Below are 119,027 nucleotides of genomic sequence, written 5' to 3' on the forward strand. Positions count from 1 at the left end.
CTGAGGTGACGGTCCTCTCGCTCCTGATTATCAGTTAACCTGTGTGAGACCTGAGTGACGGTCCCTCTCGTTCCTGATTATCAGGTAATCGTGTGAGGCCTGTGGTGACGGGCCCCTCTCGTTCCTGATTATCAGTGTTAACCTGGTGAGACCTGTGTGCGGTCCCTCTCGTTTCTGATTATCAGGTTAACCCGTGTGAACCTGAGGTGACGGTCCCCTTCGTCCTGATTTCAGGTTAATCCATGTGAGACCTGAGGTGCGGTCCCTCTCGCTCCCTGATTATCAGGTTAACCCGTGTGAGACCTGAGGTGATGGCCCTCTCGCCCCTGATTATCAGGTTTAATCCATGTGAGGACCTGGGTGACGGTCCCTCTCGCTCCTGATTATCAGTTAAACCCTGTGTGAGACCTGAGGTGATGGTCCCTCTCGTTCCTTGATTATCAGGTTAACCCTGTGAGACCTGAGGTGACGGTCCCTCTCGCTCCGTTATTCAGGTTAACCTGTGTGAGACCTGAGGTGACGGTCCCTTTCGGTTCCTGATTATCAGGTTAAATCCGTTGACCTGAGTGTAGGCCCCTCGCTCACTGATGATCGGTTTAATCCTTGGAGGCCCGAGTGACGGTCCTCTTCGGCTCCTGAATTAGCAGGTTAAAATCCGTGTGAGACCTGTGTGCACGGTCCTCTCAGTCCTGAAATTACAGGGTTAGACCCGTTGAGACTGAGGTGACGGCCCTTCCTGCTCGCTGATTACAGTTTAATCCATCAACCTGGGTGGATGGTCCCTCTCCTCCTATCTATCAGTAACCTGTTGAGACCTGAGGTGGGGTCCCTCTCGTCCTGATTATCAGGTTAATCCGTGTGAGACCTGTGGTTACGCGCCCCTCTCGCTCCTGATTATCAGGTTAATCCGTGTGAGGCCTGTGGTGACGGCCCCTCTCGCTCCTGAGGACTGGCAGTTTGTCAGTCTATTTCCCATCAGACGTCAGGTGTGATTCCCGTCCTGTTTTCTTGACTAATTTATCTGGCTCTTTATCATTTTTCTGACCTTTTCAAAGAGCCAATTTTTTTTTCATCAACTTTCTGTTTTCTATTAGTTCCTCCCTTCTACTTCTTTAATTTCCTTTACTTGATTCTTCTGGTGGATGCTAAGATCATTGATTTCAAATTTCTTTTTCCTAATTTATCTACTTAATGTTAAAATTACCCTTCAAGAACTGCTTTGCTGCAGCTCGTGATTTTTGATGTGTTATCATCTCTTTATCACTCAATTCAAGATGTTTTCTAAATTCCTTTGTGAATTCTTCACTGAAACAATGGTTTAAAACGTTATTTAATTTTTAAGTACCTGGGGATTTTCCAAAGTCTAATTGTTGATTTCTAATTCAGTCCTTTTGTGGTCAGAGGATATACACTGTATCATTTCAGTCCATTTAAATGCACTGAAACCTGCTTCGTAGCCCTACACACAATCTGCTTTGGTGAATGCTCATGGACTTGGGAAGAATAAATTCTCGTATCAGGCATGATGCTCTGAAGGGCTCGGGCAGACCCTGACAGTTGCGTTTGTCCCCGTCTCCCGCATGTTTACTGGCTTTCAGCTTCCTTGATCCCTCGTTACAGTATCTTCAGCCACAATTGCGTAAGTGTCTATTCTCCTCTTGCTTCTGTAAGCTCATGTTTTATGTATCCTGAGAGCCACATGTCAGTGCATACATATTTATGGTTGTCACGTCTTTTTTTAAATGTCCCTCATCACCCCAATGTGATTACTTCAGCTTACTTATAAATGTATTTAAATAATATTTTCTATCTTTCAATATTATGTTCAGAAACTTCTTAAAGGCAGCATTATTTTAACCCAGTCTGACAAAATCTGCACTTGATTTAGTGTGATTAATTTGTTAATTTAAGTAATTACTCATATAGTGGGTTTAAGACCAGCCTCTCGCTACACGTTTTATAGCTTTCCTATCTGCTGTCATTACTTCTTTTTTCAATTAATTAATTTATTTTAATTGGCGGGTAATTACTTTACAACTTTGTGATTGTTTTGCCATACATCAACATGAATCGGCCGTAGGAATACACGCGTCCCCTCCATTCTAAAACAAGTGTTAGTCGCTCAGTCGTGTCCAGCTCTCTGTGATCCATGGACTGTAGCCCAACAGGTTTCTCTGTCCATGGGATTCTTCAGGGAAGAACACTGCAGTGGGTTGCCACTCCCTTTGAACCAAGTCTCCTGCGTCGCGCAGATTCTCTGCCGTCTGAGCCAACGCCCCTGTTTCTCTGTAATCTTGTGGACTGGGCGTTTCTTGGTGCTCTCGCTCGTATCTTCTGCTGACTCAGTGGCTGCTCTTTGCTTTTTGTATAGTCTGCTCCGTGGTTTCGGTACGGCTTTATCATGGTTTACCTTTATAAACCACTGTGGCACTGTACCTAAAGAAACGCTGCAACAACACACTCCCGTCTCTCCTCTTCTGTCTCTCACACGAGTGTTGGCATACAGATTACTTCCACACATGCTTTACATCATACAGTGTATTGTCATTATTTTTGCTTTTGAGTGTCAGTAATTGTCTTTATAGGTTGAAAAAAATGAAAAAAATTCATGACCCACATGTTTACTTTTCCTCGATAATCTTAATTCCTTCCGATGTGGGTTTCTGTGTGATATCGTTTTTCTTGCGGAATTATATAATGAATTTTGCTACCAGTTCTGCTCATGGTAAAGGCCACCCCAGCTGTGACTGACTCTCTTTGGCCTTCACGTCTGTGGGAAACTCTAACTGGGTGCAGAATCCTGTTGCAGAACGCTGCCTGTACCCAGCACGTCAGCGCGGGCACCACGTCGTCTCCTGCCTCGCGGTTTCTGATGAGAAGCCGGCCATTACGTTAGTCTGTCGATTTGTGTGGACATGCCCTCCTGTCCTGGACCACTTTTAAGAGGTTTTTCCCTTTATAATTGGTTGTCAGGGATTTGATTAAAATGTGCCTTGGTGTAGTTTTATTTTTTCTTTGAGCTTTTAAAATTTTTCTTTGGTTTTTTTTTTTTTTTAAGTTCTGTAAGTTTATAGTTTTCACCAAGTTTGGAGAAATTTCAATCATAATTCCAATGTTTTTCTGCCTTGCATCTTTTTCTTATATTTCAATTACACATATGTTAGCCCTCTTAATAGTAAGCCACAAATCAATGAAGACTTGCTGTCTTTTATTTTTCAATTTTCCTCCACGTTCTTTTTCATTTTTTAATTTTATTAATGTATTTATTTTTGGCTGTGCTGGGTCTTTGTTGCTCCAAGCAGACCCTCCAGTTGTGGTGAGAGGTGCAGAGGCTTTGTGGACCCTCTGCATGTGGAATCTTCCCAGGACAGGGATCGAACCCATGTCCCCTGCATTAAAGGCAGGTTCTTAACCACTGGGCCCCAGAGAAGCCCACGTGCTGCTCTCTCTCTAGCTGCTGCTGCTGTTGTGTGGACAGTTTCTGTTGGTCAGCCAGCAAGGTTACTTCTCCTCTATGGTTTCTCAGTTCCGTTCAGTTGCTCAGTCGTGTCCAACCCTTTGCAACCACATGGACTGCAGCATGAAGGCCTCCTTGTCCATCACCAACTCCTGGAGTTTACTCAAACTCATGTCCATTGAGTTGGTGACACCATCCAGCCATCTCATCCTCTGTCCCCTTCTCCTCCTACCCTCAATCTTTCCCAGCATCAGGGTCTTTGCAAATGAGTCAGCTCTTCACATCAGGTGGCCAAAGGATTAGAGCTTCAGCTTCAGCATCAGTCCTTCCAATGAATATTCAGGACTGATCTCCTTTAGGGTGGACTGGTTGGATCTCCTTGCAATCCAAGGGACTCTTAAGAGTCTTCTCCAACACCACAGTTCAGAAGCATCAGTTCTTTGGTTCTCAACTTCCTTTATGGTCCAACTCTCACATTCATACATGACTACTGGAAAAACCAAAGCTTTGACTAGATGGACCTTTGTTGGCAAAGTAATGTCTCTGCTTTTTAACATGCTGTCTAGATTGGTCATAGCTTTTCTTTTACGGTTTCTAGTCTATTCCTAAGCCCATCCAGTGATTTTCTTCACTTAAGAGACTTTGGGTTTTCAGCTCTGGAATGTCAATGGGCTTTTTGTAGCTTCCATTTCCTTACTATAAAATTTTTGCAATTTTCTTTAACTACTTGGAAATATTTAAAAGAGCTGTTTTAAAATTCCTTTTTGCTATTTTTATCATCTTTGTCATTTCTGGATTTTTTTTCTCCTAAGAACTTTTCAAATTTCCCTGATTCTTTGCATGTCTCATCATTTTTATTGGGTGCTGGGCATTGTGATAATTATGTCTTTAAGTGGCTGGACTTTGTCTTCCATTAGTGAATGTTGAGGGTTTTTCTTCCAAAAGGAAGTCAATTTCCCTGGATTAGGCTGGTCGTCTGAAAGCTAATTTCAGGCTGAGCTGGATACAGGTTAGCTGTTAGCCTAGACCTAGTTTAGCCCTGCAAGTGAAGTGTGCGTTTCCTGGGATCTTTATTGAGAGTCCCACCAGGCACCAAGTTTTCTGCTCTGCCGGGTCAGACCTGGAGTGTGTGCCGCCCGTGCCGCCTGACAGGTCTCAACTGTCCACTGCCCAGAGGCGGTGAGAAACGAAATTAGCAGACGAGCACTTTTAGAAAGGTCCTATGAACGTGTCCAGGGACTCAAAGAACGTGGACACAGGAATCTATTTATTTTTGCTGACTCTTTTTAAGATCGTCTCAGTCTTTGCTGTTTTGCAGTTGTATGATGTATCTGAGAGTGAACTCGCTCTTGCTTGAATGTTGCTCAAGGTTAATCGGGATTCCCGAACTTCTGGGCTGGTGTCTGTAGTCAATCCTGAGAAATCCTCACTTTCCTCTTCACACACGTTCTCACACCTTTCCTGAGACACTGTGGTTAAACAAATCTGTTATCTCCTAAATCACCTTGTAAAGCTAATCTGTTTTTCTATCATTTCCTTTTAAAATCTTTTTGTCTAGGGAGTATTGGGACCTATTTCATCATTCACTAATTCTCTTTTCAGTCTTGTTAACTTTCTGTTAATCACATCTATTGGGGGTTTTTTTTTTCAGTTTTTTAATGTTTTTTTCTGGAAGTTTTATTTAATTATTTTACAACTTAGCTATGTCTTTTTAAAAAATATTCTTGATCCCTGTAAGTATTTCCCAGCTAGTTTTTAATTTGTTATTTTATAATCCGTGTTCAATGATTCCAATTTCTGAATTCCTTTGGGCCTTTTCTGTAAAGCTTGGTTGTACAGTAATGTGTGTTTCCGTATTAGATACAGCGAGAGTGGGCTTGAGAAGGGATGCTCTTCTCTAGTTAGAACAGAAAGAATTTCAGGGAGAAAAGGGAGATCTGTGCCTCTTCTTTATCGTCTAAAATGACAGAATCCATAGTAATTAACACATACTGCACTTTTAAATTTATACATTTCTGCTTTTATTTTAATTTCCACAAAAGCTTCCTGTAGGTGACTTTACTGCCTCTTCCCTGGATGAAGAACCTGAGGTTTGAATAAGTGATGTCCGGGCAAGTCCTGCACTTGCTGCAAGCTGTTGGCTCTGGAAACGACCCGATGCTGGGAAGATTGAGGGCAGGGGGAGAAGAGGGCACCAGATATGAGATGTAAAGACCTGATGCTGGGAAGGATTGAGGGCAGGGGGAGAAGGGGCCACAGATATGAGATGGTTGGATGGCAGCACCAACTGGATGGACATGAACTTGGGCAAATTCTGGGAGATGGTGAAGGACAGGGAAGCCCGGCGAGCTGCAGTCCATGGGTCACAAAGAGTCAGACACGACTTGGCAACTGAACAGCAATAGAGTCCTACAGTGGGAAGCACCCAAGCCGAGCTCACCCTGGCCAACCTGACCGCAAGCACCACGTTGGATGCGGCTAAACTGGACAACTGTCTCATGGGAACAGAGACAAGGAGGAAGCCTGGGGAGGACAGATGAAAGTGAGGCTGTGGGAAATCCCGAGAATGAGCACAGGAGCCTCAGAGTGAGACACACAGACAGAAGTGACGGGGAAGTGCCACATGCCAGCAGAGGCAGAGCAAGAGCCCACGGAGTCCCCAGGAGAGGTGTGTGCGAATCTGGAACATTCTGGGCTTTTGTTTCTTTATCAGCCTTAAGATACCACCTGCCCTTGACTGATGGCTCAGAAGGTAAAGAATCTGCCTGCAATGCAGGAGACCTGGGTTTGAACCCTGGGTGGGAAGATCCCCTGGAGGAGGCAATGGCAACCCACTCCAGTATCCTTACCTGGAGAATCCCATGGACAGAGGAGCCTGGCAGGCTGCAGTTCATGGAGTCGCAAGGAGTCAGACATGACTGAAGCACCTTAGCACACACGCAAAGTGAAATTGAGCTCTGACTTTTTCTCACGGCAATAACACTCCCTCCTTCCTAGAGGACTTGTTAATGCTTTAACGTGGGAGCTGATATCCCTGTAACAAAGCACCCAAACCACCAACCCTGGACCCTTGGAACAAGGAACACTGCAATCCCAGTCAACAGCAAGACACCAGGAGTGTTTTGAGCTACCGCTTTAAGAGAAGCTCAGCACATGAAACCCCCTGGCCCCCTAAATTTCTAGGGCTTCCTGTTGGCTCCTGAAAACAGAAACATCCTCCAGTTCAACCTGCAAGGCACTGGCGCCCACTCGGGCAGCGGCTGGCACTCTGGTGCTGGTGCCAAAGTGGTGTCCGGCACCTCAAGTGTGAAATCAAGGACCTTTGAGCGCAGGTCCTCGGCATTGTGTGCCGACACTACAGAAGAGTTCAAAGCTTATCTTTTCTAGGCTCACAGTCCACGCTGGGACGACCCACTGAACTGTGCGGATAGGACGCGTCCGTCTCTTCACACGGAACTCTCTCAGCCCCGTTACAAGGCTGGGGTGGAGCCAAACACTGACCAACGGGGAGCCCGCAGGAGCGCCAACCCCACACCCCACACTGGCCCCTTACTCCAGCTGCCCACCACCTCCCGGGATCCGGGCCGTTCACCCCAGAGCGCTGGGATTACTGCCTAGGTCGCTGCACTAGTCCAGGCTGGGAGAACGCATTCAGCGGGGATTAACTCCTATTCTGTCTCCAAACTGGAAAAGAATGTTCTTTGTCCTCCAATATTTGGGAACCAGAGCATCTCAGCGGAGCCCATGGGGGCTCTCCAAACAGAATCCTTCCTTTTCTCATAAACAAATTATGCCAACTCTCTCCTCTTCCAGAAGTAGCAACGGCGCCATCAATTATGCAGCTGACAAGAACGGATTTGGAAGGACACTCAGGCTAGCGTGTCATGAATGTTTCAGCCATGTGGTCGAGACTCCAGCATCTCTAAGCGCGTCAGCCATCATCACCAGGACCTCTTCTCACGGAGAGACCTGGAAGGTAGACCCAGCCAGTGGGCGGAAGGGTGAGCGCCCGGGAGAGGGAGCCACACGCACACGTGCCCAGCTGCATTTGGCTTTCTTCACTGTCCTCATTTCTTTTAAGTAAAGGGATTAAAAATGGATGGTAAAGTGTCATCACTCCAGCCCGCGCTTTCTTTGACAAGCTTCACTCTTGTTTCTTGCTCTGAGCCTGGAAAGGTTAAAGGACAGGGGATGGAGTCAGGAAGTCTCAGGCACCACAGCTTTTGTTTCCAACTGCAGGAAAATGAGAGGAGCCTGATGATGTTAGAAATGTTGTATTGTACAACAGGCTTCCTTCTGAGAGCTGAGAAAAATCAGTTTTGCATAAGAAGTCAGCAACAGAAGGGGATCAGAATCAAACCCTCTGCCAAGTTACCATCAGAAGAGGAAAGTAGAATAAAGAGCAGAGCTGGGTCCCTGCAGATAATGAAAACATGCAGAAAGATGCACAAAACCAGGGCAAAATCTAAAGCTGCTGACTCAAAGCAAGCTGACTGCCACGGACCCATGACCTCAAACGTGGGGACAAGATCCTTCAAAGTCAGAGAAACTCAGGAAAGAGTACATAGGACCTAAGATACGGTTAGAAATAAGAGGAAAACATCGTTTTGGCGATGAAGACCAGAGCGGAAACAGGAACAGAGAAAGGTACGGCAACGAGAAAGCAAAATAAGCAGTGACCGAAGAGAATCACATCTTAGTCATACAAACACGTGAAGAGAGAGGCTAAAGAACTCGCCAGAACATGACAGATGCTGAAGACGCGAGGAGACCCCGCGGACGCGTGACAAGAGACCCTGAGAGGTGGGGTGGGAGGCCGGCCGGCGTCAGAGGACGGGGTCCAGGGAGGGCGCCACCCTGGTGACCATAGTAAGAGCACCGCATCCTCACGTGAGAGTTACTGAGAGAGAGGCGGTGGGAGGCGATGGTGTGTTAACTGACCACGGCACAGCACAAGCGTCCCAGCTCCACAATGCCCACCTCAGACTCCGCAGTGTCAGGGTCAGCTACGCGTCCCGCCGCGGGACTAGCAGGGCAGGTACTAACCAGGGGGACCCGGCCCCTCCCCAAGGCCGCCTGGCCCCTGCGGCCGGGGCAGTCTCCACGCCCCCCGCCCCGGGGCCACGAGACACCGCAGGACCCGGGTTCAAGGGTCAGCACCGGAGGTCTGAGTGTCCCGAGGGGACAGAGTGTCAGAGCAGCCAGAGCGTCCTGAGGGGACACAGCCGGGAGGGCGCCGCCCAGCCTGGGAGCGCGGGATGAGGGACCAGGACCGGCTGCCCACGGACCCCTGGACCAGCGCAGAGGTGAGGAGCGGGAGGAGGCCGGGAGCGCCCCCCTTGGCCGCACCCTGGCCGCCCCAGGGAGGTCCAGCCGCGGGGCGCTGGGGAGGGGTCGCAGGTTTGCTGGTCTCGATCTTGCTCGGCCACTCTGGTCCCCAAAGGTCTGGCTCCTGGAGAGGCTGGCGTCGCTGGTGCCCCCCGCCGCAGTCCCCTCTGGGAGTCCCAGGGTCCTGTCCCTGCGGGAACGAGACCCCCAAAGTCTGGCAGTGGAGGGTCGCTGGTTCCAAGGCCCACAGCGCCGCCGCTGGGTGGGCGTGGGGAACGCAGGGCGGGGGCGCCCAGGGATGGGGGGTGGGGACGCGGGGCGGGGGCGCCCAGGGATGGGGGTTGGGGACGCGGGCGCCCAGGGATGGGGGGTGGGGACGCGGGAGGGGGCGCCCAGGGATGGAGGGTGGAGAACGCGGGGCGGGGGCGCCCAGGGATGGAGGGTGGAGAACGCGGGGCGGGGGCGCCCAGGGATGGAGGGTGGGGACGCGGGGAGGGGGCGCCCAGGGATGGGGGTGGGACGCGGGGAGGGGCGCCAGGGATGGGGGTTGGGGACGCGGGCGCCCAGGGATGGGGGGTGGGGACGCGGGGAGGGGGCGCCCAGGGATGGAGGGTGGAGAACGCGGGGCGGGGGCGCCCAGGGATGGAGGGTGGAGAACGCGGGGCGGGGGCGCCCAGGGATGGAGGGTGGAGAACGCGGGGAGGGGGGCGCCCAGGGATGGAGGGTGGAGAACGCGGGGAGGGGGGCGCCCAGGGATGGAGGGTGGAGAACGCGGGGAGGGGGGCGCCCAGGGATGGAGGGTGGAGAACGCGGGGAGGGGGGCGCCCAGGGATGGAGGGTGGAGAACGCGGGGAGGGGGCGCCCAGGGATGGAGGGTGGAGAACGCGGGGAGGGGGGCGCCCAGGGATGGAGGGTGGAGAACGCGGGGCGGGGGCGCCCAGGGATGAGGGTGGAGAACGCGGGGCGGGGGCGCCCAGGGATGGAGGGTGGAGAACGCGGGCGGGGGCGCCCAGGGATGGAGGGTGGAGAACGCAGGGAGGGGGCGCCCAGGGATGGAGGGTGGAGAACGCGGGGAGGGGGCGCCAGGGGGGGGGTGGAGAAGCGGGGAGGGGGCGCCCAGGGATGGAGGGTGGAGAACGCGGGGAGGGGGCGCCCAGGGATGGAGGGTGGAGAACGCGGGGCGGGGGCGCCCAGGGATGGAGGGTGGAGAACGCGGGGCGGGGGCGCCCAGGGATGGAGGGTGGAGAACGCAGGGCGGGGGCGCCCAGGGATGGAGGGTGGAGAACGCAGGGAGGGGGCGCCCAGGGATGGGGGGTGGGGACGCGGGGCGGGGGCGCCCAGGGATGGGGGGGAGTCAGCCGGAGGCGGAGGGGTCGGTGGGGGCCGGGGTCGCCTAACTCCCAACATTATCCCAAAGTTACAGCTGCGCGGGGAGGGGAGGGGTTGCCTCTCTCGTGCCTCCCGCCCCTGTCCCCCACTCCCCACCCTGGGTGCGCAGGGAGTGTCCGCGGTCCTCGGCAGGCCTGGCTTTGGGCAGGGGCAGCCCGGCTGGGGGCAGCCCCTATAAATGGTTCCCTCGGAAGGTGACCTCGGGCTCAGGGTGGACAGGGTGGTCAAGCTGGGTCCCTCTAGCAACCCTGCCCCAACGCCACCCACCCCCTCCCCCACACACCTGGCTGGGGTGCGGGGGGACGCTCCTTCCTGCCCTGCTGCCCCAGGCCGGCTGCTAGATCTGGAGGAGCCGGCGCCCCCTCCCTGAGTCTCCCAGTCACAGGGCCCCTGGATTACTGAGGTGCCCCTCTGACTGAGCTCTGTCCCTCTAGGGTGACCAGCTCTTAGAAGTCTGCCCAGGGCTTTCTGAGCTTTAGGACTGAAGCCCCAGAACACCTCTCACACCAGGACCACTGGACACCCCTCCCCAGCCCTTCCCGCACCCCGCCCCACCAGGGCCGTTGCAGGACCTGCGTCCTGTCCCACCCAGAAGGCCTGTCCGTCTGGAGAATGAGGACACAGGGGCATCCTGCCCCGGCGGGCCTGAGGCAGACACTGTCCAGGGGCCTCAGACATGGCTGGGGCAGTGGGGCGGAGGAGCAGATGGGCAGGAAAGAGGGCTCCACGGGGTGGCAAGCGGTCCCTGTGAGTCCCAGAGCAGGGCCGGGGTGGGGGGCTTCCCAAATCTCCATAGACAGCTCTCCATGCCTCATTGTCCCCTGATTCCCTCAGGCTCAGACAGAAAAGAATCCGCCTGCAGTGTGAGACACCTGGGTTTGTTCCCTGGGTCGGGAGGATCCCTGGGAGGAGGGCATGGCAACCCACTCCAGTGTTCTCGCCTGGGAATCCCATGGACAGAGGGGTCTGGCAGGCTACAGTCCATGGGGTCGCAAAGAATTGGATATGACTGAGCAACAGCTGTGGTAGAGTCATGGCAGGGTAATAGTGGGAGAGGTTTTAGGGTCATCGTCTGCAGTCAGACGCCAGACTCAGGAATTCCTCTCTGCCACCTCCCGCGGCCAGCTGGGAGGCCTTCTCAGCCTCCTGCTGGGCGACTGGGACAGCTGCTGCAGCCGCTCCCGAGGCAGGGGACTGAGCAACTGAGGCAGGATGGAAGGGCTCGGCAAGTATCTATCCTACTGCGGACTGAGATGGGGCTGAAAATACCACCCAGCATGACCTGACGGTATCTTAGAGAATAACTGTGCCGAGACCCTCCAGGCTGCTGTCCTCTGCCCTGGGACCGGGCAGCTGTGTGGAGGCCAGGAGCGCCTCGACAGCACCCGCATCTCATGCAGGTGTGGCCGGGAGCCGGGTGGAGACAGGTGTTCACAGTGACTGCTTGCACATCTACATTCCTCAGAGAAATAAAACACAGGTCCTGACGTTCAGAGTGATGTTTCAGGATCTTAGTCATGAAAGCAGGAAACCCATCTAAACTTGGGATCTAATTTGAAGGGATTTTAGTGATGTCTCCATCTAATCTTGGGTTGGCTCCTATCAGAGTCAGATAAGGTAACAGTGCAGTAGAAATGTAATCGTGGGCTTCCCCGGTGGCTCAGAGGTTAAAGCGTCTGCCTGGAATGCGGGAGACCTGGGTCCAATCCCTGGGTCAGGAAGATCCCCTGGAGAAGGAAATGGCAACCCACTCCAGTACTCTTGCCTGGAGAATCCCATGGAGGGAGGAGCCTGGTGGGCTACAGTCCACGGGGTCGCAAAGAGTCGGACTGAGCGACTTCACTTCAAAGCAGTGTGAAACAATGTGATGCAATGTGATTATCTTAGCTCAACTGCCAGTACAAGATGCGGCCGGGTAGCAATGTCCTAAATCAAGAGAAGACAGGTGGCTATCCGACGCTGGCCCAGGTTCCCAGCAGCCCCTCTGCTCACACCTGCCAGCAAGGACGCCGGCATCCCAGAGCTTCAGCCCAGGAGCAGCCCCGGTCATCCACCTCTGTGCCCCTGGACATGGAGGGTGCCGGGTCCCCGCCTGCTCTCCGACCTCTGTAAAACCTGCGGGCTCGTGGCCTTCCAGGTTTGGCCTGGAACCTGAGGGCTTCTCCCTGCAGAGACCTGGAACCGAGTCTCAGCCAGCTGTTCCCAGTCACCAAAGGTGCAATTCTTTTTATCGAAGGTGACCACGTCCACCCTCTGGAGACCTCCTGGGAGCCTGGAGTTCTTTGGAGGGGACCAGGGAAATCAGTTGAAATTTCAACCCTGGCTGGACTGCAATAGGATGGTGAGTCTCCACTGGAGTAGGGGTTCACACTCCCCCTCCAACCTGCCTCCATCAGTCTCTCCATTTCTTTTTACCCCCGGCCACAGGTGGGAGCACGGAGGCCTTGGTGAGCTGGACAGGGAGCCCCTGCAGTCTCTACCCTCCCTAAAACTTTTGAAAATGTGCCATGAAAAGCGTGACAAAGGAGAAGTATTTTTCTTGAACATTACCGGCATCATCGCTTTGAGGCACGACATAAGGAAACCCCCAAGTCCCGACATGAGCGTTTGTCAGCGTGGCTAGGCGTCCCTCTCATTCCAGTTGCTGTATTTTTGGTGAGCGCGTTCTGCAGACGTGATTAATGGCCAGGGCTGGCTCTCAGTGAAGGCGATCGTCCAGTGAGGGGTGCGCTTCCTCACCGGGTCCTCACGGGGCAGAGGAGACTCTGATCGCCTCCTCCTCGTAGGAGGACACCAGTCCCATCCCGGGACCCCCCTTCGCCATCTCCCACCCTAATCGCTGCCCAAAGACCCACCACCGACACCATCCCATCAGGGCTCAGGGCTTCCGCATGTGGGTGGGGGACACAGACGTTCAGTCCACAGCAAGGACCTTGAAGAGGTTCCCCCTGGGTTGCCTGGGTGGGCTCTAGATGCCGTCACAGGGGGCTTTGGGAGAGGGAGGCAGCGGGCGGGCTGACACGTGGAGAAGGTGATGGGAAGGCAGTTGGGTGGGGGTGTGAAAGTGATGGACCCGAAGGCTGGACCAGGGTGGCCACGAGCCAAGGAGCGCCAGCCGCTGCTGGAAACCGAGGAGCAAACTCCCTAACCCTAACCCTAACCCTAACCCTGTTAGGGCCTCCGTGAAGGACCTGGAGCGGCCCACACCTGGCCGGGAGGTCTCTGCCCCTCCAGGAAGGAGCGGGGTGGGCGGCGGGGATTAGTCCCAGGGCAGGGGAGGGGGAGAGGGACCCATGGAAGCTAGAGCTCTTCGTCCCTGCAGCCTGCAGTCACCGAGCTCCGGGAAAGTCCTACACACGCCTCACCAGGGCCGCCCCGCCCAGCCTCCTGCCTGGTCTCCACGGATGCCACCCCGGTTCGGCCCCTCCCCCAGCTGACGAAGCCCCCAGATCCGAAGTGACCCGCCGCTGAGCCCCAGTCCCTCACCCCGAGTGAGGAGTGAGTCTGGCCTCTAGAGCTGAGTTGTTGCGCAGAGGCTGATGCCGAGCTGGAGGCGGAGGGCCCGAGAGCAGCCCCCCAGCACTCATGTGCGGCGGCCTTCTAGCCACTTCCTGAGCGTGGAGAGCGTCCCAGACCACAGGCTGCAGGAGGAAACACGTGCCAGGGTCCAGCCTGCAACACTGTTTGTTGAGTTCAACTTCTGATTGGTGGCCACTATTAAGTCTCCGAGACCTTGGCTTTGGAGGCTGAGCTTGCATCCTGTGACCTTGCTGCTCTGACGGGTCAGTTCCAGCCCCTCTTTCTGTGGCTCCTTTGGGGTTTTCTGCATCGACAATGATGTCACCTGGGAACAGACAATTTCATTTCTTACTTTCTGATCTGCCTGTTGTTTTCCTCTCCTTCTTGTTCGGACTAGAACCTTCAGGACGGTGTTGAATAGCGGCGTTGAGAGGCTCACTGCTGCCTCCTTCCTGACCCTGTGGGACAGCGATTAGTCGTCACTGTTAAGTGTGACATCACTGATACTGTTTGTAAGTGTGAAGACTACCGTCCCTTCCTCGCCTAGTTTGCTGAAACCATTTACCGGGACCGTACGTTGGCTTTTAAATTTGTGTATCACAATGCACCGCTCTTTCAAATCATTGTTGGACTCAGTTTTCTAAAATTTGTCAACACTCTTTTCACTTATGCTCATGAGGAACACTGCACGTGGTTTTTCACACGGCACGTCTTTGGTTCGGGGGTTGAGGCGGCGCTGGCTTCACGCGCTGAGCTGAGAAGTTTTCTTTCCTGTCCAGTTTCTGAGGAAGCTCCTGTGGACCCAGCAACTTCTCCTCCTTAGACGTGTGGCTGAATTCAGCAGGGAAGCCATCTGGGCCTGGGGCTCCCTGTCGGGAAGACATCTGCCGACGGCTGCTCGTTCGTATGTGGGACACGAGGGTTCTCTCTCTCCGCCCAGCAGGCTGCGGGGGTCGCCTCTTTCAGGGCTCTGTCTGTGGCATCTTGGCTGTTGACTTACTGTCATAACGTCGCTCCAGTGGGCACCACCTGCTCTCCGTGCCCTGGGCCTGTGGTTTCCATGAGTCTCTGCCCAGTCGACCCAGGTGGTGGGGTCACCCCATCAGCGCTGGCCCCCAGCTGGCATTCCCTCTGGGAGAAACACAAAGCCGCAGGGCCCACGGAGGGTGCAGGGGGACTGTTCCCCCAGGGAGGGCCCATCCTGGCACACCCCATCCTAGGACACCCCGTCCTGGCACACCCATCCTGGCACACTCCTGGCACACCCCGGTCACTCTGGCCACCTCCTTGGGCTCCAGGGGCTCCAGTGGGCAGCAGCCAACCCGTTCTCCTATGTCCCTCCAGCTTGTGAGGCCGACTCCCCTGAAGGTGGGGGTGACTCTGCATTCCAGAGCCACAGCCCAGGACCAGGAAGGGTTGTCGTGAGCCCCCGCCCCAGCGGGAGAAAGACATCACCTCAGGGAGGCAGCCCCCCTGCCCCGCAAGAGGCCTCCTGTCCCCTCTGCCACTCCGGTGCTGGGGTGCAGGCCCTGGAGACCCCCTTGAGGCACCCCCCAAGGTGATGCCCTCAGTCTCCTGCTCCGTTTACGGCCGACCCACCCCTGTCTTCCGTAACCAGGCACCCTCTGGTCTGTTTTCCAAATGCCCCCCTGCACCCCCATCATCCCAGCAACAGGTTCCTGAAGTTCCGGATGCTTTCTGCACCTGTAACCACCCCTCCATCCCCTTCCAGAGCAGCTACCAGGCTTGGAGACACGGGGCTAGATTTACTGAGTAATTGGTATGACAGGGTCCCCACCGTCTAGGTGTTCACGACTATGTCTGTGAACCGTTGGGAGTTCCGTGTGCCCTCCTATAAGCGCAGCTGCTCTGGGCTCAGACACCACGGTGTGAGGAGCCCTGTGTCCGCGGATCCCCGTCCTCTTCGTGGTCCTGATAGGGGTGCTCCCGCTGTTGTGAGCATGGAGACAGAACCTCAGGAATCGCGAGGTCTTGTCAAAGGCGCACAGCTGAGGCGTCAGGATGTGAGCCGCGCCTGTTTCGTAAAAGTCTGCTTTCAACACCCTGCATCCATCTGCCCGTCTCCGTACATCCTGGAAAATTCTAGAAATTCGGAGACAGACTTGCTGTCTCTGCACCGGGAACTGCTGAAGGCGCTCTAGCGCTTATCAGGGCGGCGCCCCGCGGCGGGCGAGCAGGCCCGGGCGTCGGCTCTCTCCCCGAGAGCGGCGCCCCGCGGCGGGCGAGCGGGCCTGGGCCTCGGCTCTCTCTCTGCTGCAGTGCTTAGCGTCGAGAAAGTATGAGAACGTGGCTCCTGGCTTTGGCCGAGACACCTGACTTCAGGTTCGCGCGGAAAACGCAGCAGCAGGTGCCAAGGAAGCGAGGAGAGAGTCCACCAGACGGTGAAGCGCAGCAACTGCTCTGGGGTAAGTTGCTGGCACCTTTAGGGTGGATCCCAGAGAACCCAGGCCTGGGGATCCCGTCTTTCTTGGGGGGAATCTCTGTTTTTCTTTCTTAAGCATAAATACAAAAAATCAGATCTTACAAAGACACTAAAATGGCCAGTAGAGAGGAGAGCGGAATGCTCTGATCAGAGGAGAGCGGAATGTTCGGTGCACGAGGCTGGTTTATGTTTCCAGGGGCCTCCCCTGTGGCCCAGTGGGTAAAGAATCCGCCTGCAGTGCAGGAGACCCAGGTTCGATCCCTGGGTGGGGAAGAGCCCCTGGAGAAGGAAATGTCAGCCCACTCCAGTATTCTTGCTTAGAGAATCCCATGGACAGAGGAGCCTGGTGGGCTGCCGTCCATGGGGTCGCAAGGAGTGGGACACGGCTGAGGGACTAACACTTACTCACGTTTCCCAGACAAGCTCTCAGTCAGCTGAAAGGCCTCGCCGTTGATGCTCTGACGTCACAGTGGCCGCCCTGAGCTTCCCGGACCAAAGCAATCGGGTTGTGCCCACGCTCATCAGCGCTCAGGTCGAGCGTCAACCGTGGCCCCTGCTGCCTGAGGGGCTGAACCTTCCCAGCCTTTCTCGTCACCACGGCCAGCAGGACCCTCCTGGGGCAGCGGGAGCCACACAGGGCCCTGGAGGGTCCCACCGCGCCTTCTGCCCGGCCCTGGCGTCAAGGAGAGGGCACGGCAGGCAGCGGACATCAGCCGTTAAGTTAAAAAGGCAGGAACCCCCTGCTGCCCAGTGGTTAAGAGCCCCCCTACCGACGCGGGGGACGTGTGTCCATCCCCTGGTCCGGGAAGACCCCGCCTGCTGCAGGGCAGCTAAGCCCGTGGGCCCCAGCTGCTGAGCCTGTGCACCCCGGAGCCCATGCTGAGCAGGAGGAGAAGCCCCCACGGTGAAAAGCCCGACCCCCCAACAAACACTAACCCCCTTCCTGCAACTGGAGAAAACCCACACACAGTGACAAAGATCCACCGCCAGCAGAAATAGATAAATAATTTTTGAAAAAATAGAGAGGACTCTTTTTAGAAAATGAAGAAAAAAAAAGGGGGGGCAAAAGGGACGTGGGTTCAGCACATCCGTGACCCTGAGCGGCAGATGCTGTCCAAGGTCCCCGCATGCTTTGCCCAGTGCGACCATCAGGACCGACCCCGGGGTGGACGCGCCCCACTCGGCACATCACTGAGCCAAGCGCAGGGCCTGGCCCCGCCCTGGAGGGGCTGAGCCCCCGGAGGCCCTTCTCCTCCTTCAGAGGTGTCCTGCTGGGGCAGAGGTCGGGTCTCACAGGGCTAGGCAGAGGCGAACTGTGGCCGTCACAGCCACGGAGAGGACAGGGACCCTGCCGGGCACGGCCAGCTATGGGCGGACATGCAGCCAGGAATGGGGAGCAGGCCGCCGAGCTTACCCTCAGGGCCTGGCCTTGGTCGCAATCTGCCAATCACCTCTCCACACCAGAGGCCCTGGTCCAATGGGGCCCCTCCCGGTGGCCTGGACCGTGTTCTCACGGCACCCACGTGGCAGATGGAGGCCCCGTCGCCATGGGGACACATCGCCCTGTATCACTGCCGCAAACGAGGTCCTGAAGCCCCTCTGGGACCCACTTGCCAGGGAGCAGAAGCCGGCTCGCAGGGGACAACCCGCAGGCCCAGCGCGGCGAGGACCAGCACGTTACCGCTGCCTCCCAGCCCGCGGCTGCTCCTGTACGTGCAGAGCTGTGCTCACGGAGGCGGGGGCTGAGCTGCCCCCCCCATGTTCACGGCGCAGCCCTAACCCCCCGAGTGGCGGTAGCGGAGACGAGAGGCAGGTGAGGTGACGGGAGGGCGTCAGGGTAGCCTCGGACCTGAAGTGATCCCTGCCCGTGTAAGAAGAGACCCCAGAACTGGCTCTGCCAGGCGAAGCCACAGCGAGCAGGCGGCCGGCTGAAGGGGCCCGCTGGGCATGGAGCACACCAGCGCCCCGCCCTGGACGTCCACCCTCAGGCCTCGGGGAGAAACGTCTCGTTTCAACTGCCTCATCCACGGTGCTTGTTTGGGGCTAAGATAGAGAGCAGCCCAGAGCCCTCCAAAACCTCTGCCACCTTTAGCTGAATGGGAGGCCTTCACTTGCCAAACATAGGCCAGAAAGAAATCCACGACCGGAGAGGCACAGGTGGGCTCAGTCGGAGCCATCCACATATGAGGGAGCCCCAGATGGCAGGGTCCCCTCTGCATGGATGGCGGGGTCGTCTCTGCCCCGGGTGGCGGGGCCCCTCTGCCCCGGGTGGCAGGGTCCCTTCTGCCCCAGGTGGCGGGGTTCCCTCTGCCCCAGATGCCAGGATCTCCTCTTCCCCAGATGGCAGGATCTCCTCTGCCCCAGGTGGCCGGGTCCCCTCTTCCCCGGGTGGTGGGGTCGCCTCTTCCCCGGGTGGCGGGGTCCCCTTTTTCCCGGGTGGCGGGGTCCCCTCTTCCCTGGGTGGTGGTCTCCTCTGCCCCGGGTGGCAGGGCCCCTCTGCATGGATGGTGGGGTTCCCTCTGCCCCACATGGCCGGGTCCCCTCTGCCCCGGGTGGCAGGGGGTCCTCTGCCCAAAGGGGAAGGTGTGCCCAGAGCCCACAGCTGTCAGGGTGGCTGCTGCAGCCCCACACCGCCTCACCGTGGTGTGCTTCTGTGACAGCAGCGCCTTCCCGGCAGCGGGCCCCTTTCACCGGCAGAGAGAAGGTCTCCGGGGCAGAGACGGTGTCTCGATGGACTGTCCCTCTGATGACAAACCAGCGCCTCCTGCTTGGAAGCCGTCGAGCCCTTCAGTGAAACGGCTTCAGAGGCGCCAGCCGCTCTGGTGCCGGGAGACAAGAAAGCCGGGGCTCCCGGGCGGGGAGAGAGAGGAGGGGCGGCCCCCCGGGCTTCGGGGAGCACTTGGAAGGTGAACGCAGGGTTCTGTTTTGCCGCTGAAATGCGAGCGTGTCAGAAAGCTCTCATCCACCTGTGCTGCCACCCTGAGGCTCGACAGTGTCTCCTGCTGAAGTCCACTCCCCGGAGGACACGAGACGGCCTCCTTCACCGAGGCCCGGAGGGCAGGCGGCTGCTTGTGTGGGTCAACTGCATTCTCTTTTCAGAAATTCCGGCCCCGAGGTAGCCTGAGGAGACCCCGGCGCCTCACCTGTCACCGGGGCCTTTGCCCCTCGGCCGCGGCCCCGCCCCTTCCGCCCCGCGGTGGGCAGCCAGCTCCCTCTGAATTAGAGCTGTAAGGCGTCCGTCCCATCTGCACAAAGCCTCGGCTTTGACACATGCAATTATTATGAACACAGAGGCAACACGATTGCTGAGGGCGCCAGGAGGAGAGTTTAATCAGCAGACGGGGGTTTCTCCGGCCGATTTATAATTTCACTCCTTGCTAGTCCTTTATGTTCTTATGTGTTCAGATAATTAGATACACTAGTCCTTGCTTCCCGAGAGGCCAGAAAGGGCAAAATTCCTATTCTTTTTACATTGGAAAGATTAAATTATAATATAGAAAATCTGTAACTTTGGGTAGAAATGACAAATTCACACTACATTAATTTCAGTGCTTACAAAATGTTACAAATAATTCGTGCGTCCTCTCCTCTCTTGTAGGTACATGTGAATTAATTACCTATCCAATTTCAATGTCTTTCAAGTCAGCTTGCCACAGACAACTTGGAAATTAAAAGGAAATAAGGTTTGATTTCCATTCGCCAAGTATATTTGTTTGAGATGTTTAACCATTTAAGCCCATGTACATGTCCCTGAGAACATGGACACGAACAAATGTGCCCACTTAGAACACAGACTCCGTGGGAAGCCGCAGAGTCTCAGGGCCAGCAACTAGGAAGCAGAGGGAGAAAGCTCTGTCCCACGCTGCCAACAGGAGGGGCTCCCCCAGCACCCAAAGGAGAGGTGTGGGCACCCTGCTCAGTACTCGGTGGCTCCAGAAAGAGGCGCCCCCGGGCTCAAGACACACGTTGCTGGAGGCGGATGGAGTCTGCGAGTGGTTTCCGGGTCCACTGATTTGTCCAGAAAACAGATTAAGCCTGGCCCCTGCACCCTGGGTATCTAGTGGGCAAATCGGGGGCTGTGAGACGTGGCCACCCACCTGCAAGCTGACCCACAACTCTCTAAGAGAGGATAAAGGTGGGGCTTGGGGCTGATGCCGCTGCACCCCGCCCTCACTTTCTTGTCTCTCCCCCCATCCCTGTCTCCCCACCCCTGACTCCCCCCATCCCTGTCTCCCCATCCCTGTCTCCCCATCCCTGTCTCCCCACCCCTAACTCCCCATCCCTGTCTCCCCCATCCATGTCTCCCCCCATCCCTGACTCCCCCATCCCTGTTTCCGCAATCCCTGACACCCCTATCCCTGTCTCCCCGATCCCTGTCTCCCCCAATCCCTGTCTCCCCCAATCCCTGTCTCCCCCCATCCCTGACTCCCACATCCCTGTCTCCCTAACCCCTGTCTCCCCCATCCTGACTTTCCCATCCCTGACTCCCCCATCCCTGTCTCCCCAATCCCTGTCTCCCCATCCCTGACTCCCCCATCCCTGACTCCCCCCATCCCTGTCTCCCCATCCCTGACTCCCCCCATCCCTGTCTCTCTCCCCATCCCTGTCTCCCCCCATCCCTGTCCCTCCTCATCCCCATCTCTCCCCATCCCTGTCTCTCTCATCCTTGTCTCCCCCTTCATCCCTGTCCCTCCCTGTCTCTCCCATCCTTATCTTCCCCCATCTCTGTCTTCCCATCCCCGTCTCTCCCCATCCCTGTCTCTCCCCCATCCCTGTCTCTCCTCCTCCCTGTCTCTCTCTCCGCCATCCCATCTCTACCCCGACTCTCTCTTCTGTCCACTTTCTCCCTTGATGTCTTTGGGGCCCTGGATGAAGAGCTGATACACAGGTGGTCACAGGCTCCAGTCCTGCTTAGGGGGACTGTCCTGTGATCTTCTCACTGTCCTGGGGGGAAAGCCCCCCACGCCCCCACAGAGCCAGTGGGGCCCTGGGTCTGCTCTCCGGGGGCTGCAGCAGGTGGGGTGGCCCTGATCAGCGCGGTGGGGTGAGGACCTGAGCCCTTTCTCAGTGGCAGGGGCACAGCGACTGTGCCCAGCACCCAGCCTCAGCCCTCCGCACGCAGTCAGCTCCGGAGGGGAGATGGCCTTAAGTGACCATGCGGGCGCCTCTGACATCCCGCCCCGAGGGAAGGTCCAGGAGGCCTCTGGCCTCCCAGGTGGGCGGGCGCTCCTCCCCGGATTACCAAGGCGGAAGAACCCCGCGGCCTCTCTTAGGCCCACAGGGGCCTGTGTGCTAGAATGCAGCCGCGGACCCGCCAGGGCTGTGCCAGTGGGTCCGTGCGCCCAGGCACCTGCCTGGGGCCGAACCGCTCGCCCCCCCCACCTCCAACCCCCCACAACCTGACCCCAGAGCCCCGCGCTGCTGCTCTGCCTGCTGCTCTGCCCGGCGGCTTCGCGCGCGGAGGCCGAGGGGCAGCAGAGGGCGCTGTGGGCTCGGCCATGGCCAGACCCGCGGGAGCCCAGAGCCAGGGCGATACCCAGGATCCTCGCTGGTCCGGGGCTCGGGCAGCAGCTCAGGACAGCCCGCGATGGCCGCACCCGCGCTGCCCACCCCCTCGAGGGACCTCTGCCCCCACTCATCACCCTTCTCTGCGCTCCTCCCCTCAGCAGACACACACACGTGCACGCAGACAGGCTGCCCGAGACCCGAGATTGCACACATGCTTGCACACGTATGTGCAAGATGCAGAGTCGTAGATGACCCCCATGCACACCCACACTCGCACATCTGCCCACCAGGCTCATGCACACATGCACACACGGTGTGGGCACACTCATACATGCAGAGTCGTACATGACCCCGACGCACACCCACGCTCGAACGTGCACACCAGGCACATGCACTCCCCTGCACACTCACCCGCCCTCTCCCAGAGCTCAGGGGCAGACACCTCCACCCAGGAGGGTCGGGCTCTGGGCGCACTTGGAGGCCCTCAGGGAAGCCCAGGTCCCGTCCCCAGTCCCCCGACGCTGGCACCTGCCCTGGGGACATCTTTCCCTGGAGCCTGAGGGAGGAGGGCCAAAGTGACCTGGCCTCTCTCTGCAGGGATCAGTGCTTCCTGGGAGGCGGGCGGCAGCCTCGGTCCAGCCCCTGCAGATGCCCGCACTTGGGACTGGGGATCCCCGAGCCCTGCCTCCTGAGACAGAGCCTGGACCCTGGGCGTCCCTAGAAGGCGGTGGGCTGCTCCGGCCCTGGGGCAGGCACGAGGGCAGGCTTCAGGCGGGTACAGGGTCACATGCCACCGTCCCAGAAACAGAACCAGGACCTGCCTTTGCGGCAGGACAACCTGCTTGGAAGGTCCAGAGGGCCAGGCCACACTTGCGTCCCTGGTGAACTGCGTCCAGACACCCACATCTGGACACTCAGCTTCCTGGGCTGCTGCCCTCACGTGGGGCTCCTAGGGATGGGCGTCGGAACGTGTGCTGACCTCAGGAGCCCAGGGGTGAGGGCCAGTGCCCACTCCCCTCCGCATCCCACCCGCTAGACTCCTCACCCGAGGGATGGGGTCTGGCCTCTCTCCCACAGCCCCCAGGGTGTAGAGACCCCCCCCCCAGGTCAACATCCGGGGCACACAGGCCTCCACTCCTGCCCTGGCCCCATCTGGGCCTGCGTCTGTCCCAGCTGGACCACAGAGTTGGGGGGGCTGCTCCGGGGGTCTCCCTCTCCTCTCGAGAAAAGCTGGGTCTTGACACCCTCCCCAAGTGCCTTACAAACCTGTGCAAACACCAGCTGAAGTAGCCCAGGGGTGCAGACAGTGGCCACCGCAGATCACAGTGCCTTGGGGACGTGGTTAGTGGGAGCCCAGACTGAGCCATCCACAGGGTGTCACCCCAGAGGGAACGCTTTGAGCTGAAAGCAATCGGGAAACGCAGACGGGAGGTCCCTCTGCCTGAAGGAGACCAGTTCCCTGTGAGGGGCCCACCGCTGCAGCCTCCGCTAACGGACCTGAGACACTCGGGCGGGCCGGCCCCTCCGACACACCCCCTCTCTTTGCTTTGTCAGTTCCTGAAGTGCATCCTTCCTTATCAAATGGCACAAATCCCCCAAGCCTAGCCACTTCTCTGGGGGTTTACCTTCTGTGAAGCCGCCACCCCCAGGCACGTAAGTACAGTGCTTGTCTCATGCTCAGTCATATCTGACTCTGTGCAATCCCATGGACTGTAGCCTGCCAGGCTCCTCTGTCCATGGGATTCTCCAGTGACAACACTGGAGTGGGTTGCCGTTTCCTCCTCCAGGGGATCTTCCTGACCCAGGAATCAAGCCCACACCTTCTGCTTGGCAGGCAGATTCTTCACCATCTGAGCCACCAGGGAAGCCCTGAGGGGCATAAAACCAACATCAAATAAGTGAATATTCTTTCCTCCGGAGACTGTCTGTGCTCAGATTACATCACAGACCCAGCAGAGGTCCCAAGACAGCTGAGAAAATCCTCCCTGCGACACACAGCTTCAGGAGGGGCATCTCCCAGAGGGCTCTCAAGGGGGTGGCCGGTGCAGGGGGATGGGCTGTTCCCTGGGCCCTGGCAGCCATGAGTGACAGGTGGGACCCAGGAGAGAGAACGGGACCACCCTGACGGGGGCCGACCCCAGGGGCACACCCCCCAGGCACACAGGCAGCCAAGGCAGGCACCCCAGGCCCCATCCATCCCGGCCTGAGCACACCCCGCTGTTCAGGCTGGCCTGTATCTGAGGCCTAAGTCCCTGCAATCCATCTGCAGGGGGAAGCACCTTGATATCAGGTGCTAGTGGGTGCCCGGGAGGGGAGGGAGGAAAGCTATGAAATTAATGCCGACCAGAAAAACACATTTTATTGTATCTTTTGAGAATGAAACGAGCACTGTAGTTGCGTGGAAAGCCCTAGAACCGTTCAGAGGAGCACGAGAGGGCGGGGCCTGGCTGCCCACCTCCCCCTTCTCTGGATGCACTTGCGCTGCGGGGCCCTCACGCCCGATGCCGTCCGCCCGCCCACCCCAGCTCCTTCGTGCGCGCCATGACACGGGGTGTGGTTGGGGCCCCTGTTCAGTGTGGGGAGGACGAGCAGGCCCCTGTGATGCTTGTATATCTTGACCAAGGACCCACTGGGAGATGAAGCAGAGGTCGCTCAAGGTGACGCCTGGTCGGATTTGCATCATTTTGTTCAGGGCCATTGCATCGACCTTCATATCAGAACCAGTCAGAACATGCGCGCCCTTGCGGGGGCTCATCACCAGCTTTCTTAAAGGGCTTGGGCGTCTTCTAGGAACAGGGTCTCTCTGGGAGTTTTCTCCTGGGACAAGGCAGGGGAGTGGGGGCACAGGCATTTCAGTGTCGATTTAGGGGAAAAGTGGAAAGTTTTGAACACAGTTCCAAAAATCTGGTTGACCCTGTTTTACAAGGATCCCAGTTGGTGATGGGGGTGACCCGGAGTCGGGTTAAGCGCGTATTTCTCGCTTGATTCCTGGCTTCATTTGCACAGTGGCACCTGAACTTGAGAGAGAACAGGCAAAGAGAAATCGGGCCCTTCGCGGAGACTCTTAAGAGAAACCAGGAAGCCCAAGAATGCAGCCCTCCCTCCAGCTTGTAGGTGACGGCACCCCTGGTCAGTTTCATCTTCTCTCTAGTCTAAATCCCCAGAGCGCTCCTGTTAACTTTATGAGTGGGACAGGAGACAAAGGCAGCAGGACGCTCCTTAAGCTCTTGGAGGAGAGTCGCCGCAGGTCCAAGGGGCAGCCCCAGACAGGGCAGCATCTGCAAGGAGAGCAGAGGTCCTGAGCAGGACCCCAGCCCACCCCTTCTCTCCCCATCCCTGTGCTGGAAGGACTCCCACTAATGGGCTCAAATGCTGGGTCTCCTGCGGCCCCTCCTCCCTGCTCCCTGCTGAGGGCCTGCCCGCCCTCTCACAGCTGGTCAGGGGTCTGCGGGCCTCAGGGAGCCCCAAACCATCACCCACCCTGTGCCCCTGCCTCCGGTGAGCGGCCTGCAGACCCTGGCTCCTCCCCCTCACCGGGCCTCCCCTGAGTCCCCTTCCCCCTTCCCCCATCCCCCTCCACCTGCACACCCCACTCTTCCCCTCCAACCTCCCCACACCCCCACACCGCCACCACCTCACATGGGCAGGGGCGCAGGGCAGGGGCAGGTGCCCACTGAGCCCCATTTAAGGATGGGTGAGTGAGCCGTCACCTCCTGTCTATACTCGCTCCGGCAGTCCCGGGAGCCCAAGCTTTGAGGGCGTCTGCACCCACATGGGGTGCTCCCTCGGCCGGAAGCCCGGCCGGAACATGGGGACACCTGGGACCCACCTGGAGGAGAGGCTTCTTGGAGCAGCTGGAATGTTGAAGGCCAGCCCGGGGTGCAGACGCTGGGCGGAGCCGTGGCCGCGCGGGGAGGAGGTTGGGCTCTGTGGGCCACATGGTGGCCCTGTGGGCCGGGTTTCCAGGGATTCCAGGGGGAACCTCAGGGAGGCCGGGGAGGTCTCCTCCTCAGAGCTGATTTCAAGCTGGGGTCAGGGAGCAAATGCGAAGCCCCAACACAGGGGGAAAACAAAAAGTCAAGGAGTGAGAGCCGGGGTGAAGGCGGAAGCTCTGTTTTAATTCTTACACACGAGGGCTTCCTGGGGACTCAGCTGGTAAAGAATCCGCCTGCAAAGCAGGAGACCTGGGTTCCGTCCCTGGGCTGGGAAGATCCCCCAGAGAAGGGAAAGGCCACCCACTCCAGGATTCTACTCTGGAGAATCCCATGGACTGTCCATGCGGTCGCGAAGAGTCGGACACGACTGAGCGACTTTCACGTCATTTCCAGCACCTCCCTGAAAAACAACCGTGCCGTGTGTTCAAGGACCAAAAAGGTGCCCTGACGCCTCCTTCAGAGAAGCCGCAAGTTAGAAAAGGTGCCCTGACGTATCCTTCAAAGAAGCCGCAGGTTAGAAAAGGTGCCCTGACGCCTCCTTCAGAGAGAGCCGCAAGTTAGAAAAGGTGCCCTGACGCCTCCTTCAGAGAAGCCGCAAGTTAGAAAAGGTGCCCTGACATATCCTTCAGAGAAGCCGCAAGTTAGAAAAGGTGCCCTGACGTATCCTTCAGAGAAGCCGCAAGTTAGAAAAGGTGCCCTGACGCCTCCTTCAGAGAGTCGCAAGTTAGAAAAGGTGCCCTGACGCCTCCTTCAGAGAGAGCCGCAAGTTAGAAAAGGTGCCCTGACGCCTCCTTCAGAGAGAGCCGCAAGTTACTCACAGTAGGAACAGTGTGAGCCTTCCTGAAGACTTTATTTAAAACGTCCTTTAAAGAGTGAGCGTGGTTCCTGGTACCGTTCTGGGGGTGAGGGGTGAGCAACAGTTTCCTTTCCTATTTCAGCACATTCCTGCCCCCACCCCGAGGCACCGTGCAGGCCTTGTTTCAACAGAACCAGCGTCCTCTGAATCAGGGCCCCTCGGGCCGGGCTACGGCCTCAGAGAAGCCCTGACCTCCGCATCCTGGGATCGGCATCCCCAGGTGGTCCCTCTGAGGGTCTAGGAGGCCCAGGGCTCCTTGGGGTCTTACCGGTGACCACGTTTGTTCCCTCCTCTCGATGACTCGCCTGGGCTGCCCCCACAGCTCCTGTGACACATTCTGAGGTTGACAAGCCGCGTTCCTGAACCACAAGTGAGTCAGCGTTGCCCCCGGGAGCCGGGCCCTCCCGCGGGTGCTGAGTCACAGTCCGCATTCCAGCGTGCCCCCTGCTGCCTCCGGGCCTGAGGACCCTGCAAGGACCAGGCTGGAGCGCGCCCCGCAGGCTCAGGGCTCACGTCCCTCCCTGGGATCTGTGGCCATGTTGCCATCTTGGCCAGTAGGTGGGGGGCTCCCCTTGCACAGGGACCCACGCCCACCAACCCCTTGCCCCCCTGGGTGTCTGGCAGAGGTGTGAGTTCACAGCTGCCACAGAGCAAGACCCGCCGGGGGCCCAGAGTCCTGGCGCCCCTTTCCCAACCTCAGCACCTCAGAGGGCCTGCCCACGTCCTCAGAGAGTCTGCTTCCAGGCCTCAGGGGCTTGGGGAGCTCATCCGGGCTGGTTGGCTTCTCAGAGGGCGTTCCCATGTCCTCAGAGGGAGTGACTCTCCAGGCAGTAATGAGGGTTCCCAGCAGGGCTTACAGATGGTCGTGGGGGTCTAGGAGGAGCCTGGGCGCTGAGAACCAGTGCGGACCCCAGGAACTCCCCTGCTGGACACTCCTGGAGGCTTCCCCAAGGGCTGCCAGCCGCTGGCCCTCCACTCCGCACGTGAAAACCTCCTACTCAGTCTTCACAGGACCTGTCCGACAGGCTGAATGGTGTGTCCCTTCCAAGTTCGGCGCTGAAGTCGCGGGCTCCTGTGAACACGTGCGTCTAGGAGGTGGGGTCTTCGCAGAGTAAGTTGGGGCGTCAGAGCGAACGTGGACAGAGCAGGGCTGGTGTCCTCACGGGAAGGACAGCTCATGAAGAGAAAGAGCCACCTGGACTCTGAGGGTGCCCGGGAGGGAGGCTTTGATCGGGGCCTCCCGTGTTCCCAGAGGGGCTCGGGCCGCCCACCCCGTGACCTGGGGCTTCAGGCCCTCTGAGCCGGGAGTCCGCAGACGTGTGAGGGTCCAGGACCATCTGCAGATCCCGTTCCAGCCGCATGATGACCTCTGACCAGCATGCACTGCTGCTGCCCGGCCAGAGCAGACTCCCTCCCTGAGGCTGGGGCCGTGCTGCGCCTCTGGGTGAAGTCCCAGGTGGGGCTCTAAGGCTGCCGTCCCCGTGGTCCGGGTCCCAGGGCTCATCCTCTGGGTCTAACCACTGGCGAAACGGGGGAGCCCAGAAGAGGAGCACCCCCGGTGACTGCCAGCCTGAGGTGGTCCCAGCAGAGTGGGGGCAACCAGGGGCTGCAGCTCCCCCGAGCCTGGCAGTCATTCCGGCCTGGAGAGAAGCCGCCCCATTCTGGGCAGGGGTGGGTGCCCCCCACAGTCTGGGAAGAGGCCGCCCCATTCCGGGCAGGGGTGGGTGCCCCCACGGCCTGGGGCCCCATTCCGGGCAGGGCTGGGTGCCCCTGCGGCCTGGGTCTGGCCCCCCACAGCCTGGGTCTGGCCCCCAGCGGCCGGCTCGCAGCGTCGCTCCCCGCCCGGGGCGGTGCAGGCCTCGCCGTGGACTTCCCGCTGGTATGGTGTCCCCTCCTATCTGGTTTCCCCAGATGGCTTCTCTGAGGTCAGGAATCTCCCCAAGCAGAAAGCAGAACTGTTTTCCAACAGACTTGAGAACTATGAAAAGAATATGCAAACACCCATAGAAGGGTGACTAAATTTAACTACATCTGAGAATCAAAAAACGCTGGCAGGATGAAAGGGATGAGGATCAAGACGAAAGGCAAGTGAGACAGAGCAGCGTCGGGAGCACGCTGGAAGGACCCGTGTCAGTCACATCTGGTTTTTCAAAACCCCTACAGCTCAACAAGAAAAAGGCAAAAACTCAAGAGATGCAAAGGCGTAATTCAAAGACAGGAAATGCAAGTGGGCAGAAGCACGTGACTCACTGACGGCAGTGAGGAGGCGCCGTGTGGTGGGCGGGCGCCCGCCAGGGGCGCGTCCGTGGCCAGCAGGTTCCCGGGAGCCTGCACTCGCCCCGCTGCTGCTTCCCTTCTGGAGGACCCAGCCCTGCCCAGCCTCTCCCAGCCCCTGGAAGCCCCTCGGAGCCCCCAGCACGGCCCTGGGCTCCTGCAGCCGTGCGGGACACACACGGCCCAGGAGTGCGTCCCCGAGGTGGGGGAGGCCTGGAACTTTCTCTGCAAAGGGCGCTGGGCAGCCCCGTCCGGGAGGCACTGCTGGTATTCCTGTGTCTCAGGGAGTGCGGGAGTGCAGGGCCCCCTGGGATGCACGGAAGCTGCTGAACGTCTACACAGGTGTAGGTATTCCGCCCCCAGGAAGGTCTCAACCTGCAGAGGGGTCCCGGGCTCGAGGGCTGCTGACGGCTCCCACGTCTGGGGCACAGGGTGTCTGCCCTAGGAGACCCTCTTACCCGCACGGCCCCCACACGCAGTGCAGGGACAGGCTTCTGGTCTGGGGCAACGGCCTGAGAGAGCTCCCCTGGGCCCACCTGCTGGCCGCAAGGCAAGGAGAAAGGGCCCCAAAGATCCACTTCCAGGTTTCAGGGAGAGCGAGACCTTCACTCGATGGGTCTTCACCCGACAGGTGGGGTGTGCCCGCTGTCCTCGGGGCAACATGACCTTCGACCCTGATTGACCTCCCGCTCCAGAGGCAGCAGACCCGGCTGGGCCCCAGCAGCTCGGGACGACCACCCCCCGCCCCACCGGAGACCTCTGATCAGGCGAGGAGGCAGGGGTCCTTCAAGAGAGGCTTGCGTCCTGCATCCCGGGGCCGGGTGACCATCTGCGGTGACAACCCTCCAGGGGCCTGTGTGTCCACATCACTATTGGACATGGTGGCCTCCCCCAGGGCCCATGGCTGCTGGGGCAGCAGGAGGTGAGAGAGGCGCTGGCCCGAGTCACGGTCGAGCCCGGCCCGCGAGCCGCCTCTCAGAGGGGCCGGCAGGTGCGTGAGCAGAGAGTGCAGCCCAGGGGCCCAGGCCAGTCCCACAGGGGGCCGTGGGAGTCAGGAACCACTTCCAGGGGGGCAGGGGCCTCAGGGAGTGGCGTGCTGGGGGCTCCAGGCGGAGGGCCATGGGGGCTGAACGTCCCCAGAGGGCTGAGAGCAGAATCCGCAGAGGCCCCTGCCGAGCACTTGCAGGGCTCCGGCCGGCGTGCACTCCATCGCAAACTCCCTCCCGCTCTCAGGGCCTCGAGCAGCCCCGCCACCTCCATTGTCTCAGGGCCCCCGGAGAAGCAGCCTGAGTAGAACGTGTCCACCTGCTGAGGCCGATCGTCAAGGACCACCTCGTGCCGTCGCGGAGGCTGGCCCATCCCCGGGTTCTTCAGGGGCATCCTGGACCCGGGAGAGCCAGTGCTGTGGTTCGGCCTGTGAGCCAGCAGGCTCAAGACCTGGGAAGACCTCAGGCTGCAGTGCCAGCCCACGGCCAGAAAAGAGCAGAGGCCCAGCTCAGACGGTCAGCTGAGGGCGGTGGTCCACCCAGCACTGCAGCTGATTGGCCAAGGCCCACAGCTCGGGGCAGGCGGTCGGCTTTCCTGTCCACTCACTCAAATCCTCCTGTCATCCCGACTGAAGCATGTTCGGCCAAGCGTCTGGGCTTTCCAGGTGGCGCTAGTGGTAAAGAACCCACCTGCCGATGCAGAGACATAAGAACCTCAGTTTCGATTCCTAGGTTGGGAAGATGCCCTGGAGGAAGGCATAGCAACAGCCCACTCCAGTATCCTTGCCTGGAGAACCCCATGGACAGAGGAGCCTGGCAGGCTGCAGTCCATGGGGCTGCAGCGTCGCACAGGACTATAAGCACACACACTCAGGCCCTGCGCACGCCAGGACCCAGCCAAGCTGACACATAAAATCCACCATCTCAGGGGCTTCTGTTTTCCTTTTTTAGTACAGATTTCTAAACGGCCTTACTAAGAAAGGACCTTTTTCTCCACTAACGTAGAAATTGCTTCCTTTGTCGCTCAGCTGGTAAAGAATCCGCCTGCAGTGCAGGAGACCTGGGTTTGATCCCTGGGTTGGGAACATCCCCTGGGGAAGGGAAAGGCTACCCACTCCAGTATTCTGGCCTGGAGAAGTCCATGGACTGTATAGTCCACGAGGTCACAAAGAGTTGGACATGACTGAGCGACTTTCGATGTAGAAGTTGCCCCCCGAGTGGAGTCACTTATGAGTCTGGGGATGTCCCCACTCTCAGCTGACCCCTCACGAAGCGTGAATACCAAGCAGGAAGCACGTGGCCACCCTCCCGATGTGCAGTGGCGGGGAGCTCGGGGAGCCTTCTGAGGCTGACTCGGGTCAGGGGGCGGCTCCAGCAGAGGCATCGGAGGCCGGAGCCCGAGGGGAAGGACTTTGACCCACTGAGGTGCAGGCCGCTTGGCTGATTCAGCTGTTTGTTGTTAAACCCTAAGAAGTTCCTTCTTCACGCTGTGATTTCCTGGGTCACTTCCTTCCGCTCTCACGGTTGTCGTGTTACAAGAGGCTGGGTTTATTTGCCTGGTACCATCATTTTATAAGTGAGGAAAGTAAAATGAAGTAAGAACAATTAACCCAAGTGATACTGTTCGTAACTGACGTGAGCAGTCCTGATATGGGGTGCCATTCCACTGAAGTGCCACAGTAAACGTGGCAGGGAAATCGGGCCGCCGCAGAGAGACCCGGCGGCCGGGGCGGTCGCGCAGCCCGGCCCTCCTCTGTCCCGGCCACGCCTATCCTGGAGCCACCTTCAGAGCCGGCCTGAGCAGAGGCGCTGAGTCTGACCTCCAGGGGTCAACGACCAGAATTCAGAGCTCAGTGATCACGGGGCCGCGGGAACAGGGGACACGCAGGCTTACCCTTCCAACTTTCTGCCAGCATGCGCTTCGTCCACACAGAGTCCACACGAGAGGAGGAGGGCAGTCAGAGCGATCGGCCAGCGTGGCCAGGACGCAGAGGGGCCAAAACCAGGAAACCAACAGACCACAGGCAGAGCAGAGCCACTGGGGGAGTGAGAAGCAGCGGGGCGGGGGTCACCAGGGGGCCTCAAGGGTCAGGAAACACCGACTCGGACACACTCCACCTGAGACGCTAGGAGACGCTAGGGACAGGGGCCCGTGGGGTGGAGGTGTGGACCCCGAACGGCAGAGCCTGGCCGTGGGCGACACGGGGCTGAGCCAGTGGCAGTTAAGATGCTCTGCGCTCAGGACTGCGGTGGGCCCTCGGGAAGGAACATCTCAGGCTGGGGGAGTGTGACCCCTGTGCCCCTCCCTGGGGGCCTGGTGGGGCAGACACGCAGGAGGGAGCAGCCAGCACTCCAGGGCTGAGCCTCGGGGCCCCTCCTGCCGGGGGTCCTGGGAGCCATCCCAGGAGCCAACTTTGGGGCCCCAGGAATCTCACGAAGGCCCCCCACATGCGTCACGAAGAGCAGACGGAGTTAGAAAAGCTCCCCTTCCTGGGGGGCTGCTGCTAGGCTCCCCAGGTCCCCCTCCCCGCAGAAGGGCCCGGAGCTGAGAGTCTGCACAACAGCCTGTGCAAAAGTCACGCCTTCTCTCAGGGCTGCGGCCAAAACACAGGGGGAAACCTGCCCGCCTCTAGTCAGCCCAGAGGGGCGTGCCGGGTCTTCTCTTGACCATAGATTCTGCCACGAGAGCCCCCAAGGGGCCCAATGACCTTTCCCCCCAGGAAGGTCACCACGCAGCCCCTCGGTGTCCCAGGGCAGGCCGCAGGGCTCCAGGCACGCTCCCCACGGCCGCGAGGAGAGGAGAACCTCAGAGCTGCAGGCACAGTCTCCCTCTGTTTTGCAGGAAAGGAATTGGGAGAGGCCCTGGGGTCGCAGCAGCCCAGCCCTGACTCTGCAGCAAGGTCAGGTGTGCTGTGGGCCCAGCGCCCACCTCTGACAAGTCACAGATCTTCACAGAACATGCGTGTATGAGTATGTGTGTGCGTGTGTATATGTGTGCGCGCACGTGCACTCCTGGGGTGCCCTCTGGACAATGACCAGTGTTCCATCTCTACAAACTTATTTCAACATTCCTGATTGAATCCTCCCTTGAACCAATTTTTGATACTTAGTTCTTTGATGCTTTGGTGGCTCAGAAGATAAAGAATCTGCCTGACGATGTGGGAGACCCAAGTTCGATCCTGGGTCGGGAAGGTCCCCTGGAGGAGGAATGGCAACCCACTCCAGTGTTCTTGCCTGGAGAATCCCATGGACAGAGGAGCCTGGCGGGCTGCAGTCCACGGGGTCACAAGCAGGTGGACACGACTGAATGAGTGGCACTTGGTTTCCTTGATGCTTTCTGCTTTCAATGTGCCTTTTACTGCACACATTTGTGGGCAGATTAGAAATAAGACAGGGCAGTGGCCTGTCCCCCTTAGTCGGGGAGGCGGGGGGGCTTCTGCACACGAGGACAGAAACGTGCCTTCTGTACCAAGACTCACCACCTCCACGCCACCACCAACCCCCACCGACCCAGCCGCCCTCCAGGGAGCAGGAGTGGGGGTCCCTCCCTGGAGCAGACCACGCAGAGCTGAGGTGAGGTCCTTTCCAAGCCCACCTGCCATCCAGGCCTCTCCCTGCTCCAGAGTGACCCCGAGCCTACCGCCCCATCCAGAGGGGGCTCGATGGGAAGAAAGCTCCCCCAGACTCGAGACTCTCACGCCGAGCAGGAGGTAGAGCGGGGGAGGGGTGAGACAGCCCCTTGGGACGGTGGGGGCTTTAGTGGCTGTCAAACGGAGAAGGGGCGCACAGGTGCTCAGTGGGTGGGGCCAGGCTCTGCCAAACGCACCCAAAATGCAGAAGGGCCGAGAGGTCTCCCCTCCGGGAGCCCCGGGTCTGAGTCTTCTCCTGCCTCATCCTCAGGAAATCCTCTCACTCCAGGCTGCCCCCCCGGGGAGCTGAGACTCCGAGAAGGGACAGAAAGATGGTGGGGTGCACGTGGACTCAGCGTCAGGAGTCCCAAGTGTGTGCGCTCAGCTCACTACCCACCGTGAGGACCTTGAGCTGCTTCCTGCTGAGAGGCCAGACGCAGCGGGCATGCCCCGGCACGGAGGAGTCCCCACGAACCTCGCAGATGCAGGTGCCGCCTGGACACTACCGCCGGCCCCGCCTTCCACTGATGCGAGCTTAACCTGCCTCCCGACGCCAGAGGGGTGCCGGGCCGCTCCCTTCCATCACTTGTACCTGAAGGGCCACAAGCAGCCATCTGCCCCCAGGAGACACGACCTCTCTGGGTCGGCCCCCGCCTCCCTGGACTCCTGCCGGATGGAAGGAGGTGTCCATACGCCCTGGCGTCCCTGGGCCTGGAGCAGCAGACGGTGCCCATTGGAGACGTGTGCGCCCACACAGTGCCCCCTCAGTCCTGCCCCCCGCCCCCAGGTGAGCCCTTGAAGCCCCCCACCTTGTCACGTGCAAAGGACCAGCCCCCATTTGGAGGCAGACACAGGCACTGCCTGTCACCACGGTTACTCAGACACCACGTGGGGCAGCCTACTCACGGGGCTATGGGCCAAAAAGGGTAAAAAAGGAAAAAAAATAAAGAGGCTGCCAGCTAGGAGTCGGACGTGATTTTTATTGACTTTCTCTCCGCTCACTGTTGTCTCCAGGAGACAGCGTGACAGGCCCGAGTTCTCAGGAGCTGTGGGCTTCTCCTTCGACAGCTGGTAACTCAGTGGCTGCTCTGAGTCTGCGAACGTCAGAGCAGCAGCCACGTCTCATGACACAAGGTGCCCACCCGGGAACCGTCACCCGACACCCGGAGTGCTGGAGCTGCCCTCCGTGGGTGAAGTAGCTGGGGGCAGAGCTGGGGAAGCGGCGTTTCTGCTCTTCCTGGCATCCTGGTCGGGGGATGGACTTGTCCTAAGGGAGGACCCACCTCGTAGCCAGCTGCCCCTCCAGGAAGGGAGAGAGATCGTCCCTGGAGGAAATGAGGACCAGCACAGAGGGGGTGTCAGCCCCCACCATTCAGCACAGTGTGCGATCACCAGGGGTTTCAGCCTGATGAGGAGCCGCTCGGCCCTGACCTGGGCGCCCTTCTCTCCAGGCTCTGTGCTGACTCAGAGCACCCGCCCCTCACGCTCAAGGCTGGTGAGCTCTGGGGCGGAGGATCCACCAACAGAGGAAGCAAAGCTAGTCTCCCCCTCGAAGTCGGGAGCTGCCTATGAGCTAGGGGGACCTGCCACCCACCATGCGGGAAGGTGCTTCCTGGCATGCCAGACGTTCGTGCAGAACCCAAGACGGCTGGCAAGAGGGGCCACCCCGTGTCTCTGAGAACATCCGGAGCCCTGGGGGTCAGCACTGGGCTCTGGGCTCGGCCCCTGCCTTCCAGGGCTCCCACATCCCTCCAGTCTGCTCGTTTCCATCACGACCTCTGCGCTGTTGGCCCCAGGGATCCGCAGAGCAGAACTCTCTACCTCTCTCCTTCAGACAGCAGCCTGTCCTGCCAGGAAATATTGCATCACGCTGGGTTAGGTCTTCTGACAAAGTCTCAAAAAGCCACTACGGGGCTCCGGATCTCTCTAAACACTTGAGTTACTTAGAAAAATCAAAAGTGTGTGAAGAGCAAGCTGCAGGCAGGGTTGGAGCACCAGGGCACAGAGGCCATCTCGTGTCCTACAGAGAGAATGATGAAGCTTTTTAACATAACACGAAAAACCTGATGCTTTCCTGATGGCCTGGATATTTCTAGCCGGAAATGCACGCTTGGTCTCAGACCAGCCACCTGGTACAGTTGTGTGTGTATTAAGTTGAGCTTTCTCGACGCTTCGAATGGAGTGGGAGGAAGTCAGGGTGCTGCGAGCGGGCCCATACGCCATCCTGTCCCAGACACAGCTGTCCTCTGGACACTCCAGAACGTGACCCCGGCCAAATCCACGCAGCGTCCCCAGCAAAGACAAGGCTTCGGAACCGTGCAGCCTGTGTCCGCCCTTGCGGAAAACTGTCCATGAGTCAGTACCTCCGGGGCCCCACCCAGGGCTCTTGGCTGGGACGTGCCCGTGAAGATCTTCTGAGATGCGGTATCCCCCCTTTGTTAGACGCATGGACTGGAGGGACATCCCCGGGAGGTCCGGCGGGGTCACGGGTTTGATCCCTGGTGGATCCTGGCGCCCCCTGTGTCTCCCTGAGCCCTTGTGGGGGGTCCCCGGCTCCAGGCCCCGCCCCACTCTGCCTTCCCAGCTCTTTTCCACAGGCCCCCCCACAGCCACTGACCCCACGACCCCTGCACTGTCCAGCCTCCTCCGGGCACCGGCCTGGGAGGCCTGGGAGGGCAGCGTACCTTCCAGGGCTGCGGAGTCAGAGGACCCACTGTGGGACGCACCGGCGTGGCTGTGGGACAGGGTCTGGGATGTGGAGGTCAGCCCCCCAGTGGGCGGGGCTGCAAGGCCTGAATACGGGGGTGGAGGTCAATGGAGCCCACCGTGGAGGTCTTGCCATGTGGGTCTATTTCAGGGAGCTCAAGATCAGACAGAACTCCGCTCCAGGGACAGTGTTTACAGAAGCTCTGCTCCTGAGGGATCGGGGGCATCCCTGGGGGCTGGGAGGGATTGTCCGTGCCCTGAACTGGCCGACCCTGCGGGTCCACAGACACAGGTGAGAGCCCAGCTGAATACTCACCGTCCCTGCACGTTACTGGCTGTGAGTGAGTTACATGTTGGTAAGACATGGTAATCAGAGCCACGGCCTGAACGCCCAGGACAGGGGCACTGAGGCTGGCAGCCTCACAAGGACCCTGGGCTTCCTGGCCTTGGGGAGTGAGGAGGGTCTGTCCACACCAGTGGAGAGACTGGATGCCAGGCCATGAGCTCAGGGCCCTCCTGCAGGCGGCACCTGGGGGCCACGTAGGGAGGCCCTGAGACCCAAAGATGCTGGCCAGACGCCCGACCCCCACCCCAGACCTGATCCAGAACCACCCAGAACCTTCTGGAACTCCAGACCCCAAATCCGTCATTGGTTTGTAAAGCCTGGGGTTTGGGGGTCTCCAGGGGCTCAGCCCCACCTTCCCGGCCCCTTCTTCCTCCAACTGACACAGTCGGTGGGAATCCAGCGTGAACACAGCAAGGCCATCCCTGGGCCTTCAGACAGGTGGCCAGGGACAGGACCTCATCCTGAAAGAGGGGAGGCCTCGGGGGTCACAGAGGGTGCCCAGCTGCCTCATGACTTCCCATCGCTTCTCCCACCTCACCCCAGATCCATGAGCTCACCCCAGGAGACTGAGCGTGGGGCTGCAGGGCAGGGCGAGAAAGCATGGGTCACGGGGACAGGGAGGCCTCCGAGCCCAGAGCAGAGGGGTCAGAGGGTGGGCAGTGGGGCTGCAGCCGCCTACATGAGCCTGCGGTTCTGAGGGTCCCGGCAGTCGGCGAGTCCCATGTGGGATGTGGTCCCATGTCCACATGTTGAAGGGCTCCGGGTCAGCTTGGGGGGTGGCGTGGTGGAGAGCGTGGGGCCCCCTCTGCCCAGAGGAGGCGGCCATCCTGAGCTGTCACCTCTCTGATGCCGGGCAGGCTCCCCGAAGGGTGGGGGTCTGGGTGTCCTGCGGCCGCGCGGCGGCTCAGAGACCGGTTCTCCCCTGGTGCTGGAGGCAGGGGTCTGCGTGGAGGCCCCACTGCCTCTGCGGCCCGGCCTCACCCCCGCCACCGGCCGCCGTGGCTCTGGTCCTTGCCTGTGACTTCACGTGGTCCCCACTTGTGTCGCTAATCCCTCCTGTCTCCCTCCTGAGGACACCAGCCCCGCGCTCAGGGCTGACCAGTTAATCCGGGATAATCTCCTCATCCAGGGTCTTTACCTTGGTCGCATCTGCTGAGTCACAGTCCTGCTATTTGAGGAAAGGTCACATTCATGGCTTCCGGGGACTGGGGCTTGGACTCGGTGGGCTGGCGGCTCCCGGCCATGAACCATGGGGAGACAGCTCTGCCCAGCGTCAGGAGCCCTCAGGGCTGCCGGGGGGACTCCAGGTGGCCTCCGACTCCCCAGGGAGGCTGGAGGGCAAGGTCCAGATCATGGGCTCCAAGGGGAGGTGGAGGACGGAGCCCAGCCAAGGGGCAGGCCTGGAATCAGCAGGGACGGGGGTTCCGCCTCAGCCCCTGGACCCTGGGGGCCCCCAGTGACCCAACCGCCCTCCCTGGAATGAGTTCTACTCCACATCTAGTTCTTGGCTGTGTGTCGAGGGCTGGGGGCCTGATTCCTGGAAGCCCTTAGCTGTGTGGACCCTTCATGACAAGAGGCCCAGTGGGGCTCCCTGACCGCACCATGTGGAGCCCAGGTTAGGGCCAGGCTGTGGGTGACAGCACCCACTCAGGGTAAGGAATAAAAGTCCAAGGCCATGGAGACACAGGGGTCCTCTCCGGGGTCCCCAGCCCTGCAGCGGGAAGAAGGCAGCCAGAGAGGGGAAGGCCCGAGGAGCTGACCTGCCCCCACCAGGCCCGTCCCTGGGCGGCAGAGCTTCACCCTCTGCCAGAGCTCCTGTCTGCTGACCGCTGACCACAGGAATCTGAGTGGTGGCGTCCAGGAACCTCGGGGCCACCAGGATGAGCTGTACTGGTTTCTGAGGGGGTCGCCTGCACCATGAGCCCCCAGGGTCGTGTTCTCCAAAAAGCAAGAAGGGTTTCAGATGCAGGAAAGCCACGTGACAACCTGGTCCTAGCTCCAGCTCCAGGCACCCTTGGAGACAAGGAGAAATTCACCGGTGGGGTCGGTTAATCTTTGAAACACGTTCTCACCCGTGGGTCCTGGGTCCCGCATTTCAGGCAACACGTTTACTTTATTATGAGAGCCTTAGAGCACACCTTCCCTCTCATTGCCCCTGGGCACTGCCACCTGAGGCCTCGGAAGCAGGAGGAACCTTGTGACGAGGGTGTGTCAGGAGCCTGGAAGGTGACAAGGGACATGTGGGCGCCAGCCACTGTAGGAGCCCTCAGGACGCTCCTTCCCCGAAGGAACTCTCACTTCCGTCAAACGCACTTGGCCCTTTATTTATAAAACAGGAGTGGCTCTTCAACTTCGAGTCTGAATTTTTTCCCCATATATTAGCAAAACACAACAGAAAGATTAAGTCCCAAAACACAGAGATGCTTAACTAACCAGAGGGTGAGCCCACGTTCGCGTGTGGACACGCTGGGTGACGTGCCAATTCTATGAGTTCACTGTGATCCTAATCAAAGTTTCAACACAGTCAGGCCCCACTCACATAGAAGAGCCAACAACAGAAGTGGCGCAGAAGTACTCGAAGTGCTTCCGCTTGGAAGGAAGGAACATTACGAAAGTGTGTGGTAGCAGCTCAGGCCAAACCAAACACCCAGGAAGCAGGTCGCGCGCGGGTCAGGCTGTCCTGTGCGGTGGCTTCCAGACCCGCGGAGAAAAGGCCACTCATGTGGTCAAGAATATTTGGAAAAATGACTCTTCCTTTCGGGGAAAAAAGCATAAAAATTGTATCCCAAAGACAAATGTCGAAAACCTTAAGATGTGAAGGTTGGAAAACTATAAGTGTATCAGAAGCAAAGATAAAGCAGTGGGTTTACGACCTTTGAGAGTTAGGACCGTCTTCTCTCAGACACTAAAAACAGACGCATAGCAAATAGGACGCCTGATAAAGTGGACCGCCCCAAAGTCCGGGGCTTCTCAGTTACACGGCAGACTAAGTGCACAGACCAGGGAGTCTGGGGACATGAAGAACAATGAGACTCATGACCCAGAAACCGTAAAAGCTCGGACAATACAAGGGGGACAGACAGCAGGAAGACAGGCCAGACGCAGACTCAGAAGAGGAAGCCATGGTGTAAGAGCTGAGAAAACGCTCAGACTCCCCAGTGAACACCACACAAATGAAGGCCACACCTGCCCCGGCCCAGGCTGCAGTCATGGGGTCTTTTCTAGGTGGCGGGGGCGCGGGGGGGTGTCTGCAGCTGACCCCAGGCATCCAGCGTCGCGTCCCTTGCTGCTCCCGTGGAGTCCCCGACACCGAGCTGGGGCCTGGCCTCCTGGGACGTGTCATCTCCCAGCTGCCCTGCACCGGTGTGGCCACAAGGCCGGTCGTGGCTTGTGAGCCAAGGGGAGGCTCTGCACCCCCAGGCTGGTGGCATGGGGGGGTCTGTACCCACATCTTCCTTGTAATTGGTTGGTTTCTTGGGGGGATAGGCAGGCTGGAGCCTGACCTAAAAGTGGCCCCACTGGTTGATGACGGTGGAGCCATGGAAACAGGGGCACAGGTCCCCACCTGACCACGAGCCGGCACAGCAGCCGCGCCAGCCCCGTCCACCCGGACTTTGATTTTACAGCCCCTCTCTTTGCGGCTTTCCGCCCACAGCCACTGAGGCGAAGCCTCACTGCGGGAAGTGTACATTTGTCCCCCAGTGGGAGCCCACACACACTTTCCTCTATGGTCCTTGGAAGGTCCCATGTGGAACCATCCCTGAAAATAGCCCCTCGGGGAGACAGCCAGGCTAACCACAGTCCAAAGACCACACTCAGTGAGGAGACGGCGCTGGCTGACGGGTGCGGGAGCTGGTGATTGGCAGCACGGCAGTCAGGGTGAGTGTGGGGCACGGGGTCGGTGTGATCCTAAAGGGTCACGGGGGTGTCGATGCTGCCTATGGAGCAGGGCCCCGCGTGGGGTCCCTGGACGGACCAGCTCGTGTCAGCCCAGGCGAGGAGCCAGGAGGAGGGCCCGCTCCCACCCAGGAGGCCTCCGCAGAGATGCGGGGAGCCAGCCACTCCGGGAATCCCGCCTCCCGGCTGCGACAGGTGAGTTTCGAATCTGGGTGCCTTGGGGCGTCGCCCCGGCCGCCTTCCACGTGGAGGGTGAGTGCGCAGGTGGGTTTCAGCTGCCCCTTTTGCTTCCGTCTCTCGCTCCCAGCAGCAGTGATGGTCAGGACGCAGTGTCCATCTCCTCATTGGAGCAGAGAAGGCCGGTTCCCTGCTGCACTCCTACAGGGATTTCAAGGCCGGAAAACCTGATCATTTCATTAAACTGACACAAGAGAGTTCACGAATTCAAACAGGCTCATCTGCTCCACAGAGCGACTCACTGATGGTCCTTAAATTATAAGGAGCTCAGTGGCCAGAGCCACCCCGCCAATGGGTCAGGGCCCGAGGCTGGCCAGCGCTGGGCCGGCTGGTCACCACCATCGCCAGGGGGCCACACCCCCCGGGACTCGGCGGGGGCGGGTCAGACCCTGCCTCGCTGGCCGAAGCCTGGACCGTCGGTGTCATGGAGCCAGACCGCGTCTGGTGGGAGACCCAGGCCAGCGTGGAGGCAGGCGCAGGTTTTGAGGGAGAAGGTTGCTCACAGTGACCAAAGGTGCCCGAGTACCCAGGGACAGCTGGAGCAAAGCTGCCCGGAGGGTGCCCGTGGCCACAGGTCACAGGACAGGCTTCTGGAAGACACATGTTTGCTCTTGCTGAGCGGTGGACACAAGCAGGCACACCAACCGTTTCACTGAACTGTCGTCACTAAAACAGCAACCATTCCCTTCATTTAGCACTTGGTTCCTCCTCTCCCCCCAGCCGGGGTGTCGGCAGGACGCTCTCCTCCCACCGGTGCAGGACAGCAGCCGGGGTGGGGGGGGGTCTGTGTGGCCCCCCAGGACCGCTCCCACACCGCTTGGTCCTGCCTGCCTGCCCAGTGTGTCTAGTTATGACCAGAAGCTGAAGCCAAGGATGGCAGTCTCCCTCACGTCGTGCCCACCCCGCCTGGGCTTCTGCCCCACACCACCCGGGGACGCCGTTCGGTCCTCACGTCTCAGCGGAGGCTGTAGGAGAAAGGGGCCCGGAAGGAGAGGAGTGTTTAAAAGTAAGAAGCTTTTTAAGGAGTTTTAGGCCTAGTCGGACACGACTGAGCGACTTCACTTTCACTTTTCACTTTCATGCATTGGAGAAGGAAATGGCAACCCACTCCAGTGTTCTTGCCTGGAGAATCCAAGGGACAAGGGAGCCTGGTGGGCTGCCGTCTATGGAGTCGCACAGAGTCGGGCACGACTGAAGCGACTTAGCAGCAGCAGCAGCAGCAGCAGCAGCAGGCCATTTACATTTTGAAGGAAATGAGGGTGAAGCTGCCAAAATTCCCAGAGGCTGGCCTGGGCCGGGCACCGCAGGCCAGCCTCACACCCTTGCCCAGTCCCCGGGAATGGGGTGCCCTGGGCCTCACACCTCACCCACTCCCCGGGGGTGGGGGGTCCTGGGCCGGGCACCGCAGGCCAGCTTCACACCCTTGCCCGCTCCCTGGGGATGGGGGGTCCTGGGCTGGGCACCGCAGGCCAGCCTCACACCCTCGCCCGCTCCCCGGAGATGGGGTGCCCTGGGCATCACACCTCACCTGCTCCCCGGGGATAGGGGGTCCTGGGCCAGGCACCACAGGCCAGCCTCACATCCTCGCCCACTCCCCAGGGATGGGGTGCCCGGGGCCTCACACCTCACCCACTCCCCGGGGATTGGGGGGTCCTGGTCCGAGCACCACAGGCCAGCCTCACAGCCTCGCCTGCTCCCCAGAGACGGGGTGCCCTGGGCCTCACACCTCACCCGCTCCCCAGGGATGGGGAGTCCTGGGCCTCACACCTCACCCGCTCCCCGGGGATAGGGGGTCCTGGGCCAGGCACCACAGGCCAGCCTCACACCCTCGCCCACTCCCCAGAGACGGGGTGCCCTGGGCCTCACACCTCACCCGCTCCCCGGGGATGGGGGGTCCTGGGCCAGGCACCACAGGCCAGCTTCACACCCTCACCCGCTCCCTGGGGATGGGGGGTCCTGGGCCAGGCACCTCAGGCCAGCTTCACACCCTCGCCCCCTCCCCGGGGATGGGGAGATGCCGTCCCGGCTGTCGCATAGCAGAAGTTGTCTGCCAGCCGTGACCTCATCAACCATCTGCCCTTGACACGTGAGGAAAACTCCGAGCCAAGAGAAAACATTGATTCGTCACTTAGCAAATAAGGCCATCGATTGAAACAGGTCTGCCCTCATTGGGAGCCCTTTGAAAGGACAGCAGTTTAAAGTCCTGGTTGGTTGTGAAATGCTTGTTGAGGCCGTATGCATGTATCTAAGTGTTACTGTTTATACAGCATCATTATCTCTTAAAGACAACATATGACACGTGACAGCCAAATAGTATTTAATCCGGTACATCCTGCGGCCGTGCCAGCATAACCAGAGCCCGAACCAGCAGGCTCGCAGGCCCCACCGTCCGGCCGCCCCCAGCCCCTCCAGCCCCTGTCCCCGCCGACGCCGCACAGCTCTGCCCAGCTTGTCCAGCTGGCTCAGCCGAGCCAGGACGCAGGCTGGCGTGGGCTCCCAACACCGCGCTCCTGAGACCCGTCCCGCTCGAGCGCGTCCCGGGTCCTCTATCCGTCTTGCTGTGCTCACCCACCACTGATTTCCGTCCGCTGTGCTGTTAACGGGCAGTGGCGCTGTGTCCAGTCTGGGGCTGTGGATGCTAACGCCGGTGTGGTCTGTTGGGTACACGCCTTGGAGGGCATCACGGGCCACTGTGTGCTCCTGAGCAAAGCCGCAGCAGGGATTCAGTCTTCCAGCTGCAGCTGCTCCACCCTGGGACCATCGCTTACAGTTCTGCTTTTCCATTTCAGCCATCCTTGTGTGGAGCAGAAATCTTGAATCCTGGTGTAAGTGAAAGGGCCCCGCATGTTTGTTCTGGAGGCCCAGTTTGTCCTGTTGGCCTGGTTTTCTTTCTAGAGTCCCACACTGTGTCACCTACTGCAACTTTAAGCCGCCTGGGACTTCCCTGGTGGTCCAGTGGCTAAGACTCCAACCTTCCAAAGCAAAGAGCCCGGGATTGACTCCTGCTCGGGGAACCATAGTCTACATGCTGCGACTAAGACCTGGCCGAAATAAATAAACCATTGTTGTTGTTCAGTCGCTAAGTCACGTCCTACTCTTTGTGACCCCGTGGACTACAGCGTACCGGACTCCCCTGTCCTTCACCGGCTCCCAGAGCTTGCTCAGATTCATGTCCATCAAGTCGGTGATGCCATCCAACCATCTCACCCTCTGTCGCCCCCTTCCCCTCCTGTCCTCAATCTTTCCCAGCATCAAGGTCTTTTCCAATGAGTCGGCTCTTCGCATCAGGTGGCCAAAGTACTGGAACTTCAGCTTCAGCATCAGTTCTTCCGATGAATATTCAGGGTTGATTTCCTTTAGGATTGACGGTTTGATCTCTTTGCTGTCCAAGGGGCTCTCTAGAGTCTTCTCCAGCACCGCAGTTCAAGGGCATCCATTCTTTGGTGCTCAACCTTCTTTTGGTCCAACTCTCACATCCACACATGACTGCTGGAAAACCCATAACTTTGACTAATGGACCGTTGTTGGCAAAGTGAAGTCTTTGCTTTTCACTCTGTCTAGGTTGGTCATAGCTTTCCTTCCAAGGAGCAAGCATCTTTTAATTCCACGGCTGTCGTCACCAACCACAGTGATTTTGGAGCCCGAGAAAATAGAATATGCTACTATTTCCACTTTACCCTGTCTAATTGCCATGAACTAAGTAAGTCCTCTGTCCAGGAGCAGTAGCTCTCCAACTTTGTTCTTCCTCAAGATTATGCCTATTGCTGGCCTTCATTGATGGCTCAGTGGTGGATAACACTGAGTGATAACTCAGTGGATAACTCGGTGGATAACTCAGTGATGGATAACAATTGGCCTGCCAATTCAGGGGACCTGGGTTCGACCCCTGGTCCAGGAAGACCCTATGTGCCTCAGTGTAACTAAGCCCTGTTGCCACAGCTCTCACTACACAGCTGCTCACTAGAGCCCACTCACAGCAGCCACTGAAGCCTGCCCACCGACTGCCCGTGCTCTACACAGCTGCTCACTAGGACCCACTCACAGCAGCCACTGAAGCCTGCCCGCCGACCGCCCGTCATCACAACGGGAAAAGCGACCGCAGTGAGAAGCCCTGGCGCCACGAGACAGGCAGCCCCGCTCAGCACAACCAGAGAAAGCCTGTGAAGGTGAAGGCCGCTTGGTCGTGTCAGACTCTTTGCCATCGCACGGACTGTACAGTCCATGGAAGTCTCCAGGCCAGAATACAGGAGTGGGTAGCCTTTCCCTTCTCCAGGGGATCTTCCCAACCTAGGGATCAAACCTAGGTCTCCCGCATTGCAGGCGGATTCTTTACCAGCTGAGCCACCAGGGAAGTCAAAAAGAGAAAGCCTGCATAGCAACAAAGACCCCGTGTGACCAAAATAAAGAAGATTATGTCTATTACTGACTCTCTTGATATTTCAATACATTTTGCAGAAATATTCAGTCGATGTCACAGACGCACAATCTGCTACGATTGCCAATGGAATTATAGTTAGCCTATAAATCTCCTTGGAGAAAATCTGTATCTTTAAATATGAAGAATCCAGTTCATGAACATGGTATTTCTCTCTATTCTTTAGGATTTAAAACTTTTTCTGAATAACGTGTAAATTTTTGTATAAGATTTTGAGTATATTTGACTAGATTTTTCTTGGTTGCTTTTAGTGCAGCTTTAAATATTTAAAAGCTTTTTTCTAATTGTTTTTGCTAGCATATAGAAAGACAACAGAGTTTTAAATAATTCCTAAACTTTATTTTTTATAACACTTCTAAGTTTACAGAAAAATCGAACAGAAAGTACAGAGTCCTCACGCACCTCTCCTCCCCTTGACCTGCAGTTTCCTTATTACAAATACCCTGCTCTGATGAGGTGCCCCTGTTACACTTGATGGGCCCGTACTAATACACTATTAGTTTATACTAATACATTACTAATACTAATACAATACTAATATGCTATGATTAGCTGAAGCCCGTGGCTCACATTGGGGCCGCTTGGCGCCATGAATTCTGTGGGTTTGGACAAATGCACAGTGAGCTGCATGAGTGGTCTCCTCGCCTGGACTCCGCCGTGCTTCCTGCTGCTCACCCCAGCCCACACACCCTGGTGGCCACAGACGCGTCTGCTGTTCCCAGGCTTCGCCTTTTCCAGCACGACCTAGACTTGGCGTCGTTTCAGATTGGCTCCTCTCAGTAACGTGCATTTAAGATTCCTCCGTGTCTTTTTATGGCTTGATAGCTCATGTTTTAAAGCAGCGAATAATATTCCACTGTCTGGACGGACCGCAGTTTATCCATCACCTACTGGCAGAAATCGTCCTTGGAAATGCTTAGTTACTCATCTTTTGCCATCTGTCATCTAACATAAAGAAAGTAGCCTGTGTTTCTCTAAAGGGAGCCTCTAATTCAGACTCTGATCAAAAAAAAAAACAGGTCCCCAGTCACCCCGATGGTCAAGTTTTAGTGACATGGCAGTTGTCGGTCACACAGAGCTGGGCGCTCTGAACTGCCCTTCATCTCCAGTAAAACTCCTTCCAGGTATGAAAAGTTGTTGCTGAGCCATGAAAGATGCCAGGATTCTTGGCCTCCAGAGAAGAGGAATTCAATCCGGAGCCAGTGACGAGGCTTGATCGCTCAGAGCTTCTGTGTAATAAAGTTTTATTAAAGTATAAAAGAGATAGAGAAAGCTTCTGACATAGACATCAGAAGGGGGCCGCAAGAGTGCCCCGGGCCAGTCTTTAGCTGAATGTTATATAGCTACTAGCGGTCTGCTAATTAGAAAAAGGAAAAGTCTCAAAACTCAGAGAAGGGCACCAGACCCCTCACCCACACATGCATTTTGAGATAACATTGGCACCAGGTGGGTCATCCTGAGCCATAAGACGATTAACGTGAATCTTGAAGAAAGGCAAGTTTCCAAGCAAACGCAGTCTCACTAACATAGCTTACGAGAGCAGTGCATGAGTACAAACGCCGGTTTGTCAGTTGGTCCTGAGTCTCAGGCAGAACCGATTTGAAGACAGAGTCTAGGGTAAATACACAGTTCATTAACATAGCTTAAGACAAACGTTTCCACAAGAAAAACGCATTGTTTAGCTCCAGGTTTGAGAAAAGTTCAGGTGGAACCAGGTGTCATCATGGCAACACAGAATTTTAAAAGAAGCCTCTTTAGATTTGGATAGAGAAGGGAGAAAAGCTAACACTTGTTTCCTCCTGCCGCTTAAGAGAGAGAGAAAAAGTGTCTGACACTTGCAGCCTGTCTCCTGGGTTTGGAGACCCCTGGCCTTCCTGCCTGTTGCCCTCTCAGGTGTGGCTTCCCTTGCTCTGAGCCGGGCAGTATTCTTGGTACAGACCACATCCCTGCCAGCCCGGAAGACACGTGTTGGTCAGCAAGAAGAACGGGAAGAAAGTGGGCAGGAGCCAGGTGGGTGCCCGGACGCAGCCCTCCGCTGATCAGACAAGGCCCGCCTGGAGAGGTGCACAGAATCACCTGTTCTCACCCAGAAACACCCAGAATAAAGTCGGACCAAATATCTGACCACTCGGTGACCCAGTTATGTCACACTGCGTGATGTTTCATGGGTAGTTCTGGCTTCTGTCTGGACGCTATGCTGGTGGCGGAGGAGGAGCTGGAGGTTCCTCCAGAGGCCACTGCTGCCGCCCCAGTGGGACACAGCCGCTCGCGTGTCTGAGGCTCCAGTTGGCTTCCTCCAGTTCCTCCAGGGCTTCTCCTCCTGATACCCGCTGGCATGGATCTGAGGTGGGGCCTGTTCAATTTTTGTTCCATCACTCAGTCGTGTCTGACTCTTCATAATCCCATGGACCACAGCACACCAGGCTTCCTTGTCCATCGCCAACTCCCAGAGCATGCTCAAACTCATGTCCGTTGAATCGGTGATGCCACCCAACTATCTCATCCTCTGTCTTCCCCTTCTCCTCCTGCCTTCAATCTTTCCTAGCATCAGGGTCTTTTCCAATGAGTCACCTCTTTGCATCAGGTGGCCAAAGGATTGGAGCTTCAGCATCAGTGGGGGGCTTACAAGGGGAGAACTTGGAGGCCTCCAGCGCCAGCCTCCTAACAGTCCCCCCTACCTTCTGGGGGAAGTTGGCCTAAGGAATATTTCTGAAATAAACAGATAGCCCAGGAAAGGGCCCAGGCTGCAGCCACCTCTGAGCATGACACGGTGTCCCTGAAACCCCAAGTCTGAGCACTTGAGGGGATTTCTCTCCCGTGAGTCCTGCTCCCTCACCTGTGAAACAGCTGACAGCCCCCAACCCTGCTGCCAGGCCTCCAGGGTAACGTGCACAGCACTTCGCAGACTCCAGTAGTTTGCGGTTGCCGACATTATCGTTATGATGAAAAGCTTCATCAGTTGATCTAAGAAAGAAATGAAAATCTTTATTCAAGCCAAAGTGAAAATTATAACCTGAGAACAGTCTCTCTGGGACTTCCCTGGTGGTCCAGTGGTTAAGAATCTGCCTTTCGATGCAGGGGACACGGGTTTGATCCCTGGTCAGGGAACTAAGACCCCCATGCATCCAGGCGACTAAGCCCATGAGCCTCAACCACTGAGCCCGCAAGTTCTGGAGCACGCGCCGCACAACTGGAGTCCGTGCGGCTCAACAAAAGATCCTGCTTGTGCAACGAAGACCCAAGGCAGCCAAACAAATAAATACATAAAAGGATCCAGCTTGATCTGCGCCAGGACAGGGACAGAGCTGCCAGCCCGAGCTCCAGGAAGATGGTCCCGGGCACTGCCCTTTCGTGCCAGGGATGCGCAGGCAGCCATTGAACCAGCAGACAGAACTGCTGCCCAGATTCTAAGTTTGTGGGTGGATGTGACCTTTACAGAGAACACTCCTGAATAGAGGAGGTAAATTTTCCAGCACGTTTCCCCGGGGTGGGGGGTGCGGCTGTCCATCACGGGCAGGTCTGGGAAGTAGCCCCTAGCCACCTCCTCCACCCCCACCAGCAGCGCCCCCAGATCTGAGGTTCAGGGCCTGCCCAATTCATCCAAAACCCCACTCCGTGTGGCCCAGCCTGAAGCCCAGGGCCTCTCCCACCAGGGAGGACAGCCCAGGCCTGGTCAGGGGTCACCGGGGCCCCTCAGGCGTGGAACCCTGGGTGCTGCCTTCCCAGCAGAGCAGGTCAAGCCACTGAAGGGGCACTGATTCCGGCCCAAGGGCAGGACTGGAGCCGGGGGGTGGCCTTCTCCCAAAGCCCCACATGCTGGACACGCCCACTTCCTGGTCAAGGTCAGCACATAGCCGGGCACTGCTTGTTCCCAGGGGTCAACTGACCTCTGACAGCCAAGTTCCTGTTTGCAGCACAGACACTGGGGTTGGGGGTGGGAAAGCCTCTCACTAGAGACCCGCAGCCCGTCCCCACAGCCCACACCCACACCCACACCCACAGCCCCTCCCCCACAGCCCCTCTGGAGCTGAAAGGCCTCATCGACGCTTGGAAGGCCCCTGGCATCGTCCACAGACAGGCTTCAGCCCTCCTAGAGGAAGCCTGTGGTGACAACGAGCGCCTGCTTGGAAAAGAACTACGAAGGCACTGATTCCGGGGCCTCTGTCCAGAAATGACCCCCACACCCCACCGGGAGTGCCGCATTGCCTCCCAACTCCGAGGGGTGCAGGCGCCTTGGAGGCCCCGGGGGACGGAGCCCACTCTCTGAGGGCACGGATGCGGGTGCAGAGCCCCAGCTCGGACAGCAGTACGCGACCTCACCAACACTGGCGGTCTGGGTATCTCACACCTGCTGCACGCAAGGGTCTTGCCTCGAGCCCACCTACACCCACTCCCAGCTGGACACGGACCCTACAGTTCAAGGCCCCCTTTGCCCATCTTTGGTGGGGGTCAGCCAGGACCCTGCCTGTCCCCAGGGGTCCCTGGAGGCCCACCCATGGCCGTGCGGGGCTGGCCCCCAGGGCTGTTGGCTTTGTGGCCGTTCAACCTCAGCTGTGATCGCTCACCCCATGACAACAGGGGGACAACGGCTACAGCTAATGCGAGAACAGTGGCAAGGCTGAATTCCAGCAGAACCTCAGCTCTCAGTGCCTGTCCGTCCCCGGACCCCTCACACTCGTGAGGTGTGACCTGTGAGGGTCCTGACTGCACGGATGACCAGCCGCCACGCCCTCCACCCTCGCCAGCTCCACCCGATTTCTGGGGGCACCTGCTCACCGCCAGCCTCACACAGCGACTTCTTCCTGGGGCAGCCTTCCCTGTGCAGGCCACACTGTATCTGACCCCCCAGGTCAGAGCCGGAGGTCGTCAGGAATGTGCTTTTGTGTCCCGGGACGGGGGCTGAGGTGCAGGGAGGGGGTGTGGAGGGGTGGGTGAAAGCCAGAGCTGTCTGTGGCAGACGTGTTGGGTCAGTGGCAGGACGTGACAGCCACCCCTGCCTACAGTTTGGAAGTAAAATGACCCTCTTCCCAGACACTAAAGAACCCTCCTGCAATGCAAGAGACCCAGGTTCAATCCCTGGGTCAAAGTAAAATGATCCCTTCCTCAGACAGTAAAGAATCCACCTGCAATGCAGGAGACCCAGGTTCTATCCCTCGGTCAGGAAGATCCCCTGGAGAAGGGAATGACCACCCACTCCAATATTCTTGCCTGGAGAATCCATGGACAGAGGAGCCTGGTGGGCTATAATCCCTAGCATTGCAAAGGGTCAAATACAAAAACTGAGCAAGTAACACGTTCACTTTTTGCCCAGCTCGGGGGTATCCGGCTGGACGGCCTGCATGTGAATTCCTCACGGTCCTCAGTCACCGGCCCTGACCTCGTCCTCACATGTACATGACCCCCAGGTGACTCATTCCATCGAGAACACACAGGAAGGTGGCAACCTCACAGCCATAGACACGGGTGCGGTGGCTGCGCGCCCTTTGCCCCTCTGGCGGTCCTGGTTCAACACAGACCCTGCAGGGGCCTCCCTGCTCCCCCTCCTACACCCAGAAGCCCACCCCGTCCTGGGTGCCCCTGGAGCAGAATCACAGACAGGCAACTCCGGGAGGAATGACAAGAAAGATCACTCTGGGAGCAGGTGAAACCTCGTGGGAAACCAGAGCTGCCACTGTGGACAGAGTCGGGGGGCGTTGTATCTCGACATGTCCTCCCGCAGGGAACATCTGAGAGCCGTTTTCAGGAGGGAACCTCGGATTGCACAGCTCAGAGCACGGAGGAACACTCTGAGCGCCCGATTCAGAGCTGGAGCTGGTTCTGCCAAGATCAGCCCGGGCGGGGTTGGGGCGAGGTGGGTACTGTGAGCTTACAGTGATTCTCCGAACTCCGCGCCCACCCAGTGCTCCCATCACATGGACACACCCGGCCCTCCCACCCCGCCCTGCTGCACACGCCCCGTCCACTCCAGCCAGTGCCCTGGTGAGCGGAGAAAGGATGCTCTCGGCCCCAGAACGCTGCCCCTCCGTCCCATCCCGAGGTGTGAAACCGAAACCACAGAAGGTGTTCAGGAGGAAACAGGAGACCACAGCGCGCTTCCCTCGAGCCGTGGGGAGGGCCTGGCCGTCGGCAGCACTGGTCTGTTTTATGAAAACTAGGAAACTCTACGGAGTCATTACTGCGCGGTTGTATCATCCTTGTTTTGACAGAAAGGACAGCTTCCAAACTAACGTCCTATTTAACTGAAAGCCTCCCACATTGGACCGTCCCGGAGAAAGTCACAGCCACGTGGATGCCACATGGCCCCGCTGGGCCGCCCCAGAGAGAGTCACAGCCACACGGATGCCACACGGGGCGGTCAGAAAGGAGTGGCCGGTGGGAAAATCAGCCGCCGTGGGGCCCCGAGCCCACGGGTGTTCTCACGAGCCCCTGGGGCGTTGTCTTCCGGGGAGCCTTGAAAACACGGTGAAAATCCGCACAGGTGTCAGAGTGGGGGGGCCCAGCCCAGTCACCCCACGGAGGAGGACTCCGAGGGGTGGGTCCCCAGCCTGGGGCAGGGGCATGCGGGGATCCCGCCTGGCCTGCGCCATGTCCCGAGGCTGGGTCCGCAGAGCTGCTGCTTGGCACGTGGACCGCACATCCATCACCCGCCTCCACAGGCTCCTGTCCTCCCCAGGAGCCCAGGTGGCCACGTTCAGGACACACCCACCTGCCTGCGGAACGCCCACCGATGTGCATCCAGATGAAAACACCTGAAAACCACGCAGAGCCGTCCTGCACCCGCCCACCCCTCAGAGAGGTGGGAACGGGTGAAAGTAACTCCCTGAAACCTGGAATGGAAAGAGAAGAGGGAAGGGGAGGGCAGAGGCTGGCAGACAGCCTCAGCACCACCCCAGCCCTGGCTGACCGCCCGCAGCTAGCTCTGCAGACGTGCCCGCCGGGCGTCGCTCTGAGGACAGGGAGCCAGCAGAGCAAAGGAAGCGCACCCTCTCTTCTTGCTGCCCCGCAGAGCGGACAAGGGGGCCCCGCAGCCTCCGCTGAGAGGAGCGCTGTTCCCTCCTGGGAGCCAAGCTGTGTTGACTGGACACCCGGACAGCCCAGAAAGGCCGGATGGTGGCAGACAAGACCCTCATGTTCCAAGGCCAGACATAGCAGGACCCCCTCCGGGAGCCAGCCGCACCCCACCCCCTCAGCCCACGTGTCCTCCCGGCTCTGGACCCCTCCAGACACGCCCACCTAGTCCCTTGGGGAACGACAGAGCTTCCTCCGCAGCCTTTGTGGTGGGCCGTGCCTGGGACCCATCACCATCATGGGCGGCCAGTCTCACCTGCTCGGGGTTCCGGGGGGGGGGGGGGGGCGGGTCCCTCCCCTCCCTCCCCTCCCTCCCCTCCCTCGCCCTCCCCTCCCTCCCCTCCCTCCCCTCCTTCCCCTCCCTCCTGGCGCAGTGAAGAACAGGAGGCCCGAGCTCACTCAGCAGGTGGCTGAGGTCCACGCGCCCCTGGACACGCTCTCCTCTCGGGGTCAGCGGATCCCCACTTCCCTCCAGGCACCATCCAAACGGCTCAGGTTTTGAAGACAAAAGAGGACTGAGAACTGAATGCAGCAGTCACACAAAACCCGCAGGGCTGGAGGTCTGCCCAGGCCACGCCCTGGTCCCGGGTCTGGGGGCCTCTCACAGCCGGCACACGAGTACTGGTCTGACTCAGTGCCGCCTCCCCAAAAACTCCGCACTGACGGAGCGCCTCAGGAAGGAAAGGAAAGGTGGTCATGAATTCCTAGGTGCTGGAGACAGTCATGGGGCAGGGTCTCCTCCTCGGGTTCACCCACTGAACCAGAAGAGGGTGCCCCCCCACCCCACCCCCGGGCTGACCTAATTACAGAGCTTTCTCTCAGGTCCATCTGCGAATCCGTCCTGCAGCCCAGGCCAGCCGGGACCCTCTCTGTGCAAAGACCGTTGCGAGGACAACAGAGGCTTTTTGTTGAGCCGCGGTTTCCAGGGCTGAGCCAGGCTCCCGCACTGAGGGTCTTGCTCCGCAGACCGTGGCAGCCTGGCGGGCATCCAGCGGGGGACAGAGGGATCTGTGTGCCGCGCTGGGTCAGCGTCACAGCCCAGCCTTGGCGGGAAGGCGGGGCGACCGTTCCCAGAGCCCTGGCTTGTGTGAATGAGGTTCCTTTTCCCAAAGTCGCCAAAATGTCAGTCCACACTGAAAGCTCACTGCCGGCCAGCCAGGGTCACCGCAAATTCCATCTAAAATTAAAATATCGCAGAACCAGGAGCTGGTTTTCTTCCTTTCCTTCAACAAAGCCGCATGGAATAACCGAGACCAAACCCTCCCCATTGGAATCACATTTGGCTGAGAACCGTCTGTGCCAAGTGTCAGCCTGAAATAATCCGTCTGCTGACACTACAAAGCCCGTGGAAGGCCGGGCACCACAGAGGGGCTGACGCCACCAGAAGCACGGCTTGGGGAAATGAGATGCACGTTCTCTTCAGCTTTACTCTGGAAGGGGAAGCGCCTGGCCACGGAGCTGCATGCAGATGCCGCGGGCCGTCAGACAGCCTGCCGTCAGCATCTTACCTTCCAACAGAAATGAAATCTAAGGGCGGAGATTAAACTACGAGACACCATAGTTTCAGCATCAAAAGAGCAAAGCTCAGGGCCTGAAGTTCACATTCCCAGTTCCATACGGACCACGGGTGTTCTCAGCACCCGTCCTGGGTCAGCCCGCCTGCTCCCCTGTGCCCGGGGCCCAGCCTCATGCTGCCCACCCCCACCTCCCATCCGCCTCTGTCCCCACTCTCGGCGCACCCCCCGTCCGCCCCGGGGTCATTTACGTCCCTTCAACTTTCCAAACGGTGTCTCACCACCTCCTGTGTCTACTGGTCAGGATCCACTCCGTGTCTTAGAAGGATCCACTCCGTGTCTTAGAAGGACCCGAGTCCCGTCGGAAGAGCTGTTAGAACTTGGCACCCGGCCACTCCTCAGCACTAATGCTGTGACTGTTTCCGGGCTTCTAGAAAAGAGGAGCAGCCCCGCTCTGCTGCGGCTCCCCCACTCGGGCCCAGCACCAGGGCTCCGGGTTCCCTGCCTGACGGCTCAGGGCTTCTTGCCAGCATCTTCCCTCGCCACCGCCCTCCTCCACGGACTCTCACATCTCACAGTTCCCAAACCAGACGCTTCTCTACCGAGGGCGCCTCTGTGTGTTCCTGGATCGCAGGGCAGTGCGTCTCCACCGACTAGGTGTCTGCATGCTGGCTCCGGAGGGCCCTTCCTCCCACCGAGCCCCACGGCCCGGCCAGCCGGTCAGACCCCAGCACCGCCCCATCAACCCCTCTCACGCATGTCCTGGGGTGCGTCTCCCGCGCGTCCATGAGCTCCAGCATCTCCTCATCCCTCCTGCCCTGTGGGTTCCCCCTCCAGGCAGGGCCTGTGCTCACTTTTCTTTCCCAGAGCCACGCAGACAGTCTGTAGGCTATCACAGAGTGCGGGCATTTCCCACGATGCTCACTGTGACTATTTTTTTTTTTTTTGCCGAGTTGTGGCTTTTATTTTCAGCCGGTTTACAGTGAAACTTTTAACATGCTGTCTTTTTTAATAGTTTGCTTCTATTCATCCATTTGGTTGTGCCAGGTCTCAGCTGTGGCGTGTGGCGTCTCGTTCCCCAGCGGGGCCTGAACTCAGGCCCCCTGTGCTGGGAGGGAGAGCCTTGACCGCTGGGCCTGCAGGGAGGTCCCCACCGCGTACGACGCTGTCTCAGTGTGCTGGTGGCACTTTGGCTGGTGCTCCGGGTGGACTTACTCAGAAATCCTTCCCTACTCAAAAGTCATGAAGGTAATCCCCAGCTTTCAACTTCAAGGCCAGTAGTGGAGTAGTGTTAGACACTCAGTCTTGCCTGACTCTTTGCAGCACGCTGTGGACTGCAGCCCACCAGGCTCCTCTGTCCATGGGATTTTCCAGGCAAGGACATCAGAGTGGGTTGCCATTCTCTTCTCCAGTGGATCTTCGCAACCCAGGGATTGAACCTGGGTTTCCTGCGCTGCAGGCGGATTCTTTACCGACTGAGCCACAGGGTTACACTTGCCACAATTGGTCACTAATTCGCTTGTGGGTTTTTTTAAATTTCGGTAAAATAACCATAAAATAAAGTTCACCATTTTAACCATTGTGAAGTGGACCGTTCCGGGGCGTTTGTGTGTTCTCAGCGCGGGACTACCATCACAGGCTCTCTCTTCACCCCCGCTCACGTGTCCTCTAATCCATTTCTTCAGCGCACCTGGCCGAGCGTCTCCCAAGGGCCTGGCAGACGCGGGAACAGCCAGTGAAGGACACACACACGCCTCCCTGTCCTCAGGGGCCCACCCCCGAGGGCCCCCCTCAGAGATGAGATGCGGACCGCACCCGAGGGCGGAGATTTGTGCCCCCACAGCTGTGAGGTGGGCTGCGGGGCCATCCCCCCGGCCACGTGGGGAGTCCTGACAGCCGCTGTCATCTCAAGGAGCCTCCCCCAGAGAAAAGCCGCGCAGAGCCGCTGGTGACAAAATCCGCTCCGGATGTTGGCAGTCATCCAGTGCAGGTTCCTGATTTTCTGGAGCAGAGACGAGAAGTGGATGAGCTGGTGAGGAGGCCCTGGGCAGGCAGGGATGGCCACTGTGCCAGCGCTGAAAGACTCACCCCAAGGGGGCAGGTGGGCAGTGACGGTCTGCTGGCCGGCGCTGAAGGACTCACCTCGAGGGGCAGACGGCTGATCGGTTGGAGAGTGGCTTCCAGGGTGTGGACGGCACCCTGGCAGGAGGGCCAGCTGCCAGGACAGCCCGGCCCTGGGGTCCCGGGGTGGGGACCATGGGGCTGGGGGCAGAAACCCCGGGCAGCCTCTCCACCTACAGCAGGCACGTGCCCACGGCACAGCCTCGGGGACTCGTCCAGCGGGCAGAGGCTGACTCAGCCTCTGGTGAGGCCGCCCGGCTCAGGACATGCCCTGGGCAGAAGTGCGGGGTCAGGGGATGACTCAGGATCAGCTCAGGGAGCCAAGGAAGAGCCCATGCCGGCCAGCCCCCTCGCCCACACCCAGCCCGATTTCCAGGTCACTCTGGCTGCCCCCAGGCACCGCTGTTTTTAACGCGTCTTCTACGCAGCAACGAGACCCGTTTGATGTTGGAGACAAAGCTATGGAGAAGATGTCCCCGCAGCAGTGGAGGCCTCGCACAGCCTGTCCCACCAGGAGAGGCTGTCCAGGGTCCCAGGGGCCCCTTTACATGCCTGCTCTCAGGCCTGGGGAGAGGTGGCCGCTCCGTGTCTCACGGGGCCTGGCATTCATACAACTGTAGGCACTTTCTTAGAGATTCCCAGGGGGTGGTAGTGGTGAAAAGACATGCCTGCCAACGCAGGAGACATAAGAGATGCAGGTTCCATACCTGAGTGGGGGACATCCCCTGGAGAAGGGAATGGCAACCCACTCCAGTATTCTTGCCTGGAGAATCCCTTGGACGGAGGGGCCTGAGTCCTTTGGACTGCAAGGAGATCCAACCAGTCCATCCTAAAGGAAATCAGTCCTGAGTGTTCATTGGAAGGACTGATGCTGAAGCTGAAGCTCCAATCCTTTGGCCACCTGATGGGAAGAGCGGACTCACTGGAAAAGACCCTGATGCTGGGAAAGATTGAAGGCGGGAGAAGAAGGGAACGACAGAGGATGAGATGGTTAGATGGCATCACCGACTCGATGGACATGAGTTTGAATAAACTCTGGGAGACTGTGAAGGACAGGGAGGCCTGGCGTGCTGCAGTCCGTGGGGTCGCAAAGAGTCAGACACAACTGAGTGACTGAACAACAACGGGCTTTCTTTAAGGGAAAAGTATAAAGTTACGACAGTAGATCAGGGATGACACTGAACGTTTGCTGAAAATGAGCAGAGGAGGAGCAGCACGTCACGAACGTTTTAAAGCCGCAGGACAAGGTCCGAATGAAGGAGGAGCCACCGCAGGACAGGGTCCGCCGAATGAAGGAGGAGCTGCCACAGGACAAGGTCTGAATGAAGGAGGAAACACCCAGCCCAGGCCACAGGGGCCCCAAGCCCGGCCAGGGAAGCTCCCTTCTGCTTCGCATGCCCTGGGGAAGGGCTTCCCTCTGACCTCAGCTGTGCGACCTTCTCACCTGGCCTCAGATTCCAGCTCGGCCAGGTCCTGGGTGCCCGCGGGCAGCAGACAGTGCTTGCTTGGATCTTCCTCTTTCGGGGGGCATCACAGAGGCCTACGTGGGTCTGGGGTCTGGGAGTGAGGAGGTCCTGCAGCAACCAGAACCTCACCCGGGGAGGGGCGCCCCCCCCCCAGTGCCCCCATACTGCAGAGGATGCTCTGGAAGAGGAGGGGAGAGGGGCCCTGAGGCTTGAGGGTGACTGTGCCGGGCATCCGGGGCGAGGACGCTGTCCCTGGCCGATGGACACGAGCGCCTCCCAGGGAGGCTGTGCCAGTGGGGTGGGCACCGTCCAGAGGCCGCACCCTTGGGGCCAGTCCCACGGCTTCCAGGCTGAAGGAGGAGGAAGAGGGCTTGCTTCTCCGACTGGGGCGCACTCTCAGCGCGTGGACAGTTAACGCGCAGCTGTCGGTGCAGGACGGCATCGTCGTCACGGCGGGAAGACCTCTGACCCCCTGCAGCCCCCTCACATGCTCCGAGGCCCACTCCCCTCTGCTCACCGGGGACCCCAGCCCCTATGGGGCCATCAGGTCCTTCCTCTCGATCTCCTCAAGCTCAGTCCCAAGGGACGGATCGACCCCTGGGTCCAGCGCCAGCAGCCTGCTTGGGGGTAACCCCGTGTCCCCAACATCTGCCTGCTCCATCTTCCTCTCCGGGGCTGTGTCTCCTCTGTGAACGCCGTCATCCGCCCTGTATCATTCCATCCGTGTCCTGCAGCCAGACCAGACCTGCGAGCATCCCTTTCAGGCCTGGCGGAGAGGAAGCTCGCTGGCTCTGAGGATCTGAAAGGGACCAGAGGCAGCCTGAGCGTCCCTAACGGTAAGGAAGTGGTCATGTGCTGATGCAGAGGGTGAGATTCTGGCGGAAGCGTGCAGATCCGGGACTCCGTGGGCTGTTACTCAGCCGATCGAATCAGAACCTGCAACGCTGATGAAATGGTAACATGTCCACAGACTTCATATCCGATGGAATCTCTCGTCGCTAGAAACTTTCTTTACTGCTGAGCTAACAGAGTTTTTTTAAGGATTAAGAAACAGATTTAGGTTAGAGCCTAAGAAACGTGTCATATACAGCACGGCGGGGCTGACAAGCAAAGAAGAGGGACTGGCTAGGGTGTCACAGGGTGGACACACAGGGCGGCCCCTCTCACAGGGCCTCTACATTTGGACTTTGGAGACACCACAGGGCTCTGTCTAATGTCCCCTGCAGCCCCGAGGATCCCGTCACAGGCCCGTCAGCTGACGACAGGCTCCCTTCAGGAAGCCCTCAGGCCCGGGACTGGTGGCCACTCTCCAAGCCCTGACTCTGAAGACGTAATTGCTTAGACAACAGGCCCAGCAAGCCCCTGCTCTACATCCTTGGAGTTCAAACTCACTGGGCCCCCTCTGCGGGCGTGGGGAGACCCATTGCATTTCCCAGCATGGGAACCCCGTTTTCACGCTTCATGCCCGTGAGGCTCGGTGGTGACTGCAGAAACGCCTGGGGGAGCAGACGGGCACTGCACGGGGCTCCCGAGCTTCAGAGGCTGGGCTCGTCGCCACGGCCCTGCTGGGATCCTGCAGGGATTCTTCATGGACACTGCTGTCTCTTCACAGCAGAGAACGTTAACTCCTGTGACTGAAAAAGACGGGACTGGTGTCAACTTGTTCCCACGGTGGAGTCACCACCGGTTACAAGAGTATTTCCGGGATAATCCTTTAATTCTGAACCTGGCAGGGGGTGGGGAGGGGTGACTTGCTGAGACGGATGCCAGAAGACAGCCCTGCCCGCGCCGGGAGGTCCACCCTGGCCGAGCAGACGGACGCAGCCGGCTGGTGAGGAAGCTTTCTGTGCAGCCCGAGGACGGCGACAGCAGAAGGACCGGGTGTTCAGCACGTACTCCAGATGGAGGCCACTCTCAAGTCACAAGATGACACGGAGTACGTGTGGCTTCAACGCTGACTCAACGCACTTCTCGGCACGCCGGCTGCTCGCCCGGGCACGTGCTCCAAGTCCTGGCTCAGAAGTCCTTCCGCAAACACGGGAGTCACTTTCCACCTCTTGTCTCAGGAGCCACACCCCCTTAATGAGTCTTGACGATCAAGAGGCTCGTAGAAGCCCTCTGCTCCAGGTCAAGTTCCCAGCTTAGCAATCTAAGTGCTGATAATGGGAACCCAGATCCTGTTGTGACCGAAAGCCCGACGTCAAGGAGCCAGCTCGGGAGATGCTCTGAGACCAAGCGCTTCCACTCAGCAGGACACCCTGTTTGCTGAAGCAAGAGCCTCTTACACAAAGTGAACCCCAGGGCCACCATGGGCATCAGGCCCTGGAGAAGGGAGTGAGGAGGGCGGAGTGTGCAGGTACAGGTGTGCACAGGCTCAAGTTGTGAGCAGCACTTGCCGGGTGCACAGCTGCTGCGCCCACTCCTCCAGGCTGAGCAGGGAATATGGCTCCACCCCTCCCCCACCTCCCCGTGCAAGAGGCCTTGCTGAGGACCCGACGCCCCGCACTCACGCGCCTGTGAGAGGAGTACAGGGAGGCCGGGGGCCGGCTTGCATGGACCCCACCTCCACCCCCGGGCCTGAGTGGACGGCGTCCTCACCTCCCCATTCACTGCCCTCCTCCTGGGCCTCTTTCCAGACTTCCTCAAGGGTCCACTCCTCCTCGGAGAACTCCCTGACCCGCCAGCAGGAGTTGCTTCTCCCTTCCTCAAGTTTCTGGACCTTTCCGGCTCCTCTTTCCCACACGCACCTGCTGGCCACCTGTGACGATGCAGGTGTTCCCCCTGGCTGGGGGCAGACCCACATTCACACCCCAGGCTCCCCCTTCCAGCCAGAGCTTGGGACCTACTATATGCTAGTTAGGTCAAGATATGGAGATACATGTCACTGCACCTTCCAGAAGAAACTTTTCGGGTCTTCGAGTGAAACTGTTCCTCCCTTTTTCAGATAATAATATTATATAACCAAAATATCTCAGGAGCTGAGAGCGAAGGTGGCATCTTTGAGATATGTCTCCTGAAGACTGACAGCGTTCTAGATCTTTGAAGTGATAAAAAGGTTCAGGAGATGTCAGACCAGCCAGGGCAGGAGGCCCTCCTGAAGGAGAGAAGGGTGGTCTTTGGGGAATGAAGTGGTATGGGAAGGGGTGACGGGAACCAGGCCAAAAGGTCTTATAGGAGCTGGGAAGAGAAACAACAAAGGGATTGGAGAGGAAGCAGGAGAAGGCATATTCAGAGGGGCTTAAGGGGCTTCTACATCAATGCACAAAGATCAGTACCTAGATCTATGTCCATACAAAAAGATCAAAAACACATCTTGTAGGTTTTGCTCAGGCTTTGTCTGTGTGTGTGTGTGTGTGTGTTTGGCCTGGGGTTTTTTAGTCCAAGCACCCCTAGTGGCCTCTATATTCATTAGGATTAAGTTTATGTGCAAGTAACAGAAAAATCCCAAACAATAACTTAAAGATAGAGAAGCTTACTTCTTCTCACAACCATAACTGCCAGCAGTAGCCACAGAAGGTTGGGAGTATCCTTCATGTGGTCCAGGACTCAGGTTTCTTCTTTTGGATTGGTCTGCTAGCATGCCTTCCACTCCCAAAATTGTCTCATGTCCCAGTATGGAGGCTGTGGCTCCAGCCATTGCATTCACCTTCCAGCCAGCAAGAAGACACTCTCTCATTACATTCACCCTTCAAGTTCCACACATCTTGTGCCTACATCCCATCTGCTGCCAGAGCTTATACTGATCACAGCTAACTGGCAGGTGGGCTGGGGAATGCAGTCTATCCGGCTGGCCAAGCTTCCCTCTGAAATGTGTGTGTTCTATTGCTAAGGAGCTGAGGATAGATGTGGCCTGGCCTCTGCCCCCTCCTCACAGTGAATCGCCTCCTTCTGGAGCATACCCTTCTTCTGAAACGTGAGGTCTCTCTTCGCAACTTCGACTGTAAAAATATTTCGACACAGTATTTCTCAGTGCCAACTGGAAAGAATTACCGTAAGCAATTTTTCATAAAAGATCACTCCTTTGAGAATATGTTTTCATATTTTGCTTTTTTTGACATTTTCGGAAGCAAAATTACATGCAAACATTTGTTCTGCAATTGCAATGTGTGAAGAAGCTGTGCCTCTGAGTTTCAAAATCTAGTTTGCGCCGAGGCCCACAGAAGAGCGTGTCATCTCGGCTCACGTTCCAAACCGGGGAACACTTGCTCCGTGCCAAAAACTGGAACAGGTGATGCTGCTAAGGAAGAGGGTGTGGTGATGACCAAATTCCCAGGGCCTGCGTCTTCGTGAAAGGGGTTTCAGATCCCCAGCCACAGCCTCAGGGTTACCCCACGTGGGCTGAACATTAAATGACAGCTGGAAACTACACATGAGGTGTAGCATCCCGTCAAGTATCTAGATACTGACTTGAGGTCCAGGGTCTTTATCTTTGAGGAAAACAATCTTGTCTGGAATCCACGTGTTGTAGAGATAGGACCTCTCTCTGGAAGGCCACCTGCAGAGACAGGTGACCCAGGACACGGACCACCCTGACTCGTCCACAGGAGGAAACAGCTTCAGTCTTCACTGGTCCCGGATCGGATCTCAGCCGCTGTCTCCTGTGCTGCGATTTTCCTGTCTATGAAATGGCTCTAACCTGGTCCAGGTGAGAGGGACGTGGAGGAGGGGCAGGCGGGAAAGAGAGGCCAGGAGAGACAAGGGAGACTGGGGAAGGTGCTGTCGGGGGTGGATGAGGCGGGGGGCCACCAGCCCAGGGAGGGTGGGCAGAGACTCCAGGGGCGTCTGGGGACCTGAGCAGGAAGGCTGAGAAGGAGGGGGTCAGCAGAGAGATGCCCTTGAGTGTCCAGGCGCTGAGGGACCGGGGCGGGCCGGGTGGACGGCAGGAGCGTCTCTGGGAGGGCGGGCAGCCTGTGGCGGGCAGGGGGTTCAGGTGCTCCCGGGTACAGCGGCTCCAGCCTGTGGGGCCCACAGTCCAGAGAAGGCGCCTCCACCATCCTGCCGCCTCCAGAGCTCCCAGGACCGCCCAGGTATCAGGGAGCAGCTGTGCTGCGGGCAGCAGACCAATACAGTGGGACCGAGATGCTGGTCAGGCCGGCCCCTCCCGGGCAGCCCGGCTCTGCCCGAGACAGAGGCTTCCCGGGCCCATCCTCATCTCTGCCAGGTCTGCGGGGTAGGAAGGGCCCAAAGGCCATCCACCCAGAACCTAGGAAACACCGAGGGAGCCGTGTCGGTTTAAGGAGACATCAGTTCACATCGGTTCCTTAGAGCACAGAAGCATCAGTTCCTTAGAGCACAGAAGCGGTGCTTTCCTTGCGTTTCCACACTGGACTGTGCTCTTGAGACTGAGTTGAGTACAGAGAAAACGCCTCTCTTCACCGAGCACTAGACGCTTGCAGATACGTGCAAGACTTCTCGGCTGGCTGACGTTTATGAGCATCATGTGTGGACAGGTGGCAATCCCCAAGTAGGTAATATTTTCTTTTCTTTTCTTCCTTCAGGTTGCATCAGTGTCGAGTTGAATAAGGAAGCACAAAAGGGGCTCCTTCAGAGCCTCAGAAGCACACCCGCCCACACCGTCCCCTTCGCCCCCTGCCCTGGGGAGGGGCCCTGAGGAGGCGTCCCCATGGCTCTCAGGGGTTTTGCCGCCCAGACACCTCCTCACTCAGAACACAGCCAGGACAGGATGGCCGGTGGGTACCCGGGGCAGCTCGGCCAGCGAGATGTGTGGGTTGGAGAAAGTAGAAACACCGCAGTGAGCTGGGCGCCCGGGCATTTCACGGTCGGATGCGTATGGAAAACTCTTCCAAAGGGATCACCGAGTGAAGCAAAGAAGGAGAGGGTGTTTGGGGGTGGGGTGAAGCCGCGGTGACCCCAGGCCCCAGAGCAGGAGGGGCCCCCAGGCCCACGGCAGAGCTCGTCCAGGGCTGGCGCGTCCTGTGACTCCCTGAGCCGCCCGCAAGGGTGCTGGTGCCGAAAGCTCGCTTTGGGACGTGGGCATCTTCGCTGAGCTGCTTCCACTGAGGTGACAATGCCCAACTCACATGGCACGGAGTCCCAAGCCCTGACCTCGACTGGTGATGGAGGGGATGGCCCGAGGGGTCACGTGGAGCCAACACAGGCTGTAGTCCATCCTTAACATCTATTCATGCATTTTGCCAAAAATCACCCGAGATTAGCTGGCTGCAGTGGGGTGGACTGTCCCTCCTCCCACCCCCTACCCCCGCAGAAAGACGTATCCAGGTCCTACACCCGGTACCATGGGACAAGTGTGACCTTGTTTAGAAACAGTGTCTTTCCCAATGTAATTAAGACATCAAGATGAGACCCCCCTGGGTTTAGAGAGAGCCATACATCAATGACTGGTGTCCTTCTAAGAGAAAGAGGGAGATTGGAGACCCACAGACAGTACCCTGCAGCTGTAAAATAAACTGAATCCAAGTTAAAAAAAACACTCACAGAAAGAAAACTGGACACTCGGAGGGCTTCATGGGAAATTCCACCAAACTTTTAAAGAAGAGATGATGCCAGCTCCATATAAACGCTTCCAGAATTTCCAGAGAACGGAAAACCCTGTCAAAAGGCTGGCATCGCTCTGATCCCAAACCCAGACATGAATGTCACAGGAAAGGCAGCAACACCATTTGTGAATATGGATACAAACCTTTAAAATGTCTGCAAACAGAAGCGAACAACGTGACAACGACTGTGCGTCGGCCCACGCGAGGAACGACAGCGCCTCCACCGCCACCATGTCTACCCAGAGCCACACGCGTGGGCCCAGCGGTAGGAGAGGAAGACGAGAGGAAGGCGTGAGACTGTCTTCATTCGCAGAGAACACGGTCTTCTGTTAGGAAAGCACAGAACCTGTGAAAAAGACAGTGGCCTTTCAGGTGGATCCAGTCAGCTCAGGACACGGAACCCGCCTGAGAAACGGATCACGCTCCCATATACCAGCGATGAACGATCAAAGCGGACGTCTTTCAACGAGTGTTTCCTGGGCAGCACAGGGACCCACGCTCATCATCTTGCTTTGTTGCTGTTTACTCGCTAAGTTGTGTCCTGCTCTTTGCGTCTCCATGGACGGTAGCACGCCAGGCTTCCCTGGAGCTTGCTCAGATTCATGTCCATTGAGTCAGTGACGCTGTCCAACCATCTCATCCTCTGCTGCCCTCTTCTCCTTTTGCCTTCAGTCTTTCCCAGCATCAGGGTCTTTTCCAGTGAGTCAGCTCTTCACATCAGGTGGCCAAAGTATTAGAGCTTCAGCTTCAGCATCAGTCCTTCCAATGAATATTCAGTGTTGAATTCCTTTAGTACTGACTGGTTTGATCTCCTTGCAGTGCAAGGGACTCCCAAGAGTCTTCTCCAGCACCACAGTTCAAAGGCGCCGATTCTTCAATAATTGGGAAAAAAACAGAAACTAACACAATATTGTGCATCAGCTGCCATTGCTGTTCAGTCGCTCAGTCACGATGGGCAGGACAGTCCTGGAATAGACGCGCACGTGTGCAGTGGATACTGACAAAGATACAGAGGCAGGTCTGCGGAGAAAGGACGGCCTTTACAATAAATCGTATGGAATCATGGATGCTACGTGCAAAAAATGAAACATCTGTCATCACATAACAAACGAGCTCATAGGGACGTCCCCGGGGGCCCAGTGGTTAAGAACGTGTCTTGCAATGCAGGAGACTTGGGTTTGATCCCTGGGCGGGGAAGTAAGATCTGTCAAGCACAGATGCTTTTAGGTGTGACATTAAAATGCATGACTCACTTAAAAATGATGGATTAAAAAAAATAACCACGAAGGACAGAACTCAAAATAAGAATAAATATGATCAAGCAGAGGCTTGTCCAGAAAAACGAGGTTGGTTTAAGGTTGGAATATCATCTCCTTTAGTTCAGCATATTCGGAGAAGGCAATGGCACCCCACTCCAGTACTCCTGCCTGGAAAATCCCATGGACGGAGGAGCCTGGAAGGCTGCAGTCCATGGGGTCGCTGAGGGTCAGACACGACTGAGTGACTTCACTTCCACTTTTCACTTTCATGCGTTGGAGAAGGAAATGGCAACCCACTCCAGTGTTCTTGCCTGGAGAATCCCAGGGACGGGGGAGCCTGGTGGGCTGCCGTCTATGGGGTTGCACAGAGTCGGACACGACTGAAGTGACTTAGCAGCAGCAGCAGAAGCAATTCAGCATATTAAGAGGACTGAGAAGAAAAGCTAGATGATAGATCTTTGACAAAATGACAAAAATCCCCAGCCAGCTCCAGCTGGGACTAGAAAGGAACGTCCTGAACTTCACTGAAGGTGGCCGTGAAGACCCGAGGCTGAAGTCGAGATGGGATGCGTTTCCCAGGACTGTCAACAAGGCCCCACCTCTGCTCAGCATCGAGACCTGACGCCACAGTCAGTGAGGTGACAGAAAATAAGAACAGAAGGCACCGTGTTCGGAGGGGAATGTAAAACTACCGCGACCCCCAGGGAGCGTGACGGGGAACAGGGGAAGCCCTGCGAACACGCCGTCAGAAGCGGTCAGTGAGGCCACCAGGGCTGCAGCACACAGTAAACACGCAAGGTCCAGCTGTGTTTCTCTGTATGAGCAGAAAACTGGCAGAGACTGGAATTAAAAAGCAGCGCCAGTCAGGACTTCCCTGGTGGCCCAGTGGTTAAGACTCGGCACCATCACTGCTGGGGCCAGGTTCATCCTTGGTCTGAGAACTAAGATTTCACAAGCTGCAAAGGGCAGTCAAGAAAAGAAAAGAAAATCCCATTTACAAGGGCACCAAAACATAAAATACTTAGGGGCAGAATTAGAGAAACAGGCAAGACCTGTAAGTGATAAGCAAAAGTCATAAAGCACTGCTGAGAAAAATTAAAGAAAACCTAAATCAATGACATATATGCCACATTCAAGGACAGACAACAGTATTACTCAGATGTGGATTTTCCAGATTAATCGGTACATTCAACAAAAATCTCCTCAAAACCCCCAGCAGATGTTTTGAGACATTAACAAATGGATTCTAACATTTATAACAGAAGTGAAAGGCTCTGGAAGAACGAAAACAACGCTGGCAAGGAGCAACGAGGTTGCAGGACCCACGTGATCTAATTTCAAGACTCACCACAAAGCTCCAGCAATCAAGGCAATGTGGTAACAGCAAAGGCTGTTGGCGTACAGGTGAATGGGACATGGGGTCCGAAAATGAACCCCAGATTCACGCCACAAAGCTCACAAGGTGCGTCAAAGGGACAGACACGGTCTCATCAAGAAACGGTGCTGGGCCGCCCGAGAGAAAGGAACGTAAGCGTCTGCCTCCATCCTCTCCACGGGGCCTCACAGGATAGCAAAGCATGATCCACCAAAGACCCAGGTAAACCAGGCTTCATCAAGATGCAAACCGTCCTTCTTGAGGAACGTTGTTGATGCTTGGCAACCACACCAGCACTCAGGGACTCACTGCTTCTCGGAAGGCTGCGGTTTTCCTGGGAGGTTTGTGCCCTGCACAGGCTGGGGTCCCTCACTCAGCTGCGACGGCGGGGGAGTGGGGGGCTGCAGCAACCCCCACAGGGCCCCTCCTCCCCTGACTGACCTCACTCAGTCTTCAAGATCAACAGTCAGTGCTGTTCCTTCATGTGAGTCAGGAACAATTAGAAAAAGGAATAAGAAACAAGATTCCTTTATTTTACAACTGCAAAATTACAACATATCCAGGAATCAGTCTAAGAAAATGTGGAATCTTTATGTAGAAAAAATTTAAATGCTACCAAAGAATTAAAAGAAGACCAATGTAAATGGAAGCATAATCATATTGGTGAAAGATAATGCTTAAAATCGCAAAGTGTCTTATTTTCTGCATTAATCACGTTTTAACACAAATACTTTGACGTCTTGTGGAGAAGGAAATGGCAACCTACTCCAGTATTCTTGCCTGGAAAATCCCCTGGGCAGAGAAGCCTGGCAGGCTACAGTCCATAGGGTTTCAAAAGAGTTGGACACGACTGAGCGACTAAGCACACTTTGATGTCTCGGGGCCTGGCTGACCCCGAGGGACCACCCTTAGGCCTGCTTTCGTGGGGCTCATCCTTCCCATGCAGACGGGCCAAGCCAGAGTCCACACCCAGCCCTCCACCACGGGGCTTAGACTCCCAGCCGCTGTCACAGCCAGCAACAGTCCCCTGATACGAGTGCCAGGAGCCAGGGAGGTGACCCACACTAGCCAACTCTGGGCCTGTTCACCCCACCTGGCCCGTGCCCACCTGCGGGCACCACAGGGGAGGGGCTGGCCCTCACTTTCTCCTTGCCCTCGGCCTCCTGAGCAGCTGGCACTTCCCAGAGGTCCCGAGGCTTGTCACCACTCCTGTCTCCGGGGACCCATGGGACCCGCTTCTTCTTCCAAGCCCATCTTCCTGTATCTGTGTATCTTACCAAATACAAAACTAAGTCCGGGTCCCCTTACAACACATTCTTACTGAAGTAACATAAACACTTCACGCACTTCAAAACAAAACCGTCAGTGGGAGTCTTGGGTGACTGCATAAACGGATTCTATGCTGTTCAGTAGCTAAGTCCTGTCCCACTCTTGGCGACCCCATGGACTGCAGCACGCCAGGCGTCCCCGCCCTTCACCATCTCCTGGAGCTTGCTCAAACTCAAGTCCATTGAGTCAGTGATGCCATCTAACCGTCTGTCACCCTCTTCTCCTCCTGCCCTCCATCTTTCCCAGCATAAGGGTTTTCCAATGAGTCAGCTCTTCCCATCAGGTGGCCAAAGTATTAGAGTCTCAGCTTCAGCATCAGTCCTTCCAATGAATATTCAGACTGACTTCCTTTAGGATTAACTAGTTGGATCTCCTTGCAGTCCAAGGGACTCTCAAGAGTCTTCTCCAACACCACAGTTCAGAAACATCAATTCTTCAGCGCTCAGCCTTCTTTATAGTCCAACTCTCACATCCATACATGACCACTGGAAAAACCATAGCTTTGACTATAGGGACCTTATCAGCAAAGTGATGTCTCTGCTTTTTAACATGCTGTCCAGGTTTGTTCTAGCTTTTCTTCCAAGGAGTAAGCGCCTTTTAATTTTGTGGCTGCAGTCATGAAAACGATTCTATATTTAGATGGAAAAACTAAGGTCTATGAATCATTAAGACAGCTCTTCTTTTTTAGTTTGGCTTCCCTGGGTCTCAGTCATAGCACGTGGGATCTTCTCCGCGTCACTGGGGCTCTTTCGTCATGACCTGCAGGCTCAGTTGTTCTGCAGCAGGTGGGATCTTAGTTTCCCCAGCAGCGATCGAACCTGTGTACCCTGCATTGGAAGGCAGATTTGTAACCACTGGATAGTCAGGAAAGTCCCAAGACAGTTCTTGAAACACCAACTGGAATTCTTCCTCCTGGTGACCATGGCACAATATCCCACAGGTATAGAGATTAGAACAGTGTGGAACCAGCACAGGAGCAAACAGACCAATGCGGTAAAACAGAGCATCCAGAAATAGCTTTATATAAACACTTCTGCTTGTACCCAAAGCAGGACAACAGTAGGAGAGACTGATCAATGGTGTTGAGAGCGTCAGTGTATCACGCGGAGAAGGAAAATCTGTAGCTGGGTTAGAAACAACCCCGAAGGGCAGAACTAAAAGCAAACACTGGAGCAAAATGAAGGGCCTCTCTCCCTCTTCCTTAAATAACTCCAGACTCCAAACCATACACAAACCCCACCACCCCCACCAGCCAGGAGCAGGCGAGGCCCGCGCGCGCTCGCTCGCTGACCGGGAGCTGGAGGTGCAGCGCCTCCGTCTCCAGCCCGAGCAGGCGCGAGCAGACAGCGGCAGGTCTGAGCTGCGTCCCCGGAGCACAGCCAGCGCCCCTGGGTCCGAGGGTCCTGGAGGTCCCAGGCGACGGGCTTCAATGGTTCAAGGACACACCAGGAGGTTTCACCAAAATCAAGAAGTGAGGGCCCAAAGATAGCTGAAGCCTTTCTTCCTCGTCCACTGAAAGGAGCTGCTGTAACTGCCCACCAAGAGCAGCTTCTCCTGACCAAGCTTCTGCAACCTTCCATCTCATCATGAAAATCGGAGCCAGCCTGGGAACAATGACCAGTGTGAACCAGTGAGCTTCCAGGCCCCCGCCCCTGCCCCACCCAGTTCCCAGCTCCCTCACGGGGGACCCTCGCCCCCAGAGGCTCCCCCCAGACCCCGTCCCCTGATCTGGGACCCTTCAGGGTTTCCACCTCCCTTGTAGGGGGCTGGCTTTCTGCCTCCTGCGCCCAGACCCTCCCCAGGGAGCCTAAGCCCCTGGATCCTAGCCCCCTCCCCAGGCCTCCACCTCCCTCCTGCTCCTCCAGCCAAGCTTCCCCACTGCCCACGGCAAGCGGGTCTCCACCGTGTCGACAACCACGGAGTGGCCATCCCAGCTCTATCCTGGCCGGTCCTCCCAAGGGAATGACCCCAGACGCACACCTCACTCCCCAGCCCAGCTCTTCCGGAGGACGGCCCACCACCCTCCCCAGTCACTGGGGGCCAAGCAGGCTTCGGCCTGTGGTCAACAGGGATGCGCCTCCGCTCCCTTCCCCTCCGCCTGCCCAGACCATTGCATGGTCCCACCAGCCCTCCACGCCGTCAGAACAACAGGCAACTTAATGTTCAGGAGGTCAGCAGAGGGCCGGTGGCCTCAGAGAGTTTCCCGCAGCACACAAGGTCTGGCATGGCGCCGGGGGCGTTGGTGTGGTCGGTCACTGCTCTGCCGGCCTCTTACAGACGTGACTCCTGAGATTCTGCGGAGCGGTCACTCCCCCAGGCGAAGCGTGAGGCTTCGGAGAAGCCTGCACCCAGCCTGCACTTTGCCTTCTGTACTAACAACTCCTGTAGGACGCCAGAGACTTCGGGGGGACCCTCTCCCCCCAACGTCTCTCCATGGAAACACAGAAGGGCCTTCAATACAGCGAGTCTTCACCAGGTCACCTGGTGACGGCATCCGCTGGGTCATCAGACGGCCGACCACTCCCTGACTCACCGCCCAGGCCCAGAGTGGCCCGGAGCCCAGGCCTTTGCAGAAGGCCAGCCAGGCAGGGCTGTGGTTTCAGGCGTACACATGCCAGCTGATCCTTGCTCAGCGGACACCCACGGCCTGGCCCTCTCCATCTCCTGCCGTCTGGGCCGCAAGGACAGACCCACAGAAATGTAGCTGTTCGTGACACTAAGGGTTCGAGGCGGCTTTGAAATGGATAGATTTTGAACAGGGTGCACTTCCATTTGCCCTAGTTAGCACTGCGCCCACCACGAACCAGAGACCCCAGTGTCCCCCGCTTCGCCCACAAGGCCACGCCAAGAGCCAGAGTCATTATCCCCTTCTCGAACCACTGGGTCCCAGTCAGCAAACGCCTGGACCCTGTGATCGGGGTGGACCCCAGGCGTCTGGGATGAGGCCTGCCCTTGCGGCCGCTGGTCCCCCGCCCAGAGCCTGGAGGGCAGGACCAAGCAGCGCGGCGGGGCGCATCTGAGGAGGACCGGGGTCTTCGGCGGGCATGCAGTGGACCCTTACACACGCGGCGTGGCCAGGCGCGGCCCAGCGGTGTTCCTCGGGGTCTGAGCGGACAGCCCGGAGGCTCGGCGCCCCCAGCCCCGGGAGCGAGTGCCAGACGCCCCGGCTGCCCCCACGTGGCTGCACGGCGCCTCCTCTCCCGGCCGCGCCCCTGCTGGGCGCCCTGAGCAGCGGAAGGGGACAACGTGGCGGGGACCCAGGGGGAGCGTCCCTGTGGTCCCGCCGCCGCGACGGGCTCTCGGCCAGGGCCTCGGCGCCGCTCGGGACCCGCCCCCAGCGGTTCGCTGATCAGACCCGGAGCGGGGCGCCGGGCGCAGCGCGCGGCGCGGGGCGGGCGGGGCGCGGGGGCGGCCTCTCGGCGCCCGCGGGGCGGGGCCAGCACACGCCCCTCCCCGGCCCGCCCGCCGTGAGCCCCCCCGCCCCGCCCGCCCACGTCATGCAGCCGCCCCTCCCGCGCCTGCGCGGCCGCGCGCCCGGCCCGCTCCAGCCGCCGCGCATCCTCGCCCAGCGCCCCGCGCCCCGCGCCCCGCTCCGCACCCGGCCCGGCGCCCCGCGCCCCTCGCGGCGGGCGGCGCGGCCATGAGGCTCCGGGGACGCGATCTTCGCGCCGCCCCCTCCTCCAGCGCTGGGGTCGGCGACGCGCGGCGGCAGGCGCCCCCGGGGCGGAACCCTTTCGTGCACGAGCTGCGTTTGGGCGCCCTGCAGAAGGCCCAGGTGGGTGTCCGCCGGGAGCCCAGGCCGCCCCGGGCCCGGGGCCGCGCCGAGGCTCGGGGATGCGCGGCCGGAGGGGGCCGGGAGGGGGACCTTGGGCGCGGCCCAGCTGAGCGCTCCCTGGGGCCCGCGACCGCCACCCTTCCCTGCGACCCGCAGCGCTCATCCCCCGCCGTCCGCGCCCCATCCCCGGTTCCCGCCGCCAGCGCCCAGAACCTGGCTCCGCATCCCCTTTCCCCAGGTCCTCGCACCCGGCTCGTCCCCCTTTCCCCGATCCCTGGAACCCCCCCTCCCGCCCACCCCCGTATCCCTTTTCCCTAACCCCTGCATCCCGGCCTCGGAGCCACTCCCTGGTGGATGGGCGCCGCGCGGTCCGCGGTCCGGGCGCCCACTCCCGCCGTGTGCAGGCCCCGCGCCGAACCGCAGCGGCTCCCTCTGGATGTGAGTTTGTCACTTGATGCGCTTCGTGTGTGGGACCTCGCTGCTCCCCAGAGTCAGTGTAGCAGCGGTGGGGGCGGGCTCTGGGGTCCTGGGGTAACGGCATAGGGGTTTTGGGGGGTTTCCGGCCTGCCCCGGTTCAACTTGTTCTGGGGGATCTTGGTGCTTATCTAGGGCCTGAATCGGTTACACACAAGCAGGTCCCGCCTGGTGAACAGTCCAGGCGCCTGCTGTCGGGCATGCTCTGTCTGTGGGATGCTCTAGCCCTGACTGGGAGGCGCTCGGGGGCGCCCCTCTCCGTCTGTCCTGCCTTCCGCTGTCCCTGACCTGGCGGGCTGCTTCTCTGCCCTGGTGGGACCCCTGAGTGGACCGCGCCGACTCTGCTTGTGAGCTTGTGAGTCTCTGTAGGACTGCCCACAGGCCGGCCTGTCTGTGACTCCAGAACTACCTGCAGGAGGAGCAGAGAGTTCCTGGTTCTCCTGGGTGGTGTAGCCCGTGGGGAGCACACCTCCGTCTGTGACAGAGCTTTTTGTAGGGAGATCGGGGTTTTTAACGTGTAGAGTAATTCATCTGAAGTAATGTTAAAGCGAAAAGTTCTTGAAGTCAGTCTACGGTTGTCATTTCCCCGGACGCCTGCCTTTTTCTCTAAGTGCCAACTCAGCGGGCCTGGGCACTGGAGGCCCGCCCTAGCCCTTCTCACCGGCACGTGGCTGAGGTCAGGGAAGAGCAGGCGGGCCGTGTTCTCACCACCGGGCAGGGCAGGGATCCTTTGTGCGTCCCTGGTCGCCAGGCAGGGTTGGGGCCAAGTCCATGTTTCTGTCCAGAGGCCTGTGGCGCCAGGCCTGACGCGGGGTGTGCGGTCGCGGACTGTCCCCGTGCCAGTCCGCAGGAACGTTTTGCTTTTCACCAGCAGCGTCTTGCACAGCTTCTCCCCTTCATGTGCTTAGTTTGCAGAGCCGACTGGCCTGTCCACGCAAGGGCAGCCTTCCTCTCGAAATCAGCACATAAACGGACCCCTCGATGTCCGAGACGATCCAGGGCCACTCGGAAATTCGCCTCCCTTCATCCTGAGTTGGGATTGACCAGTCTGGTGCCTGTGTTTACCTGTTGGCCTTTGCTGGGGGGGAGGGGCTGGCGCCTATCTGGGGATTAATGACCCCTGGGCCCATCTGTCATTTAACGGCAGATTTAGTGAGGAGCTTAAGCATCTCTTGGGACAGAAACCAGCAAGTTGAGATCCAGGAGCTGCGACTCCTGGGCCATCGGGCCTGCGCGTGGAGATGGTGCTGCTTCGCAGTTGGGCAGTGGTCTCCTGTCCCCCCTGGGTTTGGGGACTTCCCGCTGGAAGCCCCGGGCCGAGCACACCCCGCAGCTCTGGTGCTTCCCCATTTCTGAGCCCCTGCACCGATGTCACGGAGAGTTTACTTCCTGGACAGCAGCCTGGTTTCCCGAACACCCTGGAACTGGGCCGCAGGGGTCACCAGGAGGGTAGGTCCAGGGACAGGCCTGTCCAGGGGGCCTGCGTGCAGCCTGATCGCCCAGAAGCGGGTGGTCTTGGTCTGCTGACAGAGCAACAGCAGGCACCTGGGGGCTCGTCGGGATGCAGCCTTAGTTAGGGGGGCTCTCCGGGAGGGGGCAGGGACGCTGCCGGCCGCTCACGAGGAGAAGTCTGATTCACATCTGTGGTTGCCCCAGTGCCCTGCCCCGCAGGCACACAGACCAGGCCCCACACTCTCCCCCACGTCTGGGTGCTCCTTGCACCCACCCTGGGCAGCCCTTCATCCAGCCCCTCCTGGGACCCACAAGCCCTGCCTGGTGGGGCAGGGAGGATGGGTGAATGGGGAGGTGGCCTGGCCCGAAGCCCGTGTTCTCGGGGGCTGGCAATACCACAGCTGGGAGCAGATGCTGGGGGCCCTCCGAGAGCGCGAGTGTCCCAGGGCAGGACCAGGCTCGGCCCGAGGACCCTGTCACCTTCTGACGGCCAGGAGCACAGCCCTGGGACCCGGGCAGGTGAACAGCCAGGCCGTGTCCCCGCATCCAGGCGAGGGGCCAAGGCCCAGGCCCCGTGCTGTCCCTGGACTCCAGGCCACGTGGGCTGGCTCCGGGTGGATGTCTGACCTACCCGCTTTCTCCTCCGACCCGCCGGGAGCCTCCTGTGACCCTAGTGTCATCTTCTGGAAGGGTCCGCAAGTGAAACTGAGCTGTGGTTAATGATGGGGACTGAGAAGGGGGTTCAGGGTGGCGGGCCCCCTCCGCTCTTTCTGTTTATAGATATTTATTTGGCCATGCTGGGTCTTGGTTGCAGCCCGTGGGATCATGTCCCCACCCAGGGCTGAACCTGGGCCCCCTCCGTGGGGAGCGTGTGTTCCCACCCAGGGCTGGACCTGGGCCCCTGCGTGGGGAGCGTGGAGTCTTGGCCTCTGGACCACCAGGGAAGTCCCGGGGCTTTTCCCTAACCACGCTCTTCTGTCCTGGTGACGCGCACGTGGACACGGTTTTCTCTTACCCCTGCTCTCATCTCTGAGCGTGGAGCTAAGCACAGTCCGCCTCACTCCTCATTGATAAAGCAGGATTTTGTCCCCAAGAGCGGACCCCGCCCGCCCGTCCCCACAGGCAGGCCCGTCCGAGGCGGTGCCCGGGGGTCTCGGCAGGGCCCCCACGAGCCCGTCACCCAGCTGGACCCTGCCTCCCGCCCCGGGACTGTCACCACACAGACAGGATGGGGCCCCCCGCCTCGGGGCCCATCACCACATGGACGGAACAAGGGCCCCCCGCCCCAGGACTGTCACCACACAGACAGGATGGGGCCCCCCGCCTCACGGCCCTCAGCACACGGATGGAACAAGGGCCCCCCACCCCGGGGCTGTCACCACATGGACAGGACAGGGCCCCCCGCCCGGGGCCGTCAGCACACGGACGGGACAACGGCCCCTTTCCCCAGCGGCCAGGCCCGAGCGGAGTCCTCGCGGGTTCGCTGCGGCCTCAGGGCGGGGCTTTCTGTGTCCCATAAATCCCTGACTCGGTGTGAGTTACTCTGAAAGGAGCCCAAAGGCAGTGTGTGTCTGGAAACCCCTTGTTGAGACATGGTGTGGCTGTGCTCCCCTGAAGCCCGCCTCGCCGCCCAAACGTTCATGCACGTTCGCAGTGTTTTGCTCATTCACACACGACTCTGAGTTTTAACCACCTTCCAGCCTGTGAGCCAGTGTATGTGTGCCTGTGCCTGTGTCTGTGTCTGTGTGTGTGTGTCTGTGTGTCTTTGTGTGTGTGTGTCTGTGTGTCTGTGTATCTGTGTCTGTGTGTATGTGTGTGTGTCTGTGTGTGTGTATCTATGTGTGTGTCTGTGTATCTGTATCTGTCTGTGTGTATGTGTGTGTGTCTATGTGTATCTGTGTGTGTGTATCTGTGTCTGTGTGTGTGTATCTGTGTCTCTCTGTGTGTGTGTGTGTCTGTGTGTATCTGTGTGTCTGTGTGTGTGTGTCTGTGTGTGTGTCTGTGCGTCTGTGTGTCTGTAACCGTGGCCGAGCGCCCCCTCACTGCGATCTCGGCCTCCCGCCTCTGGGTCTCCCTCCTTGGGCGCCGTGTCCTTTGTGGTGCTCTGCAGGGGTCCTGGGCGGGGGGCGGGAGGGGGGGCACGTCCGGTGGTCTGGGGCCTTAACAGTCCCCGTTTCGTCTCAGAGATAGAGGCTCTTTTTTTCTTTTTTTTAATATGTTTATGTATTTTAACTGGAGGCTAATGACTTTACTGTCGTGGTCTTGCCACACGTCAACATGAACCCGCCACGGGGGTACACGTGACTTCTTTTCTCTAAAAAGTTAGTTGCCACTCCAGTGTTGTTTAAACACTTTTTTCCGGACCTTCCTGTCCCCGGGGGTGGGGACACACAGCTGGGCTTCGCCATGGGGGGCTGTACTTGGGGTCCCGAGGTCTGGAGTGGGAGGATGGGCCACCCAGCGGACCCCAACCCCAGCCACCCTCGGAGCCCACACTGGCAGAGCAGCCTTGGTGCCAGGACCACAGGGTGCTGACAGGTGGCCAGCCTTAGGTGGGGGCCTCTGCTCTGGGGGTCCGTTTGCCGCCCTGGCCAGCCCCGGAGGACGGCAGTCCCCCGTCCAGAGCAGGTGGCGCGAGCCCTCTCCGTAGCAGGTGGCACGAGCCCTCTCCGTAGCAGCGGGCACGAGCCCTCTCCGTAGCAGCGGGCGCGAGCCCTCTCCGTAGCAGGTGGCGCGAGCCCTCTCCGTGGCAGCGGGCGCGAGCCCTCTCCGTGGCAGGTGGCGCGAGCCCTCTCCGTGGCAGGTGGCGCGAGCCCTCTCCGTGGCAGGTGGCGCGAGCCCTCTCCGTGGCAGCGGGCGCGAGCCCTCTCCATAGCAGGTGGCGCGAGCCCTCTCCTTGGCAGCGGGCGCGAGCCCTCTCCGTAGCAGCGGCGCGAGCCCTCTCCATAGCAGCGGGCATTTCTCCCCAGCGGGGAGTCCCTGTCACTGCTCTACCTGTGACTCTCCACCTGACCCTGCCCCGGGCCCACCAGGCCCTCCAGCTGGACGCCTGTCCCCCCTCCCACCAGCTCCCTTCATGCTGCTGGTCGGGGGGCCTGCGATCACCCAGCGTGGAGCAGCTTTGTGGGACACGGGAACCCCCCCTCAAGTTTCCCCACTGTCCACAGAGGATTGACCCCCTGGCCGGGGCACAGACTGCCCGAACACCTCTCTCCTCCCACGCCCGTGACCAGGACTGCAGTGTGCCCAGTGGGCGCGGCACTGCCTGCAGCCAAGAGGGCAGAGTGGGGACGTTAGGTGGGGGGGTTCTGTCTGCTACTGGGGAAGTCCCCGCCTGGGGGTCACCTTCACCCGGAGGGGGTGTCCCGCCACTGCGATCAGAGCCAGGATGTGGTTGGGGGGAAACTCCTTGCATTTGGGGGTGGGGACAGGATGTGGGCCTGAACCCAGAAATTTGGTTCAGGGCCTCTCCAGCCTGTGGGGGTGGGGTTGAGCTGAGAGGTTCGGTGAAGGGGACTCCCGGTACCTGAGGGTGGGTTGGTGTAGGAGGTGCCCAGCTGGGAGCCCGGGCCCCCACCCCTGCCCTCCTGCTCTGGGCAGGTATTTGCTAAACAGGTGAAACCCGCAGGAAATGCTGCAGGTCTTGAACTTCGAGATTCTTTTACTCAAACCCTGCAGTAAAGGGCCCTGTGGAGCAGGCATGTCCCGCACCCCCCTAGCATGGCCTGGCTCTGGGCGGCTCTGAGATGGGGGTGGGGGCTGGTCCGAGCTTGTCAGGCCCCTCCTCTGCAGGCAGCCCTGCTGCTGGGCTCTCTCCGCACCACCCTCCCCACCCCCCATTCCCATGGCTCCTGCTGTTGCTGGCCACCTGCCAGGGCACCCGCTTCAGACCGTGAACGTGTGGAACGCGTGTCCTTAGAGCCCCGAGGGCAGGGCTCCCGGGACACTGCCAGGGCCTTGCAGGTTGGTAACTATGGCCTCTGGCACTCAGACCCCGAGGTGCCTCAGCTGCCCCCAGTCCCCTGCTCCTGTCCCCCCAGGGAGACGATCCCTGAGGCGGCGGGACACCCAGAGCCCGAGCTTCTGACCTGTCTGTAAGAAGTGTGGCCTCCTGCGTCCATTTCTGCAGGTGAGGTGCTCAGGACCGTGGACTTGCTATCCAGGATGTCCCAGCCCCACCAGCCAGCTGCCTATGGAAGCAGCTCAGTGGCTGCTGCATCTCTGAGCCCCATCTCTGGGGGACCGTCGGGCTCAGGACGCCATCTTCCTGGGCACGGGCAATGCTGGGCTCAGGGGACCAGGCAGCCGCAGGAGGGCTCCAGCCTGGGGTTGGCTTCACTGTGAATGTCACGCCCAAAGGGGACAGGGGCTGAGGTCACAGTCACCAGGACCCCGGGACATGGGTCCTGAGAACCCAAAGGAGCTGAGATTTTGTACAAAACTTGAGTGAGTTGGGAGAGCAAGAAGGCCTGAGAGGTTGCAGGCAGAGCCTGGAGGCCAGCCTGGTGGCCGCCCTGCCCACCCACTGGCCCACCCGCTCCTCCAGGCCCAGCCCCACGTGGTGAGCTCTCCCCTTGCTCCTCACATGCTTCCTTCCGTCTTCGCTTAAATCCTACCCACTATAATTCTAGAGGCCTTTCCCAGCTGCCCTGGAGATGTGGAGTCCACGTGGCAGGCTGCTGGCTCGCGGTGCCTGAGGGTTCGCCCCCACGCAGGCTCCTGTGTCCCGAGGGTCTGCCGGCCCCTCCGTGCGTCCAGCGCTGCCGTCTCTGCTGCAGTCCCCCGGAGGGCCCCAGTGGTCCCACCACGCTGACCACAAGCCCTGTTGTTGCTTTCCTGACCCCTTCCCCTGTGGACCATGGGCCCTGCTGCCCCCGGCTGCCTACGGGGTCCAGGAACTTGGGACCTGTACGCGCTGGCTCTCTGAAACCGTCGTTGTGGGGGCCGTGGGCCAGAAGGGCAGGATTGGCAAATGTGAAGGTGTGACCCTCCCGCCCCCTGCCCCAGACCGGTGGCTGTGCAGAGTCTCAGACTTAGGGGTCTGTTCCCCCAGGTGTGATGACCAGGGCTGCCCCTCCACGACCCCACCATCAGCTGCCATGTGCCAGGAGTGGTGCGTGTGGTCGTCCGGGAAAGTCGCTCTGTGGTTTTCTCTCCTGTGGGACAGGTTTGTAAACTTGGTGAATTACTGAAAGACACCCGTTCTGTGGAAGCCTGCAGCCTCGGCGATCCGCGCTAAGATTTGAGTTGAAAGCTCTTGAATAGAGACTGGGATGGTGGGGAAGTTGAGCCTGCCTCATGGTTTGAAAGAAAAAAATAGCTCTTTTAGAAAAGCTATATTTAATTTTAGATTTGAGTGGGAGCACTCAGAAGAAACAGCTTCTGTATGCAGTCAGCATGGGCTCTGAAAGGAGAGTTTTCCCAAGTGGAGGCACAGGTTATCCCCGTAGACACACAACAGGGAGGAAAATCCAAGGTCAGAAGACACTCACACGTTAGTAAGAAAAAGACAGTGAACCCGGTGTGAATTTGGGCACAGGATTTCCCTCAATGCCAGACCCCAGAGGAAGCCCAGATCCCAGCAAGCATAAGGTGCCCCCTTGGCAGGGGGCGGGACCGGGATCTCTGGAGCCCACCGGCCCTCCCAGCGGCCCTCGCTCACTACTGACCCTGGGCCTCTGGCCACACGCGGCGTGTTGTCCGACAGCAAAGAGGAGCCTTACCTCGCGGTCAGGCGTGTATGACGAGGTGCAGCCCGCAGCCGGGGTTCCGACGGCCGGCTCTCCCTGTTTCAGTCTGCTTTCGCGTCTGAACTACTCGAGCTACTTGTGAGAAGGAGTGCTTGTTTGCTATTTGAAGACGGTGTACGGTTTGGACCGAAAGGCATTTTACCTTTCATAAAGGTGTTTTTGCAGATGGGGCAAGCGGAGGGGAGGCGTCTCCAGGTCGGTTGGCTGGGTTTGCACCTTACTACTGGGCCCCCGGCTGGTGCTCCTCCTTTGCTGCTATGAATTCAGGGGCCTGGGGCTGGGCAGTGCCAGCTGGTGGGACCCATGGGACCATCACTGTCACTGTGCCCCCTCTCAGGAGAAAACAGATGAGGTAGACGTGTCGCTCTTTTCTCACTGCTGCAGAAGAGTGTTTCCCCGAGGCTTTGCCCACCTCCTGCCCCGCACGGCTGGGGTGCAGCCCCCCGCTGCCAGGACATCAGTTTTGCCTTGGCACTTCCAGTGTCTTCTGCCCACTCTGAATCAGGAGTCTCAAGGACAGCTGGCTTCATCGTTTTTGACTTGTTTTTTAATATAAGGTGAAAGTGTTAGTCTCTTAGTTGTGTCTGACTCTTTCCAACCCCATGGACTGTAGCCCCCCAGCCTCCACTGTCCATGGAATTCTCCAGGCAAGAAGACTGGAGTGAGTAGCCATTCTCTTCTCCAGGGAATCTTCTCGACCCAGGGATTGAACCCGGCTCTCCTGCATGCAGGCAGATTGTTTACCGTCTGAGCCACCAGGGAAGCCCTTTTTATTATAAGTGACAGCAAAAAAAAGAGGTGGACTTCCAGATAAGGCTCGTGTGTTTGTCCTGCGTGCCTCAGAGATCTTTCTGCAGAATTCGTGAGTCTCGTATCTAATCTGCTCCTCGCGGGACAGCCTGGAGGTGCCCACGACCGGCTCCCGGGGAAGTGCATGGTCAGCCCCGGAATCCACAGCTCCCTTGCCTGACCCCTGGTCAGGTCTGGGTGACCTCTGCCCAGACCACAGCCCATCCGTGTGGCGGGTGGAAGGCGACTCCTCTGGTGTTTGGAGAAGGGCAGGGGCCCGGGGTCTGGCCCCTCACACTCCGGGGGTCTGGCACGGCCCTTCCCTGGAGTTGATGGGTGTGGCGGTTGGGAGCCCCTGTGGCGCTTTGGGGAAGACATCCCCTGAGGAGGTACCAAGATGGGGGAGGGGACCTGGGGCCTGAGGGTGACTGCAGCTCTGCATGCAGGGTGGGGAGGGGGCCTGGGCTGCACCTTGGGGTGGGGGCATGCCGATTCTGAATTTGGGGGCAGAGCTGGGAGGAGTAGGAAAAAAGGGTATTAAATATAGATGCCCAGGTGTGTGTGTGAGGAGCTGGCGGGGAGTTGGGGGGCGCCTAGGATGCTGGTTTGGGGCGGGTTTTCAGTGACCCCATTGATGCAGCTGGAGCCCAGGGCAGCTGGGACGGCAGTGTAGGGGCGTGGTGCCCATCTGGCCCACACTGTCCTGGACGTGCGAGTGCTTGCTGGAGGGGGTGGGTCCTGTCCTGGGCTCTGCCGGTGGCCCCTGCTCCCCAGGGAGGCCCCTCCTTCCCCCTGCCGCTCCTCAGACCCTGGCTTGTCTCTGACTAGCCTCCCTAGCTGGCCTCAGTTTCCCTGCCCGTCGGAGCCCACGCACTGTGGGTGCTTAACCATGAGGGTGGTCCACACTCCGCCTGCCTGGAAAACCTGCCTCTGAGCCCCGCTCCCCCTGTGGCCTGCAGCCTGGGTGGGGGCCAAGCCTGCTTGCCTGCGTCGCGCACGTGGTGCCCTCACCGTGTGGGAGCGGGGGACTGACTGGTGTCTCCTGGCGCCCGTGCCCTGGGGTCCTGGCCTCCTCCTGGACTGGGGAGACCATGGGTCAGGACAGCTTCTGTCCCCCGCGCCTTGGAGCCAAGCACCCTGGCAGCGGGCTCAGTGTGTCCCGGGCCCTGTGCTGCCTGTGCAGGTAGCACCCCCATTCATCCCCCTCCACCTGCCCACCCAGGGCCCCCCCCAGCCACCCCCATTCATCCAGGCTCCACCTGCCCGCCCAGGGCCCCCCGGCCACCCCCATTCATCCCCCTCCACCTGCCCACCCAGGGCCCCCCGGCCACCCCCATTCATCCACCTCCACTTGCCCGCCCAGGGCCCCCCGGCCACCCCCATTCATCCACCTCCACCTGCCCGCCCAGGGCCCCCCAGCCACCCCCATTCATCCAGGCTCCACCTGCCCACCCAGGGCCCCCCGGCCACCCCCATTCATCCACCTGCCCGCCCAGGGCCCCCCGGCCACCCCCATTCATCCACCTCCACTTGCCCGCCCAGGGCCCGCCCGGCCACCCCCATTCATCCAGGCTCCACCTGCCCACCCAGGGCCCCCCAGCCAGGAGAGGTTGGTGCCCTCTCTGCTTGTCCACTGAGGTCTGCTGTCCTTGTGAACACCAGTCCAGGCTGTGAAGCCATCCAGCTGGCTTGCAGAGGTCGGTCCTGTTTGTCTCTTTCCCGTTCCCCCAAGTGTCACATCAGGGGGTGTCCTCTGAGGCCCATGTATCTGGTGGCTCCTCCCCAGGCTGGTCCCTGGCATCCATCATGCGGGTGACGTGCGGTGCACCTGGCCAGGTGCCCATCCCGAGATCTCACCCGCTGCACAAAGGCCCCAGGGTCCTCGAGCCCGGGGCCGGCCCTGAGCTGCTGCTCCTGGAGCCCCAGGAACACGTGGACCTGGCGGCGGCTGTGGCCCCGCCTCAGCGCTCGGCGTCCACAGCGAGGCCGCGTGAGTCCAGGGCCGGCATGTCTGTGGTCCACACCCGCCTGTTGGCTCGCGGACCTGACCCACCGCCCGAGGATGGTTTGTGGTGACCATGGGCAGGTCGAGTGCCCGGCACGTCTGCTCCTGTTTCTGTCACATGCCGCTCAGAACCGCTGAGTGCGGAGGACCGGGGACGTGAGCCGAGTACCAGTGTCCGCGGCCATCGGGCCCGCGTGTGGTCTCGCTGATGTTTTCCTCTCATCGTGGGAGGAGTGAGTGCATTTCCCTCCAGCCTCTTGGAGGTGCGTTTCCCTTGGGATGGCGGGATTTCCCTGCGCGGCCATGGTGCTGGGTGGGAAGAGGCCTTCGGGAGAGTCTGCTGTGCCCACGGTCAGCACGCTGACCACCGTCTGGGGCGGCGCCAGCCCCCCCCCCGTGCGTCCGGCCCACGCATGTCCTGTCAGGGTCCTGCGCGGCTGACTGGGGTCCCCAGGGTGGGGGGCAGGCGCTGGAGGACACAGGCCGCAGGGCGCCCTGGGGCCCGTCCTCCCCCAGGACAGGGCGTGGGCCTCTGCAGAGGTCTTGGCTCTTCAGTAGCACGCGGGTGCCTCCATGCTGGTTGTGAAACACAAGGCACTTGGGCCGGTTGCACCTGGGTGATGCCAGTGACCCCGGTGGCCTGGATGGGGCGGGGAGTGCTTGCCGGGCAGGTCTGAGCCTGGCATCGGACCGCGGGTGCTGCACGTGGAGCGCTCCAGACCCGTGGGCTCCACACGCTCGCTGTGAGCTGGAGAGCGTTTTCCGTCCAGAACCAGCGTTGCCATTTTCATGGTTCTTACCACGAGATGTTTTAAACACAGCCAGTGTTTTTGCTTGGGCTACCGGATCGAAGTGCCGCAGGGGGGTGGCTTCAACAGCAGGAGTTCATCCCTCCGTACTCTCGAGGCTGAAGCGGAGAGCCAGTGTTGCAGGCTTGGCTCCTCCCGGCCTGTCGCCTGGGCGCAGCGCTCAGCTGTCTTCCCGGGTGCTCATGCGGCTGCCCCTCCGTGCACGCCCCCTCCGTGCGCGCCCCCTCCATCCGCGTCCCCTCCGTGCGCACCTGCTTGCCAGTCACATGAGATTAGGGCTGGCCCCGTGACCTTGTTTGCCTTAATCTCTTCTTTAAAGACCGAGCTCCAAAGACTGTCACATTGTAAGGTGCTGGGGGTCACAGCTCAGCCCCTAACACCCCCCACCTCCACAGCCCCCCCGATGGCCTTTCTGGACCCACTGACCCCGCCCCCATGTCCCCTTCCAGCAGTGATCCGGAAGCAGTGCCCAGATGTCATCACTGAGCCCATAAAGATCCCATGTGTATCTGCATCTCAAGGACAAGAATATCTAGCGGTCACCATGCGGGCTGTGTTGCCCTTGAAGGCACAGTCTGCTCCTTGGCACTGGGGGCGGGCGCTGGGCTCAGCCATCAGGTGCCCGGTTCTGGGTCTTGGCTGCGTCTGCACCCGCCTCCACCTGCACGCACACTCTGACCAGAGGGTTTGATTTTTATCTCGCACTGAGTTTGGGGTGTCTGTGTTTGCTGGTGTGTCCTGTCTTCTGTGTCTTCTGGAAGCTGGTGGCCTGACCTAGAACTGGAGGGCTTCCGTTTCTGTCAGGCTATGGGCTGGTCTGGAGGGAGGGCTCTGGACGCCCATGCCAGCCCCTCTCGGGCACGTCTGCAGACACGCCCCTTGGCTGGTGCCACAATCAGAAATGAGTCTTCTAGAGTCGTCCAGAGGCAGTTGGTGAGGCTGGGGTGCCTGTGTGTGGGCGTGGGCGTGTGCCTGTGTGCTTCCCCCAACACGTGGACTGTTCCTGTGGCTCCATCTGCGTGGAGCCCTGGGTCCTTTCGGTGGGAAGCGGGGCACCGGGCTTGGACAGATCACTACTGGAACCCGCTGTGCCGGGGACTCGTGGTGAAGTGTGCTGGCTGAGAGCGGGTGGCGCGCCTACCACTCTGGGTTAAACGACTGACTGACAAAATGGACGTGCTGGGAACACACACGCCCAAGTCTGTTCTTGTTGAGCCCATTTTGTTCTGTTTACACCAAAACCATTTTGTATCAGGGTGTAGCCGCTTAAGTGTTGCTCGGGTGAACAGTGAATGGACTCAGCCATCCGTGTGCATGTATCCATTCTCCCCCAAACCCCGCTCCCATCCAAGCTGGTACATAACACTGAGCAGAGTTCCATGTGCTGTACAGGAGGTCTCTGTTGGTTATCCGTTTTAAATACAGCAGTGTGTACGTGACATTTGGATGGTTTCTCGTGAGCGACCTCTGATAGTTGCACTGAGTAGCTCAGCCCAGAACCCTGAGTGTCGCCCTCACGTGGCCTCCGAGAAGGGTGACCACACAGTCAACCTGGCACTTTTGAGGATAGTGGGCTCCTGATGATGGCGGCGGGGGCGAGACTGTGGGCTGTGTCTCAGGAGGGAGGCGGGTCCCAGCTTCTCAGGAAGCCAGGCCCTTCTGCACCCCGTGAGCTCCAGAGGTGCCCGCCTCCTCCGGGCAGCCTTCACAGCCCAGCGTGCTTCCTGCCTGCCCGACCCTCTGCGGACCCCGGGCAGGTCTACAGCTCAGGCCTCGTTCTCTCTGCACCTGCCTGTCCTTGTCTGTGGGTCAGGGCTGCGTGATCACTCACACGTGTCCTCCCCCTGCTGGCTGCAGAGCTCAGACACCAGGCCCGTGTCTCCGGGGCACACAGAGTGGGCACAGGGTGCGTTCCCCGGGGGGCAGACACGGTCACGTGTCACGTCCATGGGAGTGACCGGTGAGCCCTGTTGTGTTCAGGATGCTGTCCGCTCGTTAACCTGCAGCTTCAGCGGTGGTGCTTGTCCCAGCTTTGGGGCTCCCCCTCCGGGCCTGCTCACCACTCCCTGTTGGCGCAGATGGACTGAGGTGCTGCCTCCGAGCCCCTTCAGCCTCAGTCCTCCGAGGCCTGGGGCGGGGCGCTGGCCACTGCTGTTCTTCCTGAGCTGCGTCGTTCCTCTCTGTCACCTGGAGGAGCAGCCGCCCGGGGCGTGTCACTGTGCACCCGTGAGCGCTCTGAGCGTGGCGGCCCCCACAGCTCCTGTCCACCCCGCTGTGTGCTTGTGCTCTGACACAGGCAGCAGCTTGAGTGCCGGGGTCCAGCCCCAGTGGATCCAGGGAAATTCGAAGGGGAGACGGCTTTGGCGATCAGGATACGATAGCTTTAATTAAATATTAATTAGAGATATAAAGAGTAATAGAATAAGGATAGTTCAGTAGGAAAATTCAGTGGAGAAAAGAGGCTGAATAACTTGGTTTATGTGGAAAGCTAATAAAATTCCAAAATAAGGAATTTACGTCACCTAGCCGCAGGCGTCCTCCCGTTCTCCCGAAGGAGAGGAGACACTAAGGCCTCCCCGGTCAGATCTTAGAAGCCCAGGCAAAATCAGTAGGCTTGACGAGCCTCCATGCTCCAGATGGGAATTCAGCCAGAAGGTGAGAGAAAAACGACATGGGGAGACCAGTCTTTCGAGGAACTGATGCCAAGTCTTTATTTTCCAGGGTCTGTTTTTATACTGAGATGTTATACAAAAGTCACGTGGGGTCAGCAGTCCTGACTTTATTAAAATCAGGTGCTCCATACAGATGTATACAGAGGTCTTAGGGGTGTTACATCATCTTCTGGCCAGGGGGCCTGCTGACAATTTATGAGCCTCTCCTTGTGACAGTGGTCAGTCAACACTTATTTCTCTGTTTTGTTCTTAAAACAGACGCCACCTTCCGAAGGTACCAGATAAAGTTACATTCTTATAGGGTGAGGGTGTAGTGGGTTTTAATTAAGGAAAGAATTTGCTTAGCCTAAGGTCTAATGTGATTAATATCAAGGGTTAATACTTATGTCTCTTATATGTTAGTTATATTCATTAATGTGTATAAGGGGCAAGGGATATGGAGATGTAAACATTGGCTCAACAAATGAAAAACCCTTCACCAATACAATTTCTAATCAGCCTACTATACTATACTAATAGTTTTCTAACTTCTCTAAAGAACCTGTTTTTAGAAGGTTTAAAGCATCTCGTGCCTCTCACAGTTGGGAGGATGTGAGCAATCACATGTGGCCAGACAAGCCTGTCAGGCAGGCTAGAGAACCTTCAGAGGAGTTTGTAGGTTGAAACACTCCTATCACACCCAGGAATTATTATTAACTGGAGCTCTAAGTTAACTGCTTCTTTGAAAGAGGTGGTGGGGGACAGCCCCCGGTAAAGTCAGAGGTGTAGGTGAGAGCACAAAGTAGTAAAGTAGGCAAGCTCTGGTTATGGGGGTAGATGCTCGAGAATTTCCAGGGGGACTCCTGAGGCTCGATCCCGCCTTTGCGTATGTCGAGCCTCCTTCCTCATGACCTTTGCCACAGGCGGAGCTCCTCACGCCTTGAGGGTCCATTTGTAGGGACACACAGGGGACTCTCCCTGGAGGGGCTGGCAGCCACAGGCCGTAGGCGGAGCAGGCTTGAAGCACGGTCCCTGGTGGGCCCTGGACGGTCTTCTAGACAGGCAGCCTGAGAGGTGGGGTCAGCCGCCGAGGAGGCGGGGTGTCTGCCCTCTATTTCTTTGCAACAAAGTTACAAGATAATAGTAAGAGTTCAAAAAGATATACCATTTAACCTAAATTTTAACAGGAAGGAAAGGCTATGTTTTAAACTGCTGCTGTTGCTGCTGCTAAGTCGCTTTAGTTGTGTCCAACTCTGTGCGACCCCATAGACGGCAGCCCACCAGGCTCCCCCGGCCCCAGAACTAGTGGAGTCGAATTTAAGTACTTACAGAAAGCGCCGTTCTCCGTGTGAATTGGGGGAGATAAGGTACTTCTGAAAATAACGCTCCAGGCTCTTCCCTCAAGAAGTTAGAACAGCAGAGTAAACGCGAGTGGAAGAGAGAGGCGCCTGTGAGATCCAGAGTTCGTGCGGCTGAACGGTCCCAGCAGGGACGAGCGACAAACTGCACGGGTGGCTCTGTGAGCAGGTTGGTAGAGGAGGGGCCCGTGTGTCCTCTCAGCCTGAAACATGTGAGAAACACAAATCACGCGAACCGCAGCCCGGGCGTCAGGGCAGGGTTCGTGTAACTCCAGGCCAGCGGCTTCACGCGATGACCCTGAAGGTGAATGACAGGAAGCCCAACGGGAAGAGCACCGACCAAGGACCCCCAGAAACTTCCTCCCAGGCGAAAACGAGGCATGGCTCCAGAAGGGGGGAAACCCAGGTAAACAATCCGAAAGCATGGGAACAGCCATCAGAAAGCGCCGCAGGAGTCCCCCAACAAGGTGAGCTGGTTTCTGGTGTGGTGTCCTCGCTGCAGGACTCCCCTGAGGACGGCAAGGTGGAGGCGGTGGCCAGGCTGGCCTTCCAGAGGCGTGTCTACAGACAGACTCAGCGAGGCCTTCAGAGAGGTGCTTCCCACTGCTGGAGCCGAGGCTGTGATAGAAAAGCGTGAGTCATGAGGACTGGGTGACAGACGAGCACATCCTCTCCCCGCAGGACACAGGGATGAGGTGTGGCAACGTGACCCCTTCATGTTGACCCCAGAACAGGACCCTTAGAAATCCGGGATGGGGGGCGCCTTCCCACCAGCATGGTCCTGGAGTGGGACACACACCCCCGCTTCACAGGAAGCGCGTCACGACGGAGCCGGAGTCGCCGCCCCTGTCCCACCCTGCGCTAAAACTGGAGGGTCGTCCTGGGGACCCTGGCCCCTGAGGGCAGGGGAGGAGAGACAGTTCAAAGTTGTGTGGTTACCGAGTGCAAGTTACCATGCCTGCTTCTGTTGTTATGAAACAGCGGGGAGGTAAGGAGGTAAAGTGAAAAGGCCAGTAATCTTGCAGACATCTCCTGGCAGGGCCAGCCTTGGGGAGGGCCATGTTAATTCCTTCTTTCCTGTAACCTTCCACAGGTGGGCAGGGTTCTGTGAGTCAGGCCCTTATATATGGACAGAATCCTTTTAGTGAACAAAAGCAACAGGAAGCAAAGGTTAAAGTAATAAAACAATTCCAACGAGGAGTCAGGATTGGCTCCCAAAACAGCAGTGTGTGGAGACGGCCCACACTGGCCGCGGGCAGCATAGGCCACTGTGGCTGCATGGCGTGTGTGATTGAGATGCGCTGTGTCTGGATCCCTGGACATGACGGGGGAGAGAGTAAAGCGGCTCATGCACTTTGTCCTGAGCGCTCAGATGATGGAATTTCAGGGGTGTTGGCTTAAATTAACTGCTTGCTGAATTGGTTTCATCACCTTTGTGTTTTTAAATGTGGCTGCAAGAAAATGTAAAATGACTCACTTGGCTCGCGTTGTATTCCTCTGCTGGCCTTGATGGAGACCTCAGGGATCAGGGATCTGTCAGGCTGCGGCTCTGCAAGTGGCAGAGACCAGCGGGGGCGGGGGTGGGGGCCAGCAGTGAGCTGCTCAGACCTGGCTCTCTTCCTGTCTCTTCTGTCTCCTGTGCACCAAACCTATGTATCTCATGTGTGTATTCTTGAAAATCATCAAAAACTGCACCTATTGGTCATGAGGCTCTGTGAGTCTTGAGTCTTTTCATCACTCCGCCCCCTCCCCATTTTCTAATCAGAATTTCAAGTTCATCACAAAACTCACTGGTCCTGAGCATCCCCCTCCCCCCACCACGTGGAACCAGAGCGTCTTTTGTACTGGACCTCCCGCACAGCTGCCCATCCACTCGGCCTCCGCTGACCCCGTGGGTCCACCCTCACCAGCCCCCACAGACTTGTGGCTGTCCCCCTCTCCTGCAGGGCCTCCTCTCCCCACAAGCCCGAGCCAGCCTTCCCTGTTGCCGGGAGCCGGTGAGGCATTCCGCTCGTGACAAAGGTCATGAGGAAGGAGGCTCGGCATACGCAAAGGCGGGATCGAGCCTCAGGAGTCCGCCCGGATATTCTCGAGCATTTCCCCCCCAAAAAACCAGAGTCTGCCTACTTTATTGCTTTGTGCTCTCACCTCTGACTTTACTGGGGGCTGTCCCCTACCACCATCTTGCTCTCTCTGTCAGAGTTAACTTACAGCTCCAATTAATAAAGTTCCTGGGCAATTAGGAGTGTTTAAATCCAAACCCCTCAGATGGCTCTCTAACTCACCTAACAAGTTTACCCGGACTCCTACAGCTGTGCATACGATTGTTTACAGTCTCCCAGCCTCAAGAGGCACGGGAAGCTTAAGATATTCAAATAGCTTAGAGCCTCGCAGAGAGTTAGAAACTGTCAGAATAAACTAGTAAAGGATTTCATTGATGAGCCAATGCTTGTTGCCAAGTTTTCACATCCCCTGAATTGTATCCTTGAATATGTATTAATTAATAGTTGGTATGTAGAAAAAATAAGTAGTGGCCTTGGTGTTAGTAACTTTAGACCCTTAAGGTAATAAATTCTTTTCTTTGTTGTAAACTCATTACACATCCGCCCTATAGGAATGCAATTTTATCTTCGGAAGATGGCGCCAAACCTTAAAATAATTACTCTTAGAGAAAATAAGTCTTTGTTACTAAGTCCTTGTCAAGAGTCATAAAATGTTAATAGGCCTTCTGGCCAGAAGATGATGTAAATCACCTAAACCATTTGTATACGATAAATTTGCAGGAAAGAAACCCTGGTTTTTGATAAGAATCAAAGACTGCTGACTTTGCATCCCCTATTATCCTCTATGTGTGACTTAGGGTATAAAAGCCCCTGTTAAAAATAAAGCTATGGGCCTTGCTCACCAATGCTTGGTCTCCCCATGTCATTCTTTCCTTTAACTTCCGGCTGAAGTCTCCATCTGGAGCGTGGATATCCTCTGCGACCACTTATTTGCCTGGGCTTCTAAGACCCACTCGAGAAGGTGTCTAAGGTGGGGCACCTTCCGCTATTCGAGAGGGCGCCTGCGGCCTCCGTGGTCAGAGCTAACCTGGTGTCACGGGTTATATTGATTTTCCGCGTAAACCAAGCTACTCAGCCTCTTTTCTCCACTGAATTTTCCTACTGAGCTATCCTCATTCTATTACTCTTTATATCTCTAATTACCATTTGAATAGGTCGCCGTCGCCGTCTCCCCTTCGAATACCCTGGATCAGCCGGGGCTGGTCCCCGGCACCCTGTGTTCTCTGGACCAGACCTGTGGCTTTGGACACCCCATCCCTGACTTTCTGGGGCTGGGAAGTCCTCGGGTCCCCCTCTCCTTGCGGTCCAAGCCCAGTCCTGGCGGCTCTGTGCCTCCCGTGGCAGGAAAAGTGTGCCCATGTGGGGGCGCTGGGAGCAGGGGGCTCCGGTGGGCTGTGTGCTGGGAGTGGGCGGGGCTGTGTGCTGGGAGTGGGCGGGGCTGTGTGCTGGGGTGGGCGGGGCTGTGTGCTGGGAGTGGGCGGGGCCGTCTGCTGGGAGTGGGCGGGCTGTCTGCTGGGGTGGGCGGGGCTGTGTGCTGGGAGTGGGCAGGCTGCCTACTAGGGTGCTGGGACTGGGCAGGGCGCCGTCCACCAGGAGAGAGCCCCCATCTCCAGGTCGTTCCCTCGGCGGCTGCAGGAGGCACCAGGAAGGGGTCGGGCAGCTGGGGAAGGGTGGGCCTGGCGTGAGGAGCCTGGGGGACAGCCCCCCGAGTGACTGTGCCCTGTCCGCAGGTGGCCGTCATGACGCTGACGCTCTTCCCTGTCCGACTACTGGTCGTCGTCCTCATGATGCTGCTCGCCTGGCCCCTGGCGCTCGTGTCTTCGCTGGGACCCGCCGGGCGGGAACCGGAGCAGCCGCCAGCTTTGTGGCGGAGGTGAGTCTGTGTCTGCGGAGGCTCCGGGGTAGTGGGGGCGTGTCCCAGGGCCGTTTCTCCGTGGCTCAGTTCTCTTCCCTGTCCCAGGCACAAGCCACCTTCCCCCTCTGCACCCCTGCCGCCCCTGCTGCTGTCCTACTCGGAGGCTCCTTCCAGGGCTCCGCGAGCCACTTGACTGCTGTGCTGGGTCCTGAGCACAGGCTCCCGAGTGTTTCCCTGCCCCCAGCCCTCGAAGCCGTGTGTCGGCCTGCTGCCCCGGGTCTGCTCTCTGCTTTTACACCATGGACAGTGATAAACCATGGCTTCGCATAGATGGATGTGTAAATGCAGCTTAACTAAAGCTCCCAGAGGGATCCGGCAAAACCAGATGAAGTCACAGCCTTTTCTTGTGTTAAGTACCTAATGCTGTTCCTTAACTCTCTTTGCTGAGCTTCCCTGGTGGTTCCCCGCCTGCAGTGCCCAAGCCACAGGTTTGATACCTGGGTCGGGAAGATCCCCTGGAGGAGGAAATGGCAACCCACTCCAGTATTCTTGCCTGGAGAATCCCATGGACAGAGGAGCCTGGCGGGCTACAGTCCACGGGGTCACAAAGAGTCAGCCTGAGTGCACACATGCAAAAGCTATTCTTTAATTCTTTGCTGTTAGTGAAGGGAAGTGTTGAGCCAGTGGAAGGACTTTCCTGGGCATTTTCAGTGTCTTAAAAGACACTGTTCCTGTCCTAAAACCAGGGCACTCATAATCTGCTTTGTCTACATCTCTTATCCATCCTGAGGACCCTGGGATGGTTTATTCAAAATAGAAATGTTATTAGTTTAGTTCAGTTTTATCATTAACTAATAATAAAAATGTTACTAGTTTAGATGAGCCCACAGCCCAAACATGCTGCCACCTGTTCTGTGAAGGAGGTTTTATTGGGATGCAGTGCTGCCCATTGATTCGTGCACCAGCCTGGGCCGCTGCTGGGCATTGAGGGTTCCTGTGGCCGAGGCCAAGGGCCCACATGGCCTCAGCTGCCTGCCGCCCCGCCTCCAAGGTCTACAGACCAGCTCAAGGTGCCCCCTCTCTCCTGCTGTCCGATGGCGCCCTCAGAGGCTGCAAAACTAGCGTCCCTCCTGGCCCGTGGTTCTCTGCTGCCCGCGTGCCATGGTCAGAGTGGCAGTTACCACATGCAGGCAGAGAGAGCCGGCTACTAGGCCAGGGTTTCCTTAGCCGTGGGTGAGCACTGCGCCCGGGGGCCCCTCACCCCCTCACGGTGTTTCTCATCCTCAGACCGTCCCCAGTCTCTAGTGAACCATGGTCATTGTTCCTCCCTCAGAACTGGGGCAGGTGTGGCCGGCTCCACGGATGTGTCCCAGCACAGCTGGGTCACGGAGCCTGCCTGGTGTCACGGAGTCTGTCCAGAATGAATGAGCGGGTCCGTGAGTGAGTGAGCGAGAGGGGACAAGAGCGAACCAGATGGTCGAGGGAGCTGGGCTTTCTACTCTCTTTGGAAATCGTACTTTACCTCGAAAGATTTTTTTAACTAAAATATGAGGGAGTAGGGAGTGAAAGTCGCTCAGTTGTGTCCAGCTCTTTGCAACCCCATGGAGTATGCAGTCCATGAAACTCTCCAGGCCAGGATACTGGAGTGGGTAGCCTCTCCCTTCTCCAAGGGATCTTCTCAACCCAGGGATGGAACCCAGGTGAATTTGGTACCAAATATATAATGAAGGAAAATAAATCCAGGCCAAAAAGGAATCAGAATTTCAGTTTCTCTAGATTAAGAATCCACAGAAAGCAGAGATTTTGTAGTTTTTACCCAGGAGGAGTGATTTGATAAAAGTGTCTTTATTCCCTGTTCCCGCCCTCTGCTCGGGCTGGGCTCCTTTCCTTCCTGTTCTCACCCGTGAAGGAGGAAAGCTCGCACGGCCTCCGAGTCTGTCTTTTCACACAGGTGACCTGGGGCTCCTTGGATTTCCCTGTTCTGACTCCTGTGGCTTTTCTTGTCTGCAGTGATGCACTTGATCTCATCGGGTGATAAGTGGACCACAGCAAAGTCTAGTTCCAGTGGCCCACTTCACAGAAGCATCGCGTGTGGTGTGTGTGTGTGTGAGTGAGTGAGAGAGAGAGGGAGAGACAGGCACACGACGTGTCCCACCTGCAGAGACATGGGGTAGTTTCACGGGAGGTCTGGGCGTTCGTGTCCACAGAGAATGAGTGTCGTTTTGAGTGTATGCGTGCATGTACACGAGTGTACACGAGTGTGTACAGATGAGAGTGTGTGTGCGTGTGCATGCACGCGTTTGTGTACTGGCGTGTACCCCAGCGGCACACACACCCACCTTGTGTGGCTCTGCCATGGCTTCCATCACCCAGGGAAGGAGTCGGCCTGTCGGGGTCAGAACCCAACCCTGAGGGGCGCCGGGTGGCCGGCGGGTCTGGGGCCCCGGCTGGGCGATGCTGGCAGTCAGGGTCACCATGGGCTTCCCTCACACGTGGCTTCTTGAAGTCACCTGCAGGTCCGCCTGCTGTGTGAAGTCCGACCTTTACTTCCTGTATTGTCTTTTTCCGTTTTATGGAATTTCCAATTTTATGTTGCCTTTTATGAATAGAATGATGAGCCCTGAGCATAGCCTCAAAATTCTTTGTCCCTGAGGTCCCACGCCGCGGCCTGGGGGTCGCTGTCCCCAGGACCTGGGGCCCTGATCCCACCCGGGGTGCATCCCTCCTCTGCTGCTGTCTCAGGCGTGGTCTGCACTTCCTGTTTGCTTTTTCCTTTTGTTTTTCATCCAAGATTTTCTGGAATGTCGGATTCTCATCTCAGAAAGAAGATATGCGGAAGGAACTCACTCCCCTTTCGTGTCTGGAAGTGTCTTTATTCTGCTCTGTGCATTGGTGGGTAGTTGGGTTAGGTGCAGAATTGACTCAGCGCTTTCGTGACGCACCGCTGACTACCTGCAGCTAGATGCTAGAAGCCCACTTGTTCCTCTCTGGAAAGTTTTGAAGTCTTTGTTGTTGGAAATTTGAAAACTTTTGAAAGGAGATTGCATGAGTATTTTTTTTTTTCTTAACAAAATACATTGTGGTCAGTGCCTTGACATGGTGCCGGGACCTGTGCCTTCCTTCAGTCTGAGAAGCTGTTTTCTTCGTGTCTCATGGTTCCGTCCGGGCTTTTTCCGGCATGTTCTGGGCGATTCCCTCTCCATTTTCCAGCCTTTCTGGGGCGCTGGCATTTCTGCAGGAGACAATTGATTTTCACACATGCTTTCTTTTTCTTGTTCTCTGGACGATCTCAGAGCACCTGGCTCCGTAATGTACTGACGTGGGTGGGTTCTTCCACGTCTCTTCTGATGCCTGCCCTGGGGTCTCGGACCTTCCTCCTCTGCCCACACGCCTGAGTCTAAGGTGTCTACAGTGTGACGAAGGGAGGACGGTGGGGGGAGGGCGGGCCCCTGCCCTTGTAGATCTGTCTGCCAGCCCCGCTCCCTGGAAAAGCTCTGCGTCTCCAGTGTCACGGGTGCCCTTGCCCGTGAACAGGGGTGCTGGCACCATCTGGGGTCGGTGTCGCCCCGACGGGCGTGGGCCGCAAGGCGCTGTCCCGACGGCCGCGTGTCTGTTGCAGGGTCGTGGACGTGCTGCTCAGGGCCATCATGCGCACCATGTGGCTCGCCGGCGGCTTCCACCACGTGGCCGTGAAGGGGCGGCGGGCACCGCCCACCGAGGCTGCCATCCTCACCCTGGCTCCACACTCCTCCTACTTCGACGCCATCCCCGTCACCATGACGATGTCCTCCGTCGTGATGAAGGCAGAGAGCAGAGACATCCCTATATGGGGAAGTGAGTGACCCCCCATCCTGCTGGAGTGACCCCCAATCCTTCTAGGGGAGTGGGCCCCGTCCTGCTGGGGGAGTGGGCCCCATCCTGATGGGGGAGTGACCCCCATCCCTCTGGGAGAGTGACCGCCATCCTGCTGGAGAGTGACGCTCCATCCCGCTGGGAGAGCGACTCCCATCCTGCTGGAGAGTGACCCTCCATCCCGCTGGGAGAGTGACCCCCATCCCGCTGGGGGAGTGACCCCCATCCTGCTGGGGAAGTGACCCCCCCCAATCCCCTCATCCTTGTGGCAGTGATCAGCACCCCCCATCCTGCAGGGAGTCAGTGAGCCCCACCCCTTCCATCCTGCTGGGAGAGTGACCCCCATCCTGCTGGAGAGAGTGACCCTCCATCCTGCTGGGGGAGTGGGCCCCAGCCTGCTAGGAGAGTGACCCCCATCCTGCTGGGGGAGTGACCCCCATCCCGCTGGAGAGAGTGACCCCCATCCTGCTGGGGGAGTGACCCCCCCCCCAGTCCCCTCATCCCTGTCACAGTGATCAGCCCCCCAATTCCTGCAGGGAGTCAGTGAGCCCCACCCCCTCAATCCTGCTGGGAGACTGCCCCCCATCGTGGTGGGAGTACTGAGCTGCCCCCCATCCTGGGGGCACTCACACCCGCCTTGCTGGCTGGTCCAGGTCACATGACGGTAGACACATCACAGGTCCCACCCGCGCGAACTAGGCCCTGGACCTTGACCTCTGTGTTATGATTTCTTCTGATATTACAAGTACCCTCAACTGTGAGGTGTCACAGCGCTCCCTTAGCTCACAGAAGCGCTGGAAGCTGGGGCTGGCTCAGTATCTGTCCCGGAGGGTAGTTGCTGGGCTCTACTGGTTGGTGGGCTCCCCTGCCTCAATCTTCCGGGTGGTTCCACCAAACGTCCCTATCTCCTCGTGGTCCTTTTTAGTAGCGTCAGGAATAATCCGTGAGGAAGGAGGAAATCGTTTCAATTGCATGAAAAAGCAGACAGGACACAGTGTCACTGAGAGCCGCTTCGATTTTCTGAGCGCCGTGGATCCAGCTGGGAGAATTGTATTCTTAAAAACGTTCTCTTTTCGCTTTTGTAAGACCTCCAGGAAATAAAGGTCATGAAATTTTATTGTTTACAAGTCGCAAAATGCTCAGAAAAGCAGCTCACAGCCCATCTTGGGCCCAGTGAGGACTGGGCCTGGGGCAGAGCAGGTGGACACCCACTACTGTGGCCTCACCAGCCCGGAGGGTAACCGAGTGCCACGGCCTCCGCGTGCCATCAGGTCAGAGTTTTCTCTCCTAAGAAGTATCTTCCCACCTTTAAATGCTTATTCAAGGACCAGCGTGTTGGTTGTGGCCGTCAGCTGTGGTCGTGGGAGTCCTGAGCGTCCCCCGCCTCACACACACACACACACACACACTTGCTGGGGGCTAAGAACGGAGTCTCTGTTTCTTTTGTTTTTAACCACGCAGCTTGCAGGGCTGTAGTTCCCTGACCAGGCGTTGAGCCCATGCCCTCAGCAGTGAAAGCACAGAATCCTCACCACTGGACCCCAGGGAATTCCTAAGAAGGGGGTGTCTGTGTCCTGAGTGGTGACCAAGCATCGCACAGCCTGGGGTTTAAAACAACCGAAATGCATATCCTCTCACTGTTCTGGGGGCCAGAGTGAAAGGCCCAGGTGTCAGCAGGTTGGTCTTGAAGGAGAACCCGTCGCAGGCGCCCCTCCGGCATCCAGTGTTCCTGCCCTCCTGGGCCCCCCCCGGCCGTGGCCGTGTCCCCGCGTCCCTGTCTCTATCGTCACCTGGCCATCAGTCCTCCTTAAGAGGACACCAGTCCCTGAACAGGGCCCACCCCGTGCAGCGTGACCTCATCTTGACTTGGCCATATCTGCAGAAGTCCTGTTTCCCAGGGAGGTCACCCACAGGCCCTGGGAGGTCAGCCGCGGGCCCGGGGAGGTCACCCACAGACGCAGGGAGGTCAGCCGCAGGCCCGGGGAGGTCACCTGCGTTTCCGGGGAGGTCACCCGCGGGCCCAGGGAGGTCAGCCGCGGGCCCGGGGAGGTCACCTGCGGGCCTGGGGAGGTCAGCCAGGCACCCTGGGCTCTCTGGCTCTTCCCCCAGTGACACAGGTGACCGGCGGGTCAGCCCTGTCTCTCTCTCCTGACTTGTCATGGGTGGTCCCGCAGGTGGGGGGCTCCCAGCCGTCCTCTAAGACTTCAGTGCTGTCCCTTATCCCTTGTGGTCGGCACCCACGGGGAACCTGTGGGGGGCTCACCGCACCACGGGCAGTGCCCATCGGCCCCACCCCCCACAAGCACCCCGCCCTCTCTTTCAGCTCTGATAAAGTACATCCGGCCGGTGTTCGTGTCCCGGACAGACCAGGACTCCCGCAGGAAGACAGTGGAGGAAATCAAGAGGCGGGCACAGTCTGGAGGGAAGTGGCCACAGGTGGGCGGCCTTGCTTCTGTCCTGTGCGGATTTATTCTGAAAGGCATGAACGTAGGGGTCAGAGGGGAAATAGAGCCCTGAGGGCCAGAACTTGGCTTCCCTGGAGACACTGTGTTTCATATTATTTTTGATAAATGCAAATCCAAAAATGTGCTTATATATCAGGTATTTTTGGTTCTGGCATTTTAAAATAAGAAATGGGGGAAAATAATTTTCACATGCATCTGAAGTTCCCAAGTAATCTTTTAAGTTCTGCGTCAGAACTAGCGGGCTGGCCTGGCTCCGGGGTCAGCGGTGTCCGAATGCTGCACAGGGCTGCATCCCCTTGCTTCTCAAAGCTCGAGCCTGCCTGGCACGCTTCGGTTCCCTTGGGGCCCCGGGAAGGCTGGCCTGGGCTGTGGGGCAGAGTCTCACCCAGCGGTAGCGTGGGTGTGGTGTGACCCCTGCTTTTTACATACCTAGTTTTTCTTTTCTGTTGAGCCGCCTTGAGAAGCTGGAGCCCACAGGACTCTCTGGGTTCTGGCTGCTCAGAAAACAGTGATGGCCTTGCTGGTGGGCCCCCTGCCCATGGATGGGCAGCCCCTGGGGGGCTGTGCTTCCAGGGTCCCGGCTGCCACCCCCACAAGAATGGCATGACCCCCCTCCTCCATTCCGCTCACCTGCCCGACCCAGGGTTGGACCCAGCCCCCTGGAGCTGGTCTTTCCTCCAGGGCCCGGGGTTGAAAGCAGCCTATGGGCGGGATTTTCCAGCACGGGGGGGAGTTAGCTTCCACCCCCTGCCCGAAGTCGGTACGAGTCCGAGAGACGGGAGATCCCGGTGACAGGGTGTTAATATTTTCCAGCACGGGGGGGACGTTAGCTTCCACCCCCTGCCCGAAGTCGGTACGAGTCCGAGAGACGGGAGATCCCGGTGACAGGGTGTTAATATTTTCCAGCACGGGGGGGAGTTAGCTTCCACCCCCTGCCCGAAGTCGGTACGAGTCCGAGAGACAGGAGATCCCGGTGACAGGGTGTTAATATTTTCCAGCACAGGGGGGACGTTAGCTTCCACCCCCTGCCCGAAGTCGGTACGAGTCCGAGAGACGGGAGATCCCGGTGACAGGGTGTTCACTCCGCTGCTGGTTCCGAGGGTGTCTGCGTTGTGGGCCTGGCCCCGGCCCACGAGGCCCCGTCCTCAGCCTCACGCTCCCCGCCCGCGCGCCCCTGTCCTGCCTGTGCCCGTGGGCTGGCCCATGTCTGGCCCACGCGGCGGCTCCAGTGGGCACCGCGTGTCCCGTTATCAGAAGGTGCCTGCTGTTTGTATTTCTGTCATTTCCAGAGTTTAGTAAAACCAGCAGTTAGAGGGGGTTCATGACGCTTCTGTCTGCCTCTCACCTTTCTCCACTGAATGTGTTTGAAGTGCCTGAACCACATCGGGCCCAGAATTAGCAGGTTGGGAAGTTGGCCCCTGAACCTGCACTTTGATGCTGATTTTTTTTTTTTTCCTCTCATTTCAAGATAATGATTTTTCCAGAAGGCACGTGTACCAATAGGACCTGCTTAATCACCTTCAAGCCTGGTAGGTAGTGTCTTAGTTATCTCTCTTTCTCTGCAAGAAGGTGGAGGAGCCCCTCACCCCCGGCAGAGTGCCTTGGCCCGGAGTGTTCTCCTGTCTGTCTCCTGCGACCCTGGGGTTTGGTCTGAGTGTCCGTGGCCGGCACGGGGTGTCCACGGCCGGCGCCCAATGGCCTCTGACCGGGAAGCCCACTCTGTTCCGAGACCCAGCCGGGCCGTGCGGGCGGGGTCGTGCCACTGCGGAAACGAGAGGTGTCCCTCCTCCCTCCACAGGTGCCTTCATCCCGGGGGTTCCCGTCCAGCCTGTGGTTTTGCGGTACCCGAACAAACTGGTGAGTGAGTTCTCCCGGGCACGCAGGTCCAGCGAGTGTTCCAGAGTGTCCCCCCGTACTCGCTCCTGAAGCCCTGCTCTCGTGGGTCACAGAGTCCTGGCCCGTCCTTGAGCCAGGCCCACTGGTGTGAGACCCCCGTCTCCTCAGCCTCTCTGCCGCCCGCTCACACTCGGGACCTTTTAAAACCGAGACTAAGCCACACCAAGCTTCCTCGGGAGCCTCGGCATGATGGGGCATGGCGGGGGCGGGGGCTGGCACAGACACGCTGGGATCCCTCTGACGTCTGTGGGCCCCAGAGGCTTTCGGCGCCCCTGCTTCCGAGCCGGGTCCATGGGCCCCAGGTCTGTATGCTGAGCCTGTGCCTGCCGGTGTGGATAGACCCGGGGCCTGAACGCCTGTAGAGCCGGCAGCCACGTGGGCTGGTGCAGCCGTCCTTACGGCTCTGAAGAGGTGCGCTCCTTGGCCGGTTTCTGAGAATGAGGATCCGTCACCAGCCTGTAGAGCTCTAGATTTCTCCCTCTTCAGTTTGTTCTGTCAGCTCGTTTGAAGCAGGGCACTGGGCGGCCCTGGGAGGAGGGGGATTGTGGGGACGAGGGGCTCTGTGGGGACTCACGGCTGCTCTCCTGCCCCCAGGACACCATCACGTGGACGTGGCAAGGCCCGGGAGCGTAAGTCAGAGCCCGCCCTGTCCTCCCCTCCAGGGGCCCCCGAGCTGCTTACTTTAGGGGTCGCCACGCCAGCCAGCAGTTCAGTTCAGTCCAAGGAGTCCAGCTGCATGAGGCAGCCTTCCCTGCACCCAGGATCCCGGGACTGAAGTTGATGGTCCTCCCTCAGCCGGAGGGGAACGAATTCCTCTTCTCGCCTGTGTCTTGTCCACTCAGCGATCAAGTGCACAGCTTGACCCTGGAAAGGAAGGGGGCGCATGGGGCCCCCACCCCTGCAGCTGCAGGGGCACACGGGGGCCCAGGTGCCGGCGTGTGTGCTGGTGTTTGGGGGCGGGGTGGTCCTCCCAGGGCCCCTGGCATGCCCGAGTGGCAGGGGTGGCATCACCAAGGCTGGAGTGGGAGGTGAGGAGCCAGGGGGAAGCTGGGAGAGGGTCTGGGAAAGGGGTCCTTCAGGGTCCTGGCCAGCTAGGCTTAGAGCGGGCCATGAAGAGGTGGCTGTTGGGAGGGGTGCCATGACCTCAGGCCTGGGGGGCCTGGAGGGCCCTGATGCTGCGGAGACGAGCCGTCCTGAGCTGGAGGGCAAGCAGGGCTGCGGCCTTGGGCCACAGCAGGCAGGCATGGGCGTCTCTGATGAGCTCGGCCTAGTCCTCAGGGCTGGGTCCAGGAAGGCTCAGCGCCTCCCGGAGACCGGCCTGCTCAGGGGTGCCCTCTGCAGGGGAGCGGGGCGTGGAGACTCGGCTTCAGAGCTGCAGCGAATTGAGACTTAACCATGCTGTAAATCTGCTCATGTTTAAGGTTGAAAATCCTGTGGCTCACCCTGTGCCAGTTTCACAGTCAAGTGGAAATTGAGGTTTGTCTAGATGCGGCGTGCGCGTCTTGCGGGGTCTCTACTGGCGCGATGTTTCACGGTGTCGGGCCGTGTGTGTCGATGAATGCTACCTATGCCCCGTTAGGGCCTCCATGGGCAGCGTGTTACCAGGTTGACGTCTACACAGATGCAGTGTTATATCAGATCTCTGTGGACGTGATGTTACACAACATCCTGCTGGTATCTCTACAAGGTTACAGGTTATCTGTCTTGCTTTGAACGCTCCGTTTCTCATGGCTTCTTAGAGGGCTTCCCAGTGGTTCCGTCACTTTGTGTCTCTTGTATGACCTTTTATCCGTTCAGATGGAATTTTAAATCTCAACAGGAAGCTAAGCCCATTGTTCCCTTATTATGGTTAGTTTAGCTTAAGAGCATATAAAGTTCGCACACAAGCAATTAATGATTCTCTTGGCTTGTATTTTCACCTGATGCTAACACAGCTGGCATCGTACTACCAAACTTACCACACTCTTGTCCTCTGCTGAATACCCGCTCAGACAGGCGGACTGCCGGCCAGTCTCCAGCCCATCTCCAAAGTCCCAGTACCCGTCCTCTCTGCTCAAACATGCCACGTTCATGCAGCCTGTAAATTTAATCGAGTAGATGAGGAATAGTCTGTTTTCTTAAAAGTGGAATTCACTTGCTACTCCTACATCTGATAAATGAAAGGCTGGTCTTACGCAACGTAAAGCTTTTCATTTGCTGCTGCTGCTGCTGCTGCTCAGTCGCTTCAGTTGTGTCCGACTCTGTGCGACCCCAGAGACCTTCCAGTAAACGCTGCAGAGTAAGGCTGGATTTACGCGTGGTCCCGGCCTTCAGCCAGGCTTTTCACTAGAAATAAGCCACTGAGTAAAGGACTGAGCTGAAAGGGCCGTGGCCCGAGTCCAGGGGCGGCCGGCCCACAGCCCAGCACGTCTGCTGTGGCTCATCTGCTGGTGGCAGGAGGCAGCAGCGGGGCGAGACTCCGGGGAGGATGCCCTGTTTTACACTGGCTCCTAATTAAGAGTTGAAACTGTGTGGCTTTGTGACGTCGCTCTGAACTCCTTCCTGTGTCACCCCTACAAGGCGCCAGTGCTGAGGAGGAGCTGTTGCTCTTGCAGAGTTTTTAGAAAGGTAGCAGTGAGTGAGAGACCAGACTTACCTGATGAGAGTGGATAGGGTGGCGGGCATTCCTGTATTCTTGAGTATCCGTGTTAAAAGGGTGCAGTGATGTTTTTTCCCTTTTCTGCAATGGAGCCTGGCCCGAGGTGTGGGCCTTACGTGCATAAAGCACTGTGTGAGCTTCAGTCACACAGACACCCGAGTTCCTGGGGCGATTTACCCTGCCCTCCAAATACAGTAGCTGTCCAAAAGCTGCTGAGAGCCTCTCACGGGAAACACAGAACTGAGACCGTGAGAAACGGGAGCACACGTTTGATTCTTCTGCATCTAAAGACTGAGCCCCTGGGTGAAGTTATCGCTCCATGCCCTGGCTCCGGCGTCGAGGGAGTGGTGCTCCTGGTGAGGCAAGGGGGTTTGGGAGTGTACACACGTGTGGGTGTGTGCATCTGTGTGTGCACACGTGTGCCCCTGCTTGAGCAGGAGTGACAGCCCCAAAGACAGTTCCTGTGGAAGGTGCCCTGACCGCCCTTGATCTGCCAGGGTGGAGGTCGCGCTGTGGTGATGGCGGCGGGGCGGGGGGAGTCCGCTCCTGCAGGTGACCGGCTTCTCTGTGTCCGCAGTTCCTCCCCGTGTACACGCCCTCGGAGGAGGAGAAGAGGGACCCCGCCCTGTACGCCAGCAACGTGCGCCGTGTGATGGCAGAGTGAGTGAGCCCCGCGCCCGCCCCACCCCCAGCTCAGCCGGGTGGGGGTTCCCTGGACGCCCCAGTGCCCTTGGCCTCGCCAGGCACTCATTACTCGGTGTCCTTGTCCGCCGGTGTCCTGGCCTCGCTGTAGACCAGCCGGCAGCGGGGGGAGCTGGGTTTGAACCAGCCTGGCCGAGCGTCAGCCAGACTGTGCTTGGCCGCGCACTTTGTCTCCTGGTCCCGCTGGAGGACGCCTCTGCTTGTTCAGCCTTCGGAGGACGGGTCGCTGCCCCCGAATTCTCTGCATTGCAGCCTTGCCTGTGAGCCAGCAGTGCCTGCGGGGCTGTGTCCGTGCGTGCCCTGTGGAGACAGGCAGCGGGACCGTGAGCAAGAGCGCGCTGGAGGGCCTGGGCCGGCACGTCCTGGCTGCCCTCCCCGAGAGCGTTACTGAGGTTCTTCCTCTGCTGAGCGTGGGTTTTGTGCACTTAATCCTGTGTTGCTTATGTGATGGCGTGCCTGCAGCCAGGAGCATCCCCCCTCAGTTTCCCTGTGGCTCCTGGCTGGTTTCAGGCCCCGGCAGCCTCATCCCAGACCCCAGGTGTTCGGTCTGCCCACGTGCCTCAGAGCCTTGGTGCTGGGAGCAGAGTCTGGGGAGGACACGCCCCACCCCACCCCAACACTGACTCTGGGACAGAGCCGCCGGGCAGCAGGAGGCACTCGACTCTCACCTTTTGGGTAGTCAGGGCGGTGAGGGACCCTGACCAACTGCTGGACAGATGCACTGTCCACAGAGTCAAAGGCCTGACAGTTTGCATGTGATTTTTTTGTTGTTGTTTAGTTTATATTCAAGTAAATTAACTATTAAAAATCTTGAATATGTGCCCTAAGGAAACTTATGCTGTCACACAGTTTGTATCGGCCCAGTGGGAAAGGACAGATACCCATGAGGTCTCCTCTTGCCTCACGGGTGCAGGAGGATTCCAGAACCATGAGGGTCCCACCCAGGGTCCCACAGGCCTTGCAGGCGGCCCGGGGACACTCTGGACCTCCTGCTGCGGCTCTGGCTCCCGTCCCCACGTGGCCAGACTGCATGCTCTTAAGGGGAATTGAGCAGCCGCGGAACAGAGCCTTCAGGGTCATCGCCACGGCGACCAGGAACCACAGCTGTGCCCTCCTACCTGCCAGGGACTAGGTCCAGGGCCCTCAGAGACCAAAGCCCAGGAGGCTGGAGCGCCTCATGTGTGGTGGTCTTGTGCGCTGCCCTCCGTGTCCTCGGGTATGGAGCCTTGGATCCGGAGGGCCGACTGTCCCGCCGAGACGAGTGAAAGCCCACTCGGTTATGGAGACAGGGTTGGCAGGGTCGTTTTCGATACCTGGTAAATTTCCTACCATGAATGCACTTTCCATAAACGTCAGGAGAAGGGTGTTTTCCGTGAAATCTGAGACAGCCTGTGGGATGATCGGTTTTGCCTCCCTCTGACCTCAGGGCAGTGCCAGCCTGGAGAGCAGGGTGCCCTGCACCTTGAGGGCGGCCTCCTGTCCCTGAAGGCGGCTGATGCGGGCTCCATCCCTCATGGGCAGAACTGCAGAGGTACCAGGCTGGCCCGCAGCTGGGCAGCCCCAGGCCCCCAGTCACTGAAGTCTGCGGTCAGCTGTTCAGCCTCTGTGTTTAGTGCCGAGCGTGGTACTTACTATCATTGCCATTATTTTGTATTTTGGCTGCACTGCTTGGCACACAGGCTGGTTCCCTGACTAACAATCGACCCCAGGCCGCCACAGTGAAAGCGCCAAGTCCTAACCTCTAGGCTACCTGGGAGCTCCCTGAAATATGCTCTTTAAACATCAGCGGTTTACATGCCTCGGCATCCAGAGCACTCAGCGCCCAGCTGCTCCTGTTAAAGGCTCCTACGTGGAGGTGGTGGGTGTTTGTGGGCTCCACGGGCACCCTCATCCCATCCTGCAGGCTTGGGGGAGCCCAGGGGGAGGTCAGGGGCTCCCTCCTCCCTCCAGACCCTGCTCAGGGCCCCCCAGACGTGGCTTCTGGGGGGAACTGACAGGAGGGGCCTCAGTCCAGCAGGGCCGGGGGCAGGCCTGCGGCTTCTCCCCCCATCACGTGCAGGTGGGAACGGCCCAGGGAAGCCGAGCCTGCCCCTCTCCGTTGGGTGGGAGGACTCACAGGGCGCTGCCTGTCCTGCCTCCTAGGCCGGGGGCGGGGGGCCCCCCCAGAGCAGCTGGTCCCCTCATGCGTGTGCAGACTCTCGTCCGGCTTCCACACCCTCTGACGCTGCGGGGCTTTGCCCCCCGAGTCCTTCCCCGAGGCTGCGTGCCAGCAGGAGACCCCGAGCCGCGCGGACGTGCCCGGGGCTCTGCCGGTGAAGCCAGCAGGAGACCCCGAGCCACGCGGACGTGCCCGGGGCTCTGCCGGTGAAGCCGCCTGTTTCTCCAGCACCCCGTGCCCCGTGTCTCACCCAGGGGGTCGCTCCTGTTCTTGGGGAGCTGGTTCTCTCCATGACTCCTCTCCACCCTGAACGCCACCTGTATCCTTATCAACTTCTACTTTTAATGTGTAACTAAGCTTCACTGAGGCTGCAGAACATGGAAACCTAAGCAGAAGCACCACTTACAGGGCAGACAGCTTGGGTCGTGCGGAGGGCAGTCCCTTATTAAAAACGCACACGTTCGGGGGACAGACCGCTTCAGGGCGCTGCACCCACAGGTCCCGGAGCAGGAAGTAGGGCGTGTGACTCGGCAGGCGTCACTGTCGCATGGCTCTCTGCCGTCAGAGCTGAGCCTGGAGCGAGAAGGGCCAGGACTCGGGGCCTTCGCGTGTGACGCCGCTGTCTGGCCGCTGCATTCCTGGGACAGTCACCCTGCTGCCCTGGGGGCGGCTGACCCGGCCCGTCCTCTCCCGCAGGGCCCTGGGCGTCGCTGTGACGGACTACACGTTCGAGGACTGCCAGCTGGCCCTGGCGGAAGGCCAGCTCCGTCTCCCCGCTGACACCTGTCTTCTGGAGTTTGCCAGGCTTCTCCGGGGCCTGGGGTGAGTCCCCTGGCCCTTTGCTCGTGGGTACTGAGTCGGGACGGCCGTCTCATGGGCACTTGGGGCAAAGGAGTGAGACCTTTCAGCGGGCACAGGTTTCGTGTGGGCCCCGCCTGGGCACTGATGACAGCCCGGAGGTTGCAGGCGGAGGACAGCTGAGACAATTAACGGTGCTCCTTCTGAGGTTTCGGGGTTTTTTCTTTTTCAAACGCCAGCGTCATTCCACGCACAAGTGTCTTAAACCCTGAATGGCTGGCCTGACTGTCTCCTTATGGACGGCCTCTCCGCCCCCCAGCCCCGCCCCGCATCCTGGGAGGGCCTGTCCCCGGGTGGGCCCGCATGCCACGGGGTCCCAGCACTTGCGGAGGGCACAGTCGGCCCTCGGGCTTCCAAAAGAGCCCCTCTTCCCGAGGACTGACTGATGCTCCATCTCGGAATCACCTTCATGGTTTGCGGGGTCTTAAGACGTAACAGTGAAGCTTCCATTTTCAGCATTCCGTGACTTTATTGAAAACAATCTTCCCCTCATATTTTTTCTTTAGACTAAAACCAGAAAAACTTGAACAGGATCTGGACAGGCACGCAGAAAGCGCCAGAATGACGCAGGGCAGGAGGGTGACGCTCCCCGAGTTCGCGGCGCAGCTGGGGGTCCCCGAGTCTGAGTCGCTGGAGGACCTGTTCTCCCTGTTTGATGAGGTAGCGGGTGGGGTGGGGTGGGGTAGGGACAGCTGTTTTTCCCTGGGGGCGATTTTGGAAGCAAAGGAGAGACCAGCCTTTGCTGCCCGTCTCCCTAGCCACCTGTCTTTTGGCGTGTCTTCTCCTGAGCTTCTCAAACGCAAATAGAAATCTGGCTTTTAAGTCAGTGTTTGCCGACCAGCACGCCTGTAGTTGGGGAACTGAAGCTGGTCGCTCGAAGACCCCTGATGCCACCTGTGCCCTCGGAGGCGGCGGGGCCCTCGCTGAAGGCGTCTCTCCCCAGGGCGGCGGCGGGGAGGTGGACCTGCGCGAATACGTGGTCGCCCTGTCTGTCGTCTGCCGGCCGGCCCGGACCCTGGACACCATCCAGCTGGCGTTCAAGGCAAGTGCGGTGCTTCTGCGACTTTAACATGTGGGGTCGGGGAGACACAGGCTCGTCTGACCTTGATACACTTAATAGTCCCTTAGGATGCTGGGGAACTCAGTCGTGCGGCAGCTCCTTTCACACGAGCTTGTACCAGCCATTGCTTGCAGAAAGGCCCAGAAGTGCCTCTGCCCGGCTCCTCCTAGATGAGAGTCCCCGCTCCCCTTCCTGAGTCCTGCTGGTGCCGAGCAGGGCCGCTGGGCTGTCTCTCCCCACATGGCCTCCCCGTTGGCTGCTGACCAGAAGGAAGCAGGGCTTCAGGACTGAAGAGCCACCTGCCCCAGTGTGACTCCGAGCCAGGCTGCTCATGAGGGGGGCAGTGAGTCTGGGAGGCGGGGAGAGGGTCATGCTGGAGTCCTGCCCCACCCAGATCCACCCAGCAGTCCTGAAGGCTGGTCTCGAGGGGTCAGTCCCCCAGGATGGAGCGAGGAGGGCCTTGCCCGGCAGGGTCAGTCCCCCAGGACAGACCGAGGCGGGCCTTGCCCAGCGGGGTCAGCCCCCCAGGATGGAGCGAGGCGGGCCTTGCCCAGCAGGGTCAGTCCCCCAGGATGGAGCGAGGCGGGCCTTGCCCGGCAGGGTCAGTCCCCCAGGATGGAGCGAGGTGGGCCTTGCCCAGCAGGGTCAGCCCCCAGGACAGAGCGAGGTGGGCCTTGCCCAGCAGGGTCAGCCCCCCAGGACAGAGTGAGGCGGGCCTTGCCTGGTGGGGTCAGCCCCCCAGGACGGAGCGAGGCCTTGCCACCAAGAGACAGGCTCCATCTCTCAGATACAGCTCACATGAGCAAGACTCACGAGCACCTACTGTGTGCAGGTCAGGGGACCCTTGTCCCTCAGGGGTGGAGAACGCCGCCTCTGCCTTCCAGCCCCAGCAGACCTCCCCACGGCTGGGAGGGTCCCCCACGGCACAGGGTGGCTTCTGCTAGTCACAGCAGAGGCATTAACGGGCGGCATCAGAGCTTGGTGGACCCAGGCCGGAAAGCCTACCCGCGTCCTCCAGCCTCGGCAGGCACCTCTTGGGGCTCATCGCCCCTGTGCCAGCCTCGCCCCGGCAGGCGGCCCAGCAGCAGCTGCACGGACACCACTGGGTAGAATCTGCCGTCACGATGGCGGCTGGTGGGGGGCGGGCGACCTGCTTTCAGTGCAGCCGCCGAGCACGACCATGAACGCCAGGGCGCCCACCCAGATCCAGGCGCACCGGCCGGCGGGGGCAGGGCTGCCTGTGCAGTTGCCCCGAGGCTCCCGGTGCTTCTCCATGATGGCCTCCCCTGCAAGAACCGCCCCTCCTGGGCCCCCCAGACAGTGGGCAGCCCCGTGTCCGGTGTCCCCACAGGGCGCCCGCGTGTGCTGCTCATGTGGACGGGCCGCCCCACATGACGCTGACGACTCACAGGCTCTTCCTCCGTCCCCACCCGCAGACCAGGGTTGTGGCGCGCTTCAGCGGGTGCGGGCAGGCGGCCCCGAGACGCGGTGTAGGGGTTCTGCACCGTGCCCTGCCCGAGGGGTCCGCGAGGTGCCCTGCCCGGGGGTCCGCGAGGTGCCCTGCCCGGGGTATCTGCGCGGTGCCCTGCCCAGGGGGTCTGCGAGGTGCCCTGCCCGGGGGGTCTGCACGGTGCCCTGCCTGGGGGATCTGCACGGTGCCCTGCCCGGGGGTCTGCGAGGTGCCCTGCCCGGGGGTCTGCGAGGTGCCCTGCCCGGGGTGCAGACGCGCCTGTGCCTTCCTCACGTGCTGGTCACAGTCCTTCCGGGCCGATGGTTGAGATGCAGCATTACCGTGGAGTTCAGGCTCCCAGAGACCCGTGCTGACCTGGGGCTTCCCCAGAGCGGTACTCGCGGGCAGCGTAACGTACTTCTGGGTCCCTCGTTTCCTCTTTCTCTATTGCTGTCAGTTCAGTTCAGTCCAGTCGCTCAGTCGTGTCCAACTCTTTGCGACCCCATGGACTGCAGCACACCAGGCCTCCCTGTCCATCACCAACTCCCGGAGGTTACCCAAACTCATGTCCATGGCGTCGGTGATGCCATCCAGCCATCTCATCCTCTGTCGTCCCCTTCTCCTGCCGTAAATCTTTCCCAGCATCAGAATCTCTTCAAATGAGTCAGCTCTCTGCATCAGGTGGCCAAAGTATGGAGTTTCGGCTTCAAAATCAGTCCTTCCAATGAACACCCAGGACTGATTTCCTTTAGGATGGACTGGTTGGATCTCCTTGCAGTCCAAGGGACTCTCAAGAGTTTTCCCCAATACCACAGTCCGAAAGCATCAGTTCTTCGGCGCCCAGCTTTCTTTATGGTCATCATCATGTGACCTGCGGATACGGTCGTGGTGCAAACACCATCAGCTCAGGAAGGTGAAGGGGGGAGCCCCGGTGGCTCCTGGCCTTTCTCAGACAGACAGCAGGGTCGTCTCTGGATGTAGAGACAGGTCCCCTCACTTTTGGCATCACAGATTCAGGCCTCAGGCCCGGTCGTCTCCCCAAAGCGTCTCAGCGCTGGTGGGTGGGAGGCGCCCACGGGCTGGGCTGGACTGTGGGGCTCTGGAGCCTACGAGAGAGGTCTGTCTGCAGATAACCTGGTTTGACAAACGTAAAGAGGAAGCGAGATACGAGGGGATTCGGGAGCTGTCCACCCCATAGCCCCAGGCCGTGGACGGGGAGCGGGCTGGGCCCCGGAGGCAGTGGAGGCAGCCCCCCAACACGGAAACCTGGTGGAGGCTGCTGGAAGCGCCTGGTGGCAGGTTTCCCACTTCCGGAAAGCTGTGCGTGCAGGTGGCCGGTTCGTCTTGCTGACAGAATTCAGTGAGCCCCCCAGGGCGCCGGGCGGCGCCTGAGCTCTGCCCGACCCGGGGAGCAGGTGTCCTGCCCTGGGGAGCCCGCCTCCAGGCAGGAGGACTGAGTGGATACTCCAGAGGTCATGGGGTCAGGGAGCAGCTGGGCCTGGGGGCCCCCAGGTCACAGAGTGGGGAGCGGAGCCCGCAGGAGGCACGGGGGTGGGCAGCCCCCAGCTCTGCCAGAGCCTCGGGGGGCCAGGGGGCCTCCTCCAGAACCGGGTGAGAGGGGCGGCATTGGGAAGGTGGGCCGCACAGGGACAGGGGCTGCGGGTGGGTCTCAGCCCGGTGGTAACCGAGGCTGTGGGTGCACCGGCCCATGTGGCCTCACTGTGGTTGCAAGACTTCAGCAGCGATGACCGTCAGGGACCCCTGAGAGGACAGGCCTGTCACTCACAGGTCCTGGAGGGCCCACAGCGCCCCCGCATAGCAAGGTCACTGGCAGAGAGTGGATTGGGCTCTGCCTTTGGGGGGGTGAGGGTGGGGCCTGGGGCTTCGGGGTTCACTCTTCGGCGGTGAATTCAAAGCAGAAGGGGGAAAGTTAGAGAAGGAGGGGAGAGGGGATCACTGAGGTGGCCCACTGAGTGGGCCACCAGGGCTCCTTGGAAGGGGACCTTGGGGGCTGGGGGCCGGCCTTGCTCCTCACCCTGCGGTTTGCCAGTGACCACAGGTCACGGCTGTGGTGTGTTCACCCAGGGGGACGTCTGAAGTGGGCACCTCGCAGGCAACGGCCGAACGCCAGGCCATTGCAATGCAGTGTCCATAGCACCGTGTCTGGTGGATTTAAGACGTAAGAGCAGGGAGTTCAAGGCCCGAGGGCTGGGTCGTGGACCTGGGCTCCTGCCCAGCCTGAGAGCGGAACAGCCGCGGACTGTGTGGCAGGGGAGGCCTCTGGGTGACGCCCGCCCTGCCCCGCAGATGTTTGGGTCCCAGGACGGCAGCGTCGAGGAGCACGCCCTGTCCAGCATCCTCAAGACGGCCTTGGGGGTGGCGGAGCTGACAGTGACCGACCTCTTCCGGGCCATAGACCAAGAGCGGAAGGGCAGGATCGCGTTTGGTGAGTGGCCGGGAGCCGGGGAGGACACCCCCGTGCCAGGTGGGGCGCCCCGCTCCCCTGCGCCACCTGGGGCCTGGCAGGGCTGGGGCAGGGCTCCCAGTCTCCTCTGTGTGGTGGTTCACTGCATGGTCTGTCTGGCAGTGAAGCAGACGCCCTCCCCAGGGGCTGCCTTTGGGCGGAGATCAGGGCCCCTGGGGCCAGGAGGGGTTCCGCCCTGACTCCTAGGGCACCTCCTCTCCGGGGGGCTTGGCCCTGGCACTTGACGGCTGCGCGCCTCGGGCGGGAATCCACCCTGACGAGGGCAGCAGGAGCCCCGAGGGCAGCCGGCTCATCAGAGGATGAGCCGTAATCTCCCTGAGATGAGCGCTGAGTTTGCTCAGGAAAGGTCACCTTGTTTGGCTGTGTTTTAAAATCACATCCAAATGTCAGGAGGAGCCGCCACGCCTCGCTTTGGATGTGCACGCCTGCGGTAAAGGGGCCGCGGGGAGCCAGGGCTACCGCTGCTCTGAGCCCCCAGACTGCAGACCCTATGGAGGCTGTTCCTGCCGCCCGAGGGAGCACGGGCGCTTCTCTGCAGCCGCCTGGAGCCTGCGGCGCCCCGACCTGGGGCTCAGAGCATCGCCGAGCCCCCAGGGCACCCCCAGCAAAGCCCCAGGGCGTCCCCCACCCAGAAGCCAGGTCTCAGAGTCACCGGCAGACACAGCACAGGCCCCGCGAGGGCTCAGGGGGACCCTGCACTGGGTGTCCCCAGGGCACAGCCGAGTCCATCTCAGGACACTGAGCACTCAGGACACACCACGGACTTGAGCCTTCAGTTCCCGGAAGGGCGTGGCCGAGGCTGCGTGGCGGCCGCCCAGGTCTCCGCGGTGACTGGAGCGCCACAGAGAAAACGGGCGCGGGGCCTCCTGGGCGTGCACGTCGATCCTCCTGGGCGTGCACGTCGATCCCAAGACGCCCCTGGGTGTGAGGGGGGCGCCCGGAGAGACGCCAGGCTGGAGACCTTTGCCCCCCACGCTCTAAACCAAGGTGCCCGTGTCTCTCCAGCCGACTTCAAGAGGTTCGCGGAAGCGAACCCCGACTTCGCGGAGGAATACCTGTACCCCGAGCAGACGCGCCCCCGGAGCTGCGCCCGGACGCCCCCGGCTCCCACCCCCAACGGCTTCTGCGCCGACTTCAGCCCCGAAAACTCGGCCACTGGGACGGAGCCTGTTCGCAAGAAGCTGGACTAGGGCGGAAGGGTCTGGAGAGACCAGGCCTGTGCTCAGCCGGCCTCACACTCCCGCGCGAGCTGCCTGTGCCCTGCCCTCGGGCCGGGTCCTGGGCGGAAAGCCGCAGCAGCTCGCGGGGCCGCTCCGCCCGCTTCCAGGCGGCGCTCGGGGGCCCCCCAGTTGCTTTGTCCTCACCTCGAGCCTCGGCTCTGCCCCCATCCTCTCCCTCGGGCCCTCCGGTCCGGTCCAGGCAGTGCGGGCCGGCGGCCTCCACGGGCACTTGAAGGTGTGACTCCCGCCCGCGTGTCGATTCCAGCACAGTCTCCGCCGCCCTCCGCGGAGTCCGCGGGCGGGGCCGCCGTCGGATTTTTAAACGTTTCTATATTTGCAGGAGCTCATGAGTCTTTTGTAAACTTCATTTAGATACTTCAGGAAACATTCAGCCTTTTTTTTTACCAGAAGAGAATCGTTTTTCTACTTCGTTTTCCTTTGAGGGTCGGAGGATATTTATTTATAGGCCCTTTTTTGGTAGATCCTGGGGCTCTTTGGGGCTTTGAGTTGACCTTCTCTCCAGCCCCTTCCATCCGGGCAGCCCCCCTGCCCCGCCCCTGCGTTGGGGAGCCACAGGCGCCCCGTCCGGAGCCGCCTTCGTGCCGCCTCAGCCCTCTTCAGCCCCGCTGCTCTTACACCAGCTTGGGGTTTCTGTTTCGGGGTGACCGGATCCACTTCAGCGAGTGCAGGCTGGGACCAGAGCCCAGAGCGTGGGGAGGGGAGTCCGGCCGCGGTGGAAACCGGCGGGGGCTCCTGTCTCCCCGGCTGGCACCCTGAGGGCACAGTCAGTCCCCAGGAGGCTCCGCCAGCCGCTGACTCCCCCCAGCACCCTCCTTTGCCCCAGGTTTCCCGGGGTATCAGGAGCCAGGGGAGCCTCAGGGAAGGAAGGTGTGGGGAGCCGGTGGTGGGGTTCAGGGAGACCTGGGGGCTGGGGTCCCTGTCTATGCCCGGAGGTGGGGGGCAGCAGCTCCGGGCTCAGGGAGGGGCTCCAGGGGCCTCCTTCACGCTCACGAAATGACCTTGATTCATTTCCTCAGGACATGATTAGAAACGTGTCCTCAAAGCACAATGACAACCACACAGTGTGTTTCTGGAGCAAAGCTTCTGGGTTTGTTTGGGATTTTTTTTTTTTTTTTTTTAATTTCCAAGGCGATTGGATTTTGTCTTAGGGCCATGGAAAGTGGCCACCAGAGCTGGAATTGCAGAACAAATATTTACTGACTTCCTGAGGCTCGGAGACCTACATGTCGACAGACAGAAGGACAGGCGTCAGGAAAGGAAACCCCCTTCACTTCCGTTCATTCCAGAGCCCCTCCCGCCCCGTGTGGGGCAGGGGGCACCGGACATCATTCCAGGGCGCTGGCCTGTAGGACACAGAACTTCTAGCACAGACTTGGCAGCAAACAGGACTGAGGTCATGACCATAGAGTGCATGAAGGTTCATCTTTACAAGACAAAGCCCCGCGCCCGGCCATGAAGGAGGTGAACGAGCCGAGATGTTCTGAGCAGGGGCCTCGGCCCGCGTCTGTGGATGAAGGGGTTTTGAATGAAACGCTGCTATGCGTTTTCAGGAAAAAATCTCTGATAAACAGACCCTGAATGGATGTTTGTTCCTCCTGATTCTCTTTTCTCTTTCGTAGTGACTTAGGGCCGTGGGTTCAGAGCTGTGAATGTACAGAGCTCAGGGGTGAATCCCCCTTGGGTGGGACCAGGAGCTGCGAGGGGCCCACCGCCTGCAGGGGCCCCACAGGGTGCTGGGGGTGGGGGAGGGAATGGGCAGCTCCAAAACAGCCAGAGGTTTTCAATAGAACGAATAAAACATAGCGTCTTAAATGCTTGAGATTGCATTTTGTTATGTGTGTTTTTTTATTAGAAAGGCAACAGCAGGCGTGACTCAGCCTGTCACAGGAGCACCGTCTGCATGGTTTCTTGCTGCTTTTCTAGGAGGCTGGGAAAGCACAGTCATTGAAATTCCGTAGGAAACACTTTCTGGATAACAGGAGGGTCTGGATATTTCATGCTCACATAGACAGCAGCTGACGTTTCCCAGAACTCAACCTCCCAGGCTGTTTGCAGACCTGTGGTGTCAGTTTCTGTTCTTTCTCAGTGAAACCCATACCTTCCTCACACGCTGTTGAGCAGAGACCAGCAGGGATCTTGAATTCGGGCCCATCGACTCAGTAAAGGATTTAGAAATAGAAGGAAGAGCTGAGGTACTGCAGCCCCAAAAGCCGAACGTCGTGAGTCGTGAACACAGGGTTCTGCTGAGAGCAGCGGGTGGCCAGTGACCACACTGTCCATCCCTGCGGCCACGCAGTGTCCATCCTGACCTCCCCGTGAGGCAGTGACTCCCGTGATGTCATGACCCCTCCTCCACGCGTAGCTTCACTTCCGAGAAAGTGGGGTCCCACCGCCTCTGCTTAGTTCTAGTGCCAGTGGACATCGGATGCTCTGTCACGCGGGAGACTAGGTGGTGAAGTTCCCACTCACTACCACTGCTGTCCCCACTGTAAAGCAAGAGGGGGGTGTACATACATGCACACACACACACATATACATGCATGCACGTGTACACACAGGCACACGCACAGATGCAGGTACATGTGTGCATGTGCACACACACGTACACACAGGCATGTGCACATGCATGCACATCCATGCGCATGCATACACAGGTGCGTGCGTGCATGCACGTACATGTATGCACACACGGACATGCACGTGCACATGTGCACGCGTACATGCATATGCATACATGTGTGCACGGGGACACGTGCACATACACCTGTGCACACGTGCACGTGCATGTACGCACACACTCATGTCCATACATGTGTGCACATGTGTGCACGTGCATACGCACATGCGTACACTTGTACACACATGCACGTGCATGCATACGTATGTGCCCACATGCATGCACATACATGTGTACACATAGGCACACAAACATACTTACACACATGCCAGTCAGGAAGGCAGTCGCTAGGGCACTGCATTCCTGCCTCCGGGGGCTGGTGTGCGGCTGAGGCTGGTATTCTCTGCTTCCTTCCCCTCCTCCCCACCCCCAGGCCACAGTCCCTACATACCTTGACCAGTCGGGTCTTTCCCAAGAGAAAGGAGTCACATTTTGTTTCCAAAGCACCTGGAGCCTTTGTGGTCTTGCCTCCACTGGTCACAGTATCAGCTAGGAAAGAGCTGAGAGGCACCCAGAGGGTCCCCTGCCCCCTCTCTGCTGTCATTAGCATCTGTAACAGCACCCCATCCTGCTGCCTCACTGGCAGGAGGACCCCTAACAGCTGTGACCACCTAAGCTTGCAGGGCAGTGACTCCACTGTGTCCCTAAGTAGGAGCATCCCATCCGGGGGAACTGAGCCCTTAAGACAGACAAGCCCGGAGCAGCAGAGAAGTTTCAGGGCAGTGACAGGTGACCCCAATCACTGTCCCCAGGCACCCCCCAACCCCGCGCATCTCCGCGTCCCCATGCCCACGTAGCCCCTCTCCTGGGACCTGCCAGGCAGGTGCTCGGGGAAGAGAGAAGACGCTGACGCTTCTGCAGAAGTACAACGCCAGCCCCACTCACATTTCCCAGCCACTGTGCACCACCTGGCCCCCAAGTCCCACAGGCCAGACACGTGTCCAGCGGACAGCGAGCCAGGACATCCCCAGACACAGAGCCACACAGGCCCCCAGGGTCACCAGGCGAGGGTGAGAAGAGCTTTCCCTCAGCTCCTCCCAACCCCCCGCCACCCCGTGTCACAGACGTTGGCCCCGCCGAGACCAACTTGACACACATCCGACGTGCCATGGGCACCCCATTAGGACCGACCCTGGCGCTGAGGTGGCAGACACTGACCCTCCATCCGTCAGGCCAGTGCTTCTGGTGGGGACTTGCTCAGAGCGCCAGGCTTCCCTTGCAGTGAACCAAACCCCTTCTTGACGTAACACAAGGTGGGCGGTCAGCAGTGGTGAGCTCTGCCCTCGGTGCTGGTGGAGACTCGGAGACAGGGCAGGGGAGGGGGGAGGGTGGACAGGGACTGCATTACGACAGAACAAGCCCTTCCCCTCCAGGACGGGAGGGACCGGGGGGGCAGGCGGGGTCTGGCCACAGCCACGCCAGCCTTGGCTGCTCCTGGCTCGGCTCTGGGTGTGTCCCCCTAACCCTTCTGTCCCTTGTCACCTTGTACTCGCTGGGTTGGCTGGAAAGAGAGGCCACAGCTACCACCCAGGTCCCACCCCGGACGGGGTACCTGAGATGCACGCTGCAGAGCAAACACCATGAGCCCCTCGTGTAGCCACATGCGTGTCCGACGGAGCACACACGGAGGGGAGGCCGACCCAGAGCGGCACTAAGGGTCCCATCACGGAGATGCCACTCCCAGAGGGGAGCACAGGACAGAAGAGACACTGAACAGATGTTAGCCAGACTTCTCCCCAATCTCTTGGCTCAGACCGGGGAGCACAGGACAGAAGAGACACCGAACAGACGTTAGCCAGACTTCTCCCCAATCTCTCGGCTCAGACAGCCAAGAAGCTCCATTAACCACAAACAGAAGAAACATAACAAAAATACCGTAAGGCTCATCACACAATGTTCTGGAAGCTGGTAAAGAGAGCCTTAAAGGCAGCCAGAGAAAAAGAAAATACTGCTGTGGAAAAAGGTAAGAGCGTGACGCATGTGGGAACCTGACTGCAGGAAAGTGTTATCTGAAGGGAGGCTGTGAAAACTTAAAAACGTATGGTAAGCCTCCAGAGAAAACAGAAGAAAAACACAGAGGTAGGGCTTCCCTGGTGGTCCAGTGATTAAGAATCCGTCTGCCATTGCAGGGGACATGGGTTCAATCCCTGATCGGGGAAGATCCCACAGGCTCTAGGCAACTACGCCCATGCACCAGGAATACTGAAGCCCGTGCTCTAGAGCAGGCTCTGCAACGAGAGAAGCCAGTGCAGAGAGAAGCCTGCACATCCGACTCGAGACCAGACCGCTCGCCCTGACTCAAGGGCGGACCCGCTCACCCAGACTCAAGAAAAGCCTGTGTAGCAACAAGAGACCTAGCACAGCCAAAACTAAATAAACAAAAAATAAATAATTTTTTAAAAACATAGAGGTATAACTAATAAGCAGCAATAAAATGGAATGCTTTTGGATAATAATTTCATCCAAACTAAGCAGGACAGTAGAGAACAAAGAACAGATAATACAAATCGAAGACGAACAGCAAACGGTAAAATTAAATCCAACGATACTAGTGATTACATCAAATACGGACCCAGAACTCCTAAAGGACAGTCGCTCGGCCAAACGAAAAAACAAACAAAAGATTCTAACTATATGCTGTTTAAACACATGCTGAAAGTTAAAAAACAGGAAATATATGTAATATGCAAACACAACTCTGAGACAGTAGATACGGCAGGATTAATACCGCACTGTGACCTTTAAGACAAGGAGGATTACGTGTCAGGGCAAACACTGCGGCTGACGCGGGGTTCAGCCCCCCCAAGGACCAGCCATCTCCCGTTCAGCGCCCCCGTCACGCAGCTCGCAACGTGCTAAGCAAACACTGACAGAACGAACAGGGGAAGCAAATAGATCAGCAAAGAGAGCTGGAGATTTTTCACACAACGCTCTCAGTAATCGAGAGACCCACCAAGGGCAGAAGCACAATTATGCAGATAATGTGAACAACCTTTTTTACCAAACTGACTTAATTGCCATTAAAAATGCACAGAAAGCAGTTGACAAAACAGACTCTTTGCCCGGGTCAGGGCAACGCTCAATAAACCCGAGACGTTTACGACCGACGGTGTCTGTCCTCTGATGCGGAGGAAGCCTCCTGTCCAGGGGCAGAGCCCAGCTCCACGCTCCGACTGCACGAGGGTCTGGCCGGGTCTGCCAGCCGAGGGCCGGTCTCTGTCACAGGGTCACCAAGAGCTGCTCAGGCTCTGATTAGTTCTTTTCAACTTAACAAAAGTTAATGAGTCCATAGTTTCACTTCTGGTCAAGATGGAGGCATAGTGGCTGTTTTCACCTCTGTCCTGGAAGGTGTGATCAGTGCAAACTCAGGTGGGCTTTGCCTGAACCATGAAGAAATCATGGCCCCTCGGCCAAACACAACACTGGCCCCAGTACACAGAGCTCACAAGCAAGACCTGAAAGAATGACCAAACTCTTTGCAAGGAGCTTGCCTGCAGCCCAAAATTCCAGAATATTCAGAGGGATATAAAACTACCCAGCACGCAAAGGGTCAAGTTCACAACACTCTGCCTCCCATCAGAGGTCACGTAGGTGCAAAACTCCAGGAAAGATGACCAGCCATCAACAGAAACAGACCCAGAAGTGACTCGGATGACGGAATTAGCAGATGAGAGCACTGACGATCACTACGCAAAATCACTGGACTCCGTGTTCAAACGCCAGCTGGAAGCAAGGCTGCCCATGAATGGTGGAGATGCAAAAGGTGTCTTTTAAAAGACACAAACTGGACTTCCCTGGCAGCTCAGCGGTAAAGACTCCACCTGCCAACGCAGAAGATATGGGTTCCGTCCCTGGTCCAGGCAGATCCCAGAGGCCACGGAGCAACTGAGCCTTTGCACAGCTATTGAGCCATGCTCTAGAACCCAGGAGCTGCAAGCACTGAAGCCCTAGAGTCCATGATCCAGAACAACAGACGCTCCACAAAGAGACTGACATCACAGAAGAGATGGCAAGTGAACGCGAAGGGCAGCAGCAGGAACCACCCAAAACAAAACAGAGACAAGAGACAAGCGACGGTGGGGCTTCACGTCGCCCGCTAGCCCCGCCACTGGAGTCCCCCAGGAGAAGGGCGGACTGAAAAACATTGGAAGAAATACTTTCCCAAGTTGGATACAAACTATAAACCCCGCGTCCAAGAAGCATAAGGATTCCAAACAGGAGTGCCACGGAGGAGACACACCAGGAGCATCGTAATCAAATGCTTAGACCAGACGAGGAACAGAGTCAGCAGAGCAAAGGGCTCAGGGCAGCAGGGTGAGCAGAGGGCAGAGCTGCACCCTGCAGGGTCCACGGAACAGAGGACGCTTCACGCAGCAAAAGCATCTCTTCTGCAGTGTGCATTTTCTTTTAATTTTAATTTTTTTAACGCAAAAAAAAAAAAACCCCAAAGGGAAACAACAGTGTTTCTAAGCTCAGAAGCTGAAGGAATTCATCGCCAGCCGGCCGGCACACCTCACAGCACAGTGAGAATGCAGGTCCTTAAGCCTGAAAGGGGCTCCGCTCTGGACCCGGGCCTGCGGGGCTCAGCCGGAACCACATGGGGGAACGGAACCACTGCTGCTCGTTGTTTAGATCTCTGTCCAGGATGATTATCTGACGCAAAAGCGACGACGCATCCTGGGATTCGTGACACAGAGGTGAAGACGGTGCGACGGTGGCCGGGAGGGGTGACGAGCAGTGGCCCAGGTCGGTGCAGAGGCAGCGGGCAGCAGTGTGCATCATGCGAAGGAGACACCAGAACAGCACAGCAAAGGGACACGGCTCAGAGTCCAGCAGAGGAGGCGGACGTGGACGCAGAAACAAAACCCCCGGCCTGCAGGTCGGCAAACGCCGCTGAGGGGTGGAGGGCACGGTGCGGCGCCTGGGGGACTGAACCCAGGCATTTCAGCACCACAGGGAGCGACCTGCA

General features: G+C 58.7%; 1 protein-coding gene and 3 long non-coding RNA genes across 12 annotated transcripts; 2 read left to right on the plus strand and 2 right to left on the minus strand.

Moving 5' to 3' along the window:
- The first annotated feature begins 25,490 nt into the window (after window positions 1-25,490).
- LOC132343260 (uncharacterized) lies at window positions 25,491-31,304 on the plus strand. Its single transcript, XR_009492013.1, has 2 exons — window positions 25,491-29,053; window positions 29,341-31,304. It is a non-coding gene; the product is annotated as an uncharacterized lncRNA (long non-coding RNA).
- An 11,415-nt stretch (window positions 31,305-42,719) lies between these two features.
- Window positions 42,720-57,997, minus strand: LOC101907943 (uncharacterized). 7 transcript variants are annotated; one of them, XR_009492017.1, is made up of 5 exons: window positions 54,382-57,997; window positions 53,809-53,957; window positions 52,413-53,190; window positions 51,652-51,772; window positions 42,722-47,909 (listed from the first exon to the last, which is right to left on the minus strand). It is a non-coding gene; the product is annotated as an uncharacterized lncRNA (long non-coding RNA). The 7 variants fall into 7 exon arrangements; XR_009492016.1 differs by having other exon boundaries at window positions 54,283-57,997; XR_009492020.1 differs by lacking the exons at window positions 53,809-53,957; window positions 54,382-57,997 and having other exon boundaries at window positions 42,720-46,174; window positions 46,481-47,909; window positions 52,413-53,763.
- Window positions 57,998-71,123: 13,126 nt separating this feature from the next.
- Window positions 71,124-113,207, plus strand: LPCAT1 (lysophosphatidylcholine acyltransferase 1). Of its 3 annotated transcripts, XM_024981413.2 has the most exons (15): window positions 85,068-87,064; window positions 87,161-87,291; window positions 90,452-90,594; window positions 94,196-94,410; window positions 96,752-96,864; window positions 98,362-98,422; window positions 98,692-98,750; window positions 99,384-99,418; window positions 100,211-100,265; window positions 102,005-102,087; window positions 104,984-105,109; window positions 105,652-105,808; window positions 106,089-106,187; window positions 109,963-110,101; window positions 111,146-113,200. In XM_024981413.2, exons 3-15 carry the CDS (start codon window positions 90,461-90,463, stop codon window positions 111,328-111,330), a joined length of 1,461 nt encoding a protein of 486 aa, XP_024837181.1. In that variant the 5' UTR covers window positions 85,068-87,064; window positions 87,161-87,291; window positions 90,452-90,460; the 3' UTR covers window positions 111,331-113,200.
- On the minus strand, window positions 85,336-88,943 carry LOC132343261 (uncharacterized). Its single transcript, XR_009492021.1, has 2 exons — window positions 88,136-88,943; window positions 85,336-87,796 (listed from the first exon to the last, which is right to left on the minus strand). It is a non-coding gene; the product is annotated as an uncharacterized lncRNA (long non-coding RNA).
- Window positions 113,208-119,027: the final 5,820 nt, after the last annotated feature.

The sequence above is a fragment of the Bos taurus genome, chromosome 20 (assembly GCF_002263795.3).
Source record: "Bos taurus isolate L1 Dominette 01449 registration number 42190680 breed Hereford chromosome 20, ARS-UCD2.0, whole genome shotgun sequence".
Lineage (NCBI taxonomy): Eukaryota > Metazoa > Chordata > Mammalia > Artiodactyla > Bovidae > Bos > Bos taurus.

What these genes read in the sequence shown, in the direction of transcription:
- LPCAT1 (XM_024981412.2), top strand. Translation starts at nt 71,236, where the DNA reads ATGAGGCTCCGGGGACGCGATCTTCGCGCCGCCCCCTCCTCCAGCGCT. An exon ending in CCGCCAGCTTTGTGGCGGAG is followed by an intron (nt 90,595 to 94,195) that starts GTGAGTCTGTGT and finishes TGTCTGTTGCAG; the next exon opens with GGTCGTGGACGTGCTGCTCA. An exon ending in TGCGGTACCCGAACAAACTG is followed by an intron (nt 98,751 to 99,383) that starts GTGAGTGAGTTC and finishes TCCTGCCCCCAG; the next exon opens with GACACCATCACGTGGACGTG.